The 112,536-nt window shown below is 38.8% G+C and overlaps 6 protein-coding genes and 1 pseudogene across 6 annotated transcripts; 5 read left to right on the top strand and 2 right to left on the bottom strand.

The window, feature by feature from the left end:
- The first annotated feature begins 19,726 nt into the window (after nucleotides 1-19,726).
- Nucleotides 19,727-24,737, top strand: LOC117290940 (alpha-N-acetylgalactosamine-specific lectin-like). The gene is made up of 2 exons (XM_033772514.1): nucleotides 19,727-22,408; nucleotides 24,662-24,737. The coding sequence occupies exon 1, from the start codon at nucleotides 19,804-19,806 to the stop codon at nucleotides 20,302-20,304; it is 501 nt and encodes a 166-aa protein (XP_033628405.1). The 5' UTR covers nucleotides 19,727-19,803; the 3' UTR covers nucleotides 20,305-22,408; nucleotides 24,662-24,737.
- Nucleotides 24,738-40,049: 15,312 nt separating this feature from the next.
- On the top strand, nucleotides 40,050-41,276 carry LOC117290052 (octopamine receptor-like). Its single transcript, XM_033771297.1, has 2 exons — nucleotides 40,050-40,091; nucleotides 40,884-41,276. Exons 1-2 carry the CDS (start codon nucleotides 40,050-40,052, stop codon nucleotides 41,274-41,276), a joined length of 435 nt encoding a protein of 144 aa, XP_033627188.1.
- A 284-nt stretch (nucleotides 41,277-41,560) lies between these two features.
- On the bottom strand, nucleotides 41,561-71,010 carry LOC117290058 (patched domain-containing protein 3-like). The gene is made up of 3 exons (XM_033771305.1): nucleotides 70,968-71,010; nucleotides 50,314-52,087; nucleotides 41,561-41,687 (listed from the first exon to the last, which is right to left on the bottom strand). The coding sequence occupies exons 1-3, from the start codon at nucleotides 71,008-71,010 to the stop codon at nucleotides 41,561-41,563; spliced, it is 1,944 nt and encodes a 647-aa protein (XP_033627196.1).
- A 1,913-nt stretch (nucleotides 71,011-72,923) lies between these two features.
- On the top strand, nucleotides 72,924-75,870 carry LOC117290059 (uncharacterized protein K02A2.6-like). Its single transcript, XM_033771307.1, has 2 exons — nucleotides 72,924-74,393; nucleotides 75,703-75,870. Exons 1-2 carry the CDS (start codon nucleotides 72,924-72,926, stop codon nucleotides 75,868-75,870), a joined length of 1,638 nt encoding a protein of 545 aa, XP_033627198.1.
- Nucleotides 75,871-78,280: 2,410 nt separating this feature from the next.
- On the top strand, nucleotides 78,281-79,321 carry LOC117290060 (uncharacterized protein K02A2.6-like). Its single transcript, XM_033771308.1, has one exon. It carries the CDS (start codon nucleotides 78,281-78,283, stop codon nucleotides 79,319-79,321), a length of 1,041 nt encoding a protein of 346 aa, XP_033627199.1.
- Nucleotides 79,322-83,250: 3,929 nt separating this feature from the next.
- LOC117290061 (patched domain-containing protein 1-like) lies at nucleotides 83,251-95,642 on the bottom strand. Its single transcript, XM_033771309.1, has 2 exons — nucleotides 94,665-95,642; nucleotides 83,251-83,352 (listed from the first exon to the last, which is right to left on the bottom strand). The coding sequence occupies exons 1-2, from the start codon at nucleotides 95,640-95,642 to the stop codon at nucleotides 83,251-83,253; spliced, it is 1,080 nt and encodes a 359-aa protein (XP_033627200.1).
- A 2,300-nt stretch (nucleotides 95,643-97,942) lies between these two features.
- On the top strand, nucleotides 97,943-109,028 carry LOC117289966 (annotated as a pseudogene).
- Nucleotides 109,029-112,536: the final 3,508 nt, after the last annotated feature.

The raw sequence follows: 112,536 nt of genomic DNA on the forward strand, positions 1-112,536 counted from the left end.
GGGTCAGCAAAACAATATGCAACAATATTCCACAAATGGCATTTGGGTTGGTAATCCTGTTTTTCGTGCTTAGCAGCTCTGTTAAATTGGGCCCAGGTAAAGTCTCAGGGGTAGTGAGAAAGACAAACAACCCCCTTTGTCTCCACAGCATAACCTAGCCTTTTTTATGCTAATTTTTATATTTTTGTGCTAACAGAAGCTAATGAGGTCGAGCTTTTTGCAGCAAAAGCGCTCATCATTTCTCTCCATATAAAAAGTTTCTTTTTTGTGTTTGTTTTCCAGAGTCTTACTATACCTGCTCTTTACGAAAGGTTAAGTATTGGGTAAAGTATGTAAGGGCAAGTCTGCCCTCCCGGTTTTTTTGTAAAAACATTTCTCTTCATGTAACCAGTCCCTTTTTTGTGTTTGTTTTCCAGAGTCTGAACCTGCTCTTCTTTATGAAAAGTGAAGTAATGGGTAAAGTATGTGGGGGCAAAAGCATCACAAACGGAAACTTACTTTTCACCTCCCCGGTTTTTTTTTACATTTCTCTTCATGTAACAAGTTCCTTGTTTGTGTTTGTTTTCCAGTGTATGAACCTGCTCTTCTTTATGAAAGGTTAAGTATCGGGTAAAGTATGTGAGGACAAAAGCATGTGAACGAAAACTTACTTTTCCCCTCCCCGGTTTAAAAAAAATAATAATAATAATCTCGCATTTAACAACCCTTTTTTGTTTGCTTTCCAGAGTCTGGTAACCTGCTCTTTAAGAAGCGAGTAGCAGGTGTTTGCAGCAATCTTGGTTGTAGTGAATTATTGGGTATGAGGGTACCGTGGGTGCCAGCACCCACGAGGGTGTTGATGATCAAACCGAGAGACCCTGTACTTAGAGACTTTTTGTGTGTAAAAGAAAATTAACTTTTCTTTTCACAAGCTAACATTGTTTTTGTTTTTCCACATAATTGTTTTATTTAAAACTGATGGTGTGTCAGGCGCCTTAGACATCGATGGCAGCACTGGGACACCGTAGATAACAACAGTGGTAATTTTGGGGTTGTACCGGTATGGTAAACCTCACTTTGGCTAGACTTGATTCAAGTCCCGTTCTCGTGCGGGGAGGTCCATAAGCATATCCGATAGCAAGAGATTAGGACTTGAGTCAAGTCTACACTTTGGCTAATTGTTGTGACCCAAAATGCTAACCTTTCTAGATGCAGATCAAGTTTTCTTCTTGAGGATGACAAAGTAGTTTGTGTTCTGAAGTCTTCACTGAGCTGAAATTTATGTCTACCAGCAGGGACAGTGGTTTGGAAAGATTTGGTAACGTATCGAGGCAAAGTCTTCCTTTTCCTACGTCACAAAAGGTGTAGGCGGAGTCAACCCCCCAAGCACTTAATTAATTTTTTTAACATATAAATCAATTACTCAAAAAATTGTTTTATTGTTAATAAACATATACTCTTATGTTTAAAAGAAAAAAAAATCCTATTTCCAGGTGCCTTTAAGTTTGCGCTATTCCACACCATACACAACGCACTGGTGGACAATTTCATTAAAAATGCATGGTCAAGTTTTTCAGAAAAATATCTTTAAAAACCCATCAAACAAACCGTAAAGAAAAAAACATGGAATGATGTGTCATGCTTTGCTTTTGTCTCTGTTCGTTGAACTGTGGAGTTCGAGGATAATTTGGCTGGCTCATAATAACTTTCAAACTTTTCCCAGAACAAGTGATTTTTTTTATTAAAACAGCATATTATGAAAGTCTTTTTACTTTTCTACCACAGATTGAGACGATACATTGGAGATGACATCCCAACCTTGGGGGCATCAACGCTTGGACTGATACCACCAGCTGAAGGACTGTATCAAGTTTAGCCGGACCAACTCCCACTACAGGACTGAGTTAACTCTAACCAGAAATCTACAAGTTCAACGGTTGGAAGTGACGTAGAGATATGGAGCTACATGTTGTAACTTCAGCACTTATGTCTATAAGGCAGAGTACACGTTTGATAGTTACTGCAACATTACCATAACATCTTTCTTGGTCAAGAAACATTGTTAGAAACATACCCTTTTGAGGTAAAAGTAGTTTTCGAGAAAAGGGGGGGGGGGTAATGATTCACCAACATTTGAATATGAGAAAAACTTTAGGTATGAAGCTTTTCTCAGTCATCCGAAAGCACAACATTATTTACAACGATGGGTTTTTCTTTAATCATTAGATCCTTGCAGCTTTGATATCCAATTGAGCAAAACAAATTGCCTTTTTGTATGTTTAAATTGGGTGAAAACCAAGAGTGAAGAAAATGGTCTTTGACAATATTACCAAAAGTCTGCTCTGCCTTTAAGAAAGTGCCAAGTCTGCTAGACGATTCTCCTGGGCATGGAGTTCAAGTGAAACAATCTGGATGACGACGACGCATTGAAGACGCACCAGGAGAAGATCATCTTAATACCCCCATCACATCGAACTCGTTCCCACACGTCCTGAAAAAATGTAGTCTTGGTGCAAGACAGTTGTAGTGTGCACAGGCGCCGGCGATGAGGGAGCGAGCGGAAGATCGCGTTAGTCAAGTGATAGTTTGAATAACAACGTCTTGCACCAAGACTATACTTTTCAGAACATAGTGAGAACGAGTTCGGTGTGTGATGTAGGATTGGGTCATGTCACACAAGGCAGAAGGCACTCAGTTCCAGGCGATTTTAAAGAACAAAATCCATTCAAATTTCAGTGTTTTCATCATTTGCGAGCATACTGTTTTGTGTGTTGCCGAAATGTTTCTTTCGTGTACAGTGCAAAGGTTGCCTCCAGGTTGTGACATGGCTTTTTTTAAGGTTGTTTCCGAATTTGCGACTGTGGCTATGGCAAGGGTATTTCTATGGCCACCATCATGCTTTAACGCATTTGCACGCGACGACCAAGCCACAGCCGAAGCCACAGTCGCAAATTCGCAGACACTGCATTAGTATAGACCTTTATCACGGTGTGGTCATCTTGATTTAACTCCATTCCATCTCATTGTAACCAAACTAAGGCTGGACGAAATAATAGTCTGGTGTCATGCGCAATGAATGTTAGCATTTATTACTGCTTTGGGAAACAGGGAACAGGACCAAGATAGTGACAGCGTGATAAAGGTCTATATTGTTTACTCTATAGGCTTTTCTTGAATCCATCAAACTCCAATACCATTATTGTACCAAACAAATTCCAGGCTGGCCTCATGCCGAGCATTGTTGGTCTATCACAAAAGCACATTCGTTATACATTGAAGTACATACTCTTTGGATTTTGATGGATTCGGGACACTTAGGAATACAACTCCAATCTCCATCTACTTGCCAGGTATATGAGCTCACCAAAAGTATCTGGGCCTTTAGTTTTGCTAAACAACTTTCTGCTAATCAAAAATTAGATGGATACCAGCCACAATTGCATATGTAGCAATTGCACTCTTGCTGGTAACCATTATAATGGTGAGCATCATTTTTGTGTGCTTAACAGCTCCATAAAATTTGGCCCTATTATGATAAGCGCAATTTATGAATCGTTTTTTGATGCCGAAAAATGACTTTTAATATAATGAAGGAAAGTTTAAAGTGATTCAGAAAACTAAAGCTGTACCAACATGAAGTTTAAAGTTTATTTAGAAAATCGTTGTTTAAAATTCCCTTCTTGTCTTTAACAATATCTTTCTCAGAAATTACAGCAAGAAATTATATATATATATTTGTTTTTTACTTTATCATTATCAGTATAATTTCTTACAATAATTTTCAGTTATGAAAAAAAAGTTTCTTGAAAAACTTATTTAATAATGCAAAAATCTTCATCAAATCTGGTTTTTTTGGTCTGGCCCTTTAACTAAGTTATGTCTACAACTATCTTTTGGGTATTACGTTTACGGGCCCTCCATCTTTCTTATTCTGGTGATGCAAACGTAACTTTATTTTACAACCCTATAAAGTTCAAAGCGTTTGGGAAACTACAAGTGTACACCTTTGAGCGCAAAATTAATAGACAAATGCATCTTATTGAGAGATTCGCAATGTTGCAATTTAAATGCAATGCCCGCGCCACAATCACAACACCAGGGCTCGGTTTCACAAAGACCTAAGATGTATCATACAATCTTAATTGCTTATCAAAGTGTGATGTCACAATACACATCACTTGATCACTTTGTTAATTTTGACAACTCGTCTTAAGATTGATCTTCGGTTTTGTGAAATCGAGCCCATGCACTCCCACCCTCGCACTTAATACTTTAACTTGACCCTAGCACTAAAACATAACAAATTCCACTCACAATAATAATTTAATTAATACTAACATGCACATCACCCTCTGCACACACTGATCAAACCGCGCAAACTTAAAAAAAAGTTTAAAACAATTAAATAAAAAAATTGCAATTTGTCTATTAGCGCTCAAAACGTGTTTAGAATATTATTATTATAATTACGCCTCAATACTTTATTTATATAATATTCTCTGCCTTGTAAAATAGCCTTGTTTGATGGTTACTTCTTTATAAATTATTAAAATGGCTTTGTACTGTTTTCTTGAAGATATCTAAATAAATGTGAGTTTTTAATTGAATTGAATATAAAATTATAAATTATTGTAATTTGTGTATTTACTTACTGTTGTTTATCTGAAGTACTGATATCGAGTAAAGTCCAATTAAACATTATTTATTGACTTTAATTTCTTATTATACACAAGTTTCAGTGTAGACTGATGAACACGTCGCGTGCATAGTTACTATTAATGCAGTATTTTTTATGATCAGTGCACTGTGTATAATTGTATTTTCGTAATGCCAGTATTGTTCACTGTAGTCTATCCTACATAATTTTTACTATAAAATGTTGCAAGTTTTTAACACACTTGCCAATGGAAATTGAAATTCATATTAAAATAAGATGTGGAAAATAAATATCTATCTATCTATTTTTCTAGAGTGTATTACATGAATAGTTACCGGTTATAAAAGGGCGTGAGCATTTCGTGTCCAAAATAATGCTCTAAGAAAACTGGTTGAGAAAGTTTGATCGGTTTGCTGCCATTTATTTGATCTCCTTTTAACCAAGGTTAAATTCTGCATAGGAATTGGAAATTCTAGCAGCAAAAAATCTAACATCAATAGTAGTTAATATAGTCTCTCTGGAACACTTTGACCTTTGCCCTAGAAGACAAGGAGAGGTCAAACTGTTCCCAAAATAGGGTAGAAATATGGAACACTTTGCCCTTTGCCCTAGAGGACAAGGAGAGGTCAAACTGTGCCCAAAATGGGTAGAAATATGGAACACTTTGCCCTTTGCCCTAGAGAACAGTGAGAGGTTAAACTGTACCCAAAATAGGGTAGAAATATGGAACACTTTAAGTTGACCTTCCTTCAGAGAGGTTAAACTGTGCCCGAAATGGGTTAAAAACAGTTAAAATGTCTCGTTGTGGTGCAATAGTGTGTGTGTGTATTGGTATAGCAGTTGACAGGGGAATCCCCAAACAAAGAGTCGCGTGTGGGAATGACGTTGCAGTTTTACTGAACGGTTGAAGGAAATAAATCCTATTGATCCGTTGAAGATGACGTTGAAGTATTATTAGTCAGGGTTATACATTGTATAAATTCCACCCGCATAGCCCATTGACTTATAAATATTATTTTCGTTGAACTATTATAACATCATAACTTTGGTCAGTTGTACGGTCATCATGTCTGCAGGAAAACATCATCGTTTGATAGCATCTTCAAGGGTTGAGCCAATGTGTAGCGGGTTGCGTTATCTGCGTCAACAAAACCAAACAGAGGACAGTTGTCCGCGATTAGTTCATTTATCTACACGATTAACGGAAAAATACGATGACCCAACAGTCTGTCAAAAGTCATGGGAAAAAGCTTGTATTTGGGTGGGAGTGTAACGGTTTGTTTATACAAAGGGTAAATAAACCAGTAGCCACGATTACAGGTGGTGGTGCAATGTGTGACGTCATGGGAGAGAATAGCTTTTAGGAGATAATCTCCGGGACTAAGCGGGCGCGTGCGAATGGCTATGAATGAGGAAGTTAATCCTTCAATCGATATGTATTGATCAATTCTCTCGATCAACTATACGTGGGCCCTATATATTACGTCTATCATAAGATGTGTTGCAATCTACCGAACTTTGCTTATACTTAGCTGTGCGTCTAAAACAAGAGAATACTATAATGAAACACACAATCTGATGAGACGGGCGTGTTATTAAAATGAGTTGGGGTGTTTATTTAATTATTTGTGTTTATCGGAGTATATTATCTCGTGAACATCTCAGAATACAGGACTAAGTTTACTTTCCGTACATCGGAGTACCAGGCAATACAAGATGAATGCAATGCAGATCATAAAGGAGGGTGCGTGGGGGTTTTTGTTCGATACATGTGCCAACATGACGTTAGTTTTGGTTAAATTTACTGTAAATATCGAGTATCTTACTCAGTCGATGGGCAATTGGCGGTGTATGTAAGTCAGACTGTTTTACGCAATGGAACGACTGTTCCAAAATTATCCTTTAAAGTCCATGGAGTGTTAACTATTCTCCCAAAACAGATTGAAGAAGCTAAGTTATCATTATCTTGTCCAACAAATTGTAAGTTCTTACATATCCAAGCTACATGTATGTATACACACACAAAGTAGGCGTACATACAGTTACATCCAATGAACACAACTTGTTTGTCCTCAAAACATCGTTGTAGCCTGCACACATACCAAGGAAGCAGGTTCAGTACCCTAGGTTTAATGAACTATCGATCGATGCCTCCCCTTCCTGCGAGAGTTGTGACTAAAGAGTATCACTCAGATAACTTATTTGCAAGTTTTTGTAGGCCCCCTAGACATCCATGCACAACACACGTTTTATAGACTAAAAAAACATCCCTCCTATAACTCTGTGTTTTTACATATCAAGGGAACGTTCAATTCGATTCTTTTGAATCGAATATTTCGGCAGAGTGAAATCTTTGAGGTTTCATTCCCAGTTTGTTAAGATAGAAAAAACACTCACACCAATATCGTACTACCATTCATTGCATTCAACTAATTTATTACGACAGATCGATGGGAAAACAAGTACATCCCTCCATCAAGACTCTTTTAGTTGTGCATCATTACGATTAACATGAGAAATAAACTCCCAAAAATCAGATGACATGCATGACGATCACACGTTTTTTGCACTTTATGTTTTTTGACGGTATCATAGTAAGTTCATTGATCTAAGCCTCTTTCTCAATACTTCTTAACCAAGTTGCACTAATAATGCTTGTTTTCGAAGTAAAAATACATTCGAGCATTAAACAATGATTTATACACGCACACAAACGACCGAGTTGTCACAAACCTTTACCCGCAACAAGGGAACCGTAAAACAAATTAACCATTGCGTCACTCATCAAGAGTCCCCGTTTGTCCTTTTAACAAGACATATACTATTTTGTACACAAACAAGACAAGAGTTGCCAATGTTTGATGGAACCGGCTGTTAAAATTAATACGAAAACACCTTGTTTTCACTAAATGCAGTAGGCCCCACTACTTTCTCAGACAAAATTGACTTCGCCTTCGTATTGAGATAACAAGTCTGGGTAATAAAACAAACCAAATGACTGGAACAAATAACGAATATCGAAACACATATTAAGAACAATTTACAAACAATAAAGAGAGATTGTTCGTCCGAGTAGGGAGAAACTGTGGATAAAGCGCCTTCAGTCCATTTTAACCCCCATGGCCTCAATATCCAATAAGGAAATGACTATGTCTTGTCCTTGAGTCCTTTTCCCCGCAGATATACCGCCCTTTATTCTGCCTCATTCACCAAATAATTACTTGTTTGTTCTCCATCTTCTCATCAATTTTGAGTTTGTCTTTTGTGCTCCCATCCTCCTGTGGTGAAACCAGCCCCTTCACTCTAAGCCTTGTCACAACCTTCTTTGTTTATCCTTTGCTTTTTCTGTGTGCTTTCATATCTTTCCACGTGACTGCTTCTGTCCTATACCTGATTACGTGTGCGTGTTGTATTTTCATTAGGCCTTCGAGCTAAGGTCGAAACGTCTGGTCACTAACTTTTTTGTTTTTACAAACATATTAAAATAAAACGAGAAACTAGAGAGAAAACGGGGGGAAAATGCACAAACACAGCAAATCAATACTTATCAATGACGAAATGAAGAATCACATTTATTGTCCCGCGCCATAGTTTCTGTATATTTATGGGCCTACATCGTTGCAATCACAAGTGCAGACACTTGGAAACCTCTCACAAAAATAGTCATTAAACAAAAAGTAAAAAACAAATTTAAACATAAAATAAACGACTGACAACCTATTTTTTAAACATTATGTGAACGATAAACAAGAACAAACAAAGAAAACGAGCTTAATATGAAATATTAATTAAAAAACTTGACGTTTTGAGCGTCACTGGGTGACAGATTTGTGCGCTATTATAAGAAGCCACTATTGGTAATATTATAAGTACTAGTAAGGGAAGCACGCCATAAAGGAAACTTAATGGACGTCAATCCTGCTTTTTTTCTGAGCTGTGAACTGCTGTACCATGCATGTCATGTCATGCTCGATCCAAATATGGCGGCCCCAGGGCGGGCTCCGTGACGTCACCCACAACAACAAAATAGACTTAAGCAAGTCCTTTATTAATACATTACACAAACTAATTGAATCGTAATTGAAACTAATTTAATTACAACAATACAACTAGAAGAAGAAAAAAATCTAAATCAAATTAACCTAGAAGTAAAAAACTTGAAAACGAAAAGCTTTATATAAAAAAAATAATAATAATAATAAAAAAAAAAACATATATATATATATATTAAAAAAAAAAAAAATAATACAAAAAAATATATATAAAAAAATGAACGCTTTAAAACTAAAAAGTAATTGTTTTTAAATAAAATTCTAAAAACAAAAAACTTCACGCTTAAAACACAAAACAAAACAACAACAACAAAAACAATTACAAATCATAACATACTTCCACAAGTAAACTTTCACGTTTGCAACTTACACATACTTTACAATTAAGTTATAATAGTAGACAAGCTTGGGTTTTAAAATTCCAAAAGTCACTTTTTAAAGATGTAAAAATACATAAATATGGAAACAAATAAACAAATAAATAACGATACTAATCAATCAATCAATAAATCAATAAATTGTGTATGAATAAATCAATAATCAACTAAATAAATATAAAAATATATGAATAAAATGAGTTTTTCGATCAAAACAAACAAATATTCAACTAAATAAATTACGTGTGATGTGTTTAAAATGTTGTCAACTTTGTTTAAAATGAGTTTTTCGATCAAACCAAACAAATAATAGTAAACAAAAGTACGTGCGATGTGTTTCAAATGTTATCAACTTTGTTAGTATAAATGACGTAATACAACAAAACCTAGCATATTGTGGTAATTATTGCGTCACATCTCTGCTTTCGGTGTCTTTTTTCATATCTAAACAACAGATTACTGTTGTATACATCCAGAGTTTGTATGTGTTTAATTTTCTTAGCTAATGATTTTGAACTTGGAAGTTATTGTGCGGTACTTTTGTTATTTACAAGTAATTTTAAGATTTTTTCCTGTGACGAATGTCATGAATTATTTTCGAGGTGTAAAAATCGTAACCGCCATCTAGCCCGCCATGTTGTTATCAAACCACAACAGTGGTGAATGCGGTAAAAATGTTAGCTCGAATCGACATTAAGCTTTTGCAGACATATGCAAAGTCAGCATGTGCCTCAAATTGGCCACATGACTTCAACCTGACACCAAATACACCCTAAGAACCAAAATATATTTGGCGGTGATGTCAGAAACTTATATATATTACGTCACGAAGGTGAATGAAGTTAAAGTGCAGAAATTCAACATGAAAGGAACTAACTAGACGGTGAAATTCAAAGATAATTTGGATATTCATGATCCGTCAGACATTCTTGGAAACTTTACACATTTTTGTGTTTGAAAGTCTTTTAGACACACTGTACACTGACCCTACACCTAAAGATCTCGTCCGCACTCCGCATAGTTACTTTACTGTTCAGAGTTAAATTACTCCATACAATACATTCGATGCCAAGGATCATCTGACAGATGGGCGGGATCTTTTTTTAGCCAAGTGCAACAACCCTACTACCAATTCTCAATATGACAGTTTGAAAATCAATGTGACCCCACACATTGCTGTGCCTGAGGGGAAAACAATCGTCAGAAACATGACATTTTGGGAGGTTTTTGAAAGAATGGACAAATTTGAATTAAAATAAAGATTAATTATGTTGCCCCTGCGCCATCGTTACTGAAAAAGCGAATACTGGTCAACACAAACGCTGGGACACGATAAGCAAGGTTCTCTACTTCAAAAGGTTCTTGCCTAGTCAATTCCACACTATTTAATTGGTATTTCCGCTCGTTGGTGTGATATTGTTTCCATTTTGATTGTTGGGAAGTCCTTATCAAGACTATGACGAGAAATTGTCACGTTCGTAGACGTAACGTTGACTTGGTACCATGGTTCGGCGGGACCTTTTCCCCCACGGTGCCGTGATAAAGAGCCCCCTACTTTAGGCACCCGCTTCGTCTTTTTATTTATGTCTCTTTATTCACTTAAATAATTATATTTGAAGTTAAATTTAAACAACAAACGGATAATAAACACAGAATCATTGGATAACAAATCAATACATATTTTTTATTTCTTTACCTTTATTTAAAACCATGCACGTAAGTATAATGAAATAGTATAAGGAGGAACAGTTATGTAATATTACTTCTAACACAAACTGCGATTGTATTCATTCAGTTGTTTGATCGTGGAGTCAATCAGTTTGGATAAGTCATCAAAAACCGCTGAATGAAATAGACGAGCAACGTCCTCTGGATCCTCTTTCCATCCGTTAAGGATGTCTTGAATCATTGAGTTTGGATCCTCCTCACTCGATTCAGTTATTCTTAGGAAAGAGATCATAACACAAAGAATGTCTAAAACAGTATCTACTTGAACAGAATCCTTCACTTTTTCGTAATGTTCATCTACATAATCGTAGAGTCGGCACTCCGGAGGCACTCCAAAAAATAAACATTCATGTTCAGCTTGACTCGCCCAGTTCTCCTCGCATCCTTCACATGCACGTTGGGTTTGCTCGTAGTACGTTAAAAGGAGTATCTCGTTGGCGACGATTTTAGTCAGGATTATTTTGATCACCATTCTGAATGATGGGGAGTCCTTCTTCGTGCCATAGCTCTCGATCGGAGAGGCAACCAACTCGTCCACAGCTGCAGCAAGGATATCAGACGGAGTTGAATCGACCATTCTTCTCTGCTCGCGCTGGACAGGCTTGGTGATTGTAGGAATGATCCACACACTCTCTCTGGTAATGACGTTGTAAAAGTAAGACCTTCCCTCCTTTGCGCTGAAAGATTCACGCCATCCTGCTTTGACTTGCTCGTGTGTAAGTGTTTTCACACAGTCAAATGGCCTGAACACAGACGTCGGGAGTTAGGTGTTCCCGTCAACACACCGTCACAGTCTAGGTATGACTACTTCAGCCATGGTTAAATGCGACAGATACCGTTTAGCAGAGGTTTCATTCTGTCTTAGCGTCGTAGTCTAAAAAAAAATTGCGGAATGAGTGTTAGAGATTGAAAACGATCACTTTTTATAAGTCCTTTTCAGCCATCTATGTTTAACCAACCGATCAGGAACTATTCTAACTCTTACATAACTCTCCTTCACACTTTACGTAACTACCCGTCCGGACCTGCCCTAACGTCACGCATGTGACTGACGTTTACGTAACATATCTCGTCCTGACTTGTCCTTGACGTCGCAGGTCACTGTTAACAAGTCTCGTCTTGTCCTCTAAAGATCGCATACGGATCATACCTACACTGAGAGTACGTGGAAAATAAAGACCACGGCATCGAATAGAACTCAACTAACCCCCCCCCCCTTCCTCGACGTTTTGTCAGACGTTGTGGAATCGACTGGCTCGATCATTTTCACCTCGTGAAAATACAAACGAGTCGTCAATGTCTCGTTTATGCTGCGTGGACATTCTTTCGGCGCTCCGTGATTTGCAATCACTCCCGCACCTCCCAAATGAGTGCGCACCTCCCAAATGAGTCAAACAATAACAGTTTGCCTCATTCACACTACCATGAGGAAGACTAATCATCACTGCGTGGCTCTTTCAAGATGATCGTTGTATCTTGAACACTACAATACCACTACAATACCACTTGTCCATCACTGCATGATCGACACTTCGTGACCTGATCACTCAGATTTTTCACTCGTGGACTTGCTTCTCATTCAAAATAATACTAACACTCGTTATCTTTGGGCGAAAATTGGGCGATGAAGACGAGCACAATTTACTGTTCAGAACATCAAGACCACATCGGCTCTATTCTGGTTGTACTCGAAAGTTTACATAGTTACAGTTACTTCTTATTAATACTGTGAATTCATTTATTTTGTACATAATGGTTTGATATCATTATGTCTTTATATGCTGGGCAAATCGTCCGAAAATAATATGTTCAAAAACTCCGGACGAGCTGTAAGAAAAGTGGACCATTTAATGATTTAACAAAGTCGATGAAAAAACAAATTAAGAATTTGAACCGATGCAAATCATAGAAAACATTGAACATGTGTTGATTTTGTTTTACCAAACATAGTATCCAAAGAAAACAAAAGAAGAGGAAAACGTACATGCTTAAACAAAACTGGGTTTTTGTTTAACTGAAAAGATGGTATAGACGGTAAACACACTTTTTCGTAAGTATGTACGGTGTGTGAGGGTGTAATTGTTTTATCGTGTGTAGTTTGTGATCTGGATGTTTGTGGTCTTTACAGTGTTGTACATTTTGCTCAGTTAGAGTTTAGTTAGAGCTTAGTTACAGTTTAGTAAGTGTCATCTTATGTTCTAAAATATTATGCAGTATTAGTTTGTTTGTTTTGTTTTTAAGTGGGCTTTGAAGTTTGCAGGTTTGGAATTTAGTACTGTTTTCTTTAAGTTTTTTATTATTATTATTAATGTATTACGATAACAATTACTTGCATATATGTTATTATTAATGGTTTATTAAGTTTTCAAGTTTCGAGTTAGGTCTAGTATTCGTTTATCCTTTAAGTTTTATTTTGTAGCTTGAAATTTGTAATAGTAAACTTTTAAACAAAGTTTTACGATAGTTGTAGGTTGCAGTTTGAAGTCTTTAAGCTTTTAGCTGGTTAAATTGCTTGTTTTTTTTGGTTTTTTTTTTTAGTTTCGAGTTCATTATGTTTTTCTTTTAGTTTTTTAGTTTGTAGTTTGTCTTTCAAGTTTTGTCAGGTTGTTTTAAGATTTGAGTTTAGTTTTCGTTTTCCCTTTAGTTTTTTTTTTTTTTTTTTTTTTTTTTTGTAGTTTGCAGTTTTTGGTAATGTTTTGTTTTTCTGGAATAGTTTGTAGGCTTAAGTTTTTAGACTTTTTATGTTTTTTTGTTTTGGGGTTTTTTTCTTTTGGTTTATAGTTTGCAGCTTGTGGATTGCAGTTTCAAAATTTTGAATTTAGTTTTACTTTACGTATTTTTTGTTGTTTGAAGTTTGTTTTTACAGCTTTAAGTGCTATAGTTTTTAAGACTTGAGTGTTTTTTTTTTTTTCCGTTTTTTTTTCATTAGTTTTTTTCTTCTGTAGTTTGCAGCTTTGCAGCTTTGCAGTTTATTGATGATGGTGTACAGTTTGTAGTTTGTAGTTAGTTTTTAGTTGTTTAGTTTTATAGTTTTTAAGTTTTGAGTTCAGTATTTTTCCAGGTTTGTTTGCATCAGTTTGAATTTGTAGCTTAAATTTCTTTGTTAGTTTGATAGTTTTTAAGCTTTGAGTTTAGTATTTTTGCTTTAGCTTTTTTGTTTTCAGTTTTCAGTTTTCAGCTTTTAGCTTTTAGTATTTAGTTGTGAGAGGTTTGCAAGTGTCTGCGCTTTGAACCAACTGTTTTTGGGCTGCATCGATGATTTGTATACTGAACCTACACGTTGTACCATAATAATGTGATGTTTAGTTGAATATTCCTCATCATGTCGTTGACTATAGTATAGTCTTTCGTTGTATTACTGATTTTGTTTCATTTGTTTCTTTTTTAGTTTCTCGATAAACCTACACTTTAATATTTTTGTCTGTAAAATTGTGTACATGCCTTTTGAAAATTCATAATTTTAAATCACATTTTTGTTTATTGATTTGTTTTATGTTGCAGTCTTTGTACATGTTCGTTGTTGTTATACTTACGTTTCGTTTAATGTGTAGCGTTTATTATTCCTTAACTAAACGTCAGAAGCACGTCAAGCTAACTACTGATATAAATTTAAACAAAGTGATAAAACAATCACATACAAAAAAAAACCGCTGGAACCGAACTCTTTTTTTTTTACAACAATTAATAAGCACTCATGTGAATGATGATGATTAAGTTTCAACTGAGTTAAACCGGACACAACTTAGTGATGTATCTGGTGTTAGCAAAAAACAACAAACAGTGTCTTTCATTCGTAATGAAGGCGAAGTCAATTTTGTCTAAGAAAGTAGGGGGGCCTACTGCATTTAGTGAAAACAAGGTGTTTTCGTATTAATTTTAACAGCCGGTTCCATCAAACATTGGCAACTCTTGTCTTGTTTGTGTACAAAATAGTATATGACTTGTTAAAAGGACAAAAGGGGACTCTTGATGAGTGACGCAATGGTTAATTTGTTTACGGTTCCCTTGTTGCGGGTAAAGGTTTGTGACAACTCAGTCGTTTGTGTGCGTGTATAAATCATTGTTTAATGCTCGAATGTATTTTTACTTCGAAAACAAGCATTATTATTGCAACTTGGTTAAGAAGTATTGAGAAAGAGGCTTAGATCAATGAACTTACTATGATACCGTCAAAAAACATAAAGTGCAAGAAACGTGTGATCGTCATGCATGTCGTCTGATTTTTGGGAGTTTATTTCTCATGTTAATCGTAATGATGCACAACTAAAAGAGTCTTGATGGACCAAGTAGTTAATTAATACTTTTTGTGATAAACTTGTGGAAAACAAACAATCTAGGCCTAAACTGGTAAATGTACGGGTTAGATTTGTTTGTACACTAAACGAAGGGATGTACTTGTTTTCCCATCGATCTGTCGTAATAAAGCAGTTTAATGCAATGAATGGTAGTACGATATTGATGTGAGTGTTTTTTCTATCTTAACAAACTGGGAATGAAACCTCAAAGATTTCACTCTGCCGAAATATTCGATTCAAAAGAATCGAATTGAACGTTCCCTTGATATGTAAAAACACAGAGTTATAGGAGGGATGGTTGTTTAGTCTATAAAACGTGTGTTGTGCATGGATGTCTAGGGGGCCTACAAAAACTTGCAAATAAGTTATCTGAGTGATACTCTCTAGTCACAACTCTCGCAGGAAGGGGAGGCATCGATCGATAGTTCATTAAACCTAGGGTACTGAACCTGCTTCCTTGGTATGTGTGCAGGCTACAACGATGTTTTGAGGACAAACAAGTTGTGTTCATTGGATGTAACTGTATGTACGCCTACTTTGTGTGTGTATACATACATGTAGCTTGGATATGTAAGAACTTACAATTTGTTGGACAAGATAATGATAACTTAGCTTCTTCAATCTGTTTTGGGAGAATAGTTAACACTCCATGGACTTTAAAGGATAATTTTGGAACAGTCGTTCCATTGCGTAAAACAGTCTGACTTACATACACCGCCAATTGCCCATCGACTGAGTAAGATACTCGATATTTACAGTAAATTTAACCAAAACTAACGTCATGTTGGCACATGTATCGAACAAAAACCCCCACGCACCCTCCTTTATGATCTGCATTGCATTCATCTTGTATTGCCTGGTACTCCGATGTACGGAAAGTAAACTTAGTCCTGTATTCTGAGATGTTCACGAGATAATATACTCCGATAAACACAAATAATTAAATAAACACCCCAACTCATTTTAATAACACGCCCGTCTCATCAGATTGTGTGTTTCATTATAGTATTCTCTTGTTTTAGACGCACAGCTAAGTATAAGCAAAGTTCGGTAGATTGCAACACATCTTATGATAGAGGTAATATATAGGGCCCACGTATAGTTGATCGAGAGAATTGATCAATACATATCGATTGAAGGATTAACTTCCTCATTCATAGCCATTCGCACTCGCCCGCTTAGTCCCGGAGATTATCTCCTAAAAGCTATTCTCTCCCATGACGTCACACATTGCACCACCACCTGTAATCGTGGCTACTGGTTTATTTACCCTTTGTATAAACAAACCGTTACACTCCCACCCAAATACAAGCTTTTTCCCATGACTTTTGACAGACTGTTGGGTCATCGTATTTTTCCGTTAATCGTGTAGATAAATGAACTAATCGCGGACAACTGTCCTCTGTTTGGTTTTGTTGACGCAGATAACGCAACCCGCTACACATTGGCTCAACCCTTGAAGATGCTATCGAACGATGATGTTTTCCTGCAGACATGATGACCGTACAACTGACCAAAGTTATGATGTTATAATAGTTCAACGAAAATAATATTTATAAGTCAATGGGCTATGCGGGTGGAATTTATACAATGTATAACCCTGACTAATAATACTTCAACGTCATCTTCAACGGATCAATAGGATTTATTTCCTTCAACCGTTCAGTAAAACTGCAACGTCATTCCCACACGCGACTCTTTGTTTGGGGATTCCCCTGTCAACTGCTATACCAATACACACACACACTATTGCACCACAACGAGACATTTTAACTGTTTTTAACCCATTTCGGGCACAGTTTAACCTCTCTGAAGGAAGGTCAACTTAAAGTGTTCCATATTTCTACCCTATTTTGGGTACAGTTTAACCTCTCACTGTTCTCTAGGGCAAAGGGCAAAGTGTTCCATATTTCTACCCATTTTGGGCACAGTTTGACCTCTCCTTGTCCTCTAGGGCAAAGGGCAAAGTGTTCCATATTTCTACCCTATTTTGGGAACAGTTTGACCTCTCCTTGTCTTCTAGGGCAAAGGTCAAAGTGTTCCAGAGAGACTATATTAACTACTATCAATGACACACGTACCCTTTTTGCCCTGAAGAAGGTTGAGTTTTATGCCATAACTAATAAAATAGTTCTGTTTGCACCTAGGCCCAACTTTATAGAGCTGCTTCAGCAGGAAAATATTGCTTACAATTTTCTGCTTAGAAGAAATGAGCAGGAAACCAGTCACAACTTTTGTACGAAAATAGATACAGTTTGGCTGGTAATTCTGGTAAGCAAAATATCTGTTGCGCTTAGCTACTTGTGCTGAATAAGCAGCTCTTTCAAATTGTGGCTCTTGAGATGACCGTAATAAAGCGCAATGGAAAACCTTAAAACTATTATCATTATTGTTATCACAAATTTTCTTTTTAAATATATACGCACTTGTTGTAGTTTAATTGAACTCTATGGCTACCCATGTTATTAGCCACAAGTATTAAATAAATAACTCTAATTGAAAATTAACAGCATAGAAATTTGTGAAATTGTATGGAGTTTTGTAACGAGTTGCTGTACGAAGTTTCAGTTGCTAATAATTTTCGTTTCAGTGATCATGAGACGAAAACGATTTTAGAATGTAAAAGCGTGTTATGATATTGCTTTACTAAATTTCTCAAAAACGACAGCACCTCATCAACTTATATTTTAAGGGGCGCTGTTTACTATCACTATCTCCAATCTGTGCCAGTTTAATGTAAACATGTGGACATTCTGTTTTGTGTTACAAAAGGTACCCAAATCCTTTAAAAACATTATTTGTATGTGGGGTGGGGGCACTTTCGAGAGAAAAGGGACACTACTTCTGGCCAAGTTTACGTGTGCTTTTTGTCTCTCTATCAAAAGAATATACTTTTTCTATCTCTCCCCCCCCCTATTTTGGGCGCTTTTACGTATGCCCTACGTCTTTTTTATGTATAACAAAGTTTACTTTGCTCTGGAATTGTTCTTTTTCTTAAATAATATGTCAACAAATTCAAATGGGGGGTAGCCGCAAAGGTGGGCACATGACTCCTGTCGTCACCCCTACCATACGCCACCGCGCTAATCAACAACTCACTCATTATAATATAATAAATTAAAATATAATCTAATTATGCCTTCTATGCTAAGTGATATCTTTAACTATAATTTTTTGAAAACACTTCATTGATAAGATTACATAATTGAATAAATTCGTTCAAAATATCAAGAAAGGGAGACAGAAAGTTCACCGCCTTGATCTGCATCGATTCTAACTTCCCTGTATCACACAGCTAGCCGGCCGGTCTTTGAACCCACGGTTTGGAATTCTGGCCAAATAAGCGGCTCAGTCGATCAGCTGGTACCTAGAATCTTTACAGTTTTAATCCTTGAATATTCAATGGGGGATCTGACTATTTGTTTACCAACGGGTGTTTGCATTGATCTCCATTATACCGTATAACTGAGATCAATGAACCAGACAATCAATTATAAACTGCTCACACAAAGTGAGGAAACTTTTTTAATCAAGTGTATCTTTATTATAATTACTCTCTTTGTAATTATTGCAAATGTGGTATCATCTTAAAGAGGAACACTTCAGCTTTGCATTGATAACATAACATAAACAAAGAGAGTAATAAATAATAAAGATATGTTGGGGGCGGAGGACAGGAATCTGTCCTCCAACTGAGACATGAATAGGTTAGCATATGAGGGTGCCATTTTGGTACCCATGGCAGTACCCGGTACCTGTAGAAAATGCCTGTCAGAAAATGTGAAATTATTCTTCATTAGAATGTGGCTCTGGGGGTTTTCGGTTCATACGGGGAAGGTAGTGTGGTTCTCAAAGGTATTGAACCTATTCAAACAACGCAGATTATACAGGCGTACGACTTGCCGCCAGATATTTATGTGACGACGAAAAATTATTATGGACTTGGGGCAAAAAACAAATGCACCTCTAAATACCCGGCACTATTTTAATATTGTAACTTTTACTCTGAACTTTAGTGTACGGACTGTATAGACTTGATGACAAGTCGTTAGCGCTGCCTGTTACAAACACACATTCTGCCGTTCACGCGACAGTCACAGTGTGATTATACATTCATGCAACGGTCGCAGGTTGAGCGTGGCAGCTCTTAAACTTGTGATTGCCCCTGGCACACACACATACTGGGATCGAAGATGTGTGTACCGTCCCCGTAACTCGATGAGCTTAACAATTACCGACCTGATTTCAAGACTACGGACTGTACTGCAGTTGTAACTGTGTATTGTACCAAAGTTGCACCAAGTTTGACTGTATTGAATTATATTTACCATTCCATTCAGGTTTGTCTAATCATTATTTATACCTTTGAATGCGATGCTTATTAAATTTTCCACTGAACGAATACTTTAATTGTGACGTGAGGCATTATTATACTGTATTTACAACAAATAAAGAAATCGCAGTAGTTCTACGTGTCCTTCGGTTTTCGAATAACCTTTGTGACCTTTATTGTGTGGGACATTTCTTTATGGGCTTGATGAGGGAATATTTACGTTACCGCTGTTATTCATGTGAAATTTCCATTCTGCCCAGTCGATCATGTGATCAGGTATAAAGCGCGCTCATGCATTAAAACAGTTAAAACCTTCAACACCAAAGTGTGTGTATCTTCATATTAGTGTGCTCCTGCAAAACGGCTGATAACTAAAACCAGTATGACTTTCGTTCTCCGAGTTACGGTGATGGTCATGGCTGTGATTGGGCTGACCAGGGCTGGATGTCCGCCGCTATGGACTCGCTATCGTAACAACTGCTACCGTTTCATGGGTCAAAAAATGTCGTGGACCGATGCAGAAAACCACTGTCGGCAGTTCTTTACCATCAGCGGACAGGGTCATCTTGCATCCGTGCACAGCTCCGACGAAGCAGATTTCCTGATCCAGTATGTGAAATCTTCGCTCGTCTCGTCCTACAGCAATTGGATATGGATCGGGTTGTCTAAACAACCTGATGGAAGCACTTTCAGCTGGAGTGACGGCACAGTGGTGGACTACGATGGATGGCAACCTGAACAACCTGATGATGCAAGCTCAAACGAAGATTGTGGTGAAATAAGGTATCTTGGGAGTCTCGTGCCGGGTTGGAATGATCACTTCTGCTCCAATCTCCAATCACACGTCTGCAAGATGCCAACTGATGTCAAGGGTTGTTTCTGAGTACAGGTGGAGAAAACCAATGGAAGCAAACATGTTTAATCCAGAGAAAACAAAAAATCACTTATTTGTCGTGGACATGGCCGAATTTAGAATTCTACAAGTTGATTTCAGCCTGCCCTGAATGGTCCGCATTTAATCGTCACATGAACTCAATGACCCAAATAAATTGTCAATCTCACCAGTATCTCCAAATACAATATTTTCCACAACAGTTTCTCAACAGAGCCACCCACACCAGTTACTCGCCGGAGTCACTCACAACAGGTACTCACCAGAGTCACTCACCACAGTTACCCACCAGAGTCACCAACAACAGTTACTCGCCAGAGTCACCCACAACAATTACTCGCCAGAGTCATCCACAGCAGATACTCACCAGAGTCACCCACACCGGTTACTCGCCGGAGTCACTCACAACAGTTACTCAGTTACTCACCAGGGTCACGCACAACAGTAATTCGCCAGAGTCACCCACAACAGATACTCGCCGGAGTCACTCACAACGGTTACTCACCAAAGTCACTCAAAACAGTTACCAACTAGAGTCACCCACAACAGCTACTCATTTGAGACAAGTTTTACGCCACAGTAACTCACAACATCTCTCGTGATATTTATTCCAGTAAGGTCACAGTTATTTTTCTCTTCTTCTGTGTTTCGATTGATACGCACTTAGCCTGGGACAGTTTAAATTCTCACACATTCCGCCCGTCCTCCGAAAACGCGAACTCGATTTTGAAAACTTGCTTACGTGACCTCATCGTTCAACATACAATAAATTACATTGTGCCTGATGTTGATGGTCAACCATTATTTATACTCAATACTTCCCTGTTTCTTTTTAGAGGCAAATTACTGCCTTTTTTGTGGCCCTGATGGTGTGAAATGTTTGTCATTTTATTGTTTCATGTGCAGAAAAATTTAACTTGTACAAACAACCAATATTATGCATTTTGTTTTGTATGCACGACCGGAATAATGTACACAAACATCACCCCTGTCTTAATCCGCATGATGTACGTGGGCTCAACGGAGGATCACTGGCGTATAAAATTCATGAGCTTAAATAGTGGCGTCAGATGATCGGGCCCAATTTCATGAGTGTCGGCCGGAAATTATGTGCTAAGTCAAGCGTATTTCACAGGTTAGCGGGGAATACTACGTGCGTACTCCACGTTACTAGGCATTCTATGCTTTTACAGCTAGCGCAGAAAGTCGGCTTTTGCCGTGATAATCGGAGAATGGTGATCGTAAGCGCAGAATTCGGCGGTAAGCAGCAGTACCTGAGCCATGAAATGGAACGCATTTAACCTGGGCCCATTTTCATAGAGCTGCAATGGCAAACGTTGTGCTTACTGTGCAATTTCCACATCATAAAGTCAAGCTAACCATAGGCATATGCAAACGAAAGGGCATGCTAACCTTCCATGGCTTTTAATGAATGAAATAACAACGTACACCCAATATGAACGCGCAAGCCGGTGTTCCTGGGAAATCTGTCCGCCGGAAACTCTGTCCCCCACATGGGAAATGGACTAAAGAAAGAGGATATTTCAAAAGAGGGCGCTATATCGGTAGAAGTTTCTTCACAGTTCGCCAAATATTGTAGACTGGGCCCATGTCTTTATCCGCAAGGACAAAGACAGGTCCCAGCTTCTCGGATCCAGTGATTCCATTGGATAAACGTGCACAGTGACATGAGCTTTTCAGAGATGCCCAAACAGTTCATTCCTGTTACGACCGCAATATAATTGGACTGTGTATCTCTATCTGAAATGTATGGGGTCAAAGGTCGGTTTGCGCCAGTTTTGATGAAATTCACTTACAGTTTCGGCGAGATTACGTCTCTTGAAACTGGCTCCCCTCAAACCTGCAAAAATAACGGGTTTTGCCTCAACTCAGTTGGTCCGTCTGTCCTCCGCTGCAGTGACCCAATTAATTAGCCCAAAGACTACTTCATTATTATCTTTCAGCTATCGCTGAACTCCTTGGCTATCGCCAAACTTGACTTCAATATTTTAGGCTAAAGGACGAACTTCAATACTTTAGGCTATCGCCAAACTGTGCTCCCGCACTCCTCGAGATGCTGGACGGATCTGAAGAGGTATGTTGACACGAGGTCGCTATTTATGTTACGGTGTTAGAGTGGGTTTTAGTGGGTGTTTAGCTAATACTCCCCCTCCCCCGTTTTGTTTATACGTGTGTGTGTTTTTTCCAATCGTGACAAATGTTCCTCTTTGGGCTCTCAGGGGTTTCAGCAATTTGTTGTGCTGTAGTTTGCAGGAAAATGTGTTCACCGTTCAGCATCACTAGAATTACGGGGTGCTAGGGGATTAAGGGGGTGTACCAGGGAAATCTATCCCCGGGGATTATGTCCCCCATACGGGAGACCGAAATTGGCTGGAGGATGAGAATGAAAAAGAGGGCGCTTTCAGAAGAAGTTTCAGAGACTGTGGGGGGGGGGGGGGGGCATGTATTTGGCACATGGGGTATTGATTTATAAAGTAGGTTTACAACGAACATTAGGATTTATTGTAAAACAAAGAGCATGTTTGTTTCTAAACATAGTTATCATAATATAACTGACCTGACATACAGATCCTTGTCATTTGATTGGTGGAACTTACTTCACGTGACATTCACTATAACTCCCATCCGCACCGGCGATCAAAAAGACCTATTCGCCCATGGGGAATAGCATTTCCCATTCAACAGTTAGGATCATCCTTGTTCCAAATGTTTTTGAGCAGTACAGCGCCGCCGCGTCGCTGCTAAAACAAAGGAGCACCTGTGCAAAAGGTTGTGATCCGACTTGTGCATTGTTGCCGCTACCCGACGCTATATGATTTTTGGTTGTTAGTAATTTGTGTGATTTTTCATAATGTTATACTTTTAAAATACATCAAATGACAAGGATATGTTAGTTATATAAAACAAATATTGAGTGGCTGATAGTGGAATGGAAGGAATATTATCGCTCGGTAAAATTTGGAATACTATGTCTTATGGGTTCATTCGAAAATTTCACTGGTTAACAAATTCACACTAAACTACTAAACCAAGTTATTTCTGATGCATTGTTAAATTCGATTGCTCAATGCTGTCTAAAATAAAATCATCTAAAAACACTATTTTTGTTCATGGTGCAAGTTTTCTAAATAATGACATTTGAATTTGATGACTAAATATTGTTAATGCTTACTCTAAGAAAACAATGATTCACCTTCCCTTGGCTTAACTTAAAACTGACAAAGCAACATTGATTTTAGGCCCCCATTATTAATGAGAAATAAAATTCATTTAAACTGTTTCATAATCAATTGGAGAATTAGTTTAAAGGCAGTTGGACACTATTGGTAATTACTCAAAATAATTATTAGCATAAAGCCTTTCATGGTGACGAGTAATGGGGAGAGGTTGATGGTATAAAACGTTGTCATAGTTTTCGAGAAAGAAGTAATTTTCCACAAATTTGATTTCGAGACCTCAGATTTAGAACTTGAGGTCTCGAAATCAACCATCTAAACGCACACAACTTCGTGTGACAAGGGTGTTTTTTCTTTCATTATTATCTCGCAACTTTGATGACCGATTGAGCTCAAATTATGCATATGTTGAGATACACCAACTGTGAAAGCTAGTCTTTGACAATTACCAATAGTGTCTACTGCCTTTAAGTCAGAGAATCGACTCTAAGTGTAGATTCGTGACTATAATGTTCTCGCTTTCGGTTCGTATATTCTATCAAAGAATCTACACTTTCTCATCAGTTCTCATCAAAAAAGCAAATGATTAAAATTGCAAGCATTTTCGTCGTCCAAATAATCGACATTTTAGCCTCTATAATATATATAAAAGCACGTGCTCTGAGCAATAATATTAGCCATATGCAAAATTACCTAAAACAGATCTTTGTAATGCAAGCCTCGAAATAGTCAATCAACCATCGCCATCAAAATTTTAAAGTTTTATTTCAAGCATCGAAGAAAAACTCATTTATCCACGGCAAATAGTGATCCGGTCCGCTAGGCCTCATTGTCTCCTTGTTTTGGAGACGCACGGTCTGGATTAATCATGATGCGTGCTTTAAAGGTTCTATCACTTTGAAGGACTAATCACAACCGGCGTGTAAGCATTGTTGCAGTTCACTCTCTGTCTCGGCAACGGATAGAGAGGGTCAACATAATTTTCTCTTACCAGAATTTTTCGAATTGTACGATCGCGGTTCAAAAACTACATAAATATTCGGCAGTAAGCCGAAGTTACTTTGATAGCAAGGTAAATTATGGGCAGGAAACGGGCTCAGAAGCGAAATGAGGGACCACAATCAACAAACTCACGAACACTCACTCACCAGGTGACGGCAGATATCCACCCAGAACCACGGGCACAACCAGGGCGAGACCATCCGTGGGTTGAACGAGACATTGATCGGAGGCCACTGGCAGAAACCGATCAAGACCCAGCACCGGTAACGGGTCAGCGACGGCAACCAGGGCCGTCACCAGGGACACAGCCCGTTCAACAAGACCAGCGACGTGCCGCGCCTAGAGTTGTAGCAAACAGGCTAATGGAAGGTAATTTTAGTGTGGATGAAACTAATAATACTATTCCTATAACAGTATTGTAATCGTAGTAGTAATAATGCAGGGACAAACGATCAACCTCAAGTACAGAGAATTCGTACATGTAGTAGTACCGTAGTTTTGGTGACATTGTTAGAAAAAAGGGACCCCTACTTGCAACATAAAGAAACCCTAAGCATAGCTTTATCAGTAAACCAGGAGGGTAAAATTGTGTGGAAAAGTAATAAACCAAAGCAATTCGTAACATCCATCAATGCATGGACATCACCACCACCACCACCACCACCACCACCACCACCACCACCACCACCACCACCACCACCACCACCACCACCACCACCACCACCACCACCACCACCACCACCACCACCACCACCACCACCACCACCACCACCACCACCACCACCATCACCATCACCATCACCATCACCATCACCATCACCATCACCATCACCATCACCATCACCATCACCATCACCATCATTATTATTATTATTATTATTATTATTATTATTATTATTATTTGTATAACATGATTGGTCTGAATGTTAAAGTCCCATAGGATCTTGACCTGGTCGTTCTCTACAACTTTCTCCGGAACATGGTCGTACCATTTCGCAAGCACTTTGACACCATACTTCTTACACAGATCCCAGTGAATCACCTTGGCCAGCTTGTCATGTCTTCCTTTGTACTCCGTCTGGGCCATCTTACTGCATTCGCTAACAATATGAAATACAGTCTCCTCTGCTTTATTGCACATTCTACACATAGGAGAGACGTTTGCTTTCTCTATCCTTGCCTTCATTACATTTTGTCCTTAGAGACTGGTCTTGCGCCGCAGTAATCAAGCCCTCTGTTTCCTTCTTTAGTTCTCCACTCTTTAACCAATTCCATGACTTGCTGCTGGCCACTTCCTCAGTACACCTCAAGAACCGGCCATGAAGTGGTTTGTTCCTCCAATCTTGATGTCTTTCCTCCTTCCTTTCCCTCTGGTACTCTTTCGGCCCAACTTCGTCTGCCCTCGTGTACCTTTGTGCAACTTTCAACAAGCTCTGCTCGGTCCTCCTGACATGACAATGCAAGCTTCTGCGCTCGATGTTAACACTGTCCTCGGAGGAACTTCGTGAGATTTGGCAGGTAAAGGTAAAAGTAGTCCCCGTGGTGGTTGGAGCACTTGGCACCATTCCCAAAGGACTGGGGAAACATCTAGATGAAATAGGGACAAATGTGAGGGTAGATCTGTTACAGAAGGCAGCGCTTTTGGGAACAGCGAGGATCCTGAGAAAGACCCTTGAGATCTATTATCGTTATCGTTATCGTTATCGTTATCGTTATCGTTATCGTTATCGTTATCGTTATCGTTATCGTTATCGTTATCGTTATCGTTATCGTTATCGTTATCGTTATCGTTATCGTTATCGTTATCGTTATCGTTATCGTTATCGTTATCGTTATCGTTATCGTTATCGTTATCGTTATCGTTATCGTTATCGTTATCGTTATCGTTATCGTTATCGTTATCGTTATCGTTATCGTTATCGTTATCGTTATCGTTATCGTTATCGTTATCGTTATCGTTATCGTTATCGTTATCGTTATCGTTATCGTTATCGTTATCGTTATCGTTATCGTTATCGTTATCGTTATCGTTATCGTTATCGTTATCGTTATCGTTATTATTATTATTATTATTATTATGGGGGTGTCGGTTGGCGGTCATATGACCAACAATTTAGGGCAAGAATGCAAGAAAGTCCACAACGTTCTTGGGCGATGGTAGATAGTGAACCTTGGGCACTATACATGACACCATCACCATTTACCGGCAGTAACTACACTACCGGAATACGACCACGTGGATTTAGTAAAGACGCATAATTTTGAGATTAGACAATATTAGTGGCAGTAGCAATAATACATAAGCAATCATCTAAGAGTCCATACATAATGAAACTGTTGAGATTTTTTAAACTGCAATGTCAAAAATCAAATGCGGCGTTTTGTGCTAAACAAATTCCTAAAAAATTGAATAATAAAGGTGATGCTTTGCCCCGGTACCAGATGGAGCGTTTCCGACAAATTGCACCAGACGCAGCAGAAATAGGCACCCTCGTACCACAATTCCTGTAGACCATCTGAACAAGGAAGCCCATCGCTTATTTAAGTCTGCATTAGCACCAGCAACATGGAAATCATATGCAAGCAGTCTAGAATCCTTCATAACATTTAGGCATTTATATAATTTGGGATCAGTGTGGCCAGCTTCAGTGCAAGACTTAATATTATATTTCAAACATGTCATTATCAGGGTACTCATCAGCGACAATAACTGCGCACATGTCTGCTATAGCATTCGCGCACAAAGCCAATGGATGGAAAAACCCATCAGATAGTTTTATAATTAAGAAACTTGTGGAGGGATGCAGGCGAAATAACCCAAATAAGGATATTAGGCATTCTATCACGTATAATATACTTAAGCAATTGACAAGAGTGCTGCCATCCCTATGTAAATCACACTATGAACACATGTTATGGAGAGCAACATTTACATTGGCATTTTTCGGTTTTTACGGGTAGGGGAATTCACATGCAGCAGCAAGAAAGCTGAGTCTGATAGAATCCTATCTCAACAGGATGTGTCAATCAAAACCGAACACACAACATTCATGCAGTTACGGATCAGATACTCAAAAACCGATCAGAGAGGCGTAACCTCCTATTTTAGAATAGAGAGTGCACGTGATCTAGATGTCTGCCCGGTGAAAGCCATGTCAGATTTCCTACGACATCCGACAAATCAGGCCAAATCATCATGGACCGCTATTGGTTCACTTTAATGGGGAACCATTGACATCATATCATTGTAATCACATACTGAAACAAGGAATTATTTTGATAGGTTTACCTCCAGAAAGGTATAGCTCACATAGCTTCAGAATTGGAGCAGCCACAATGGCTTCTCAGAACGGCTTCTCAGAAGAAGAAATTAAGAAAATTTACGTGAGACCAAACCGAATGTTGTAATTCAGAAATAACTAATAATCACGACATCAAATCCCGTAGAACAATGTTAAGGCCTTTATCAATTAATTTAACTTAATTTGTCCTTCCGCAGGTACACCATGTGGAATGCTAAAAGTATAACAATTTCATCAAATAAAAAGGACCTGTTGGATTTACTAGCTAATTTTGTGCAAAACAAACAAACAAACAAACAAACAAACCAACATGTGCTAAATACAGCATCAAAAAGTATGTGCTCGTTGCTGCCGTTTTTCTTTCTCTTATTATTTTCAGAATCAATGACAACGTGGATAATGGGCGATTCGATCGTTGCCAGTGCGGGAAAGAATGGAGACCAACTACCTGGGGGAGGTCGCACTATCGGGTCCAGTCTGTCAGGGGCAAGGCGTGCTGAACTGAACGGTCGGTTACGGCTGATGCACAGAAACCAGGCTCGACGACACTTGTTCTCCACATAGGGCCCAATGACATCCTCAAGAGTCCCACATGGGAGATGAACGGGTAAAAGAAAACATTAAGGGTATCCACCAGCTTTTGCTCACACGAGTCAGATATTTTGATCAGATTAGCATACGCATATGAAATTAAGAAATGTTTTTACCTGCGTTACGCAGTATAGCAGGTAAACATGGGTATAGACGTTTGACACGTTTTTTGTTTTAACAAGATGATTTTATTTTTAGTAAACCACGCAAAAGGCGTTAACAAATGTGGACATCAGCACGTATGTGTTCCAGGCGGCTTATTAAGCCGTGGCCGAGGGTTTTTCCAGAGTTTTGCACTTTTCAAGTTTTTATCTCTGGTTTTTTAATCCCGGACCGTAGTTTGTCATCTGTATGCTCATGATGAGGGACCTGGTCGTGGTTTACAACCATGGCCATCTTGCTCGCTCCTTGTTTGTATTTTTTTGTTTTTTTCCCAAGTTGTATTCTTTTCAATTCGCTGTATAGGCTGTTGCCACTCGGCCGGCTCATGGGGAATTTATTTGTCTATATGTGACTTTGTAATGTTTGGATGTAAAGTTTTTTAAATTGTCTTTTCAACATCTGGAAAGGTTAGCTTAACAGAAATGAGGGCTGCATTACCCCCAATGACATTCGTGTCAGTCTGACATGGGAAAAGGGCTCGAAGGGTTTTTAAGTAATACTGCCGTTAATAAATCAACGATTGATGTAAACATTTATGTTTATTGATTTGATAAACACTCAACTAATAATCGTTTCACTTATGATTAAATGGAAAAAGGGAATTTGAAATTAATCGTATGACCCATGGCCGCCAGAGCTGGCGCACTAAACGTTTTTCTAACAATCTTGTAATTTTACTCCAGTGTTAAAACAATAGTAAGAGTCTTTGTCTTCATTAAAAGGTGTATGTACTTATTGTAGACAAAAAAATCCGTGTCCACAGATTATACACTAAACTTACACAGTTTGAAGATACTGATAGTAGAAAGCTTCCCTGAAAATATTACGTGCTGAGGTAGTTTTAGGGTAATGAGTAAAGCAATTTAACGAAAACAATTTTCGTCTAAAATTTTCGTTACAAATGTATTTTCATGACATTGTTTTATTCATTTCTTAAAAACTACAGCACCTCAGTATGTAATCTTTGAATGGAAGCTTTCCACTACCATTATCTTCAAACCCTGTAAGTTGAATGTAAATACATGGCATCTTGAAATAGTACCCAAATCCTTTAAAAGAAAAAAAAATTGCAAAAACAAATTATGCAAATAATAATAATAATTGAAAACAAATTTAATAATTGAAAAGCAAGGTTTGTAAATAAAAATCGGCAATGAGATGACCTTAGAAAAAATTGAAGAAAAAAAAGGTCCCGACATGATGTCAGAGAACATCATAAATGGCTCCCATGAGGCGAATACAGTTCTAGGTATGTAGAGTTGAAAATGGCACGTCATCACTATTGAGAGGCACAAAAACTAGCCCGTGCGTATACTCCTTAGAAGTAGGCCTAAACGTAAATTTGTTTAACGCATGTCCAGTAGCGATTACGTCATACCTTACGGCGAAGATAGAAAGGTTTGTGTACTGGATGATACTTACTGGCTTCCGGATAGCAGTCTTCTCCGTCACAGACTGCGTATTCGACCTCTGCCCCGTCGCATTGACCAACCCCACAGCTACACTGTCTCTCTCTGCGTCTCTGACCTGCTCCACAGCCTGTACTGCAGCCGGACCATTCGCCCCATCCTCCAAACTCACAGCCTGTAATAAGATGAATAGCAAAACCAGGGGTGATGTTTAGCCTTCTGACGCTACACTTTGAGGATCGTGAGTTAAGCCAGAAACATTCCTTGGCCCAATTTCATAAAGCTGTTAAGCAGAACATACTGCTTGACAAATTTATTTGCTAAGCAAAATTCGAGTGGGACACCAGTCACAGCACTTATAAACCCATGGGGGTATAATGTAATTTTAACTCCAATAATCTGTTTCTGTTAAGCAATACGTTTATGTTTTTTGCAAGTTTTTGCAGATGCACCTTTGACCTCGTATTTATTTTACATGAAGATTTGCAGCCATAAAACAAGATTTCAGGCGTGTGCATGTGCATGTATACCAATTACCAATCCCCTGCATTTTTCTAAACTTTGTTATGTGTGTAGCGTAAGATATTTTTTAGACATCCTATGTCTTAAAGGCAGTGGACACTATTGGTAATTGTCAAACACTAGGCTTCACAGTTGGTGTATTTCAACATATGCTTAAAATAACTAACCTGTGAAAATTTGAGCTCAATCGGTCATCAAAGTTGCGAGATATTAATGAAAGAAGAAAACACCCTTGTCACACGAAGCTGTGTGCGTTTAGATGCTTGATTTCGAGACCTCAAGTTCTAAACCTGAGGTCTCGAAATCAAATTCGTGGAAAATTACTTCTTTCTCAAAAACTATGGCACTTCAGAGGGAGCCGTTTCTCACAATGTTTTGTACCATCAACCTCTCCCCTTTACTCGTTACCAAGTAAGGTTTTATGATAATAATTATTTTGAGTAATTACCAATAGTGTCCATTGCCTTTAATATTTTTAATAGTTATATGTAAAGCGCATATAAATGTTGCCTTATAAGTTATTATATAACATACAAACATTGCACGCTGCTTGCGCAGACGACCAAAAAGTGCAGCAGACAAACATCACCTCGGACCAATCAAAACACATATAAAGCTTACGTCACTGCACGTTCATCCAATCACATCATTGGGTCTGTGACTGAGTGTTGTAATCCTTGCGGATAAAGACGGAGGACCAGTCTAGTGATGCGAGCTTCCAGTCTCTTAAATAAAATGTTCAGAGTTGGAGCAAAAAGTATAAACTTTCTATAAAATTGGAAATCAAAACTGAATAGGGCGCCCTCTTACATCCTTCTTCGTCACTCCCGTCGCCACAGTCATCCTACCTAGTCATCGCACTGCCAGCTACCACGAATACAACGGCCGTTTGCGCACGTGAACTCACTCGCCCTGCATTCACCTAATACACATCAAATAGTATCCATGGTCAGTAAAGAGAAAAATCACTCATGAATTAGTTTGGATTTCTTTGACGTAAAACTACATTGAGGACGAATCAGAGCATTATATGATCGAAACACATTGAGTTGTTAACTATTTATGGGTTCTTTTCAGAACTACTCATTCAAGAGAGATTTTCACATGGCTTAACGGCAAATCCTCTCTTCTTCCACTATGCAGAAAAAATAAACCCTTCTTAAACTACTTGGAAAACTTGATTGGTAAATTAAAAAAAAAAATGAGATGATCAAAGAAAAGAATACTAGAGCGGGGCTTGAACCTGATACCTCCTTTAAAACTGATTACAGATCAAAATGCTAGAAATGAAAGTCTGCTAAGAAAAAGTACTTCATCATACCCAAAACAACTGTGAATAATTCACACGACTGAAAAAAGGGTGACAAAACTATGATCTGAGTGAAGGGTACATTAACGTGAGTGCCCCTAAAGACGAGCAGCGTGTACTGTTTGAAATGTTGAGAACAAACCGGCTCTTTTCAGAGCCAACACTCCCACAAAAAAAAGATTTACACATGGTAACATATACCGCAAGTTTAGTGTTTAGTTCTCAGTTTCTTCCTATTGACAGCCCCTGTTGAGCTTGTTTTACTTGTTATGTAAAGGTCAACATAAATTAGTTAAAATAAATAAATAGACGAGGACGGAGCCGGAAGTTTCAAAAAGGGCGATGGGCGATAAAGGACATCAATCTAGAAATTACATCAAATACAAATTATTGTTTTCTCAATCCAGTTCAATGGGAAACTTTGGTGGCAGCAGACTTTATTACCACAGGTAAATTTGTCATTGTTCGTGTATTTCTGAGCATGCGCACATTGCCAAGTGGATTTTACCTGGTAAGTCTAGATCTGTTGCCACCAAGCGTCCCGAACACCTAAATAAATTTAACTTCATACCCCAAAAACTCTATAAGTTTCTAAACTGAAATGGCAAGGATTAAATAAAGACCGCATACCAAACTTGTATGATACAAAGTTAAACGAAACAAACCCTTCGGGCATTTTTCAAGATCAAAAGCAGAACTCTACCACTCAATATAAACCACTTTTTACAAAATCTTTACAAAGTACATATACATGAACATAGTGTGATCTACCTTTATCGCTGGAGGCGCCCTTTTTCTTTTCCACAGATTTCACCTTTTTGAGCTCTTCCAGTACGCTTTTTAAAGCTTCTTTGGCGAAGATGTTCTTTTTCTGTGCCGTGGTTAAATAAAATAACATAGAATTATTATATTAGATTAAAATTAACAAGGCGGGCAATGTTTTAACTTGAGTTATTGTATTCTTAGAGTGCGCAATGGTAAGGGAAACCACGGTAAAACAACAAGTCGAAAAGCAGGTACAAAACAACATAATTATTTGAAAAAAGCTAATAATATATTAAGCTCTGCTGCCATAAAAATGAGATGAAAGTGTCAAAAGAGGCCGAAACAGAAAGTGTAGTGTGATATTCCAATCCATACAAATCCATGCCTTTGAAATTTGGGAAAAGCCCCTTCAATTCAATACTAAGACATTATCTAATAATACAAAACTAAAAAATGGTCGAGTTGGGCTTTCAACACTGCTAGGATGTGTGGATGTGTTTAAATTCACGAAGTGTTTCAAGTCGCTTCATTATGTGGGCCCCTTTTTCTCCACAGACGCACACATCCTGAAGCAAAATTAACAATTTCCAAAAAAACTAACTAAATCTAAACTTAAAGCACCAACTAATGACAAACAATTTCTTTAAAGTTTACCTTCTGTCCCATCCCCTGTTTGAGTTTTTCTCCATCGCTGAGAGCACACAAACTGACCACGGTCAGCCCAACGACCAGGATTGCCAGACCGAGATTCCTCATGATGCCACGGGGTGAAACTGCGTTGTTTTCCCGGTAGGTGATTCCCTCAAACTGAACACCCTCCTTCAAGACCCGTACTTGTTATAAGCTTGCCTGAAACTTCATGAGGGTGTGTCTTTCAAGTTTCCATATCAAAAGAGAAACAAACCTTTTGTGTCAATGGAGACAATCCATGTTGCTAAGATACTGTTTACTTACTTTTGCATGTTTAAGTGATTAGGGCGGGAAGGTTTTTGAAAGTTTGTTTGATTAAAATAAGTGAAGGATTTCGTATAACAATTTACACCCAGACTGTGATGTTTTTCTTGTACTAATTAAAGCCCTTCAACTCTGGCTTAAGTATTTCTGTACATATTGGTCTCAGCTAAACACACTTGAAAACGACCTTGCAGAATTGGCTGACCGATGCAACGATGTCAAAGTGCTTCGCTATTTTCAAAACATGTCAATGCAGTACTGAGTGTTTTCAATTATTTAACTATAACTGTCACATTAAAGGAGCAACAAAATAATAACGTTGCAAGTTTCAAATTTTTGAAATATTGTTTAATTTAAGTCTCTTGACGGGAGAAGTATAAAGCAAGAGTTTGTCCGCAGAAGGAGGACCGCGTGTCCACCCAATGATTTCATTGGATGCAATGATTTCATTGGATCAAATGATTTCATTGGATCAAATGATTTCATTGGATACAATGATTTCATTCCATCCAATGATTTCATTTGATACAATACTTCCCTTGGATCCAATGAAATCATTGGATACAATGATTTCATTGGATACAATGATTTCATTGGAAACAATGATTTCATTGGATACAGTGATTTCATTGGATAAAATGATTTCATTTGATACAATGATTTCATTGAATACAATGATTTCACCGGATGGAATGATTTCATTGGATATAGTGATTTTATTGAATTAAATGATTTCATTGGATACAATGATTTCATTGGATACAATGATTTCATTGGATACAATGATTTCATTGGATACAATGATTTCATTGAATACAGTGATTTCATTGGATACAGTGATTTCATTGGATACCATGATTTCATTGGATGCAATGATTTCATTGAATACAATGATTTCATTGGATGCAATGATTCCATTGGATACAATGATTTCATTGGATGCAATGATTTAATTGGATACAAAGATTTCATTGGTAACAATGATTTCATTGGATACAATACAATGATTTTACTGAATACAATGATTTCATTGGATACAATGATTTCATTGGATACAATGATTTCATTGGATACAGTGATTTCATTGGATTCAATGATTTCATTGGATACAATGCTTTCAGTGGATACCATGATTTCATTGGATGCAATGATTTCATTTAATACAATGATTTCATTGGATACAATGATTTCTTGGATACAGTGGTTTCATTTGATACAGTGATCTCATTGGATACAGTGATTTCATTGGATACCATGATTTCATTGGATGCAATGATTTTATTGAATACAATGATTTCATTGGATGCAATGATTCCATTGAATACAATGATTTCATTGGATGCAATGATTTCATTGAATACAATGATTTCATTGGATACAATGATTTCATTGGTTACAATGATTTCGTTGGATACAATGATTTCATTGGATACAATGATTTCATTGGATACAGTGATTTCATTGGATACCATGATTTCATTGGATGCAATGATTTCATTGAATACAATGATTTCATTGGATGCAATGATTTAATTGAATACAATGATTTCATTGGATACTATGATTTCATTGGTTACAATGATTTTATAGGATACAATGATTTCATTGGATACAGTGATTTCATTGAATACAATGATTTCATTGGATACAATGATTTCATTGGATACAATGATTTCATTGGATACAATGATTTCATTGGATACAATGATTTCATTGGATACAATGATTTTATTGGATACAGTGATTTCATTGGATACAGTGATTTCATTGGATACAGTGATTTCATTGGATACAATGATTTCATTGGATACAATGATTTCATTGGATACAATGATTTTATTGATTACAATGATTTCATTGGATGCAATGATTCCATTGAATACAATGATTTCATTGGATGCAATGATTTCATTGAATACAATGATTTCATTGGATACAATGATTTCATTGGTTACAATGATTTCGTTGGATACAATGATTTCATTGGATACAATGATTTCATTGGATACAGTGATTTCATTGGATACAATGATTTCATTGGATACAGTGATTTCATTGGATACCAGGATTTCATTGGATGCAATGATTTCATTGAATACAATGATTTCATTGGATGCAATGATTTAATTGAATACAATGATTTCATTGGATACTATGATTTCATTGGTTACAATGATTTTATAGGATACAATGATTTCGTTTGATGCAATGATTTCATTTGATGCAATGATTTCATTGAATGCAATGATTTCATTGGATACAATGATTTCATTGGATACAATGATTTCATTGGATACAATGATTTCATTGGATACAATGATTTCATTTGATACAATGATTTCATTGGAATCAGTGATTTCATTGGATACAATGATTTCATTGGATACAATGATTTCATTGGATACAATGATTTCATTGAATACAATGATTTCATTTGATGCAATGATTTCATTGAATACAATGATGGATGTACATTGTGTGTTTCTGACCACACCCACTAACTCCACACACAGATCGCTTACCACAATTATCAGTATTATGAAATGGGAGGAGGCAATTATGACATAACTTATGATTAATTACGACCTGCAATCTATCTCTAGGATTCATCTGTTTGAACTTTCCACAATTCCACAAACGGTGTCTCTGACTACATAACACACATGGCTGTTCAGGTTTAGCATAAGCAAAATTCTTAACTTGATCATCTTGCTCACTTGGCTGTGTACCCATTCCCGAATCGTACCCAGATAAAGATGTGGAAAAGTTAGAGGAAGAAGCCTTGTACTGACTTCTCGCGCTATCTGCCTGCTTGGGTTGACTAATGCCATACACTGGGTCGTTCACTTCTGTGGCAACCAAGTCTATGAATTGAACAAGCTCTTTAAATACAGGATAATTACCACTGTTGTGCTTAGATTTGAACACCAACTTTCTCCACCTCGACTGAATGTAACTCGGGAATCTACTGATAATTTCTAATATGACTGACTGAGTGTTAACTTCTTGTAAAGTCTCCAACTGATTGAGAACAAGAAAAGCATTACTCATATCATCAGCAAATTGTTGAATATCTTGGGGGGATCTAACTGGTCTACCCGATTTCAAATCTCGTACAAGACGCTCCGTAACCAAATGAGGGTTACCAAAACGACTAAATAATATTGAACGAGCCTGATAATATCCAGTTTCGCCTCCTATTAACTGGCAACCTCTAATCGCCTCCTTGGCGGGGCCTGAAGTGTATTGCATGAGCCGGGACAACTTAAGGTCGGAGTCTTGACATATTTTGTCTACATTAACATCAAATGCCCTAATGAACTGATGGAAATGCAATGGATTACCACTAAAATTCTCTAACTCTACTCTAGGGAGATTAAGCAAACGCAATAATTCATTACGAGATAAATCTGAGTCATCGGCAGTAATTTCAGTTTTAACCTGTGTGGATTTACAATACACTTTAAATGAATTCAACGAAGAGATATACTCCTTCTGTTCATCATAAAAATAAGCCTCACTTTCATCTATATCTTCATCTTGAGTGAATTTCTCATGGTAGGCATCGTGGGCCGATTTAAACTTTCTGAATAACTCTTTAAGTTTGACAATTTCGTCGTCAATACCATCAGTGTCATCTTCGGCTATACATTGCTTAATTAAATTAATTTCTTTAGTTACCGCCCTCTTGGCTGTCGTCCTCGCCGTCTTCAGGGGCGCCATAGTTGGGCGACTAACCGCCGGTGATGTCGACGATGGCGCCGAAACTGTGCTGGTGACCACGATAGCAGTTGTTGATGGCCGGGGGCAGGAGGGCGACTTCGGTTGACGACGATGGATGAGAGGGTGACGGTTTTACGGCTCTGATTTTCACTGTCACATGCACGGTACAAATTGGAGACGGCGGAGACCTTTAGATGAGCTTTCCCATTTATTTGCACTCAGTGTACAACATTACACAGGTGAAACTATAAATAACAAATACATAAATAGCTAATAAATGACACGAAAAGAAAGTACATTATAAACAATTAAGGGAAGGGGGACAAAGGTGAACCATATCAGACTAACAAAAACAACTTTAAATGCAGAACGAGATACAGCAATAAACCAAGCAACGACCGAGGGCTGATACAAAAGTGAAACTTGAATATAAGAAACTACAAAGACAAATCCGGCGTTAAATTACAACAGCGAAATAACTAATACATATAATAAACTCACATCATTGCCGGGAGAAACTCAGAAACTACGTCCGTGCACATGGTAAATGTTCTGCGGTATTCTGGGGGCGTTCACTGGTATTCTGATACAAACATTACATAAACCAACGATAAATATATAGGAAACAAACGGGGGCATTCTGGGGTATTCTGATATAAACGTTAAATAGCCAAAATATACAGGAAACAACGGGGGACTTGTACACTACAATATAATCCCAAGCAATAGAATAAATACTGAATGAAGCAGCAAGAAAATGAATTACACGAGAAATTAACTCCAGAGACCATAAGCCGTAAAAGGGGGACCGAGTGAGTTGGCTCAAACGGCGATAAATAACTATAAGAAAACGGCAACTTGCTAAATATGCCGAACAGGAAAATGTTAACATAAGGGAAGTTTTGACTGCGAAGGTTAAAATAAAGATATTTATACATAAGGAAGATGAATGCTAGAAATAACAGTTATAAACAGAATAAGGCTACTTACGGGAGATGGCTACGGAAAATTACATGTCTGAGAAGAACTAAAATAAACTCGAACACAACACAACGGAATCAGGAACAGAAATGACTTGGAAATACAGGCACCCAGGTATATGTATACAAAAAATAGGGGCTTGCCACACCTTAAGCGAAATTCCTTAAATGCCCGCAGGCGATTGGCTGTGGCCACTGAACTTTGACTTTATGCAAACAAGGGTAAACTGATAAACGTAAGAGAAACGTATAAATTACAAACAACAATATAAACACATCGCCGGTGGGAGATGACACATTGGATACAATGATTTCACTGGTTACAATGATTTCATTGGATACCGTGATTTCATTGGATACCGTGATTTCATTGGATACCGTGATTTCATTGGATACAATGATTTCATTGGATACAATGATTTCATTGGGTACAATGATTTCACTGGATACAATGATTTCATTGGATACAATGATTTCATTGGATACAATGATTTCATTGGATACAATGATTTCATTGGATACAATGATTTTATTGGATACAGTGATTTCATTGGATACAATGATTTCATTGGATACAGTGATTTCATTGGATACAAGGATTTCATTGGATACAATGATTTTATTGGATACAATGATTTCATTGGAACAAACCTTAACAATTTAACTGTAAGATTTTTATTTTATTATAGTAATTCACGTACAGACCCTTTAAAGCCATTGGACACCTTCTGAACAGAACAAAAATAAAGTTCACAGATTTACAAATAACTAACAGAGTTTACAGAAGGTAATCGTGAAAGACTTCCCCTGAAATATTATTCCATGAAATGCTTTACATCTTGAGAAAACAGTCAAACAATATCAATTCTCGATATAGAGAATAACGGATTTATTTTAAACACATGTCATGACACGGCGAAACGTGCGAAAACAAGGGTGGGTTTTCCCGTTGTTTTCTCCCGACTCCGATGACCGATTGAGCCTAAATTTTCACAGGTTTGTTAAATTTTATAAAAGTTGTGATACACGGAGTGTGCGCCTTTGGACAATACTGTTTACCGATGGTGTGCGATTGCTTTAAAGGCGGCACAGGACCCGTAAGGTAATCGTCAAGATCAGTTTTCCCACTCAAGCTTGTTGTGTCCCAACATTATTTATAACATAGCAAACCTGTAACAATTTGGGTTCAGTTGGTCATTGAAGATGTACGAGAAAAAGACACCTTCGTTGCACAAATAAGTGTCTTATTATTTGATGGAGAAATAACATCATTCTCAAAAAATAGATTACTTTTAGAGGGAGCCATTTCTAACGTCAAAAGCTCTACCTTGCTCGTAAACAGGTAATTGTGTAGGCCAACAGATATTTTGAGTAAGTCGAGTATCTTTAAAGGCACTGGACACAATTGGTAATTACTCAAAATAATTATTGACATAAAACCTTACTAGGTATCGAGTAATGGAGAGAGGTTGATGGTATAAAACATTGTGAGAAACGGCTCCCTCTGAAGTAACGTACAGTTTTCGAGAAAGAAGTAATTTTCCACGAATTTGATTTCGAGACCCCAGATTTAGAATTTTTAGGTTTCGAAATCAAGCGTCTGAAAGCACACAACTTGGTGTGACAATGGTGTTTTTTCTTTCATTATTACCTCGCAAATGCGACTATTAATTGAGCTCAAGTTTTCACAGGTTTGTTATTTTATGAGATACACCAAGTGAGAAGTTTGATAAACCAATAGTGTCCAATGTCTTTAAGCAAAGGATTAAAAGTATTTCTCCCACCTGAAGGTTTTCAGAAAGCCCCGTTAGAAGTTCAGCATGTTTAAAGAGTGGAATAATATGATCAACCAAAAGAGAAGGGTAGGAAACAGTCGTCGTCTGAATTCGCTTTTAATGTGAATTAATGTTCTCACATTTGTGCCTAAACACTATGAAACAGTGATCGGACTCGCTTTAACATGAATTAATGCACTCGCCTTGGCGCTCCGAACATGAAGCAGTCGTTAAACTCACTGTAATGTGAATTAATGCTCTCGCCTTTAGCGCTCAAACATGAAACAGTCATCGGACTCGCTTCAGTGTGAATAATGTACTCGCCTTGTTCGCTTAACATGAAACAGCCGTCAACCTCAATTTAATGTGAATAAATGTACTCACGTTGTTTCCTATAACACGATCACAGAGTGAAACGCAAATACATGTATATTATGGTTAGCTAGCAAAAAATACGCGTTCCCTAAACCACAGATCAGAGCCACTGACTACAAATTAATCAGAGAGAGCATTGGGAAGACAGGACGCAGTATGAGAAATACTTGAGTTTGTGGTTTGGGGATTCGGTAAAAATGCAGACATAGATTCCCAGATATCAATGTAATCTATCATGAAACGAAATATTATGAGAGGCCTTTAAAATGCATCCATCTGGCATGGAACCCCTTAAGAAAAGGGTTTGCTGATGTAGGCCAGAATGGATACCGAAAATTGTACGGGACTCCCCTCTTCACCCATTGCTGGTGATCGGGACATTTGGGGTTTTTCTCCCGGGAGTGAAGTCGGTAGGTGCGGTGGCCGGTCGGAATCATCCTCACTATCCTGATTGTCCTCATTGCGTTGGGAAATTCACTCGTCATCTTTGCCGTTCTCTTAAAGAAGCATCTTCGCATTTTTGAGAATTTCTTCTTTGCTTCCTTGGCTGTTGCCGACCTATCCATCGCTCTCTTCGTCCTCCCGTTGTCCCTGATCGTGGAGATGTCTGATGGAAAATGGCACTTTGGTCGAATGGCGTGCGATTTCTTCATCTTCGTTGATGTGTCATGCTGCACTGCTTCAATTCTCCATCTTTGCGCTATTGGACTGAACCGCTACTTCTCCATCGCGTCTCCTTTGAAGAACAACACCAAGCAGAACAACTTGCGGGTTTTGTTAATGATTTTATCGGTATGGTTGCTGTCCTTCATTTTTGCTTCACCGCCACCTTTCGGCTGGCCTGAACGGACTGACATCATATCTGATGATCAGTGTAAATATGATGAAGACAAGTGATTTAATGTATTCTGTACATATTATTAAACTATTTCTTGTGTTTATTGAATTTACCTTGTATATTTGAATTATGATTGAATGTATTCTTGAATTGAATTGAATATTGGTTTTTGTTTTATTTTCGACTGTCTGAACAATGTCAAAAAAAGTCGAAACTATGAATTCAAACATTTATGAATGTTCTCCGTCATCCGATAATATAATACTGGTAGTGAATATAATCAAGTCAACTGGAATTACTATTATTCGTGATGACAGTTTCACGTCCTATCCTGGATGCATCATCAGGCCGACTGATCTGGTAGCGACAAAAGGTTGGTGACCCGTTTTGGGGTCACTGAATCGTGCAGCATTGAGGGATCTGCCACAAGATCAGTCGGCTTGATGATGCGTCCAAGATAGGACGTGAAACTGTTGCCAGGGATAAACAGTAAATCCAGTTGACTTGATTATATTCAAGGACAATGAAGTGAATGAAATGCATTTCTGGTTAGGGTTGCCGAGTGCATAACTACATGTGTACTGCAATTGAAAATTTGCAATAAACAAAAATTCTTTGGAAAAAAAGATTCCCCCCCCCAAATTCTTATAATTGGTGCCATATAAATAAATAAAAATTAAAGTACATGCCAAATCTGGCATGTACTAATTATTCTAATTATTCTTTTTGTCTTTCTGAGCAGCTATTTCAATTGTCATGTCTATAATTATTTTAGTCCTTTAGCTACACAGAACTTGTGTTTTAACTGCATGTGTAAAACTCAAATTACAACTCATCAAACTCCAGAAGGGTGGTTGAGACAAGTTTGCATTCTAAAGAGTAAAAATAACTTCAATATAAGAAATTAGTGGGGTTTTTTTTATAGTAAAGGTTTGCGGTAACACCATGTTTACGGCAAACATTTACTATATCCTACTTCCACTAGTATGCAAAGTTTCAAACCAAACTTAATTTTTGTTCAAGAATTGGATGTAGATTCAGTCTTGGCAAATATAGATATCTTTCAGACCAATATCTCGACATTGGAAAGCTGAATGTTCACAAACTGTCTCCTGACGAAGACAAGAGCAAGCTATAGTCGAAACGTTGAGACAAATTAAAGAACTTACTCCGCGATAGTGAAGTTAATAATGATCCACTAACAGCTAGAGGAGTAGTATCATCCGATTGTTTACCTTCAGCCCAGGTAGTAGTTTAAAAGCAGGACAGTTCTTTTCAGAACTGAGAAGTCTCAAACAATCTATTCCGAATTTATAGCAAGACAGTTCTCCAAAGAACAAATTCTACCTGGCAAGTAGATACACGTGTTACCGCAAACCAAAACGATACCTCACCGAGCTAAGTCTCAAATCCCATGTATTTATATATGGCATGGAGACTCTCGTCGGGTGCTGGTTGGTTATTCCTGGTCACATGTTATAAGGACGCCAGCCCAAATGATACGATTGGTTGCCTGTTTGTATTGTCTTCACTGTTGTGAATAGCTCAACTTTGATTAAAAAGTGACTTTATTGAAACTACCAGAGAGCAGCCTTAATTAAAATTGTGGTGTGGAACAATGACAAATTTTGTTTTAAATGTACAAGGGCACTCCTATTGTGAAGATTCATAAAGCATTCATGGCAAGTATTGGTATAATTAAATCACCCAGCAGCTCCTTTCACTTGACGACTTCAAGAGGGAACTTGCTTACATAGACTTACATTAGGTTTGCGCATTATAAACCCTGTATTATTATTATTATTAAAAAAAGACGAGGAGCTTACGATTTTCTACAAATCTTTGAAATGAAATTATTCTATGATATATGACCAGGCACAACATGAGATTCGTTGGGAAAGGGTGGGCAATGGCGGTGCTCAAATTTAGGAGCTAAAAATAGTGACAAGACCAGATTCAAAAATGAGAAGAAAAAAGACTTGCTTCTTCATCGTGTCCTTCCTGTTCTATATGGTGTCCCTCCAGTGGTCCGCGCATAGGATTGCAACGTCCTTTGCAGCGCAAAGGTCATTGGCTGTGACAGGTGAATGGAGTTGTCGATAACACAGTAGATGGCTCATGGTCTGCTTCTTCCCACATGATGATACGGCAACATTCATTGAGGGTCGGGTTCGGCTTTGCAGCATGTGTTGAGCGTTCCCAGACAGGACATGACAGTGCTGTTGTTCGGACAGTGGATGGGTTTGCTCCCCATTTGGAGTGTGTGAGTTTCCAGACGATGTCGATTCTTCAAGCTCACTTTGGCAAGTGTCAAGCCAAGGTAGATGGAGTTGTCGGAGTGTTGAAAAGGCATTCATAAATACCTCAGGTGGAGATCGCGTCAAGCGGGGGTGTCTAAACGGTTGATAATGACCAGCTGGACTCTGTTTATAACCGGTTAGTCTTGGTGCAAGACTTCTCTTGTTACGGCCAATGCGGGCACTGTCGGTGAGTTGGCCGTGCACGAACGGATCCGGAAACTGGGCGTCTCAGTCGTAACAATGCAACACACGAACGTCGTACATACAGAGCTCAAGCACGTCGGAAACGGATAAGTTTCTTACTTTATTATGCCTTTTAACCAAAAAGGCATTTCAGGCTCGGACCTTTATTACACGGCAATGACCCTGCCGGTTTTAAACGGCCGTTAAAGAACTCGTCGCTACCCTTTTCTTCCCTAATTAAAGCACTATGGGGAGGACATGTACATGTACATGTATGTATCTCACTTGTCATAAAATTACTCAATTGAAGTAAAGTCAATTACTCATAGAATTTAAAGGTAATTCTGTGGTTGGTGCCCGCATTTAGGATTCACCAAACACCACTGGCAGAATTTTCTTTATTTCCGACCACCACACATTTTCAAATATAGTAATGTAAATTTGCAATTTACCTTTAAAGGAAACCCCTTTGAATATATGGCAGTAAACAATGGTATCTAAAGCTATAAATTTTGAACACTTCTTTGGTTTGAGGCTATTTTTACGATCTATGGAAAGCACTATTCCAGTAATAGATAAATCATGGGCAGTCCCCTGGTATACTTATCAGACCCAAAGTCAACATTTGATCACAATTTGTTTTTGTTAAGATATTACACAGCAAGGTGTTGCTAATTCACTTGAAAAACACAAGACAGATGGACTTGTCAGGTTATGAGTTTACTTGCCCGACAATAAAATCACTGACCCTTGGGCCTGTGGTCCAGTGTAAACTTTGAACCCTGAATGGTCAGTTCGCTCCTTTATCAGTGGTCCGCTGGCCAATTGCCAGTTAAAACACCAGCGTAGTCTGTCTGGCAGACTAGCTGGCTGGCTGGCTAGTTCAGTGTTAAAAAGCGTCCCTGTTTCATTTGAAATAAAAATTAATACGGCAAACCCTGAGGATATTTCTTAATTTAAAGGGGAAATAATATTTCTATCAAGTTCAGTTTGATTTCCATGAGGTTTTTACAGCTAATCCAAAACTAAAGTCTGTTTGCGTTGCTAGAGCACTACAGCAAGACCTTTAATTAACATAAAGTGAAATCAATAATTGTGACTTGGATGCAAGTTACAGGGGGAAACAAATATTATTATTATTATTATTATTATTATTTCATTTTATCACAGCATGCAAAAGAAAGATCTCTTTTTCCTTTGTGCCGGTAACTCCTCGAGTCGGGCTACGTCCCGTAGCCTTAGCTCTCAAGGGTCTTTCTCAGGATCCTCGCTGTTCCCAAAAGCGCTGCCTTCTGTAACAGATCTACCCTCACATTTGTCCCTATTTCATCTAGATGTTTCCCCAGTACTTTGGGAATGGTGCCAAGTGCTCCAACCACCACGGGGACTACTTTTACCTTTACCTGCCAAATCTTACGAAGTTCCCTGGCCAGGTCCTGGTACTTCTCGATCTTTTCCATCTCCTTCGAAGCTACCCTTATATCACCTGGCACAGCTATGTCAATGAGATGACACATCTTCTTCGTCTTATCTAATAGCACAACATCCGGACGCCTATGTTGTATAACATGATCGGTCTGAATGTTAAAGTCCCATAGGATCTTGACCTGGTCGGTCTCTACAACTTTCTCCGGAACATGGTCGTACCGTTTCGCAAGCACTTTGACACCATACTCCTTACACAGATCCCAGTGAATCACCTTGGCCAGCTTGTCATGTCTTTCTTTGTACTCCGTCTGTGCCATCTTACTGCATTCGCTAACAATATGAAATACAGTCTCCTCTGCTTTATTGCACATTCTACACATAGGAGAGACGTTTGTTTTCTCTATCCTTGCCTTCATTACATTTGTCCTTAGAGACTGGTCTTGCGCCGCAGTAATCAAGCCCTCTGTTTCCTTCTTTAGTTCTCCACTCTTTAACCAATTACATGACTCGCTGCTGGCCACTTCCTCAGTACACCTCAAGAACCGGCCATGAAGTGGTTTGTTTCTCCAATCTTGATGTCTTTCCTCCTTCCTTTCCCTCTTGTACTCCTTCGGCCCAACTTCGTCTGCCCTCGTGTACCTTTGTGCAACTTTCAACAAGCTCTCCTCGGTCCTCCTGACATGACAATGCAAGCTTCTGCGCTCGATGTTAACACTGTCCGCCATTATTATTAGTATTATTAGTATTATTCCTGCTGCTGCTGCTGCTGCTGCTGCTGCTGCTGCTGCTGCTGCTGCTGCTGCTGCTGCTGCTGCTGCTGCTGCTGCTGCTGCTGCTGCTGCTGCTGCAAGTCTGTTAGTCACGACTTGTGTCAAAGGTCACGACTATTTTTGTCAAGTAGTAGATTTCACTAGTTGCTCGGGCTTAGTTATAAGGATAAGGGAGTGATCGTTTTGGAAGACGGATGGTTCTGCGACAGTAATGATGACATTTTGTGTCACTTGAACATGCGTCAGCTTTGAGGACGGTCGTCCCTCAATTTCTACCACAGTATACTTGAGATGAATCTGCGTTGTGCTGAAAACGACAACCCTTGGCTGAAAACTACAACCGTCGCAGAACCATCCTTAGTTGAGAATAAAACTCTCTAAAATTCCAGAGTCTCGCTCCAGGGTGTCCATAAATGTGGCAATGGGATGCCCTCTTGATCTTTGACCATGTTGACGCTCTAACAGCTTCTATTTTTAGTAAGAATGTTAGTGTATTTTTGTGTCTAAGTCTTTGGACTTGCTGTGACTGAGGAGGGCTGGGCTTAGAGTTGGAGTCGGGTCAGGTTGAGGGAAGTGTGGAAGAGGAATCACTGAAAAAACCTAGGCATAATGTACATTTTGAGTCGGAATGAACAGTAAGACAGAAATAAGCAGGCAGAATGACAAGAGTGATTAAACATGACTGGTATGAGCTGATTATTTTATTTCCTCACATTGTGGCTGTAAAATAGCCTGAATTACAAACAACAAAATGAATTCGATTCTGGCTGATAAGACTGCACTTTATGGTAAACTGTTCAAGCCTAGAATTTCAGCTTAAAAATGATAAGGCAATTTTCATTTTGCAAAGGGCACTTCCATTGGAAAATTCTTGAAGTCAGTAGGAAACTTTTAAAGGGGCACCAAGGCCTGGTAGTCATTGGACCTACAATACCAGATTAATCTGAGTACTAATAGAATGGATGTTAGTTACAGCTGACTACAATGTTCAGTTAATGTTTGTCGTTAAATTTGAAAAGTCTTTAAACCATCTTGTTTTGTTCTCATTTGCTCTGTACTAAGTTAAGTCCCAACATTTTGTTTAGTCTTAGAAATGAATTTTTACCTTGGTTTTACCAGCATGTTATTTTTGTGCAGAATTTTAAACTACTCTGTGTGCTCATTAGGTGCAGTAATTAAAGTTAAGAAATTAACATAAATAAATATTTGTTTAAGCTTTCAAGCAATTGTCACACAAACACTAAACCCTGGCTACAAGATTGAGGCGATCCATTGAAGCATGTAGTAAAATATTGACATCATGATCAAAGCCGGCTTGAGGATGTATGGAATGATGAATTCCCACCACCAAGTTGCTGCATTCGATCCCTTACCCTTTATAACGGAGGGAGGGAGGGCGCATGCATTCAATAAGTGGATGAGAAATCATAATTCCTAATACAGCCACAAGTCTGCTTTGAACATGACAACACATCCACTCTAACTTAACTTCATATGAAGATTTTATAAATTTTACAATTATAATTGCTGTAAGAGCCCAAAAAAAACAAGTCTTTTCCATATTTAGTATTTCGTAAATCAACAATTAACTTCATCATAGTCCTTGAACAGATTTTGTGCGCACCAGGGTCCGATTTCATCAAGCAATTTTGCAAAGCAAAACATATAGACAGAACATATTTTGTGCTCACTGAATGCCAATATTGATTAGCAATTTGTGATTTTTGAGTAGCAACATTTTGTGTAGCATTTTCAATGCTTTAGGCCTTCAAGGGAAATCACTCACTGCACACTGAATGCAAAGATTGAGTAGCAATTTGTGAGTTCTGAGTAGCAACTGATACGTGTTGTGTAGCATTTTGCTATTCTATGAAAGGGGAATCACTCACTGCACACTGAATACTAATATTGAGTAGCCAATGATACCTTTTGAGTTGCAACTCTTGTTCTTCTGCGTAGCATTTTGCTCTGCTATACAAGGGAAATCATTCACTGCATTTAGTTTACAATATTTTTCAAATTTAAAGGGTCTATGTAACTTTTGTAGGACAAAAAACACAATGTCCACAGATTTACACTAAACTTACACAGTTTGAAGATAATGATAGTAGAAAGCTTCCCTAAAAATATTACGTGCTGAGGTGCTGTAGTTTTTGGGTAATGAGTAAAACAATGTCATGAAAATAATTTTTGTCTCATGAGACAAAAATTATTTTAATCATATACAGTGCTATTAACACACATCGATGTATGGGTAAAAACCAAAATTAATATTCTTTATCCCCGATGCAAATTTAACATCTATTATATCGTTGCGGTACCCGCTGCCAAAACATAGGATTCGAACTGCCTCTAGCTACCGGGCAACCTCGGTAGTCTAGTTGGTAAGACACTGCTCTAAAATTGCAAGGGTTAGAGGCAGTTCGAATCCTAGGTTGTTCTAAACAAATACTCATGCTACCGCCTGTGCCCAATTTCATAGAGCTGCTAAGCACAATTTGCCATGCATGAAATGTCTTCCTTTGTAAAAACAGGATTACCAAATTGTCATTATGTTGCATATTGCTTGTTACTGTTATTCAGCTGTTGTTTGCTTAGCCTGAAAATCACGTGGTAATTTGGTTGGTATCCTGTTTTTACCAAGGCAAAAAGTTCATGCTAAGCACATTTTGGGCTTAGCAGCTCAATGAAATTGGGCCCAGGTAAGTTCAGAGCGGAGTGCTAATGCGTTCAAGAGCCTTGGGCAATGCTAATAATGGAAGATTAGACTGCTATTGTCATTGCGGAGACACTTTCACGTTACTTTGCGTATGTTCCAAGGTTATGGAAAGGGCCATTTTTAATACCATATTTCCTGCCATTCAGGGTGAACTTCATCACTTACAGCACGGGTTTGTCAAAGGCCGCTCCACTGTTTCCCAACTTTTGTCTGTTTATCAAGAGGTCAGCTGTGTTTTGGACAAAGCCGGGCAGTTCGATTTGGTTTACCTCGATTTTTCTAAAGCATTCGATAGCGTTTCTCACAAATTACTTTTACACAAATTACAGAGTTGTGGGTTCCATTCTAACTTACTAGAGTGGTTCAATTCATACTTACGTAATCGCCAACAAAGGGTGGTTGTTGAAGGGAGTAGTTCTGAATGGCGCCCCGTTGTATCGGGGGTTCCACAGGGTTCTGTTTTAGGTCCGCTTTTGTTTCTTTTGTATATAAATGACATGCCCAGTTCCGTTCAACATTCCACTGTAGCTTTATTTGCTGATGACTCTAAATGCTTTAAGTCCATTAAAAACACATCGGACTGTAGGCTTCTTCAGAATGACCTAGATTCTTTGTATTCGTGGAGTGTTGAATGGGACTTAAGCTTTAACATCCAGAAGTGTCAAACTATGTCTATTTCTAGACGTAAACAGTGTGTTAATTTTGATTATAGCTTGAATAATTCTCATCTTGAAAGAACAGACTCTTTTCGTGATTTAGGTGTAGATATTTCTGTTGATTTTATTTGGAATTCTCAAATTAATCGCATTACTGCCAAGTGCAATAGAAAGTTGGGTATGATTAAACGCACTATTGGTTACGACGCTCCTAGCAGAGTTTCTAAATCTCTCTATACTGCATTAATTAGAAGTGACCTAGAATACTGTAGTTCAATTTGGAGCGGAACTTCAAAACGTAATATAAAACTTGTTGAAGGTGTCCAGAGACGAGCCACCAAATTCATTTTGCATCGTCCTCAAGATGACTATAAGACCCGGTTAGAACAGCTTTCAATTTTACCACTCTCTTTTAGAAGGGAAATTTGTGATCTTATTTTGTTTTTTAAATGTAAATACGGTCAAATTGACATAAATGTTAATAGATATGTAAGTTTTAATGTTACACAGGGCCGTCCTGCCACTAGACTGTCTTCTGATCCCTTCAAATTATCAGTTCCTCGTTGTAAAACAGAATCCCATAAGTCGTTTTATTTTCAGCGGATTGTCCCCATGTGGAACCAGCTTCCGCTGTCGGTCAGATCTAGCGTGTCCTTGTCAGCATTTAAGACTCTTCTTCTCCAATTTTACAGGGACAAGTTTGCATCTGACTTTTCAGCGGATGATGTCTGCACTTGGGTGTCGCACTGCCATTGCTCTTCTTGTCGTCTGTAATTGTCAGTCCCGCCTTAAAGCGCTCCCTTTTTTTTTTTTTTTTTGGTGGGTTGGGTGGTTTTTTGAAATGGGGTGGGTTTCAGGGGACATTTCTTGTGACAGGACGGCTTTGTAGAGGTGCTGGTCACCTGTTCCTCCTCGTCACTCACTGGCTTGGTATTTTTTATAGCTAATTTGATTCTTTATTTCTTTATGTATCGATTTGTATTTCTATATTTTTATGCCAGTGTAAAGTCTAATAAAACTAAAACTAAACTAAAACTGACATAGGCCTAGCCCTAGGGATGTGCAATGATCTGTCAGACGCCAAATCTCGCAGGTAGTCTTGATATGATGGAGGGCTTGGGGACAACGGGGTGGTGGGCATCGTCTTGTGGTTGTTGATGTAACAGGGTGCAGAGAGCGGTCTGGGTGCGACGTGGGAGGACACGGTGGCCAGCCTCGGTTGATGGTCGACTGGAACCACAACCATTGCAGTACCGTTCGCGTAGTTCGTTGGGGGACTCGTCTTCACGGGAATTGTGAGCCGGAGGAAAACGGGGAGGAAAACAAGTCCATGCAAGGCACCGATGAAGATAACTAGAAACGTCGTCTTGAAGAAGGTTCTGAAGATGTACGAATCTGTAAAGGCGAGAACTACGACGCCGAGTATGGTAGAGAGGGAACCCTGTACGATGGGCATGCCGACGGAGTACAGAGCATGGATGATGTTTTCCTGACGTGAACCTTGTTTTGCTGTGACGTATGCGTAGCTGATGTGTGCTGAGAAATCCACACTGAACCCTACGCAGAGAATGAGGTTCGTCATGGCGATGGAATCGAGGTTGACTTGCCAAAAGGTCATGTACCCAGCCACCCCTGTAACGATAGAGGCTACAGCCAGAGTAACGATGAAAGGACAGATTGGGTTCGGGATCATGATTAAAGCTATAATAAACATAGCTCCGACCGCGATGCCTAAGTTCTGAAGCGTGTTTGGCAAGATTGATATGTATTGATCATAGAAGATGAAGTTTGGGTGGTAGACTATTGCAGGTAGCTCTGAATCCTTTGCAATTTGTCTCAGCTCAGTCATCATGAATCTTTCTTTTTCGGTGGTGTTCAGGTCTTTCGTTGTGACAAAGAATCTCGAGGCCTTAATGTTGGTGCCGTTATCGCAGAAAACAATATCAAGGGAGTACTGTTTGAAGGCTGGATGTTTGAGGAAGTCGTCTCGGAGAAAGTTGATGAACTGGGCTTGGTTTGGTTCTTTGAGGTTGGTAGAGTTCAGGAAATCAAGATAGTCTCGTAGCCATGAAGCAGACAGATTCTGGTCTCTACTAAACGTATACTCGTTGTCTTCCATCTTTGTTAAAGTCTGTTCCATGATGTCTTGTACTATGGGATTCCAGACGTCTCTTTTCTCGGTGAACACCAATGCAACCTGCGGACCATACTGCTTGAAGTAGGCACTTTCCATATCTAGGAAGTCAGCAGCGTATGAGTTATCTCGGGCGAGGTTGCGCAGACTCAGACCTTCTTGTACCTGGGTACATCCATAGATGGCGGCACCCAGGTAGCCAAGGTATAAGACTATGATAAGAACTATCATCCACCATCTTGTGATGAAGGGACCGTAATAGTTCTTGAAGAATATCATCAATGCATGATCTTGGCCGGCTGGAGGCTGCGACTCACCTGCGCAGAATATCTTGTACGCTGTAGATTCGGTCTCCTCCTTAGGTTTGACTTTAAGACATGACATACAGTGTCTGTTCGCCGCCTCACGTCTACCAAATAGAGCCATGCAGGCACCGAAGAAAGTAATCTGGTATACGTAGTCAAAGATGACAGCCACGCCGGTATAAATGCAGAATATACGCACCGATCTGAAGTACGTTATAACGCTAATACCGAAAGCCAAGGCATCTGTGATGGACGTGATGGTTATCGACATGGCAGCCTCGGAGAAGGCTTTGCGCATGCGCTCTTCCACGGGCAGTGTGGCGTCAGTCTGTCGCCAGGCAGCAACCATGATGAACATGTCGTCGACTCCAATACCTGTAGATATTGAGAGAAAAAAAACACGATGTTGCGTATATATTTTGTCTTAGCCTGTAGTCTAGGTTCCTAGACCATTGGTGGTGTTGCGCGGTCACACACAACCAACGTTCCGATTATCCACGGCAAAAACTGTACCCGCTTGTAATGAACGAACGCTAGCGGGCGCTCTGCTTCTCTGATTTCCGGATCTCCCCATGTCCTGTGCTCACCAAGGTCTAGGACATTTGCAAATTGAAGGCGTGGCCAGACTATGTAAATTACTTTTAATGTATGCAATATTCATATCACGTGACGAATTGAACATGACTATTCAAACTAGACCGAGTCAAAGGTCAATATGATCGGCGCTCTATTTAGGTGTTCGTGCATTTCAGCACCTATTGTTATTGCTCTGTTTTTAGGTGTTCGGCCAACAGCCGAACAACTATTGTAATTGTTCTGGGTTTTTTTAGGTGTTCGGCCAACAGCCGAACAACTATTGTTATTGTTCTGTTTTTTTTTTTCCTCGCGTTCTTCTTTCCCTGCGAACCTTCTCCAGCAATTTTAAACAAAAGTAAAGCTTGTACAAACTTAAAACTTACTATGTACATCGGCAATAGTGAGTAAACGAAACCGCCACTTTTTGGGAATGATGACGTCATTGATGACGTCATGGCAAGGTTTTTAAAGTTGAAAAACGACATTTGCTTTTCGCTGTATCTCAACGAATATTAATGCTATGATGTTCATACTTGGGCATCACATAGATAAAGACTTGGACAACATTTGAAAAGTTAACGCCAAAATCGTATGACCTCATCTTCCGGTCGTACCGGAAGGTCAAACTCTGCCTTTGTGTTTTTTGTGTTTTTTTGTAAAAAAAGACAATTTGTTGTCATAACTCAAGATTGATATGGAATTTAACATTGAAACTCATCAGACAATTGAACCTTAATAATAAGACCACACAAACTTAATGATGTCATGATGACGTCATCAGGTTTTGAATTACAACAAATCAAAGTTAAATATTTTAAAGAAATCATAGCTCCTGAACCACATGGTGGATTTTGACAATCTACATATCATCGGACAGGTCGATCAAACTTCAAAAAACGCTACACACAAAATGACCCCATTTGACCTTGACTTCCGGTTCAAACAAAAGGTTGAACAATTTTACAGTTTTTGATCTCTAAAACTACGTAACATTTCAACATAAATTTTGCATCCCGTTATAGATGAGTGATCCTACTCAAACTTTCCCACAGAGATGATACCAATTTGACCTGAAACTCTGGTCGAAATCGGACGATAAAGCCCACGGATGTGTTGACCCGCGTGATAACTGCGTACACTGCAAAAGCGCTTTGGCTGGCCGTTCCGCTCCATTGATCACACCTTGTTCAGTCCACGAGGCCTGTGTGTTCTGCTCGGAATAGTGCATCGTTTGACTGTACGCGTGATTTCGATTCATGTTTTGACAAGTCTCAGGTCATTGTACTTGCAACGTAGCGCTAGTTTAATGGTGTACCAACATTTTACAATTGAAGTCCGCTCATATCATATTCGGCGTCAAATTGTTCCCCTGTTCGCCCTTCTCATGGCTTAATTATCAAAACGGAATTAAAGACGAAGCTTCGCTGAGATGGCCACCTACTGCAGCGATTCGTATGACTTTTAATTATGTGAGAAAATGCAACCAGAAAAAGACGAACATTGGTTATGTTTTGATCAAACACCGGGAAGCGGATTCGTGACATCGACTCGTGAAGGGTGTTTCTATCCGGCACTCACGGCAGTGTTTAGCGCGCTACACGATAAAGCTTTGTGTACAAATCATTGCTTTTCAAAATAAGTGTTTATTTAATGCCTAACAAAATCTAACGTGCATCCCAGTTATCTTAGTTGTATCTGTACCCGTGTCGTACACTTGCGAAACCTCTGTAATACTTAATAAATAAGTCTTTTACAGTTATTTACTTCACAAGTCTAAAGTTAGTAAAATGTTGTTTCGTATAAAGTTTCCCCAAATCCAGTTAACCTTTTAAGAAGTTTACTCTTGAGTTAAACATCACAAGGATCACAAGACCTTCAAACTTTGCACATAGTTAGCTCTTTACTAATAAAATACATCGCTTTATAAGTATTAACCGTAGCATTTGTTTTCTGTGCAAAAAAAGGTATAAATGTAATAGATTTACACTTTTACTTTCTGTGAAAATTAAAAAGCTATCAACAATCTGTTCATAGATTTAATTTTCCTCGTGTTCTTCTTTACCTCTGAACCTTCCCAAGCAATTTTAAACAAACGTAAAGCTTGTACAAACTTAAAACTTACTGTGCACATCGGCATTAGTGAGTAGATGAAACCGCCACTTTTTTGGAATGATGACGACATTAATGACGTCATGACAAGGTTTTTAATGTTGAAAAATTACCATTTGCTTGTTGCTGTATCTCAACGAATATAAAAGCTATGATGTTCATACTTAGGCATTGAATAGATAAAGACTTGGACAACATTTGAAAAGTTAACGCAAAAATCATACGGCGTTAACTTCCGGGTCGTTACCCTGGATCAAAGTTCGCCTTCGTGTTTTTTTTATAAAAAAAAAACTTTCGAGCTTATCTACGGAATAACTCAAGATTGAGATTGATTTGAACGTTGAAACTCAACAGATAGGTGAACCTTGGTATCAAGACACCACAGACCTAACTATGTCATAATGACGTCATCGGGCATTAAACTACAATAAATCAAAGTTTAAAATTTGTAAAAATCATATGGCGCGCAATTTGGGGGGAATATTCAACGGCGCTCTCTTTGGTCCAACGAAAGAGGGCGCTGTTGAGTATAAAGATTTTAGAAACATTGAGCGCTATGTGCAGAGCGCAAAAAACGCAATAGTTGAGTGATAACGTCTCGCACCAAAACCACAACCTTTTTTGAATTGATGACGTCATTGATGAAGTCATTACATTAAATAGCTAGAAAATTTATACCTTGAGAATCACAAATGCTACCAATAAGCTATTTTTATGGTCTTTTCCACGACAAAATTTTTTTGTTAGTGTTTGACCTTGCTTTCGTTTAGAACCGGCTTTTTATCGTGACATAAGATTTTCAGTTGAAAAACTAAACCTAAAAATCCGGAGTGGCTTTGCATTAACGATCGCATTATGGCACACTTTTCTAAAACATTTTAAGGGGATTCTCAAATCTGTAATGCACATTTAACTATAAAATAACGACACATTGTATAAAAAAGATCTTTATGGTTCAATGTTTTTGAACCACGTCATCACGTAACGTCCAACCGAACACCGTGTTTTTGTAATTAACAAAAAGCACTATGTCTAGTTAATTTTTTTTTTTTTTTCCCTCGCGTTCTGCTTTCCCTGCGAACCTTCTCCAGCAATTTTAAACAAAAGTAAAGCTTGTACAAACTTAAAACTTACTATGTACATAGGCAATAGTGTGTAGACGAAACCGCCACTTTTTGGGAATGATGACGTCATTGATGACGTCATGGCAAGGTTTTTAAAGTTGAAAAACGACATTTGCTTTTCGCTGTATCTCAACGAATATGAATGCTATGATGTTCATACTTGGGCATCAAATAGATAAAGACTTGGACAACATTTGAAAAGTTAACGCCAAAATCGTATGACCTTAACTTCCGGTCGTTACCCTGGGTCAAAGTTCGCCTTCGCTTTTTTTCATCAAAAAACAACTTTTGAGCTTTAAAACAAAAGTAAAGCTTGTACAAACTTAAAACTTACTATGTTCATAGGTTATAGTGATTAGATGAAACCGCCACTTTTTTGGAATGATGACGTCATTGATGACGTCATGACAGGGTTTTTAATGTTCAAAAATGATCATTTGCTTGTTGCTGTATCTCAACGATTAGAACAGCTTTGATGTTCATACTTAGGCATCAGATAGTTTAAGACTTACACAACATTTGAAAAGTTAACGCCAAAATCGTACGACCTTAACTTCCGGGTCGTTACCCTGGGTCAAAGTTCGCCTTCGTGTTTTTTTATTCGTTTTTTTCATCAAAAAACAATTTTTGAGCTTTTAAACAAAAGTTAAGCTTGTATAAACTTAAAACTTACTATGTACATAGGCACCAGTGAGTTGATGAAACCGCCACTTTTTTGGAATGATGACGTCATTGATGACGTCATGACAGGGATTTTAATGTTAAAAAATTACCATTTGCTTGTTGCTGTATCTCAACGAATATACAAGCTATGATGTTCATACTTGGCCATCGGGTAGATAAAGACTTGGAAAACATTTGAAAAGTTAACGCCAAAATCGTACGACCTTAACTTCCGGGTCGTTACTCTGGGTTAAAGTTCGCCTTCGTGTTTTTTGATTCGTGTTTTTTCATAAAAAAACAACTTTTGAGCTTTTAAACAAAAGTAAAGCTTGTACAAACTTAAAACTTACTATGTACATAGGTAATAGTGATTAGATGAAACCGCCACTTTTTTGGAATGATGACGTCATTGATGACGTCATGACAGGGTTTTTAATGTTCAAAAATGATCATTTGCTTGTTTCTGTATCTCAACGATTATAACAGCTATGATGTTCATACTTAGGCATCAGATAGTTTAAGACTTACGCAACATTTGAAAAGTTAACGCAAAAATCGTACGACCTTAACTTCCGGGTCGTTACCCTGGGTCAAAGTTCGCCTTCGGTTTTTGTTATTCGTTTTTTTCATCAAAAAACAACTTTTGAGCTTTTAAACAAAAGTAAAGCTTGTACAAACTAAAAAGTTACTTTGTACATAGGCATTAGTGCGTAGATGAAACTGCCACTTTTTTTGGATTGATGACGCCATTGATGACGTCATGGCAAGGTTTTTAATGTTGAAAAATTACAATTTGCTTGTTGCTGTATCTCAACGAATATTGAAGCTATGATGTTCATATTTCAGCATCTGATAGATAAAGACTTGGACAACATTTGAAAAGTTAACGCCAAAATCGTACGACCTTAACTTCCGGGTCGTTACCCAGGGTCAAAGTTCGCCTTTGTGTATTTTACATCAAAAAAACAACTTTTGAGCTTTTAAACAAAAGTAAAGCTTGTACAAACTTAAAACTTACTGTGTTTATAGGCAATAGTGATTAGATAAAACCGCCACTTTTTTGGATTGATGACGTAATTGGTGACGTCATGACAGGGTTTTTAATGTTCAAAAATGATCATTTGCTTGTTGATGTATCTCAACGAATATATAAGCTATGATGTTCATACTTGGGCATCGGATAGATATAGACTTGGGAAACATTTGAAAAGTTAACGCCAAAATCTTACGACCTTAACTTCCGGGTCGTTACCCTGGGTCAAAGTTCGCCTTCGTGTTTTTTGATTGTGTTTTTTCTTCAAAAAAAAACTTTTGAGCTTTTAAACAAAAGTTAAGCTTGTATAAACTTAAAACTTACTATGTACATAGGCACCAGTGAGTTGATGAAACCGCCACTTATTTGGAATGATGACGTCATTGATGACGTCATGACAGGGTTTTTAATGTTAAAAAATGGCCATTTGCTTGTTGCTGTATCTCAACGAATATAAAAGCTATGATGTTCATACTTGGGCATCGGATAAATAAAGACTTGGACAACATTTGAAAAGTTAACGCTAAAATCGAACGACCTTAACTTCCGGGTCGAAGTTCGGGTCAAAGTTTTTTGAATAACAATAAAATGTGTAAAAATCATATGGCGCGAAAGTTTTTGGGGGAATTCCCAACAGCGCTCTCTTTTTGCCCACCAAAGAGGGCGCTGTTGATTATCAAATCTGTGTACAGCATCAAGTGCAGGGGTGAGCTAGATTTTTAAAGGGCTTTCATAAGTTGCAAACAAAAAAACTGATGCCAATCTCACACAAACATATTGCATTTGTGAAGAAACAAGGCGTTCAAAAGTGTGATACAAGTTTAACTATAAAATAACGACACATTGTATAAAAAACATCTTTATGGTTCAATGTTTTTGAACTACGTCATCACGTAACGTCCAACCGAACACCGTGTTTTTGTAATTAACAAAAAACACTATGTCCAGTTTTTTCTTCTCCATCTTCCTTCTTCTTCACCGTCAACTCTTCTCTACAGCATAACTCAAGATTCAAGCCAAACTGAACCTTGAAACTCATCAGACAATTGAACCTCAATACGAAGACGGCACAGTTTTCATTACGTCATGATGACGTCATTAGGTGTCAAATTACAAGGTTTTTAAAGTTGAAAAGGGACCATTTTCGTTTTGCTGTATCTCAACGAATATGAAAGCTATGATGTTCAAAGTTTTCGCATCTGATAGACCAAGACTGGGGCAACATTTGAAAAGTTGACGCCAAAATCGTACGACCTTAGCATCCGGGTCGTTACCCTGGGTCGAAGTTCACCTTCGGGTTTTTTTCGTCAAAAAACAACTTTCGAGCTTTTCTACGGAATAACTCAAGATTGAGATTGAATGGAATGTTGAAACTCAACAGATAGTTGAACCTCAGTATCAAGACAACACATACCTAATTACGTCATTATGACGTCATCGGGAATTGAATTACGTTGGATCAAAGTTTAATATTTGTAAAAATCATAACTCAAAAACTATGATTCGGATTTTGACAATCTACACATCATCGGATAGATCATTAAAAGTTGGACAAATGCTTCACAGAACACGTAAAATATTTTTAATACTTCTAGTGCAAAACGAAGGTTGAAAATTTCATAAAATCTTATCGTATTCATGTTTTTAAAACTACTGATCATTTCAACGTAATTTTTGTTTCAGATTGTAAAACAGCAATCCCGCTCAATCTTTTGCACAGAAATAACAAAATTTGGACCTTTACATCAGTCGAAAAGGGACGTCAAAGCACCTGTTGACCCACGCGTTTACCCCATTTTGATCAACAACGCACGCTATGTACGCTATGCAGTGCAAGCGCAGATTTTTTGGGGGGAATTCCCAAAAGTGCTCTCTTTAGTCCAGCGAAAGAGGGCGCTGTAACGTTTTTAGTAACATCGAGCGCTGAGTGAATCGCGGTGAATCGCAATAGTTGAGTAATAATGAACAACGTCTCGCACCAAAACTACAAGTAGGAATACATTTGCATTGATGTTATAAGATACATTATACACCTTCAGATAGTCCATCTCATAATTATAAAATGTTTACAAGTCATACATCAGCTGAAAGGTTTTAATGAACTAGTCAGGATCTACACAAATGAAATCAGTTTAAACTTGGCTTCTTGTTCAAACCAGCAGAGGTTGAAAATAATTGGTCAAAGAAAAATAATTTCACAACCACACATTTGATTTTTTATATATTTATACGTCATTGGGTAGGTATGTAACAACTTAAGAAACGATACACAACATTGACTATTAAACCCTGACCTCCAGTTAAACAGGAAGATGCAGTTAATTATTTGAAAAAATATTACTCCAGAACCAGAAATTAATTGTTTATTATCTGAACGTCGGTCAGATAAGGCTTTGAAAAACATTACTAACGCTATAATTTGTGACCTGAAAAAATTGTCTTCCGGTTCAAACCGGATGTTTAAATTTTATATTTGAAAAAAATCATAACATCTGAACCATACATTAGATTTTTTCAATCTATGCATCATCTGAAAGGTCTTAATAGACTTATCACGTGCTATACAATATGCGACCCTGTTTGACCTTGACTTCCAGTTAAAGTTGGAAATTGATATATAATGTTTGAAAAATAAAAAAATTCTAAACCACATGATTTGATTTTTATTATCTTTACGTCAAAAGAAAGAACTCAAAAGACATCACCAACGCTACCAAGTGTGACCTCATTTGACAGTACCTTCCGGTTCAAAACGGAAGTTGAAACTTTATATTTGAAAAAATCATAACTTCTAAACCAATTGGATTTTTACAACCCATCCATCATTTAAAAGGTCTTAATAAACTTATCACGCGCTACATAAAAAGTAACCCCTATTTGACTTTTTATCCGATGCAAACCGGAAGTTGGTGTTTAATTTATAAAAAAAATCATAACTCCTTAACCAGTCATTGGATTGATGAGGTAAAATGTTGTCACCAATTCATTCACTCACTCACCACGAACACCTTGTTTTTGTAGTAAACAAAAACTGTACATGTACCTCTAGTTTTTAATAATCTTTGCTCAAAGAGTAATTCCGTGGTCATTATAGGCCTATTAAAAGGAAAACAGTGAATTAAGTATAGACTACCTATTCAGATTATGGATACGTGACGATTTGAAATCGTAAATAATGGTCAAAAATCGAACGTAAGATTAGCATTCAGAGAGTCCGTGTAACGGACGCTTGTATGGCCCCACGGCGTGGAGCAATCGGAACGTGAAATAAGCCTTGTGGAATATCACGTACCGCCCATGCCGTTTCTCGTGGGGGTTGGAGGTGTTAAATCCCGGGCGCTATGAACTCCCAGCTTGCGGGTGTCGACTCCGTTGTTTTGCAACGTTCCAACGCTCCATTTTGATTCATGGCCCCCTAATTTCTTTTTGTTATGAGTTTTCAGGTAATTTTGATGATGTCAAAACGTAGGAATATCGCATCTACCTCCATGGTTATATTAACAGTGTTATTGTGTGAGTAGCTTAAAAATATTATGAGAATTTTTTATAAAAGGTTGAAATAAAAATAATGCTAAAACAAAATTCACTCAAAGCATAATTTTGCCAAACAAAGTATTATTTTTTAATTCTGTGAATGAAGAGTTATTTTTGAGGTAAAGATTAAACTGGGCAACTAGTGGAATTTATGACCTGACTATTCGCCTCAAATAACTGGGAGTTGAATAGCAGTAGTCGCCACCCGACAAGCAATCAAAATTTTCAATTTCTCATGAGTTGTTCCAAAAGATATTGTTACGACTACATTCAAAAAGTATTATATGGTTACGTTCCAAGCTGCGCAGCTACTCGGCTACGTTTTCGTTCAAAGATACGCTTAGGTCTACGTTCCTTTAAGTTACACTATAATATCAAAAGGTATGTTTTCAAGCCCGAGTCAAGCTACGCTTACATTCCAAGATACGCAGCTACGTTTACGTTCCAAGATACGCTTAGGTCTACGTTCCTTCAAGTTACACTATAATATCAAAAGGTATGCTTTCAAGCCCGAGTCAAGCTATGCTTACGTTCAAAGATACTCAGCTACGTTTATGTTCCAAGATGCTACGCTTCAGTCCAAGATATGCTTACGTTCCAAAAGATGTCAACGTTCCAAGCTACACAGCTACTCAGCTGCGCTTACAGATCTGCTTATGTTCCTTCAAGTTACGCTATAATATCAAAAGGTACGCTTTCAATCCCATGTCAAGTTACGCTTACGTTCCAAGATACGCAGCTACGAATTATGTTCCAAGATATGCTTACGTTCCAAAAGATGTCAACGTTCCAAGCTACGCAGCTACTCAGCTACGCTTATACACTCCAAGATACGTTTAGGTTACGCTACAATATCAAAAAGTACGCTTTCAATCCCGAGTCAAGCTACGCTTACGTTCCAAGATCTGCAGCTACGGTTACGTTTCAAAATACATTCTCACAAAGACGCTTTTGAATCCCTCAAGATTTCCTTCCCCCAAGATTAAAAAACTTTCACTGTGAATAACACTACAGGGCCCACCAGTTAATATCTGTTTGGCAGAAAATACTGTACAAAATTGCTTTACTATCCAAAAATTTAGGTGGGCACTAGGCATAAGTCTACAACATTTCAAATTTAATTAAAAATTGGCTGGTAACCAGTTTCTGCTAAGCAATATTATTTTGTGCTAACTGTAAGCAAATTGTTTAGCCAATACAGGCTTCATCAGTGTGGGCCCTGGCACGTCGGGAGCATAACGCCACGATCGCATTTCAAGCTGCATCGTGGCAATGCAGTAGTCTGGATCTGGATATTATACATAGAAAGGTTTGTGGTGGTACCGCAAACCTTTCTTTATCGTATTTCCACCATGTGGCAAAGTTTCAAATCCTACTGATCTGGACATTATTATACTCCGATAAAAACATATACCCACACACACATGCAGAGTATAGCAAAAGTCATGCAACGCAGTTACTGCATGCATTGTACACTGCTTGCACAACACTGATGAATTATTCATGAGCCAACCGCAACGCAGCCTCTGATTGGCTCCACCGGAAAGTCGGGGGAGATTTGCCGAAAAACAATAAAAAAAGTTAAGACCCGTCGTTGCAAATGTCCTAGACCTTGGTGAGCACAGGAAATCAGAGAAACAGAGCGCCCGCTAGCGTTCGTTCATTACAAGCGTGTACAGTTTTTGCCGTGCATAATCGGAACGTTGGTTGTGTGTGACCACGCAACACCAATGGTCTAGGAACCTAGACTACTTAGCCTGCAGCGAAGGGCCTGTTTGGTTACAACACTCCCGTAGCCGTAGCAAGTTGTCAATGGAGTTCTTGATTCAAGAGAGACAAATCTGTGACAGAATCAAGATTTAAGCGTATATAATTGTGGAAGAGATATTTTGCTGTTTTGCAGAGGAAGCGTCAAGAGAAAAGGAATAGATGGAACATATTAACTGTCAATCAAGAAAGACATATGTGAAGAACTGTACTCTACATTCTGCTTCAAAGTTCCACCAACGTATCACAATTTAATGTCGACATGTATCATACCCTACCAATACAGAGATTGACTTTCAAGATGAGTTTACATAGCTTTTTCAACCCTGAGGGAGCTGTGTGCATACTCTTAGCAACCGATGCTTTTGGACTGGGGTTGATGTTTGTCATTATTCTGAACACCAAGATGAAAATGTACAACTAAGTGGAAGAGTTGGGCTAGATGAGCAAAATGGTCTTTCAACTGCCATAAACTATCGAAGACACAGAGAATCAGATGAAAACTGCATTGCACCCCACAATGTAGAAGAGTTGTCGTAGGCTCAGCCGCTCACACAAGAACATACAAACAATATTGTGTATAACTGCTGTGATACCTGTGCACTTTAAATGCTGCTGTGGGAAAGCCTGTGATTGGCGACTATATGGTACGCACTACGACTGATGTCGAAATCGCAACTAGTTATTGCTTAGCCGAGTTGCGACTGCCATTATTCACCTTCTCCGTAAATCGAGCCACCATAACAACTAAAATAGTTGCGACTATTCCTGCTTGCTGAACAAATTGTGTCGCTCACAGTCACGACTTTTCACGACAACATAATTTACCTACGAAACACAACCAGACATCAGTAAGCCTGAGCCACTTGTGTAAGTTACTACTCGACTAGTCACACCTCAAAAAGTCATGACTACGACACTAGTCACGACTTGTTTGCCGCAGGGGCAATATGGTAAATTTCGTGTTTAGAGGATTGAAGGATTGTCACTGGAGTCACTGACTGTGTTTCGTAAGTAAATTATGTTGCCATGAATAGTCGTGAGCGATACAATAGACAGTTCACCAAACAGGAAGTTGTTACTATTTTTGTTGTACTCTTGGCAGCACGATTATTCAATTAGGAATAAAAAAAAAAACTAGTCGCAACACGACTAGTGATTTTAATAATCTCGACTGTGCGACAAGTGTGTCACACTAGTCGTCAGCCCTAGACATAAAGTGCACCGGTAGCAAATAATACGCCGCAATGCATTTTGGGGCATGAACCCAGCTAACACACGACCTTACTGCAACGTTGCCTGCAGGTTGCAGTTTCGTCATGTTACCTAGTAACGTTCACACAATGTTGCAACAACGTTAAATGGTGACGTTGTATCGCAACATTGCTAGAAAGTTCTGCCGCAATGTTGCTGGAAGGTTGCGCTTTCGTCATGTTACATGCTGACGTATATACAACGTTGCAACAACGTTTTAGTTGTACATTGCTTTGGAACATTGCTTCCACGTTTTGTCGCAACGTTGCATGAAGGTTGCAGTTTCGTCATGTTACATTATAACTTATACCAAACGTTGCAACAACGTTACAATTGTCTGTTCCCTAAACATCTCCCGCACGTTTCTTCGAAACGTTGCCTGAAGGTTGTGGTTTCGTAATGTTACTAGAATCGTTCATACATTGTTGTGAAAACGTTAAATGGTGACGTTGTGTCGAAACATTGCCAGAAGGTTTGGCCGCAATGTTGCTAGAAGGTTGCGCTTTCGTCATGTTACATGCTGATGTATATACAACGTTGCAACAGCATTTTATTCGGACATTGCTTTGGAACGTTGCTTCCACGTTTTGTCGCAACGTTGCATGAAGGTTGCAGTTTCGTCATGTTACATTCTCACCTATACCAAACGTTGCAACAATGTTACAATATTGTCTGTTCCCTAAACATCGCCCGCACGTTTCTTAGAAACGTTGCCTGAAGGTTGTGGTTTCATCATGTTACTAGAAACGTTCATACATTGTTGTGACAACGTTAAATGGTGACGTTGTGTCAAAACATTGCCAGAAGGTTTGGCCGCAATGTTGCTAGAAGGTTGCGCTTTTGTCATGTTACATGCTGACGTATATACAACGTTGCAACAGCGTTTTATTCGGACATTGCTTGGAACATTGCTTCCATGTTTAACGTTGCATGAAGGTTGCAGTTTCGTCATGTTACATTCTCACTTATACCAAACGTTGCAGCAATGTCACAATTGTCTGTTCCCTAAACATCGCCTGGACGTTTCTTAGAAACGTTGCCTGAAGGTTGTGGTTTCGTCATGTTACTAGAAACGTTCATACAATATTGTGACAACGTTAAATGGTGACGTTGTGTCGAAACATTGCCAGAAGGTTTGGCCGCAATGTTGCTAGAAGGTTGCGCTTTCGTCATGTTACATGCTGACGTATATACAACGTTGCAACATCGTTTTATTCGGACATTGCTTTGGAACGTTGCTTCCACGTTTTGTCGCGTTTTGTCTGTTCCCTAAACATCGCCGCACGTTTCTCATAGAAACATTGCCTGAAGGTTGCGCTTACGTAAATACAACATTGCAACAATGTATCAATTTTGGACATTGTTTACGAACGTTGCTTCCACGATTTGTCGCAACATTGCAACGTTGCAACAATGCTACAATTTTCTGTTCCAATAACATCACCCAGACGTTGTTTTAGAAACGTTGCGTGAAGGTTGCATTGTCGTCACGTTACTGAGTAACCTATATAAAATGTTGCAACAACGTTTAATGGTGACGTTGTATCGCAACATTGCGAGAAGGTTTTGCCTCAAGGTTGCCTAAAGGTTGCACTTTCATCATGTTACATACTGACGTATATACAACGTTGCAACAACGTATCAGTTGGACGTTGTTTTGGAACGTTGCTGCCACGGTTTTGTCGCAACATTGCCTGAAGTTGCAGTTTCAATTTCATGTTAGATTGTAACTTATACACGTTGCAACAATGATACAATATTTTGTTCCCTGTTTATAACATCGTCCAGACGTTTTTCTAATAGAAACGTTGCCTGAGGTTGATGTTTCGTCAAGCCAAAAGTTATACATACTTACTGAGTTTTGAGAGCACAGTGACAAGATGCTAAAATTCAACATTTTGGCGGGTATTTTTGTTCTTGTTTTTTGGATTGAAAAATGCTTTTAACCCTAAGTTTAGGTAGCTGATGGGACATCTCAAACTAAATTTTGTGCAAATCCCATGTTGCATTAACATTTTACAAGCAAAAAGCTATACATACTCACTGGGTTTTGAGAGCACAGTGACAAGATGCTAAAATTCAACAAATTTACTGCAGTAAAAACTGCATTCAAACCCAAGTCAAACTATAGTGAATCTGCAGTATTTAAGAAGTAATACTGTAGTATTTCTACTCTTAGTTTACTGTAAATTCACTTTAATTTTACTGCAATAAAAACTACAGTAATACTGCAGTATCCTTGTAGTAAAACAATGGTAATTTTTTTGATAATACTACAAACTTACTGCAGTAAAAACTGCATCCAAACCCAAGTCAAACTATAGTGAATCTGCAGTATTTAAGAAGTAATACTGTAGTATTTCTACTCTTAGTTTACTGTAAATTCACTTTAACTTTACTGCAATAAAAACTGCAGTAATACTGCAGTATCCTTGTAGTAAAACAATGGTAGTTTGTTTGATAATACTTTAAATTTACTGCAGTAAAAACTGCATCAAACCCCAAGTCAAACTATAGTGAACCTGCAGTGTTTTAGAAGTAATACTAAAGCATTTCTACTCTTATTTTACTGTAGATTCACTTTAACTTTACTGCAATAGAAATTGCAGTAATACCGCAGTATCCTTGTAGTAAACAATAGTAGTTTGTTTGATAATACTTTAAATTTACTGCAGTAAAAACTGCATCAAAACCCTAGTCAAACTATAGTGAATCTGCAGTATTATAGAAGTAACACTGTAGTATTTCTAACCATGGTTTACTGTAGATTCACTTTAACTTTACTGCAATGATAACAGCAGCAATTCTGCAGTATCCTTGTAGTAAAACAATTGTTTTTGTGCATGAAACTATAAGCTATGGTAATACGAAAGTATCATTGTCGCACTTAGAATGTTTTCAGAAGATGGATGCTGTCAGTACATATTATAGTCATGTAGAAAAGTTTATTTAAAAATTGGCGTCCCCACTTTTCTATAGAATTTTTAAGGTTATTGTCTATAGAAATCAGTTTCCTTCGCCGCCTGTAGAATTCTAGTTTTCTATGGATCTAAATTCTAGTATAAAAACTTTTATTTTCAAAAGAGTCCCATTTCAGGTTGTTTAATATTCTATAGAACTTAGACTTAGTTTCTTTTATAAATATATCCATAAACAAACAACAAAACTGTTCAAAAGTAGAATCCCAACTTCTCCATTTTATAGAATTCTAAAAAAATAATAAGCTTTCTATTATGGGTCTGTTTCAGGTTGTCTATATTCTATGGAACTTAGTTTCTATTGTGAACATTTAAAAAAATTAAAACTTTTCAAAAGTAGAATCCCACATTTAATACTTCCCATCCACCCTGAGCTAGTTCCCAATTCTTTGGTAGCTTCGAAAAATAATGACTGGACATTTTTCCATCAATAGAGGGCGCTATATGATAGTTGTGTGTAAAACGGTCGGCACCCAGACTTTGCGCATGTAAACTGAACAGCTATGTTATGCACAACATGTGGAGCTCCGTCTATCTATCACTCAGAGCCAGTTTCAAACCGTTTCTAACGGCCGGCGGACCAACGTATTCTAATTTCTGTGATGATGATGTTCATTGTTGTATGTTTTGGCGTATGATTATTGTACATTTTGGAGGTATTTCCAGTGAATAAAGGCTGACCGTGTGGGGCTGATTAGATGTGAATTTTACAGTGAAAATTAAGAGCAAGAGAGAGTCGACGTCCGTCAGGTACCGTCGCCGTGATGATGTGGGTGATCATTTTTGTTTGGTAAGTAACGTACGTACGTGTTTGAAACTTAAAGATTTTCTTTTAGAATGTTCTTCTTCAATCCACTTCCTTGTAAATTGTAAATAAATAGCTTATTTTTTACTGAAACTTCCGCTGGGGAACTTGGCAAGGAAGTCAGGAGAACTGTTTTTTTCTAGCCTAATGGTTGTATAGATATAATTTTTTTTTAAATAGTCTACTTTACTTGCTTTGGTTTGGTTGGACTTGGAATGGAAATCTATGATGAGGGAAAGGTTAACCTCCATGGTTAAAGATTCATACATACTTGATACTCTGTCTGGGTCTACCCAGTACATTATAATTCAGAAAGCACTGCAGTGAGGTTAACTAACTTTTATTTAATTTTGTTTAAAACAAAACTCTATGGTATGTTTCAATTTTGTTTGTGTTTATAAATTTTATCCTTAGTTATTTTTGTTGGCCCTGCTTTACTTGTTTTCTTGGGTAGAAAAAGAAAACGACAATGGGTTTGACTTGCCTTGGGTCCGACATTTAAACCCAAATTATATATAACAAAAAATTCAATTGTCATGTTCATATTAATCATGACAGTATGAAGTACTTAGAGGAGAGGAGAGTAATAATGGGTATTCAAAACCTTTTTGCCTCATCTTGACTTTACGGACTGGAGAGCTGTGCAAACTTAAACCATTGAAATTTTCTACAAATGTTTCATTATTTTTGACACATATTTTCCAATTTTTTTCTTTTACAGATCTTGTGCTTCTCTGATAAAGACAACTCAATCAACATCACCATCAACAGAAGGCTGGCAATGAAGCATGGCGCGGTGTTAGGGCTACGTCTTGCTCAAGATAATTATTTCAAAAAGAGATTAATCCTGTCCTGTGGTATTGCAAAAAAAGGTGCTGCATGTATTTATTTACACTGCTTTCTCTCTCATTATATTTTGTACTTATTATAATCGTACAACCGTCAACTGCACAAATGTGTAAAGACTGCATTGAAACTGCAATAAAACTATAGTAATTATGTGGTAGCAACGGGTTATTTTGAGGTAAAATAATGCTGAAACTACAGTAACAGTGTAGTTTTACTGCAGTAAAGACTGCATTGAACATTTCGAACATTTTGGGAGGTTGCAGGAACGTTAATTTTGCACATATTGGTACGATGCTGGAACGTTTATTTATAACATTGAGACGTTGTAGCAACGTAAGTTAACAACATAATTGGGAGGTTGTCAGGAGGTTAATTTTGGATGTGGTATGGACGTTGGCTTACAACGTTAGAGACAACGTTGTCACAACATCAAGAAGAGTCCACACAAATTCGTTACCACAACGTTACACATCAACGTTGCAACAACAGAAAATGTACAGATGCAACAACGTTCTCGCAACGTTTTTTTAAGACGTTGCTGGAATGTTAACTTACAACATTGAGACGTTGTAGGAACGTTAGTTAACAACATATTGTGACGTTGTCAGAAAGTTAATTTTGGATGTGGTATGGACGTTGGCTCACAACGTTAGAGACAACGTTGTCACAACATCAAGGAGAGTCCACACAAATTCGTTGCCACAACATTACACATCAACGTTGCCACAACAAAAAAAGTAACGTTGTAACAACGTTCTCGCAACGTTTTTTGGTTAGCTGGGAACAATTTATGACTAGTGTGTTGAAGTTGCGACTATTTGAGGCACTAAAAGTTGAGAAGTAAACTTTACTAGTCGCTCAGGCCCGGGTATTTCTTGTTATCTTCAAGTACGCGCTAATCCCCCAATCAGATTGGCAGAATGGAGTGGTATGGTGTTCTATAAAGGACACTTATCTGTTTTCTCGTGCGTGTGGAGAGGTCCCTCGTGCGTGTGAGCAAATCCTCGTGCCTTTGAGCAAACCCTCGTGTATGTGAGCAAATCCTCGTGCGTGTGAGCAAAACCCTCGTGCCTGTGAGCAAACCCTCGTGCCTGTGAGCAAAACCCTCGTGCGTGTGAGCAAATCCTTGTGCTTGTGAGCAAAACCCTCGTGCCTATGAGCAAACCCTCGTGCGTGTGAGCAAAACCCTCGTGTGTGTGTGAGCAAATCCTCGTGCCTGTGAGCAAACCCTCGTGCGTGTGAGCAAAACCCTCGTGTGTGTGAGCAAACCCTCGTGCGTGTGAGCAAAACCCTCGTGTGTGTGAGCAAAACCCTCGTGTGTGTGAGCAAAACCCTCTTGTGTGTGAGCAAATCTATTATTTGCGAACCTCTAAGAAGCCGTCTCTTGGTGGCTCTCTCCACCAAAACTGTCTGTTTTCGACCGCGCGAACCTTGACCAGGCTGAAATGAGCACCAAATTTGGGCCCAACGCCAAATTTGGTGCTGGCAAAAAAAATTGGTGCTAGCACCAAATTTCGATATAACTGTCAACGACCGTCATTACCCGTCGAAGACAGTGTGGAAGGATTGTACACGCGTAAGGTATAGGTAGATACAAAGCTAAGAATTCCATCTAAATTGGAAAGTATTATTAAGTTTTTTTTCACAAATCTGTTCCACATATCCCTGGCTATATCATATTAGCGCCCCAGTGTTTTAAGTCTGATAATTAGCTCAGCCCAATTAATTTAATCAAGGAACAATTTACGAATTTTTCTACTTTAGGAAATTTACGAAATTTTCTATACGCTGTACATTATATATGCTGTACACAAAGAACAAGCGTAAGGTATGGGCAATTACAAAGCCAAGAGTTCCATCTTAATTGGAAAATATTATTAATTTTTATTTCATAAATCCATTCCTCATACCCCTGGCTAAATCAGATTAGCGCCCCAACTTGTTACGTCTGCTAATTAGCTCAGCCCAATTAATTTAATCAAGGAAGAATTTACGAATTTTGGTATTGTATATGCTGCATGTCTAAGGTATGGGCAAACAAAAAGCCAAGAGTTCCATCTTAATTGGAAAATATTATTAATTTTTATTTCATAAATCTATTCCTCATACCCCTGGCTATATCAGATTAGCGCCCCAACTTGTTAAGTCTGCTAATTAGCTCAGCCCAATTAAATTAATAAGGGAAGAATTTACTAGTTTTTGTACTGTATACGCTGTATATACTAAGATAACAAGCGCGTAAGTAATGGGCAATTACAAAGCCAAGAGTTCCATCTTAAAGGAACACGTTGCCTTGAGATTTCACGAAATTTCACGTTTGAAGGTGTTCCTTATACTTATTAAGAGTTGTTCTTGCAATATAACACATTTAATGTGTTATAATTAGTGAATGGTAATTAAAAAAAAAAAACACTGACCTCTGACCCCGAAACATGTCCCGCGAAATGTATACGTTTTTCAAGCCGTCAAAACGATCGTCCGTTTATGCGCGATGAATAGCAGTTAGGCTGGCGCCGTAGCCAATGGCCTGGTAAACCTACCAGAAGAACACGAGGTAACATACCGTTCTCTACCTCGCGACGTTGTGTGAAATGTAAACACACCATTTCGCTGTCAAAATGGATCGCCGAAAAACACAGATTCAGCTCATTGCTCTACGCAAAGAGATGATTGGAGACACGTCCAAAAAGAAGGAAGGGACTACTCGCCAATCAGGGTAAGAATAATGTAGTGGGACATGGACTAGCCGACGAGAGAGAGAGAACGGACCGTGAATGTTTATACCCAATGCAATGTTAGTTATTATTAATTGTGGACATGACACGTAAATTCACAGCCATGACAGCCGCAGCACTGTGTTGTGAGAGTACGTACATGTACTGGTATGACTAGTTTACATGTAATTTTGTAGATCTATTCACTCGGTGCATAGATGGGGGTGGGGATTTGAATCGAGTGTCCAGCGTCCTACTGACTTCGCATAATTTACCCTAATTTACTTTGATGCTACAATTAAAAGAGTCGTTTATCTGGCTGGGAAGGGGAGGGCTTTTGTAAAAATTGTAGAAGTACATTTTAAAAATAGTACAGATTTATTAAATGTTTTTTGTATGTTTTTAACAGTTTACCCAAAATATTGTACCCAAGTCAACTCGTACCCAAGGCAACTTCTTGTTGAAGGTGCTATGTGAGCAGATGCCAGGACTTGGCGTAAACATCTTGGAGACCTCATCAAACCCGGCACCTCCAAGTCCACATCATCCACCTCCGCAAAGCTCTTGCCAAGCTGGTGTGTTTGTACCAACTGTAGGGAGATGCCAACACAACAGGACATGCTGCAAACAAAGGCCGGATGAATGCTTCTCAAACTTGGCAGTAAGAGACTGATTATTTCATACTGTCAATGGCATACTTGTTCATTACCTACATGTGCATGTATAACAATATACACATGTACTGTCAAAGCAGTCCAGTTTTGTTACATGATATTTTGATCTGCCCCCCCCCCCTCCCCGAAAAAAGGAAACAAAGTAAATGTGTAAACAAACATTCAATAAGGAAACACAAATTTAAGCTTTCATTCATTGTAGTTTCTTGTAAACAGCCTCCTTCGCCTGTAGTGTTCACGTGATCACACTGTAATACATGTAATGTTATACATTTATGCAAATGAGTTGGCCTCGTGTAAGAGTACACGGAGGGAAGGTGGAAAACCGAGGAACAGAATAAAGACACATGTTGATGCACATAAGATTGAATTCGTCTATAGTGTTGGTTTAATCCGTATGTCTAGTAAGACTCTACAATTGGCGACGAGGATAAACATCATAGCAACTTTTGAAAAAGTTTAAGTTGTTTTGAAACAGAGGAAAAGTGCGAAACACCGACGAAAATGGCGCAGAATATCCAGCTGAATGGAGTTGAGAAATTTGACCCTCATGGTGACCCCGCACAGTTGAGACAAATGTGGCGGCGATGGTTGCGTGGGTTTGAGTATTTTGCTGTTGGAAAGGGAGTCACAAATCAAGGACAGAAGAAAGCCCTTCTACTGCATTGTACCGGTCCTGACGTTCAGGATATTTTCTCTTCCCTGACGGAGGAGGAGGGAACAGACGAGTATGATAAAGCCGTGAAAACCTTGAACAAACATTTCGAAGTGAAAATCAACGTGCCGTACGAACGCTGTGGTTTTCGCAACATGGAACAGGCGGCCGGGGAAACAGTTGATCAGTACATAGTGCGGCTCCGACAGAAGGCATTATTATGCGAGTTTGACAAGTCAGACGAGGAGATCAGGGACCAGGTGATTGCACAATGTAAGTCACATAAAATTCGTACCAAACTGTTAGAAAAGGGGCAATCATTATTGACCGTTTGAGGATGATCGCAACAAATGTAGAATTGACTGAGAAACAGTCCAAGGATATGGAGGCGAAGAAACCAGACTATGGTCCACATGTAAATGCTGTAAGGCGACACAAGGCCTCTGACTACGAGCAAAGGAGAAAGAATGGTGAACATGGAGACGCCAGCAAGGGTTATAGAGGCGGCGCTGGGACAAGACAACATGCCAACGGTGATCAGTGTTTCCGTTGCGGACACAGGACATTATGCCCGTGATCAGGAGTGTCCAGCCCGAAATGCGGTGTGCAACAAATGCGGAAATCGCGGACATTATGGAGTTGCTTGCAAGACCCAGACGAGCAAAAACAGAAAAGACAATTACGAGCAAAAGGATGCCAAATGGAGAAATAACAAAGGACAAAAATGGAATGGAACCGGAGGAAATAAACCAAGAGGAAAAGTTCACACAGTGCAAGAAGACACTGAAACTGGTAGTGACACTGAATTTGCATTCCATGTAGGCATGGTGGGAAGTAATAAAGAGGAAAAGATCAAAGTAAGTTTGGGGCAGGGCATACCTGTAGATGTTATCATTGACAGTGGAGCTTCAGTAAATATCATTGACAAAAGTCTGTGGGAGGAATTGAAAGGTAAAAGAATTCAGTGTAAATCTGAAAGAAGTAATAAGAAGTTGTATGCATATGGATCAACAAATCCATTAAAGGTTCTTGGTAAATTTGTAACCAAAATTAAAGTTGATGGTATGAGTCATGAAGACACTGAAGTAGAAGCAGATTTTTATGTCACAGAAAGTAAAGGGCCTGCACTTCTAGGTAAAGATACAAGTGTTGAACTGGGTGTGCTTAAGATTGGTGTTAACCTTGTGGCTAGAGAAGTGATAGATAGTTATCCAGAATGTTTTCAAGGGGTAGGAAAGTTGAAGGACCATAAGCTGAAGTTGCACATTGACAAAGAGGTTAGACCAGTGGCACAACACATGTACCGGGTACCATACACCTTAAGAGAGAAGGTCAGTGACAAACTAGATGAATTAGAGTCACTAAGTATAATAGAGAAAGTTAATCACCCAACTTCGTGGGTAAGTCCAGTGATTGTTGTACCCAAACCAAATGGCGATATTCGACTGTGTGTTGATATGCGACAAGCCAATAAGGCCATAATCAGAGAAAGGCATCCTATTCCTACTGTTGATGAGATTTTGTACAATATGAATGGTAGTGAAGTTTTCAGTAAGTTAGATATGAAGTATGGGTATCACCAGATAGAATTGGAAGAAGATTCACGAGAAATCACAACGTTTGTAACCCATAAAGGCCTGTATAGGTATATACGATTGATGTTTGGCATAAGTGCAGCACCAGAGAAGTACCAGCAAGTAATAGCTCAGGTACTACATGATTGTGAAGGAGTTCAAAACATATCAGATGATATTGTTGTTCATGGAAAAAACCAAGCAGAGCACGATGAAAGACTAGTGAAAGTCATGCAGAGACTGAAGGAAAAGAACTTGACCTTAAATAAGGAAAAGTGTCAGTTTGGTTTGACAAAGATTACGTTCATGGGTTATGTGTTATCCAAAAATGGAGTTGAGCCCACAGAGGGGAGAATCAAAGCCATGAAAGAGGCAAGACCCCCCAACAATGCAGCCGAAATCAAGAGTTTTCTGGGACTTGTGAATTTCTCAGCACGATACATTCCTAATTTATTATTATTATTTATTATTATTTATTCAGCCAAGATTTCAACAAACAGTACAAGATACAATATTGAAATATAAGTAAAGAAATATAACAGTATAAGAAACAATGAATGTAAACTTATGACATCTAGAACAATTGTAAACCAATGATTGAGTGAGACAGAGCACTGGCAATCAAGCAAGACAATTATAAAACAGACAGGACAAGCCCATTCTAAGATGGCCAGGATTAATAAAAGTGAACCTAACCACTGTGACTCGAAAGCCTATCAATCCAATCTTAAAATAGGAATAGAATCTTTAACAAACATTTAAAAACAGTAAAGATAAACTTTGGAAAATATAATAAATATTAAGAACAAAATAAATATGTATATGTTAAGAAAAACCTATTTATATGTAGCAAGATTATTTGGAAGTGCACATTTGAGTTTAAAAAAGCTGACCTAAAAACAATGAACAAATGAGGATATAAAAATATAGAAATTAAGAAAAGGGCCAATCTTTATCAACAGATAAATTAAAAACAATTTGGAAAAACTCTACAGGTTCTGGAAGTGCTGACACAGGTATCTTTTATAACAATTGTATGAATCGAGGGTGAGGGAGTTGCAGATATTTGTTGGCAGACCGCTCCAAACACGAGGGAAAGAATGAACTGAAGTGTTTTTTAGGCTGAGGGTTCTAGCATACAAATGGTTGAATACGAGTGTATCGGTGTGTCGGGTATTGACAGAGGTATTCAAGTTGATGATGTGACAATTAATTAAACCAAATAAACAACAAGTGGTGAATTGCACAATGAGTCTTTGTCGTCTGGATTCAAGCGTTTGCCAGTTTAGAGTTTTGAGTCTGTCCTCGTATGACATTGCACCTCGTTGTTGCCTAAGGAACATCCTCGTAGCTCTCCTTTGGACACGTTCAAGTTTTGCTGAAAGTGTTGTAGTATATGGGCACCATGCAGGCAGCCCATACTCAAGAATAGGTAATACAAGGGATCTGTAAAGGGACATTAATGCAGTTGGGGATGTTCCACCTGCCGTATGCCAGATGAAACCTAGAGTCCTATTTGCCTTGGAGACAACACTGTTGACATGGTCAGACCAAGTGAGGTTATGATTGATCACGACTCCAAGGTATTTGTAGGTGGCAGTTATTTTGAGGGAAGATCCATGAATAGAGTACTCTGGAAGGGCTAGTGTTTTTGTAGATCTGGTCATATGCATAATCATAGACTTATTGGTGTTATCCCATTGGCCACACTCCACAAGTCGATGGCATCAAGGTCAGCTTGCAAGGAAAGTTCATCTGGAGGGGATTGGATATGTCTATAGATGAGGGTGTCATCAGCAAAGAGCAAACACTTGGAATTGAGGGAATGGGAGATGTCACTGATGAATAAGTTAAACAGGAGGGGACCGAGGACACTTCCCTGAGGGACTCCAGATGTAACCGGAGACATGGACGATAAAGCTCTAAAGCTCCCTGGTACATAACCCGCTGGAACCGGCCAGTTAAAAATGCTTTCAGCCAATACCAAGTTTGACCACGGATGTTAAAGTTCTCTGCCAGTTTATTGAGGATTGTGTGATGAGGCATAACATCAAATGCCTTGCTAAAGTCCAGGAAAGCAATGTCTATGCGAGGTGGACGGGGTTTGTCCATGATTGTAGCCCAGTCATAAATAGCATTTGTGAGCTGGGTGACGCAGGATTTATGTGCTGTAAATCCATGTTGTTCATCATTACCAAGACAGTTTGAAGAAATATGTTCATTGATATTGTTAGCGACTGCTCTTTCAAGGATTTTGCAGACAATGGAGGTTAAAGCAATTGGACGATAGTTTTTGATGTCGGTTCGGTTGGCAGATTTAAACACAGGGGTGATATTAGATAATTTCCAGTCCAAGGCTAGGGAGCCATGTAAGAGCGACAAATTCATCACACGTAATAGCGGTGGGGCGAACCATTGCGTAGGCTGACTAGAAAAAATGAGAAGTTCATGTCAGGGTCTACTGGGGTGTAGCCTGGGGGTTGATGTGTGTATGTAGCCACAACACCGGGGTGAGGATTACTCCTCCGTTCAGATGCAGTAACAATTCACTCAGGAAAGAAAATGGAGTCTGTACAGTCCAACTGATGGTCGTTGATTGTCTTATGATATTTTAATCAAACCCAATTAAATCCCCTACAACAAAGGTACAGAGAGACAATACATTTAGTTTGTTTTACAATAATCTAACTCACTTTTGTTGTAGTTAAAAATAATACTAATATGATCAATTAATAATTCTGGACTTACCAGACACCTGGGATATAGGCACTAGCTCTCCTAACCGACCATGTCTATAAGGCGTCCCACGCCACAATCTGGGCTGTAATAAATACACATACTCATACAGTCACGCATGGTGAATAGATAGCCCTACAGCTGCACAGTGAAACTCATCCACTTACAAATAATGAGAAATGTTTATAGCCACAAATAACAGATTTATACAATGAAATGTAAAACAAATATCCACTCACCAGAGTCCACAAACGAAATTGGGTTGGATAATCGCTCCCAGATATATTATGTTCTTCAATTCCACCGCGAAAGCGGTGGAAACTTTTAACGCCGTATTTTGATTGCCTCAAAGTCTCGTATAGTCTTCAAACAATGGCGACCCTTCAATGCAACTTGCACTGGTCAAACGTATAGGCAACGTTAGCCCTAGTGCAGAAAGAAATCACTCCGCGCGCAAAAGAAAACTACATTTGTAGACTCTTTAGGAAGTTAAAATACCCAATGACGACCTAATTAAATATTAAATGATAACTTGTAAATCCCACGGTACTATTAAGGTGAAATTTGAAGACAAACTAATTTTAGAACCAATTTTATAAGACGTACTACATTAAGGCAATGTAAGTACCTACAAGCGGAGCAAAGTGGCTTGCCGCGTTAAAGGGGCTGTGATAAATGAAAGTTGCCAGACCCCGACATTCACATGGGGCAAAGAACAACAAAACAGTTTTGATGTGTTGAAGGATTGCCTAACTAAGACTGAGACATTAGGGTATTACCGTCTTGATGCTACACGTACACAACTTGTTACGGATGCAAGTAATGTTGGTTTAGGGGCTGTGTTACTTCAAGAATATGAAGGGGAAACTAGAGTCATTAGTTATGCCAGTAGGACATTAAGTGATGTGGAGACAAGGTACTCTACTACTGAGAAAGAAGCACTTGCCGTTGTGTGGGCATGTGAGAAATTTCAGATATATCTGTATGGATTGAATTTCGAATTGATCACAGATCATAAACCACTAGAAGTGTTGTATGGGCCAAAGTCAAAACCAAATGCTAGAATTGAGAGATGGGTGTTAAGATTAATGCCATTCACATATACAATTCGATATGCACCTGGGCCACAAAACATTGCAGATGTGTTGTCAAGGTTGGTAAAAACCAATGTAGCTGATAAACCAAACACACTAGCAAATAAAGCTGAGGAGTATGTTAAGTTTGTTGCAGAACAGGCAACACCCCAAGCTTTAACTACACGTGAAGTGGAAGAAGCATCAAAGGACGATGCAGAATTGATCAAAGTTAGAAAGTGTCTAGCGAAAGGTGATTTTGATAAATCCAGTGTTAATTATTTTCCAATCAGGAATGAGTTGAGTTCAATCGGTTACCTGGTGTTGAGAGGAACAAGATTAGTCATACCTAAGACGTTACGTACAAAATGTGTAGAATTAGCACATCGTGGTCATTTGGGCATAGTAGGCACAAAACAAAGGTTAAGAAGTAAAGTGTGGTGGCCAAACATGGATAAAGATGTTTTGAGATTAGTTCGATCATGTCATGGATGTCAACTAGTAAGTGCGATGCCCAACCCAGAACCATTGCATCCAACGCAAATGCCTACGGGTCCTTGGCAGGACTTGGCCATTGACCTACTGGGACCTCTCCCATCAAAACACTATGTGTTTGTTGTGGTAGACTATTACAGTAGATTTTATGAAGTAGAAATTATGAAAGATACTACAACAGCTAAGATTGTGAATGCACTGGAGAATATGTTCTCTCGTTATGGGCTACCAAGGTCAATTACCTCGGACAACGGCCCACAGTTCAGGTCAGAAGTGTTCAAGGAATACTTAAATGAAAATGGTATTAACCATAGATTAGTGACACCTCTGCACCCTGCAGCAAATGGTGAAGTCGAACGACAAAACAGATCGCTGATGAAGCGCATTAGAATAGCTCATGCTCAGTCACAGGACTGGAAAAAGGAAATCCGGTCATACATGTTTGCGTACAGAACAACTCCTCATAGCACTACAGGTGTGTCCCCAGCTGAGTTAATGTTTGGGCGAAAACTCAGAACAAAATTGCCACAAATAGAGGAGTTAGAGTACAGAAATGATGAGGAAGTTCAAGACAGAGATGCTCTGATGAAACACAAAAATAAGTTGTATGTAGATAACAAAAGAAGAGCAGAAGAAAGTGATCTGAAAAAGGGAGATGCAGTACTGGTGAAGCAAAGTCAACAAAACAAAATGAGTACACCATTTCATGCAGTGCCATACACATTAGTGGAGAAACAGGGTAACAGTTGCACTGTTGAATCTCCAGAGGGAGTGAAATACAAAAGAAATAACACTCATATAAAGAAATACCAGCAAACAGAGTCTGACACTAGTCAGGAGAGTATCGAAGATCCAATACAGAATGAGGATATTAGTGGAGACATTGTAGACCCACAAGTCTCCATCTCAAGTCCAATGCTAGGTTCACCAAGGGCAATTCGTACAACGAGAAACTGTCTCCCTAAGCGTTTTGATGATTTTGTAATGGATGTTTAGATAAAACTTAAAGTATGTGTTATAAGCAGTAAGCACAGGATGTAAGGGTAAATATTGTTTACCAGAGGAGATACAAGATAATTAACAAATGTTTTCTGGGATAGTTTGAAATATCTCACCAACATAAAATTTGCAATAGCCCGGTCTAAGTCTAATATGATAAGTCATAGTATGGACTACTGTATTTTAAAAGAAACACAATTGTTTTGTTAAATGGTTAACATTGTTTAAACTTGATGATGTTGTTAAAAGTTAAAGTTTGATACTGTGCGTTTACTTTCCAGTTTAACTAAGGGTTTGTTATTTTAAAGAAAGGAGAGAATGTAGTGTTCACGTGATCACACTGTAATACATGTAATGTTATACATTTATGCAAATGAGTTGGCCTCGTGTAAGAGTACACGGAGGGAAGGTGGAAAACCGAGGAACAGAATAAAGACACATGTTGATGCACATAAGATTGAATTCGTCTATAGTATTGGTTTAATCCGTATGTCTAGTAAGACTCTACATCGCCAACGTTGCATTACCAAAAAACTTTACACTGAACAGCCACATCCTAAATTTTAATAACATCATGTCTTTGACCAGCAGCCGATTTCACAAAACTTTACGCAACTGCGTAAGTCCACTTGTGCAACGTTTATGGACCAACTTGCGCCATTAACATTGCGCAAGTGGACTCACGCAGTTGCGTAAAGTTTCGTGAAATCGGCTGCAGGCAGGTAATATTTGCAAAAATGTCACTTTAATGAATCAACATCAAGTGCATGGGTTTTATATTCCATATACATGTACAAATAGCCAATTTGTTTCAAAAATGTTTGTGTTTATACTTGAAAAGATCTTGAGGCACCTTGTTGTGGACCACCATTAGAGTTGGCACGACATCACCGGAATGACATGTACACCAGGGGAGCATGATGTACACAACAAATGACTTTGCCACCCAGCCAGCCTTCACAGACAACATGTGTTGTGTCAGAATGGTACTGGAAATAGAGTAACACTACCTGGTTACTGTGTTTGTAAAATCAGGGATATATTTCCAGATTGTTTCAACTTTCATGTACACATGATTTATGCAAAACAGGTTTAACAAATGGCAATATTTCCTGTTGTCAAAAAGTAGATTCTTATTCCTAAATTAACACATAATGTCAATATTTAAACTTATTATTATTATTTTTGTTGCACATTACTTATGTCAAGAAATCATTGAATGTGATGTGAGCAGAGTTTGTTTTCATCACAACGACATATGATTAAGTTTAATTTGAAGTACATGGCCAATTGTTTATACAAACATCATATTTATTGTATTGTTTATTTGAGATTTCAAAATTTTGTAACAAAAAACACACTAGAACAACAAAATGCAAAAACATAAACAATCTGTATTCAAATAAATTTATCTGAAATATCTTTATTCTGTATTCATAAAGAGACATAGATCATAGATGCAACAAGTTTGATAAACACGGTGCCATTTCAATTTTTTAACCTTAACCCTTGCATGTATATTTTGATTTCAAACCACATGCCTGTTATGAAATGCATGGTCAGAATGATGTTTTAGAACTAGTCATATTGTTGACTAGCAGACCATGTTAGTTCAAATAAGTAAAAGTTTTAAAGGAACACCACCCACTTTCAAGTCATACTTGTGTTGATCATTCTATTCTACTTTTAAAACATCCTTTCTAGCCATATGCATTTTACAACCAAATCACTCGATCTAAAGCATTTTTTTTTTTTTTGCGAAAAGGACTTTATACCGTAGATATTGGTAATTACTAATTTGTGATCATAAAACTCACTTGATAAAGTCTACATGATGAGAGGCATGTCAAAGGACTTGTTTCTATACTGCAGCAATGGTGTTTTATTTCACTGTTTCTTGCAGCTTTTATTGCCAAATTTAGCCCAAATTGTCACAGGTTTGTTATTTTATGTATAAATATTGAGGAGATACACCAACTATTACTAAGGATACTGCATGGGACTATAGTGTGCTTTGACAAAAGACAAATTTAATTAATGTTTGCAAATACATTGTGTACTGCTGTGAATTGTAAAAACATGTCTCAATAAATTGTCCATATTGTTTTATAAAGCTCCTATAAATTTGTGACAAAGATTCTCTTTGATTACATACAAACTCTAGAACTTGCCAATAATGCTAATAATGCACTGACCTTATGTCTCATGCACACCTGTACAGACAATTTTGTAGCCAAAATATGGAAAGTTACAAGGAAATTAAATTTAAGAAGTGGAAAATCTGGATTTGTGTTTTGCTACAAGTTCTTCTGTTGGTAGTAGAGGTGGTGGTATTGGGGGGGGGGGGGGGGGGGTGGCGGCTGCGGGTAGAAGCCATCCTTGCACCATTAGCGGTAAGCCTGGGCGACTAGTGTCGGACTCCAACTATTGAATCATTAGTCGAGTCGCGACTATTGTTTTCAACTATTCGGTTAAACGTGCTACAAAAATAGTCACAACTACTTCAAAAATTATATATGTCAAAAATAGTTGCGTCTACCTGTTTGGTGAACCAATTTAGTCGCTCATGACTATTCATGACAACATAATTTACTTACAAAACACAGTCAGACATCAGTGACACAAATCTTCAATCTTTTCCGCTTGAATTAGACTATATTGTGCTTGCGGCACACATTGCCACAGTGCATCTTGATAATTAAAAATTTGTCGCGACTAGTGTCGTAGTCGCAACTATTGGATGGAGGTGCGACTAGTTGATTAGTAATTTTCACTGGTAGCCCAGGCCTAATTAGCGGAGTTTTCCTGTCCTGCGAAGAAGCTGGTTGTCATAAACCGTGCTTGGAAAACTTCTTTGATGTAAGTGCACTCTTTCTTGTCCATACCGGCTTCAATAATCACATCATCACCCAACGTTCACTGTGACCTGGAAAAACAAGCAATACAAAAATGTTACAAAATAATGAAATTCTTCCCTGTTTCTGATTTTGTTTTGTAATTTTTGAAAAGAGTTCTTCAAGACTATGGCCCTTTTCGAAACCACGGCTTTGGCTTTGGATTCAGCTCGGGCTAGCTTGGCCCCGCAGATGTTTGGACAATACTTAGCGTGCTTTGCGTAGGGATTCAGACAAGAGGACGGAGTCTGAAGCCGAATCCAAAGCCGAAGCCGTGGTTTTGAAAAGGGCCTATGGAAGCTTCATTTTTGTGGACAAGAGTATTACTTTATTTTAGCTTTCATTGCCAACTACCATTTGCAGTATAAGTATGTGCTCCCTGTTCAGATGCATCACACAGTAAATTTGCTGTCAAATGATTCTGAGCAATGTAAACAGGAGCTACCTCAAATAGTACCGTCCAAGACCAAGGTCAAGGAATTACATCCCCATGATAGACATAAACATTATTTTATAAAATAATGAATGTATAACCCCGAAAGGATCATGTTGGCAAATAAGACAAGTGACATCTATCATATGGCAATGCACTAGTATTAGTAATAGAAACCACTGTCCTGTTGCCCTGTGAGCCCGACTCTACACATGCTACATGTACATGCAAACAGCATAGAGAAAGGACAGAGAAGTAAAGTCCCTGTAATTTTGTATCTAAAATCGAACTGGGGGGTATAATGTGACTCGCAATTGCATACTTACGGTAAACACGGTAAACGCCTCTGACATGTCTGAGCAGATGTTTAATTGAGAGGATGAATTCTCTAGCTGTAGTTTTGGTGTTGGAGGTCATGACACGTCCATTTTCAACTCCACTCGCTAGTTAGTATTAAATAATCTAGTCTTTTTGCTGCAAAGGCCCGAGGCAAAAAGAGACACACGACTACAGAATCACATGCACTATTAGTAATACGGGTACCAGACATTCTTTCGTGTACAAAGTGTTTGCATTACTAGACTGGCCCCGCTAAAATCCTACATCGTACGAGCAAGAACCACGTCTGGGGAGGTCTGGCCGCGGGGGATGATGGCCCGCTGGACGGCAGCCGCTCGGCCCCGGGACGTGGGCTGAACTTGCTGCTTAGATAGTTTAATAAAAAGTTAATTCAACGTAGGCCCTTTTATTTTTGTTCATGAACTGTTTTTTGTTGTTGGAGTAACCATGGAGGAAGAGAAGATACAAATGGGGTTCGTAAAATTGTCAATAATTGCCAAGTCGTATAGTTCAACGGCTGCGACTGGAAATAAGACTAGTGAATTTGGCGGCCATTTATGGGAGTCAAAATCTTGACCCCCATAAATGGCGAAGCGTTTTGTTTCGAGAAAGTTAGCAAAAGCGAATCATTTCTAAGGCATGTTTGTGTAGATCATTAAATTCTACTTATTTGACATCTTTCCAACCGTAATCATTTTACATCAAACGCTTGTCATAGCCCAAAAACGCCCAACAAAGCGCAGCCCAAAGGCAACGTGTTCCTTTAATTGGAAAATATTATTTAATTTTTATTTCATAAATCTATTCCTCATACCCCTGGCTATATAAGATTAGCGCCCCAACTGGTTAAGTCTGCTAATTAGCTCAGCCCAATTAATTTAGTCAAGGAAGAATTTACGAGTTGTTCTACTTTATACGCTGTACATTATGCTATACAAAGAACAAGCGTAAGGTATGGGCATATACAAAGCCAAGAGTTCCATTTTAATTGGAAAATATTATTAATTTTTATTTCATAAATCTGTTCCTCATACCCCTGGCTAAATCAGATTAGCGCCCCAACTTGTTACGTCTGCTAATTAGCTCAGCCCAATTAATTTAATCAAGGAAGAATTTACGAATGTTTGCATTGTATATGCTGCATGTCTAAGGTATGGGCAAACAAAAAGCCAAGAGTTCCATCTTAATTGGAAAATATTATTAATTTTTATTTCATAAATCTATTCCTCATACCCCTGGCTATATCAGATTAGCGCCCCAACTTGTTAAGACTGCTAATTTGCTCAGCCACATGCATTTAATAAGGGAAGAATTCACGAGTGTTTCTACTTTATACGCTGTACATTATATATGCTATACACAAAGAACAAGCGTAAGGTATGGGCAATTACAATTAATTTAATCAAGGAAGAATTTACGAGATTTCTACTTAATACGCTGTACATATGCTGTACACAAAGAACAAGCGTAAAATATGGGCAATTACAAAGCCAAGAGTTCCATCTTTGGAAAATATTGTTAATTTTTCTTTCATAAATCTATTTCTCATACCCATGGTTCTATCAGACTAGCGCCCCAACTTGTTAAGTCTGCTAATTAGCTCAGCCCAATTAATTTAATAAGGGAAGAATACACGAGTTTTTTTACTTTATACGCTGTTTAATATGCTATGTATGCAAAGAACAAGCGTATAGGTACGGGCATATAAAAAGCCAAGAGTTCTATCTTAATTGGAAAATATTATTTTTATTTTTTCTTCAAAAATCTATTTCCCATACCCCTGGCTATATCAGATTAGCGCCCCAACTTGTTAAGTCTGCTAATTAGCTCAGCCCAATTAGTTTAATCAAGGTAGAATATACGAAGTACAAAAATTCGTAAAATCTTCCCTGATTAATTTAGTTGGGCTGAGCTAATTAGCAGACTTAACACTATGGGGCGCTGGGCTTATATAGCCAGGGGTATGAGGAACAGATTTATGAAATAAAAATTGAAAATATTTTCCAATTAAGATGGAACTCTTGGCTTTGTATATGCCCGTACCGATATGCTTGTTCTTTGATAGCATATATACAGCGTATAAAGTACAAACACACGTAAATTCTTTCTTGATTAAATAAATTGGGCTGAGCTAATTAGCAGACTTAACAAGTTGGGGCGCTAATCTTATATAGCCAGGGGTATGAGGAATCGATTTATGAAATAAAAATTAATAATATTTCCAATTAAGATGGAACTCTTAGCTTTGTATATGCCCGTACCCATACGCTTGTTCTTTGCATAGTATATAAACAGCGTATAAAGTACAAAAACTCGTAAATTCTTCCCTTATTAAATTAATTGGGCTGAGCTAATAAGCAGACTCAACAAGTTGGGGCGCTGATCTGATATAGCCAGGGATATGAGGAATAGATTTATGAAATAAAAATTAATAATATTTTCCAATTAAGATGGAACTCTTGGCTTTGTAATTGCCCATACCTTACGCTTGTTCTTTGTGTATAGCATATATAATGTACAGCGTATAAAGTAGAAAAATTCGTAAATTGTTCCTTGATTAAATTAATTGGGCTGAGCTAATTATCAGACTTAAAACACTGGGGCGCTAATCTGATATAGCCAGGGTTATGTGGAACAGATTTGTGAAAAATAAAACCCTAATAATACTTTCCAATTTAGATGGAACTCTTAGCTTTGTATCTACCTATACCTTACGCGTGTACAATCCTTCCACACTGTCTTTGACGGGTAATGACGGTCGTTGACAGTTATTTCGAAATTTGGTGCTAGCACCAAATTTTTTTGCTAGCACCAAATTTGGTGATGGGCTCAAATTTGGTGCTCACTTCAGCCTGGTCAAGGTCCGCGCGGTCGAAAACAGACTTGTTTTGGTGGAAAGCGCCACCAAGAGACGGCTTCTTAGAGGTTCGCAAATAATAGATTTGCTCACACACACGAGGGTTTGCTCACACACACGAGGGTTTTGCTCACACACACGAGGGTTTTGCTCACACACACGAGGATTTTGCTCTTAGACACGAGGGTTTTGCTCACACGCACGAGGGTTTTGCTCACACGCACGAGGATTTGCTCACACGCACGAGGGTTTGCTCACAGGCACAAGGATTTGCTCACACACACGAGGGTTTTGCTCACACACACGAGGGTTTTGCTCACACGCACGAGGGTTTTGCTCACACACACGAGGGTTTTGCTCACACGCACGAGGGTTTGCTCACAGGGACGAGGATTTGCTCACACACACGAGGGTTTTGCTCACAGGCACGAGGGTTTTGCTCACACGCACGAGGGTTTTGCTCACACGCACGAGGATTTGCTCACACGCACGAGGGTTTGCTCACAGGCACGAGGATTTGCTCACACGCACGAGGGACCTCTCCACACGCACGAGAAAACAGATAAGTGTCCTTTATAGACCACCATAGAGTGGTGATAAAAACCTATATTGCACGGCTAATATCACTACCATGCGTCTTGTGTGTTCTATGTCACGCGCCAAGTTTGCTTGAAGATAAACGGCCTTCGGCCTCGTTGGATATGGGACGCAGAAGCGCTATTTAATTCCGTATTCCACTCGCGCTTGTGTGATAACTTGTATTATAGCCTGTTCTCAAACCTGATCATTTTAATAACCATTGTTCTTTGAAAAATTTGTGTTTGGCAATAAAGAAATCAATTTTATAAACAAGTAATTTGTGATGGCCTTTATTTAGAAATATAATGTATTCATGTGCTTGTGACACAATTAGTATAGCCTTAAGGTTTAATACATGTGAAAAGTCGATGAGTCGATGCATGAACGACAATTAAATTGTACTTCTCTGTCTGTGGTTCATGTGATCTGCCCACGACAAATCATTCGGGGAAGTATGAAACCATGAAACAAACACGACACGTATAAACAAAGATGCAAGCTTTTTGTCAGACATTCTGTAGTCAGCTATATTTCTTCAGAATAACGACAATAATTAGCTGTTCCGATCCAGTCGGAACAGCTATTGTTTTCGTCGAGATTTTTATTATTTTTAGCTGTTCCGACCGTCCGTCGGAACAGGTATTGTTTTCGTCTAGATTTTTATTGTTTTTATTATTATTATTCTTTGTTTCTCCCTAAATCCCATAGTGTTTGTACACATTTTTGCGGCAGCCTAATCTCCTAAACCATAATACGAAAGAGTGAGTTTATTGTACCAAATTGAAGCTTAGAACATAAGCTTAATTCTTATCGTAAAAAATGTTAAAATTGTTAATTAATAAGCCTTAATTAAGCTTGTGAATATTTAATTAGCAAACCAAGTTAACACCATATCTCAAAAAGTAGACCGCCGATCCTGAAACTTTTTTCAGCGATACACTAGTCAGGTCCTGTTAATGTGATTTCCGACATAAAATTCTGGACGACGTCACCATGACGTCATGTAATGCACGTTTTGTGTCTGTGCACAAACACAATGGCTCTTGAAGTGTAAACAAACCCAGCTTTCCGAAACATAATTTATTCGATTAAAATTAAATTACATGTTGTACACTTCCCAAAACTGCTTTAGATTAAGATATATTTTATTGATGGTCATTTTAAAAGCATCAGAACTTATAGAAACAGTGTAATTATTTTAAAAACCTGTATTTCCGGGGAAATTTTTTCAAAGATCATGGGTACGGCGTAAAACTTGATTTGAATAGTCAAAATTGTAAAACTGTTAACTTGACCAAGTCCTTATCCCATTTTCGACCGGTGTTATTGCGTTGTTTTGTTCAATATACATAGATTTCTTATGGTCACCGACTAGCACAAGTCTAAACTTGTTTCCAAAATTTGTCAAGCCTGAGCATGGTGCTCTCGTGGACCGGGTTCATTTCAGCCGACGAGCGTGGACGACGAAAATAGACCGCCCGGGATTTGGAGTTATTTACGGGTAAAGTCACCTTGATCGCGCCGGGGACCATTTGCCTAAACTAATTCCAGTATTTCGCATTACGTTCGGAAATTAGACCATGACAAACAAAAACTCTTTGACAGGAATACAAAAGCAGAGATTTTATTATGCTGACGTTTCTCTGGTGGTTGAGTGGCTCAGTTTTATAGAGCTGCTTATAATAAACAGGCAAAACATTTTGCTTTACAAAATTGCAGAAATTGAGCAGAACACCTGGATTCACAACTTGAACATGAGGCATGGTTAAGCTGCTTTTTGTGTTTAAAAAGCTATTATGTAGTTTGGTCCTGGGCCAATGGCTTTTAAAGGAAAGAATCGCAGCGCTTACGTAATCAGGGAAATGTGCTTACGCTAAGCGTATTTTACAGCTTAGCCGGGAATGTGTTCTTCACGTCACAATTGGCATCAAAAAATTTGCTACAGTTGACTAATTGTGCTCAACTCCTGCGAAACTTTCACTGCGAAAACAGTGATTTAAAAATTTGATTTGCATTCGCAGGAAAAACCGTGCTTTACTTGTGACAAAAGTAGGCAGGGGCGACTAGTGTGCTTTAGTGTTAAAGTCGCGACTACAAATTATTATTTGAGTCGCGACTACTGTTTTTCTCTACTCCGTTATAATCGTGTCCACACATCTACTACAAAATTTGTCCCGACTACCTGTTTGGTGAACCAGTTGTGTGGCGTACTACTATTCGCAACATAATTAATATTGCCCTTGCGTAATAGCGGCACAAATCTTGAGAATCTGTACTTTATCTCGACAAGTGTCATAGTTAGGTTTGAAGTGCGACTAGTCGAGTAGTAAATTTCACTAGTCACACCCATTCGCAACATAATTAAAAATATATCCCGACTACCTGTTTGGTGAACCAGTTGTGTTGCTTACTACTATTCGCAACATAATTTATATTGCCCTTGCGGCATAGCGGCACAAATCTTGAGAATCCGTACTTTATCTCGACAAGTGTCGTGGTTAGGTTTGAGGTGCGACTAGTCGAGTAGTAAAATTCACTAGTCACCCATTCGCAACATAATTAAAAATTTGTCCCGACTACCTGTTTGGTGAACCAGTTGTGTTGCTTACTACTATTCGCAACATAATTAATATTGCCTTTGCGGCACATAGCGGCACAAATCTTGAGAATCTGTATTTTATCTCGACAAGTGTCGTAGTTAGGTTTGAGGTTCGACTAGTCGAGTCATGATGGGAATGATGCTTAATGAAAAAGATTCATTGCTCTGCAGAAGCATTGAATTCTGCGCTTACGTCAAGCGAAATAGACTGCTTATAGCGGGGATTTCTTTTGTTTGTGTGCTTCCAAGTTCGCACATTATTTTCCAAGCTTGCACATCACAGTAAAGCGGAAAATGGTGATCGTAAGCGCAGACTTTGGTGGTCATGAGAACCGTGTAATTTTGCCCTGTAAGTAGGTTTGGTAAGGCCTATACTTCAAACATGTAAAGTCAAAAAAGATTGTTAGTACATGAGGGGAAATCTTGTGAAACTGGTCCAATTTGACTCTGCTTCACTGCGTAAGCAAAGAATTGACACATCAGAAGCGCGGATATTATCGTTAATTAAAGCATATTTCACAGCTTAGCAGGGATATTTTTGCTTGTGCGCGGGGAAACTTATCATATGTAATCTTTGCTTTGAACTAATTGTACAGATATTTCAGCACCTGCACAGTAAGCGGAGAACGGTGGTTGTATAATAAATAGGCAGAGTTTGGTTGAAGCAGACAGAGCCATAAAACTGGGCCGTGTTCTATAGGGGAAATTATAGCTTGACATTTTGTGACAGTTTTGGTCTCTGCATCGTACACATACAAATACAGAGTCAGATACAGACATTACGGTGCAGAAATCGTGCAATTGAAATGTTTCATAAGAGCGCCCCCTATCGGCAGGAGTAGGAAAATAAAGGAGTATCCTACAAATTAATTATGTGTTTTTAAACACGTAAAATAATATCAAATGGAAGCTTTAGGATGTTTAGCTTAATTCCTATCATAAAACATATTAAAATTATTTATTAATTAACCACCAGTGACCCTCATATGCATATTAATTAGGAAATCTTTGCAGCATCATATCTCAAGAACTTCACGGCCGACTTTTCAACTGTTTGTTTTTAAAGACTCCTTGGGGGTTGGAGATTAATTTGAAAAAACTGTGACCTCAAGTTGACCTCTACTTCCGCGTCAACCGGAAGTGTCACCATATCTCAAGAACTATACAGCAGATTTTCAAAATATTTTCAGTTATAAACTCCTTAGGCATAAAATATTAACTTTAAAAAACCGTGACCTCAAGTTGACCCCTACTTCCTGGTCAACCGGAAGTGGGACCATATCTCAAGAACTATACAACAGATTATCAATGTTGGTTCAGTTATAGACTCCTTGGGCATTCAAGATTAGTTTGAAACAACTTTGACCCCATGTTGACCTTTACTTCCGGGTCAACCGGAAGTGAACCCATATCTAAAAAAGTACAAAGCTAATGTTCAAACTTCTTAGGCAATAAATATTAGCTTTGGAAAACTGTGACCCCAAGTTGACCTCTACTTCTGGGTCAACCGGAAGTGGGACTATATATCAAGATCTACACAACCGATTTTATAGACTCCTTGGCATTGCAGATTAATCTTTGGTAGCTGTGGGCCCATGTTGACCTTTACTTACGGGTCAACCGGGAAGTAAAACCTTATAACAAGAGCTACACAACTTTTTTGAAACCTTTTTTTCAGTTATATATTCCTTGGGCAATGAAGCACATAATCCAAGCAAAACAACAAGGAACAGCTTCGTGTTTGTTCACAAACACTTAATGTCTAGTTATTATTATTATTCTTTGTTTCTCCCTAAATCCCATAGTGTTTGTACACGTTTTTGTGGCAGCCTAATCTCCTAAACCATAATACGAAAGAGTGAGTTTATTATACCAAATTGAAGCTTAGAACATAAGCTTAATTCTTATCGTAAAAAAAATTAAAATTGTTAATTAATAAGCCTTAATTAAGCTTATGAATATCTAATTAGCAAACCTAGTTAACACCATATCTCAAAAAGTAGACCGCCGATCCTGAAACTTTTTTCAGCTATACACTAGTCAGGTCCTGTTAAGGTGATTTCTGACATAAAATTTCGGACGACGTCACCATGACGTCATTTAATGCACGTTTTGTGTCTGTGCACAAACACAATGGCTCTTCAAATCTATACTTTAAACTGGTCAAAAACACAATAACTTCGAAATAATGTATCTGTTAGTTTCCTAAATATCATATTATGTGTAGAAAAATACACTGATTCTAATAAGATTTGTTTCAGTCCATAAAAGCAATCAATGTTCGTCTATTAATTAATTAATCAATTAGAATCTTGGCATCATGTGTACAACGTAGTACTTCATAAATTGGGTGCAGTCACTTTCATTGCAATGTTTAAACATCTCTATGGCTCTTGCAACACACTGCGGACCTGTATGGGTTGAGGACTCTCGGGGAGAGTCTGAGAAGACGATGTCGTGATGTTTGCATCTTTAATTTGTTTTTGAAAAATGGCAACTAGTAACTAATTAACCACATGACCCTCATTTGCATATTAAATTAGAAAATCTTTGCTGCACCATATCTCAAGAAGTATACAGCCGATTTTAAGACTGTTTGTTGCTAAAGCCTTTTTGGGGATTGGAAATTAATTTTGAAAAATCGTGACCTCAAGTTGACCCCTACTTCCGGGTCGACCGGAAGTGGGACCATATCTCAAGAACTGTACAACAGATTATAAAACTTTTTTCAGTTATAAACTCCTTAGGCATAAAATATAACTTTTGACAAACCGTGACCTCAAGTTGACCTCTACTTCTGGGTCAACCGGAAGTGGGACCATATCTCAAGAAATATACAACCGATTTTCAAACTTTTTTCAGTTATAGACTCCTTGGACATTCAAGATTAGTTTGAAACACATTTGACCCCCATGTTGACCTTTACTTCCGGGTCGACCGGAAGTGGGCCCATATCTCAAGAAGTACAAAACCAATGTTGAAACTTCAGATATAGACTCTAAGGCAATAAATATTAACTTTGGAAAACTGTGACCCTATGTTGACCTCTACTTCTGGGTCAACCGGAAGTGGGACTATATATCAAGATCTTCACAACCGATTGCTTTAACTTTTTCAGTTATAGACTCCTTGGCATTGCAGATTAGTCTTTGGTAGCTGTGGGCCCATTTTCACCTTTACTTGCGGGTCAACCGGGAAGTGTGACCTAATACCAAGAGCTACACAACTTTTTTGAAACCTTTTTTTCAGTTATATATTCCTTGGGCAATGAAGCACATAATCCAAGCAAAACAACAAGGAACAGCTTCGTGTTTGTTCACAAACACTTAATGTCTAGTTATTATTTGGTTTTCTGGGAAAAGGAGATGTAGAGTATTAATCCCTGCATTATGTTCGTTTTGTATGGCCAGGCAAACCATACTATCACTCGTTCGTCCCGTACGTCCGACCATGCGACCGTGGCCAGACTTCATGCTGCTGGGCGCTGCCATGTTGTTCACATATTGAATATGCATTACACAACCTTGACAACGGCCTTATTTACATAATACGGCAACGCCCACAGTGCACGCAGCGCTGCAGGATTACTAAGACTATGGTAGCTTGCAAGTGTAGTCTAGATTTCAAGCCGTCCAATTCATTAAATCATACCGTGGCGGGCGCGCTTTGGCGATTCAACCGCGCGTAGTACACTATCCAGAATTAAGCACCATAGTCTTGGGCCAAGACTATTACTGGCATTGTTCAGCCACCGGTAGGGTCTCATGTTACAAACTCCGGAATATTCTTAAATGATTTCGAGAATTTCGTCTTTTTTGAGCCAAAAATTACAACAGTAATCATGTCTTTTTAACGCACGTTTATATGCAGTACGCCGTGTTTGTTTACATCTAATACCCACTATAGGTCATACGTGACGCAAGGAGCGCAATCGGTCTATTAAAATGAAAGCTTGCAGTCCAAGCTGTATCTCGTTTGTAGCCCTGTTTCACTGAGCCAGTGACCCTTGAGATTGTGACTAGCGCCCTCTAGTGACTGTAGATGTTTAGTGTTTACATGTGGTTGTTTCAGCCATGTTTCACCATGTTTTACTGTAGCTAGCAGTTCTTAGCCGAAAAGTTTATAGTCAAAACCAGCAGTTATCAGTTTTTACTTCAGAGATTATGGACACCAGGTTTACTAGAGTCTTGCCAAAGAAGTGAGTACCCCTTTTCAGTTGTGATTTTGATGATGTAAGCCCTTATTAGAGCAGACATAATTTACTAGTCTTCATGTTGAAATTAAAGGGACATGCAACTTGTTTACATGCAGATTGGGTACATTTACGTGTAAGAAGTTTCCCAGCTTTTGCTAGTTTCACACCAGATGTGAGAAATTAGGGATTGTTTATTAATGATGGACATTACTGAGAGATAAGGACAGTTTGATATGTTTCCCAAGTATTTCCTGGATTATTATGAAGGTTTAAGGAGAGTTTTAAGAACAACTTTCTTTCTGACAAGTTCAACTTTGATTAAGGATCACATGTATTAAGGATCTCTTTTCTGTATGTTTATTTACAGTTCGAATTGCATTAAAATACGAAAGCAAGATATCTAGTCTGTGTCACAACTGTATGCCTTACTTCTTGATGAGCCAAGCCCCAAGGCAAAAAAAAAGGTTTTTGTCACGCACTACCCTGCCAGCAATGATGATTAATTGTGTGCACATTCCTTGTATTGTTGATTTTTCTTGCTACTTTATATTCTACCGTTGATTTGAGGAACTTATGGGACTTCTTTACTGACGCCCAGTAGATATTTTCCTAGTTCGGGATGGGAGACTTTTCATGTCTAAAAACAACTGGGAGTAAATCGACAGCGACCATTTTGTTTGCTTAGCGAATGGACGGTAGTTCTCGTATTGGTAAGAAACAAAATTGTGAAGATCAAAGATTTACACCAAACTTAAACGGCCTAATGATGATGATAGTATAAAACATCCCTTGAATTATTTCTCTCTGAAATGTCATAATTCGGTGAGAAATAACTTATCTAGTTTCGCGGTTGGAGTTTATCGCTCAGTGAGCGTTTTATTCATTTGTTTTGCATCGATGTCATGCAAAATGTGTAATCGTTTTTTTTCACTATTTTCTCGTGACCGAGTTGGCTGATCGCTCTCAAACTTCTCCAGGTCTGTCAGTTTATGTATGTGATGTATTACACGAAGTGCTTACACTGCCAGCAAATGTTTTGAAGCAAAAACATTTCTGTGGTGTTCCTTTAACTTCACTGCCGTGGAGTGAGTTCTTCATTTATTGGTCTAAACATTTCGACATTGCGACTGGCCATCGTCAGGAGACTTCTTATTTTATGTTGTATTATTGTTTACAAGACTCAAACTTCTGGCAATCTCGGCCCTTTCTACCCCCCCCCCCCCCACCCCCTGGCCCGTTCAAACTTCGATCCTCAATTGCGCGGTCTGCACTCCAGCTGTGGTATACGATATTGAGCGGGGGAACGAGGGGAAGGGTGGGTATGTTTAGTTTCACATGGCCCAAACATTTTGGCCGGCCTTTAATTAGGTTTTTAAAACAAGATCAATTTAAGATTGATTAACTTTGTTTGCTTACCAATAATAAGAAGTGGTGCCGATCCCACCACATTGATGTAAGGTACTCCGATGTAACCCATCAGACCGAACGATGAGAGCACAGCTAGGCCGGCAGATATCACCCCACAAGCGGCCAACCAAGGCTTGCTCCGTACGCAGTCAAACATCACACAGGAAAAAATGCTGAAGGTAATCAGCACAGTAAAAGTGATACTAAAGTCTTTGATGACATTGGAGCTGGCTTTATCTAACTCTGTCTCAAGAGTACTGGATACCTGGCGAGTTACTCTTATCTCAGTTGCATTGAAGGCTTCAACAACTTGAAGAAACTCGTCCTCCCATAGAGCACTTCGTTGGTCGTCCATGCTGTCTTGATGCCGTAAGATGTAAGACAACTGCATGACCTCTGCTGAAAGTACTTCATCCGATAAATTAGATTTGAACTTCACTCCTCCCAGCTCTCCACCAGAAAATACAAACTTTTTGTTTGAATTGTAGACAGGATAAGTCAGATTGATCGCCTGTAACATGCTTGAGTTGTAATCGTATACAGACAGTATTGCGTTTTCATTACAAGTATTGTTCCATTTGACACAGAGATCAACAAAATAAAATGTATCCACCGAATCGTTGTGTAGCATCGTCCCATGAAGATTAAGAATTTCTTCATGAAGATTAAGAATTTCTTCAAAGACAGTCTCCGTCAGAACGTTTCCACCATCTTGTCTTTGTATGATTACTTTCCCCGATCGACCAAGACTTGTCAAACGAGTCACTAAGGTGTCGTTGTCGCCATGTTGTGTAAAAAGCTCTTCCACTGTTTTCCGGTCTGTTTTCGCCTGCCCATTCTCCGGTGTGTATAAATTCTCTACGCTCTGCTCACTTGTAATGAACGAAATTCCAACACCGAGTACTCCAGCCAGCAACATCGGTGAGAATAGGAACCACAACGGGTGCCTGGCGATGAAACCGCCATAGTTGAAAAAGAATGTCTTAATATTCTCTTCGATGCAATAAAATTTCATGTTGTTGTTGCTGTTGTTGTTTTGGGGTCGAAAACTTGAATTTGATAGCCAAGAGCTTGCTGGATCTTTCCTCGTTCACAACACACAAATGTAGTTTTATTGTTTTGACTGTTATGATGAGATATGCAACAACGATTGTTTTTTCTCTAGTTAGCAACAACGATCACTTCATCGTTTTGGAAACCGCTGTTTGTCTGGGAAAACCAATCCAATGTTCATGCATATATTAACGACACACTCCTGTATTTGGTTAATAATTGATGAATAAAATGTTTACTCAGGTACGCCTGCCAATGAAACTGATCTACGTCATACCAAGCGCTGGTTGATGTATGTAAAGGGTGGGAGAGTTCAAAGCATAGACGTTAGATTAATGTCTGCTGATTATTTTGTCAGTCAAATTTTGAGTCATGTTCTAACAACGAAGTGTTTGTTATTTTCGAAACACATTATGTAAAGGAAATCACACGCACTTTTTAATACAACAAACTAAAAACCACAACACAAAACAAGCAAACAAAACCGAAAACGAACAAACAAGCATTCAACACACAAACAAAATACCCAATACAAAAACACAAACAAACAAATAAATAAATACCACAACAAACAAAAAGTCAAGCACAACATTATTGGTTGATGTTTGGTCGTGTTTTTTTAAATGACCCCATGAACCAGCACGGTATCGAGTGCACTACAGAAAAACGCAAGTGAAAAAAATCTTTGGGAAAAGAACAGTAACGAACACAGTGCCATTAGGTATTTCAACTGAGCAAAAAACGTGTGTATGGAAACTTAAATAAATCCAGAGAGGTTATATAAGGATAACACGGCAATTTTTTTTTAACCGACTTAAGATTTTTAAAGAAACATGAACCAGCAACTGTAGAATGTATGCGGTATAAGGTGCATTGCACCGCACCGCGTGTTACTCAGTTTCCGATACTGACGTCATAGTAGACAAATCCCTAGTGCGATGGTTTATAGGATCGTAGAGATGAGAATGGTAACTAAAGTAATATGAACGAAAACCCGTGTGAATTCGCCGCTATCGTACAACGAGTGCGTTGAGTTCATGCTGCGACGACGACCGACCGTGGTAACTTTTGAATGTTTTTGTTATTTACTTCTCTTGTGCGGGAAATGTCGGACTTTCCCCTTGTTATTCCCGAATTTGTTTATTCAAGCACTATAGCCAATCATTGTCAATCTAAGTAAAACATTAACTGAACTTGGCGCACATCCAACATTGATCGCGCACAATGGTGGACATGGCTCCTTATATAGGAATTAATTTCAGAAGCTGCGGGAAATGTACTGACAGGTTTGGAAACTTGTACTGCATGGCTTAGAACTTCGTGGCAAATTGTGTTCAAGATCCACGTAAAGAAACATATGGCTCTGTTTGTTGGAGTTCCATTTCATCATTAAGTAAAACATGATCAATTGTTGTGTACATTTTGACTTATTTTGTAGAATCTTGTGTTTGTTTCAAACTGTCATTGCGCATGTATGTTGCTTTAAGACTGCTCCCAGTACACTGTGAAATAAATATTATAGCTACGATTGAATCAAAATGGCGCAGTAGACTGTCATATTGGCTAGGAAATAGTAGTAGAAATTTTGAAAAGTTATGCTAATTTAAAATGACTATCATCACTAGAAAGACGTATAAACATAAGTGAAACCTATGAGGTAATCGGAAAATTTTAGCCTAAACCTTTATTTCGTACATGCCACGGTCCAATCACATACTATGAAATGACTACAGGCTGTTGGATGTGAATTAATGTTGTCTTTATTCAAGTCCAGGACTACCACGGGATTGGGAACTTGAGTCAAGTCTAGGATTAATTTTGTGATATTGACACTAATTCATTCAGGTATTAGCTCAGATTTACATGAAACTTTGTCTAACAGTTGATACTTTTATTAAGAATATTGTTATTGGTAACTTCAACTTGGTTTCAGGTGGTTCCTCTGATGTTTAACCCAGGGGAGGGGAGGTGTCTGCCGGGGCCCAATGCAGAAAAACCTTTGTCTGGCGGCGGTATGTTGACTAAAATATACGAATTCTGCCCTGACAAACAACAAGTACATGTTTTTTTTTTTTGTTTTTTTTTTTTTTGGGGGGGAGGTGAGGGGGAAATTCTACACTGTCAGACTGAGATTAAACGATATGTAAATGAGACAGATGTGTGTGTCCAATACCAAAATGCCGGTTTGGTCACGTGATTCATTTGATGCTGGGAAAAGCTGAGGTTTCGATGACGAAGCCAGAAAGATTTCAGACAACCATGGCCTCAGAGGTATGTCCAAACATTGAGCAATAAACTTCTGAACTTGAGGTAAGATTTTCATTTCTTTTTTGAGGACTGTTTATCAAGGCCACTACGGGTACCAAAAATGTTAAAATACAAATGTTTATCTCCAGACCTACAGGGTTATTGACTTCCGTTTTTTTCCTTTCAATTAAAGTTTTAGTTATTATGTGATACAATCAATGCTTAGCAAAACTTTTGCAGGATAGCAACGGACGACACGATGTAATTGTGGTGCTTTTAAATTAAACTCATTTGTTCCTCAATTTGTCGAGCTTTGTCTCCCTGAGAGAAGGTTGCAAAGTTAATGTTTTTTCTTTATTATTTCCAGGAATTTAGAGAATGTGCTAATGTTTTTTATTGTAAATGAGGAATGTTAGAGTGATTGCGGGCGAAATCAGTACAATTTTATTCAGAACAATCATTGATCTTTCGAGAGAAGGCACCAATTTTAAGAGAGATAGAGCTGAGGCCCGCGATGTGAGTCTGTAGCAGACAGACCAGTAGCAGAAGGCTATCGTTGGGTGAATTGGGTGAAAAATATCCGTATATTTTCTAAGTTTGACAAAATTCAGTACCAAATACCAGCCTACAATCAATGTCCAACGGTCTTTGAAGACCCATTCGTTTGCAACGGTTATTATTTGATATGTTTAGATGGCCGTAGAGACCGAGTGAAATAACCACCACTCTTTTTAAAGAGCCATATGAGGGTCAACTCTTTTTCCAAGTGGTCTTCCACTCTTTTAGATTGAAGTTTGCATATTTTTAAAGTGATTTTTCACTCTGTCTTGGAGTGAAACTCCTTTAAAAGAGTGAAATAACCACCACTGTTTTTAAAGAGCCATATGAGGGACAGCTTCTCGAAATGTGAAGAGTGGTGCTTTTTTATACATTTAGAGAGTAAACGTACATTAACAAAATTGAATAAGTACATTGGATTACCGTTCACTTGGGATTACCATTCAAAATAATCTCAAATGGGACCAACAAGTTCAACAGATAGTCAGTATGGCTTCACGACGACTTTACATACTAAGTAAATTAAAGAAAAATCCGGTTCAAGCCAATGACCTCATTGTTATTTATAAACTATACATTCGCCCATTACTCGTATCCGGTGTTGCTGTGTGGTCATCGGGAATCACTGAAATACAAGCTTATAACATTGAACAAGTTCAAAAAAGGGCTTTGCGTATTATTGCTTATCCGAATTTTTTGTCTTATCTAGATCACTTGAATTTTTTAGACTTGAATCATTGAACGGAAGGCGTAAACACCTAGTTCTGAAATTTGCCAAGTCACTGCTCACTTCTGATAATCACCCCCAGAACGTAAATCTAACTATTTATCAGAGCATACTTTAAAAAACACCAGGCAATTGGAACACCTTCAGATACAAAACTCAAAGATACAAAAACTCGCCTGTCCCCTCAATGCTCCAGATGCTTAACTCAATCAGTTCATGATAACAGCTCCATTTTATTTCTGTTGTGCTCCTGTTGTGTCCAAATCTCCCTTGCCTACTGAATGTTGCTGTTTTGTTTAAAACTCCCTTATGTTTGTTTTAATTTTGTGTCCACAAATCCCCCCTACTGTCTATGGCTGTTTTCCCAATTCCTGTTTGTCTGTTTAACTCTTACTAGTAATATTTTTAATATTATTGTATTAACATATCTACTTGTACATATATTTTTGATGTAATGTTATTGTTAACCAAATGCCATTAGTCTGTGACTTTTTATTTGGTGTTGTATTTTTATATGAAAATAAACCAATTTAAAAAAAAAAAAATGAATTGAATTGTGTACATACACGATAAAAGCGGGATTCTTATGTCGTGGTGACATTACGCTTCCGTTTGTGGCACAGATAATATGTACGCTGTGTGAAAAAAAAATCCCAAGCCCATAACCACAAGCCTGGTTACTGACCCCGCCCTTTTCCAAACCCCCTTATCTGTGAAAATGAGTCAGATGTTGACTAGTTGAAGAATTGAGTTATATGCATGGCTGGAAAGAACACACCAACAACATTTATTTGGTATAGTTGTCTAAGCTTTGGGGTGTATCGCGTAGCTGAGTTACTCCCGTTTGAATTCAGCCAGTATATCAATTTTTGTTAAAAACGACTAAAGTATGATCACAAAATTGTTGTATTCATAGCTTTATTGCCTAAACTATATGTTCTAAAGTTTCTAAATTGGTCTATATTTTCCACGTTAACGCCCATTACACAATAATGCATTTGGGCGACATCTGACTTATTTTCACAGAGTGGGTCACAAATTATGTGGAATGGTCCAGTCTAAGGCATCAATGAGATTGTAAACTCACTATAGGCTTTGCAAAGTAAAAAAAACACCAGATGTAATAGTACGTCAAATGTGAATCCTTTTGGACGTAACACTTGGCTCATTGCACTGGCTGAAAAGCAGTGGACACTATTGGTAATTACTCAAAATAATGATTAGCACAACACCTGACTTGGTAACGAGTAACGGGGAGAGGTTGATAGTATAAAACATTGTGAGAAACAGCTCCCTCTGAAGTGACGTAGTTTTCGAGAAAGAGGTCATTTTCATCGAATTTGATTTTAAGACCTCAGATTTAAAGCTTGAGGTCTCGAAGTCAAGCATCTGAAAGCGCAAAACTTCGTGGGTGTTTTTTCTTTCATTTTTATTTCGCAACTTCGACGACCGATTGAGCTCAAAATTTCACAGGTTTGTTATTTTATGTAATGTTGAGATACACCAAGTGCGAAGACTGGTCTTTGACAAGTACCAAAAGTGTCCAGTGTCTTTAAGACAGGTTATACTTCCGTCAATATGTATAACATGTTTTACATTTCCCTTCAGACCAAAAGGCCTGGAACCACAGAGTGATGCAAATATGGAAGCACAATGTCAAATCACAAACGCAAATCAAAAAGTGGCCATAGTGGGCATCGGATGTCGCTATGGCAATGGAGTCGACAGCGTCAAACATTTCTGGAGGATGTTGGTGGAAGGCCTGGATTGCACAACACCGACACCACCTGAACGTTTCGACACCAGCTACTTCCTGAGTCCGGGAGAGAAAACAGCAGGAAAAATGTACATTCAAAATGGTGGATATATCTTGCAGGATCCATACATGTTTGACAGACAACTTTAAGATGCCACCAGGTAAGTTTAGAAATATACATTTTGCCAAACTCAGTGTCACCGAAACAACTACGGTACTTTTAAAAGCCATTATGTTAATTAGATCGTTACGTTGTTGCTTATTATTTGATGCATTAGATGAAGCAGCCCATCTCGACCCTCAGGTCAGATTGCTTCTTGAAGTCACGTGGGAGGCTTTGGAGAACGCTGGGATACCCGCGTCAGCATTACGAGGATCTCAGACCGGTGTGTACATGGGCGTCACTGCACAGGAGTACACCTCATTAACAAGTACACCGTACCACAACATGAACCAGTACAGCAACTCAGGCACTAACTCATACATGGTGTCCAACCGTATCTCCTATGAGTTCGATCTGCGTGGACCAAGTTTCTCAGTGGACACTGCTTGTTCGTCCTCTCTCTACTCGATCTACTTAGCATGCGATGCATTAAAGCAAAAGTCGATTCCTATTGCATTAGCTGGTGGGGTCAATTTGATACTGATGCCTACGGCTACAATTGGCTTTTGTCAGGCGGGAATGCTCTCAGGGGATGGGAAATGTAAAAGTTTTGACCAATCAGCTGACGGTTATTCTCGAAGCGAAGGGGCTGGTGTCGTTGTCCCGAAACTCTTGAGTGACGCCTTGAGGGACGGAGATCGTGTTTACGCAGTCATACGAGGAGGTACACTCAGTAACGATGGACGTACTCCGGGAATAGCAAACCCCAGTTACGAAGCACAAGTTGACCTGGTGAAGAGTGCTTGCCGCAACGCCAGAGTGCACCCCTCAGAGATAGTGTATGCAGAGGCCCACGGTACTGGAACAAGAGTTGGTGATAAGACAGAAGCTGGTGCGTTGGGTGAGGTCATGGGAAGCCATCGTGGTCCTCAACATCCTCCACTCTACATCGGTTCTGTTAAATCCAATCTGGGTCATACAGAGGGTGCAGCAGGAGTGGCTGGAATAATCAAAGTAGCACTGAGTCTACATCAGAGACAGATCCCGCGTGTTGTCCATTTTCAAACCCCAAACGAAAACTTGGACCTCGAAACTCTTCAGATTCACATTCCAAAGACGTTGACCTGTTGGCCGAAAGAAGGGAAACGAACCCTTGCCTGCTGCAGCTCCTTTGGTTTCGGTAGAGCAAACGCAAACATTGTTCTGGAGAGGTCACAATCTGCACCAAATGACTTCAAGAGCTTGACAAATCACGATGACATGATGAGCTGTCTTCTTCTATCTGCAGCTAATCAAGAAGCTGTTCACCAGAAAATACGAGACTGGACTAAGTACTTGTTGGAAGACACAGATATCAACGAAAACGAGAACGTTTTCAAAGCTGCACTTTACACTGCAGCTGTTCGATCCCATCACCACACCAACCGTATCGGATTCATTATTCGATCGAGGGAGGATGCTCTTAAACAACTTCAGCACAAACTGGACAACGTTCCTCAAGACAAAGCTCGATATGTGGAAGGCATAGCTTCAGCAACTTCAGACACCAAGCAGCAGATTGTATTCGTGTTCTCTGGTATGGGAACACAGTGGTGGGGCGTGGCCAGGGAACTCATGCACACGCAGCCTGCCTTCGCATCAAAGATTCAGGTAACTTTGAGAACACGTTATGGAAACCGTTTTTGGAACTGATAATGCTTTTCTCCAAATAAACAATTCGATGTTTGCATTTGTTTTCATTGTAGAGTATCGATGACATACTTCGAAAGTGTGGAACTAAGTGGTCGTTGGTTGCCATGCTCACAACGGAAACGAGCCAAGAACAGATTAACAAAACAGGTGGATATATATTTCGTTTATTTTATCGCCAATTTGACTCCATGCTGAGCAATTTCGTCTGATTGTTCTTGTTTCGATCTCTGAAATGGACAACAATTACAAGAATCTATACTTCTTGCAAAGTGTTGCATTCGGTTTTCTCCGACATGAATCATGAATTGCAGAAATCTTCGTTGATTCAATAATTCACTGTAATAACCCTGCATGCTTTCTATTTAAAAGAGTTTTTACGATGTTTTACCCGAACAGAAATCAGCCAGCCATGTCTTTGCGCAGTAGCCATCGGACTTGTGGATCTTTGGAGACACCGTGGTCTGGTACCCAACGCAGTGGTTGGACACAGTGTTGGAGAGGTTGCAGCTGCCTATGCAGCAGGATTACTCAGCTTGGAGCAGGCAGTAAAGCTCATCTACCGTAGAGGGAGGGAACTACAGAAGACCAGCGGATCAGGCAAGATGGTAGCTGTCTTATACCGTGTTGAAGACACCCTACAGCTAGCTAAGAACAACAAGTATGGGAAGCTGCTGGATGTAGCAGCTGTTAATAGCCCAACTCAGGTTGTATTTTCTGGCGACAGCTCGTCTGTCGCGGGTTTTGTTAATGATCTTCAGTCTGATAATGTAAAATGTGTTGTACTTAAAGTCAATAATGCATTCCACAGCAGACAGCAAGATGTGGTCAAGAAGCCATTCATCCATAAAGTTGGTAAATTGCTCATCACTAAAAAAGTAGTGGGTGAGAGTAAAACATTGCCCATGATGTCGACCGTTACTGGTCGCTACCTAACGGTCGAAGAAGCCAACTCACCAGAGTATTGGTTTCAAAATGTACGTCAACAAGTCTCGTTCATGGAAGCCACTCAGAAACTCGCTAGAGATGGCTACCGTGTTTTCGTCGAAGTCGGTCCCCACCCATCGCTGCTTCCTGCTCTTCGAGAGACATTCACAGAGATGCAGAACGCAGATGGCAAGTTTATCTCTACCGGGTCATTAGTGAGACCACGAGATACCAGTAAGATAGCGGCAGATTCAGAGAACCTTCTAATGTCTCAGATGAAGCTTCATGTTAACGGTATAAAGGTTGACTTTCGATATTTGTTCAAACCACCCTATCGCCGCGTTGTATCGATTCCACACTACCCATGGCAACGAGAGAAATGCTCAAGTATGACGCAAGAGGCAATAAAGAGCTATTTGTTTCCGATAGAAGCAGGTGAACATGTTCTACTTGGTGAGCAAAGCAAGACATTCTACTTGAAGGACTCCCTTGTGAAGATATGGCGGGCTAACCTGAATGCGTCTAGAGTTCCTTGGGTGAAAGACCATGTACTGCAAGGTGCAGTAGTTGTCCCAGCTGCTGCCTACACAGAGACGGCCCTTGCAGCAGCTAGATCGTTGTTTAACAACTGTTATCCAATGGTACTCTCTGGTTTGTCGTTTGACCGTTTCATGTTTGCACCTGACTGCGAAGGCTGTTTGGAGACAACTGTAGAGGAGAAGACATCAGATGAGTATTTGTTCACACTCAGAAGTCACGAAGAATCAACCAAGAAGTGGACACAGCATTGCCATCTCACCATTACTCGGGATGTAGATGATAATAGTGCACAACTAGCCTCTGCAGATAGCATAGATGTTGATAGTCTCTCCAAAAAGTGTATTCATACTCTTCCACTTGAAGATTTCTATAGTTTGGCTCTGAAGTGTGGCTTTCAGCTTGGACCGACATTCAGAGGAATGGTAGCCTTTTCCCATTCAGAGGATTGCCAGGAGGCTCTAGTAATTGCTGAAGCTCCTTCCAGTGTGCAAAGAGAGTTTCATCGTTACGTATACCATCCAGCCTTTATGGACATCATTTTACAGTCTTTCGCTGTTCTTCTCTTGAAAATAGCTCAAATGAAACAAGATTTGTCCGGCGAAACATGGCAATCCATATACCACGTTCCCAAAAGTATAACTCGGTTCGTTCTCCATTCAGAAACGCCACCACGTGTCATCATCCACATCAGGGTGAATCACACTAACCAACAGTCTTTTTGTGACATTGATGTGGCAGACAGCGAAACGAGGAAGGTCTTTTGCTCTGTGAAGGAGCTTGTGTTTGAAACAATTCAAGCCAAAAAGACACAGCATCAGGTGTGGAGTACATCCTGTAAAAACCTCGGGTTTCTAAAATGCACTTCAACGGAATCAACGGCTGCTCTCAACAAGAAGATAGTCATATTTTCTGACGGCACGAATACAAGTTTATCCTTGATACGCCTGTTGGAAGAAGACGGCATCGATCTTACCGTCATTGCAGGTAAAACGGAAATAACAAAGAAGGTACTGGAAGCCCTCTCTAAATATCAAGACTCTGACACAATCTTCATTCTTATGAGAACCTCATCAGAAGCTCTTGGCATCGACTTGAATACAAAGTATGTTATGTCGCAGAACCAATTTGAGAAGTTGCAAGAGGTTCCGTTGACTTGGTGTGATGTTTTTAATGGCATCAGGCAGACAAATGAAAGAATGCAATTGCAATTACTGCTGGTGACAAGGGGAGCATACTACAATGAAGGAGATGATGTTTATCCTTTTGCTTCAGTTACTACAGCTCTTTTGGTGACCTTGGCACACGAGGAACCCTCTCTATGTGGAAGTTTACTCGACTTACCGATCACAGGAGATAGTGAAGACTGTGCTAATATTTCAAGGGAAATAATCCAGCGTGCTGATTCTCTTCTACGTGACGAAAACTTCCTAGTTGTCCGAAGTATTACATCTCGAGAGACAGAAACAGGAAGTGCAAGGGAAACGTCATGTCAAATTCTAACCCCCCGGATTCATATGGAAAACATCTCAGATAGTCCAAGCATTGTCTCGACACCTGACTGGTCCTTAGAGGCCAAAACATTCTCTAGTAACAACCACATCTTCGTCAAAAATTCTCCATCGAAGGCTAATAAAATTGACGAAGAATCACTCACCGTTAAGGTTGAAACCTTTACTGTTTACTCTTCTCAAGAGTCGGACGTCACAAGTGGTTCTCCGTCGTTTGTGTGCGTATATGCAGGAAAAGCGGTGAACACGTCAGATATTGCCCAAAATGGTACCATCTTCGTAAGGCTGACCACTTGTCAAAAGATTTCGTCAAAAATTACATCAAAGTTCTCTGATGTGACAGAAGTTCCAAGTTTCCTGACCAGCAGTGAAGCTGTCAGTGTTGTTAAAGATTTTCTACCGTATGCTCTCTTGTTCAATCAGCTTATACCAGTGTCTTCTAGCTTGCGAATGGGTTTCAAGATAGATGTAATTGACGGTAGTTTTTTAGCTGCAGAGCGTTTAGCACGTGCATTAGGATGTGACACGGTTATTCTAAGTGATGACCATGACACAAAACACTCAAGTGCCATAGCGAGAGGCTCCAACAGCGTAAACGAGTCGTCGATCGATGTACTGTTCCTGTGTACTAGTTCATCAAGACTGGACAGATCCCTGAAGTCGTTGTTACCGAAGCTCAAACGGAGCGCCACTGTTGTGATAATAGAAGGCACCCATCAGAGAAAACATACACATCTTCCAACTCTCCCTCCACAAATGAAAATGATGATGTTTGATCCCAAGGTCCAGGCGGTAGTTGAGGGTTTATCAGCTGATGAGATGTCACATGCTTTGTCTGATCTCTGGAAGATGTTTGATCCAACCACCGTGGGTCATTTGTCATGTAATCTTGAAAACGTCAAAGACTTTTCGTCTCTTGCTGCATCAAACACACCCATTCCTGAGGAAGAAATATTTGAAGTAAGAGAAAATGAAGTTCTTCTTCAACTGTCTCTTGAGCAAGATGGTTTCATTGCTGATGAAGGATCTGCATACTTCATTACTGGAGGTACCAGTGGGTTTGGTCTCAAGTTGTTGGAGTGGTTGGTGGCCAGAGGAGCTCGATATATCTACATTGGTTCCAGGCGACCAATGAATGATGAGATCAAGGAAGTTATCCAACAAGCTGCTGCAGCAGGTGCTAATGTTCAGCACATCCAAATGGATATTTCCAACGCCACCGATGTCGAGAGGGAATTAAAGAAAATGCAAAAAGGGTCTGATACCTGGCCAACCTTAAAATGCATATTTCACTGTGCTGCTGCATTTAGTGACAGTTTTCTTTTTAATCTCACCACTGAATCGTGGAACAGCGTGATGGCGCCAAAAGCCTATGGAGCTTTGCTTTTACACCAGGTGACTGAAAAGTTAGGCATAAAGCTTGATAGATTTCTAATGATCTCCTCGATTGTATCTCTCGTCGGAAATGCCGGTCAAGCGAGCTACTGCTCTGCCAATGTCTTCCTGAACGCCTTGTCACATTATCGGCACACACGAGGTTTACCAGCAACTGCACTGCAAGCAGGAGTCATCAGCAATGTTGGCTTTGCAGTGCGTAATGATCTACTCCGTATGTGGCAAACGAACGGTGTCGACAGCATGACTCCGAATGATGTTCTAGGTGCCATCGGTTGTGCGTTAAAAGCCCACGTACCACAACTCGGTATTTCCGGCTACTTCAACCGCGCTTTGTACGCCAAGAGACATCGTGGTCTCATGCTTAAGCACTTCAAGAAAACACAAGGAACAGTGTCTATGATGAAAGATATCTTTCATGATCGAGATGATTATCTGACAGTGGCCGAAAGCACACTACGACAAGTTGTTCTGAAGCTCCCGGTTCCTAAAGCTCGCGAGAAGGTTACGAATAAGTTGGCCGAGCTCTTGAGCCAACATCTTGGGCTAACAGATACTGTACCATATGACGCGTCGCCCATCTCTTTAGGTCTGGACTCACTTCAGGCTTCAGAGTTCAGCCAACTGGTCAACCAACAGTTTGAGGTCAACGTGGGAGTGGTCGACTTCCTGAATGATAAGAACACAATCGAAAAACTTGCAAAGAACATAACACAATGTATTTTCACACAGGCCGCAGATGGAATTGATGAAAGTGTGAAAAGTGACGTCAGAGAACCAGCATCTACCCCGAGGATTGTAGTCGTTGAGGGCAAAGCACCCTCATCTGTTGCAGTAAAGCTTGTCTGTTTCCCGTCAAATGGTGCAGGACCATCACTGTACGCTTCCTGGGTTGGACACTTGATTCGATATGGCATCCAGGTATTAATGATTCAGCTACCAGGTTGGGAAGGTCGAGAAGACGAGCAACCTTTAAACAACCTGAGTGAGATCACACGACTGATACGTGACAACTTAGTGACTAAACTACGTGGTACGCCTTTTGTATTTTTCGGTCATAGTATGGGTAGCTTGATCGCCTTCGAAGTTGGACATCTTCTTATTGCTGAAGATGAATTGAGTCCAAAGCATTTGTTTGTTAGTTCCTGGTACGCACCAACAGTGCCATACCCTCACCCAGAAGAGCTGCAAATATCTCCCGGAACATTTGAAAGAATCAAGAAGACGTTGCAGTCGAGTCCACTAATGGTTCTGAAAGTGCTGAAGGAAGAGAATGTGAAATTTAGTTTTCTGGACAGCACTACTCTCTCCAACCTACCTCTTATGCGTAGGTTGATACCCTGCATAGAAGCTGCAGTTGGCATGTGTAAGGCATACCCAACCAAGCTGCGGAAACCATTGGAGTGCAGCATTACAGTTTTTGGCGGGAAAGAGGACACGTTTGTATCTCCAGGATTGCTTGATGGTTGGGAAATGCTGAGAGCGAGAGATTTTCGTTTCAAGAAGGTTGTGCTTCAAGGTAACCACATGTACATTCTGACCAGATCTGTAGAGGTCTTAAAGGAGATCTGTATCGTATGTACATCTATCGCTAAGAGATGAGGGGCCGATTCCACAAAGAGTTAGGACTAGTGCTATGAGTTATACAAATTGCATGGATAATCCTTAATTTAGGACGAGTGATGGTCGACGCGGCGTTAATACACGTAAATCTAACTTACCCAACATGGTGAGCGTTGCATCAGTCGCCGCGTGTGACGCGCGTGCAAGTGTAAAAATGCTCGGATGGAGCAATATTGAAGCAATATTGCTCCATCCGGGAATTTTTACTGACACAATATTGCTGTCATCCGGGTACTTTTCACAAAAGCGTTCAATACGCTGATATATTTTTTTCTCTGGAAACCTGATATAAATAATAATATACAAATATAACATGGTTTGAGGGTGACTAGTCGATATAAGCTCCCTGAGGTATTGGAAGTTGACAAACTAGTTCCCGAGGCGAAGCCGAGGGAACTAGTTTGTCACCTTTAATGCGCACTTTTACTGCCTAACGCACAGCATAGAGTTATATTTAGGAAGTTCATTTTTAGTATGTTAATAGTGCTAGTGGCTTTAATTGTTGTTTTCTTTAATAATTGTCTAAGGGGTCTTTGTGCTTTTTTGGGTGGTGTTAAGGGAGGCTCTCTGCTATCATTGTCCTCAGGCCCAGTGGGTTGGCATGAATCTGTGAGGGTGCACTCTGTGCCAATTTTATTTTTTATTTTATTTTTCTGAGGGTTTTTAGTCCATTCTATGTTTTTTATTTTCAATTGTTGTCCCTTCCTCTAATCGCTGCGGTGTTTTGTTGTGGGTGTAGTTTTTTGTTTTCAATAGTCTGGTTTTGCTTGTGTTTTAATGATTTCTATTGTGTGATTCTAAAATGTTTCAGTGTAATCTCCTTTTTATATTGTATAATTATATTTTTATCGTTGGCAAGGGTCTGGTTTTACACATCTTTTGATGACAGTTTTATACTTTTGTTTTTACCTTGACAGCCCCTGTAGAACTTGTAACTATTGTGTATGTGTAAAGATTTAAAATAAAATAAATAAAAAATAAAATAAAAATATATAAAAACGCACAGTGACATTGGCCACAGTATGGCTCATTCAAGTTTTTCAATAGCATTGAAATAGAAAAAAAAACATAATAAAATTGAATTTGAAAATCTGGAATCAGGTAAGCTAAAATAGTGTTGCTTTGAATATATTGCACTCGCTATGACAATATTGCACTCGTCTTCGACTCCTGCAATATTGTCATAGCTCGTGCAGTATATTTTTGTATCCCCCTCAAAGCCATCCAATATGATATAAATATCTATGAGGGTGCCCGAGCTCATCGTTCTCCGGGTTCTATTCTACGTGTTTCTGATCAGCAGAGTGCGGGTTCGAATCCCCAGCCGTAACACTTGTGTCCTTAACCAAGACACTTAACCATTGCTTCGTCCTTCGGATGGGACGTAAAGCCGTTGGTCCCATGTGTTGTGTAACGCATGTAAAAGAACCCAGTGCACTTATCGAAAAGAGAAGGGGTTCGCCTTGTGTTCCTGACTGTGGCTGCTGTGTGCGCCGTAGTACCATGTAAACCCTTAGAAGTTGCTAAATAATTGGGTCTCAGAATCCATCACTGCAATAACATAATTATCTATCTTTCTGAAAGTTTGTATAACACTCAGCGCCTTGAGTACCTCGTTTGGTAGATACGTGCGCTATTTAAGACGTCGATATTATTATTATTATTGTTATTATTATATAGGTTTTCTCTGCCAATTTCGGAAAAAGAGCAGCCAATTTAACCGTCAAGCTATTCTATTTCGCGCGAAATCGAATGCTACTGAAAAGGGTCATTCGATTTCGTTTCATGATTAGTCAAATGTAATGTTGCGTCATTAGATTTAACAAAATAATCATTCAATTCATCAATTCATCAAAGCAGCATTCAAATTCGCAGTCGCTTCTTGAGGCGTGTGTGTCTCGAAAAAGAATGACGATACACTAAATTGAACATAGTGCTAAAGGAATTTGACTCGACTCAAAACGAAATTGAATGGCCGATTTCTGAATTTGAAACGCAGTAACAACTAAAGAGGCAAAACAGCTTTAATTCGAACGCATGCAAATGAAATTGGCTGCTCATTTGCCGAATTTGACCGAGAAAACCTATATTATTATTTCTATGGGTTTGCCTAATTGAAGCACAGACGATGCGTTCATAATCACTGAGACATCGACTCTTGCAACCATCAATTCTTCAAAAAGTTATGTTGAATAGATTGACACATTGTGTGAAAACCAGTCAAATAAAAAATTCTTTGCAATAATGAAGTTGATAAAAGGTCGTGAAAGTTTGGTTTTCTTTGTGTTTGCAATATTCTATTTTTGAAGCTTAAATTAACACACCCAATAGCCTAACTCAAGGACAATTTGTAAAAATGAAAAATGTTTTTGTCACCTTTATGTACAGTTTTAGTTGTTTAAGAGTTGTTATCTGTAGTTGTTGGGGTACTGTAGTTGTTGGCGCAATTTTTACTCTAATTTGCTTCTTTCTAAACGGATAAGTATTTTTAAACCATATTAAAGTAAAGTATAATAAAGCGTAAGGTAACTTTAAATCAGAATATCTTAAATATTTGGTTTCTTGTGGAAAACTAAACTTCATTATTTGTTTTCAATTGATGGCAGTACAGCCGTTTGGAATGTTTGCTAATTACCCCACAAAGTAACACCCCGAAAATGTTGGGTTTTTTCCCAAACTGACTTGCTGCCTGTTTTTATGAGGCATCACTGCACTTCTTAATCCAAGAGGACCAACTTAAACAGCCTTAACTTTTTATAGAGTTTTCTCAAAATAATGTTTAGCACAGACCTCCAGATTTGTGATCGCTCATCACAGTTATGAAACTTATTAACTGCATAACCCAGACATTTTTATAATCAGTTTGCGCACAAATTTCACAAACACATGACTTTGTGGATTTCACATGGAATGAGGGTAACGCAACCAATCATGTATTAACCATAATCTTATAATAGTTTGACAATAATTAACTATGAAGTGCTTGAAAAACATATCTGGGAATATAACGGGGAAATCCCGATTTGCCACTCAAGATCATCCAAAAGCTTACATAAAAAGTGCTTTTGGTAAATATGACCATCATGCGCGGTGTGATCAATGGAAATGTACATTGAAACTGCAACACAACAAAAAACATTTATTTTATTGTGTTGCAGTTTCTATGTACATTCTCACACCACTCATGGTGGTCATATTTATCAAAAGCACTTGATTTTTTTATGTAACCTTTAGGTATATGAAAAATCAGTGCCGCCCATCGCTTGCAATGCGAAAGGGGGTGGCAATTTTAAGCCATTTTGGTCCATTTCGCGTTTATTTATTTATTTTTGGTGAGCACATTACATTCTTATTAAAGGCATTGTACCTGTTTAGTAATGATCAATCTATAAAAAAATAATAATAGACATCTGGCCGGAAGCCTTTTATTACTATCCGAAGTACACTAATTTGTACAACAAGAGTGTTTTTTCTTTCAGCATTTTCTTGCAATAATGACCAATATTGAGTCGAAATTTTCACAGGCTTGTTATTTTATGCATATGTTGGGATAGACCAAGTGAGAATGCTGGTCTTTGACAGAAACGTGTTCAGCATGCTTTCACTGTTTAGGGTGGACTTCTATAGACCCCCCCCCCCCATCTTTTATGCTTTGGGTGATTGTTTTCTTTCTTTATTTTTTTCCCCTTTTTCTTATTGATGACATTAATTTCTTAATGCGTGTCACTCGAGTAAATGTATACCCCACATACACCCCAACCCGCTCAAGATCTAAGGGGCTTA

The sequence above is a fragment of the Asterias rubens genome, chromosome 5 (genome assembly GCF_902459465.1).
Source record: "Asterias rubens chromosome 5, eAstRub1.3, whole genome shotgun sequence".
NCBI lineage: Eukaryota > Metazoa > Echinodermata > Asteroidea > Forcipulatida > Asteriidae > Asterias > Asterias rubens.

What these genes read in the sequence shown, in the direction of transcription:
- LOC117290052 (XM_033771297.1), top strand. Translation starts at nt 40,050, where the DNA reads ATGTTTAAAGAGTGGAATAATATGATCAACCAAAAGAGAAGG. An exon ending in TGATCAACCAAAAGAGAAGG is followed by an intron (nt 40,092 to 40,883) that starts GTAGGAAACAGT and finishes GTTCTCTTAAAG; the next exon opens with AAGCATCTTCGCATTTTTGA.
- LOC117290058 (XM_033771305.1), bottom strand. Translation starts at nt 71,010, where the DNA reads ATGGTGTGTTTACATTTCACACAACGTCGCGAGGTAGAGAACG. An exon ending in ACGTCGCGAGGTAGAGAACG is followed by an intron (nt 52,088 to 70,967) that starts GTATGTTACCTC and finishes CAATATCTACAG; the next exon opens with GTATTGGAGTCGACGACATG. An exon ending in ATCCCTAGGGCTAGGCCTAT is followed by an intron (nt 41,688 to 50,313) that starts GTCAGTTTTAGT and finishes CCCTGGCAACAG; the next exon opens with TTTCACGTCCTATCTTGGAC.
- LOC117290061 (XM_033771309.1), bottom strand. Translation starts at nt 95,642, where the DNA reads ATGAAATTTTATTGCATCGAAGAGAATATTAAGACATTCTTTTTCAAC. An exon ending in GAGTACCTTACATCAATGTG is followed by an intron (nt 83,353 to 94,664) that starts GTGGGATCGGCA and finishes CTATCTAAGCAG; the next exon opens with CAAGTTCAGCCCACGTCCCG.
- LOC117290940 (XM_033772514.1), top strand. Translation starts at nt 19,804, where the DNA reads ATGACTTTCGTTCTCCGAGTTACGGTGATGGTCATGGCTGTGATTGGG.
- LOC117290059 (XM_033771307.1), top strand. Translation starts at nt 72,924, where the DNA reads ATGGAGACGCCAGCAAGGGTTATAGAGGCGGCGCTGGGACAAGACAAC. An exon ending in GAATCAAAGCCATGAAAGAG is followed by an intron (nt 74,394 to 75,702) that starts GCAAGACCCCCC and finishes GCATAATCATAG; the next exon opens with ACTTATTGGTGTTATCCCAT.
- LOC117290060 (XM_033771308.1), top strand. Translation starts at nt 78,281, where the DNA reads ATGGATAAAGATGTTTTGAGATTAGTTCGATCATGTCATGGATGTCAA.